The sequence below is a fragment of the Lycium ferocissimum genome, chromosome 7 (genome assembly GCF_029784015.1).
Source record: "Lycium ferocissimum isolate CSIRO_LF1 chromosome 7, AGI_CSIRO_Lferr_CH_V1, whole genome shotgun sequence".
Taxonomy (NCBI): domain Eukaryota; kingdom Viridiplantae; phylum Streptophyta; class Magnoliopsida; order Solanales; family Solanaceae; genus Lycium; species Lycium ferocissimum.
Window position 1 is genome coordinate 36,541,379 of NC_081348.1, and position 142,652 is coordinate 36,684,030.

General features: G+C 34.3%; 11 protein-coding genes, 1 long non-coding RNA gene and 1 pseudogene across 21 annotated transcripts; 6 read left to right on the plus strand and 7 right to left on the minus strand.

Annotated features, from left to right (window-relative positions):
* The first annotated feature begins 5,597 nt into the window (after nt 1-5,597).
* LOC132064721 ((R)-linalool synthase TPS5, chloroplastic-like) lies at nt 5,598-9,667 on the plus strand. 2 transcript variants are annotated; one of them, XM_059457815.1, is made up of 7 exons: nt 5,598-5,618; nt 6,254-6,527; nt 6,766-7,150; nt 7,305-7,523; nt 7,633-7,771; nt 8,870-9,118; nt 9,240-9,667. In XM_059457815.1, the coding sequence occupies exons 2-7, from the start codon at nt 6,266-6,268 to the stop codon at nt 9,531-9,533; spliced, it is 1,548 nt and encodes a 515-aa protein (XP_059313798.1). In that variant the 5' UTR covers nt 5,598-5,618; nt 6,254-6,265; the 3' UTR covers nt 9,534-9,667. The 2 variants fall into 2 exon arrangements, with proteins under 2 accessions (XP_059313798.1, XP_059313797.1); XM_059457814.1 differs by lacking the exon at nt 5,598-5,618 and adding an exon at nt 5,721-6,122.
* LOC132064725 (uncharacterized) lies at nt 9,504-10,251 on the minus strand. Its single transcript, XR_009416614.1, has 2 exons — nt 9,751-10,251; nt 9,504-9,689 (listed from the first exon to the last, which is right to left on the minus strand). It is a non-coding gene; the product is annotated as an uncharacterized LOC132064725 (long non-coding RNA).
* An 8,623-nt stretch (nt 10,252-18,874) lies between these two features.
* Nucleotides 18,875-24,010, plus strand: LOC132064726 (terpineol synthase, chloroplastic-like). Of its 3 annotated transcripts, none has more exons than XM_059457818.1 (7): nt 18,875-19,143; nt 19,257-19,524; nt 19,928-20,303; nt 22,318-22,536; nt 22,697-22,835; nt 23,013-23,261; nt 23,347-24,010. In XM_059457818.1, exons 1-7 carry the CDS (start codon nt 18,961-18,963, stop codon nt 23,689-23,691), a joined length of 1,779 nt encoding a protein of 592 aa, XP_059313801.1. In that variant the 5' UTR covers nt 18,875-18,960; the 3' UTR covers nt 23,692-24,010. The 3 variants fall into 3 exon arrangements, with proteins under 3 accessions (XP_059313801.1, XP_059313802.1, XP_059313803.1); XM_059457819.1 differs by having other exon boundaries at nt 19,961-20,303; XM_059457820.1 differs by lacking the exon at nt 23,013-23,261.
* LOC132064728 (uncharacterized) lies at nt 23,775-27,839 on the minus strand. The gene is made up of 4 exons (XM_059457821.1): nt 27,707-27,839; nt 27,235-27,406; nt 24,364-24,480; nt 23,775-24,230 (listed from the first exon to the last, which is right to left on the minus strand). Exons 1-4 carry the CDS (start codon nt 27,814-27,816, stop codon nt 24,060-24,062), a joined length of 570 nt encoding a protein of 189 aa, XP_059313804.1. The 5' UTR covers nt 27,817-27,839; the 3' UTR covers nt 23,775-24,059.
* A 1,310-nt stretch (nt 27,840-29,149) lies between these two features.
* Nucleotides 29,150-37,035, minus strand: LOC132064729 (uncharacterized). 3 transcript variants are annotated; one of them, XR_009416615.1, is made up of 6 exons: nt 36,610-37,035; nt 35,894-35,989; nt 33,314-33,354; nt 32,963-33,210; nt 32,097-32,177; nt 29,150-29,231 (listed from the first exon to the last, which is right to left on the minus strand). XR_009416615.1 is itself a non-coding variant. In XM_059457823.1 (6 exons), exons 1-6 carry the CDS (start codon nt 36,790-36,792, stop codon nt 29,175-29,177), a joined length of 576 nt encoding a protein of 191 aa, XP_059313806.1. In that variant the 5' UTR covers nt 36,793-37,029; the 3' UTR covers nt 29,150-29,174. The 3 variants fall into 3 exon arrangements, 2 of the variants coding, with proteins under 2 accessions (XP_059313806.1, XP_059313807.1); XM_059457823.1 differs by having other exon boundaries at nt 33,093-33,210; nt 36,610-37,029; XM_059457824.1 differs by lacking the exon at nt 36,610-37,035 and adding an exon at nt 36,512-36,567 and having other exon boundaries at nt 33,093-33,210.
* Nucleotides 37,036-43,066: 6,031 nt separating this feature from the next.
* LOC132064730 (protein EXECUTER 1, chloroplastic) lies at nt 43,067-50,914 on the plus strand. Of its 2 annotated transcripts, none has more exons than XM_059457825.1 (12): nt 43,067-43,477; nt 43,966-44,082; nt 45,190-45,255; nt 45,640-45,746; nt 46,998-47,079; nt 47,770-48,468; nt 48,545-48,668; nt 48,830-48,999; nt 49,394-49,468; nt 49,625-49,717; nt 49,826-49,972; nt 50,518-50,914. In XM_059457825.1, the coding sequence occupies exons 1-11, from the start codon at nt 43,103-43,105 to the stop codon at nt 49,916-49,918; spliced, it is 2,001 nt and encodes a 666-aa protein (XP_059313808.1). In that variant the 5' UTR covers nt 43,067-43,102; the 3' UTR covers nt 49,919-49,972; nt 50,518-50,914. The 2 variants fall into 2 exon arrangements, with proteins under 2 accessions (XP_059313808.1, XP_059313809.1); XM_059457826.1 differs by having other exon boundaries at nt 49,826-49,968.
* A 342-nt stretch (nt 50,915-51,256) lies between these two features.
* Nucleotides 51,257-53,245, minus strand: LOC132064731 (nicotinamidase 1-like). Its single transcript, XM_059457827.1, has 5 exons — nt 52,985-53,245; nt 52,694-52,877; nt 52,060-52,193; nt 51,747-51,932; nt 51,257-51,657 (listed from the first exon to the last, which is right to left on the minus strand). The coding sequence occupies exons 1-5, from the start codon at nt 53,123-53,125 to the stop codon at nt 51,565-51,567; spliced, it is 738 nt and encodes a 245-aa protein (XP_059313810.1). The 5' UTR covers nt 53,126-53,245; the 3' UTR covers nt 51,257-51,564.
* Nucleotides 53,246-66,742: 13,497 nt separating this feature from the next.
* Nucleotides 66,743-69,324, plus strand: LOC132064732 (fructose-1,6-bisphosphatase, chloroplastic). Its single transcript, XM_059457828.1, has 3 exons — nt 66,743-67,201; nt 68,006-68,402; nt 68,691-69,324. The coding sequence occupies exons 1-3, from the start codon at nt 66,758-66,760 to the stop codon at nt 69,089-69,091; spliced, it is 1,242 nt and encodes a 413-aa protein (XP_059313811.1). The 5' UTR covers nt 66,743-66,757; the 3' UTR covers nt 69,092-69,324.
* A 1,154-nt stretch (nt 69,325-70,478) lies between these two features.
* On the minus strand, nt 70,479-72,058 carry LOC132062793 (putative UDP-rhamnose:rhamnosyltransferase 1; annotated as a pseudogene).
* A 14,546-nt stretch (nt 72,059-86,604) lies between these two features.
* LOC132064733 (KH domain-containing protein HEN4-like) lies at nt 86,605-95,139 on the plus strand. The gene is made up of 7 exons (XM_059457829.1): nt 86,605-87,249; nt 89,911-90,324; nt 90,408-90,671; nt 93,838-94,131; nt 94,219-94,301; nt 94,482-94,593; nt 94,713-95,139. The coding sequence occupies exons 1-7, from the start codon at nt 86,671-86,673 to the stop codon at nt 94,848-94,850; spliced, it is 1,884 nt and encodes a 627-aa protein (XP_059313812.1). The 5' UTR covers nt 86,605-86,670; the 3' UTR covers nt 94,851-95,139.
* A 4,193-nt stretch (nt 95,140-99,332) lies between these two features.
* Nucleotides 99,333-114,605, plus strand: LOC132062175 (uncharacterized). The gene is made up of 18 exons (XM_059454797.1): nt 99,333-99,802; nt 100,919-101,002; nt 101,097-101,230; nt 102,322-102,432; nt 104,441-104,546; nt 106,934-107,005; nt 107,150-107,239; nt 109,212-109,306; nt 109,346-109,415; nt 109,868-109,957; nt 110,062-110,198; nt 110,607-110,708; nt 111,238-111,352; nt 111,915-111,974; nt 112,442-112,507; nt 112,822-112,890; nt 114,064-114,135; nt 114,266-114,605. Exons 1-18 carry the CDS (start codon nt 99,413-99,415, stop codon nt 114,308-114,310), a joined length of 1,908 nt encoding a protein of 635 aa, XP_059310780.1. The 5' UTR covers nt 99,333-99,412; the 3' UTR covers nt 114,311-114,605.
* A 480-nt stretch (nt 114,606-115,085) lies between these two features.
* LOC132064734 (dynamin-related protein 3B) lies at nt 115,086-128,132 on the minus strand. 4 transcript variants are annotated; one of them, XM_059457833.1, is made up of 21 exons: nt 127,715-128,132; nt 123,937-124,219; nt 123,829-123,857; nt 123,632-123,733; nt 121,809-121,877; nt 121,665-121,724; nt 120,623-120,736; nt 120,425-120,473; nt 120,161-120,270; nt 119,562-119,654; nt 119,351-119,443; nt 119,133-119,270; nt 118,623-118,736; nt 118,431-118,526; nt 118,254-118,302; nt 117,638-117,786; nt 117,408-117,554; nt 116,573-116,625; nt 116,266-116,365; nt 115,705-115,891; nt 115,086-115,626 (listed from the first exon to the last, which is right to left on the minus strand). In XM_059457833.1, exons 1-21 carry the CDS (start codon nt 128,084-128,086, stop codon nt 115,619-115,621), a joined length of 2,415 nt encoding a protein of 804 aa, XP_059313816.1. In that variant the 5' UTR covers nt 128,087-128,132; the 3' UTR covers nt 115,086-115,618. The 4 variants fall into 4 exon arrangements, with proteins under 4 accessions (XP_059313816.1, XP_059313815.1, XP_059313814.1 ...); XM_059457832.1 differs by having other exon boundaries at nt 115,086-115,629; XM_059457831.1 differs by having other exon boundaries at nt 115,086-115,891; nt 118,254-118,296.
* Nucleotides 128,133-133,073: 4,941 nt separating this feature from the next.
* On the minus strand, nt 133,074-137,594 carry LOC132064736 (gamma-glutamyl peptidase 5-like). The gene is made up of 4 exons (XM_059457834.1): nt 137,113-137,594; nt 134,255-134,404; nt 133,937-134,104; nt 133,074-133,383 (listed from the first exon to the last, which is right to left on the minus strand). Exons 1-4 carry the CDS (start codon nt 137,419-137,421, stop codon nt 133,282-133,284), a joined length of 729 nt encoding a protein of 242 aa, XP_059313817.1. The 5' UTR covers nt 137,422-137,594; the 3' UTR covers nt 133,074-133,281.
* Nucleotides 137,595-142,652: the final 5,058 nt, after the last annotated feature.

The following is a 142,652-nucleotide window of genomic DNA, read 5'->3' on the forward strand; positions in this document are numbered from 1 at the left end:
TTAAAATTACCAAGAAGTCAACAAAATCGGATTAGTGGGGGAATTTGGAGAGAAATTTTAATGGTTTTGAGTTATATAATTGAGATTCAGAGTATGCTAAAAGGTAGTGTTCTCACGGTATATTTTAACAAGAGGGCAGTTGTTAGTAATATTTTTTATATTTTGCAAGGGTAAATCTCAATGCAAAATGTTGGCCATGTTGTAGGATAAAAACTTACTCGTATTAACTTTTTCACTAATTAATATATACATAACATGTATTTGCATACAGACTTTTCTCTGACTCTTACTTAATTATGTAGTAATCAATATATATTACTTTATCACTTAATCTATTGTTTTCCTCCTATTCCAGAATTATCTTTTTTCATGTTTGTGTCTGTTTAATATCCCTCTGTACAGCTGTACTACTGCCTAATTTTTTTTCCTACTTCTGCGTAAATTGGGAATTTGACATAAGTGTTTTTTTTTTTTTCCCTTAACAAGTCTTTTTCTTATCAAGTAAAAAGCCCCGGTAAGATAAGATCTAGCCTCCCTTACTTGTGCTCCTCTTTGAGGATTGGTTTTTCATATTGATCAAAAGGCCTTTAAATACTTTGTCTAATGGTATAAATTTGCATAAAAAAAAAATATCAAATGAAAAGCCAATTCCGTATGCGAATTCTCTAATGGATATTTAGTGTGCTTTTTGATCGATCGCATTAATTAGGACGATAAAATGCATGAGGAATGTATATTTATAGAAACGTGCTTCACGTTGTCAGGAGTTAAAGTGTTGTGCACTCTTTTACCCTGATTTTTGCCTGTTCCAGGACCTCTTCAATGGGAGAGTGAGGGGGATTGACAGACTTGAGAATGATCTATATGTGCTGAATGTGAACTGCCCTTTGAAGTCTCAAAGACCTCAAATAAACATTGATCAGACCACTGTTGTAATGTCTTTTGTAGTAGAAACAATAAAATCTAGAATAAATTTGCGCTTGTGGAATAGAAGACTAGGGCATGTACCTTTTACTACTTTGAAAAAACTGAGTTGTTTCAAGAAGGTATGTGTTGATCAGCCTCCAGAACACTGGACTGTTTGCCCTTTGCCTAAGCAATCTAGATTCTCTTTTCCATTGAGTACTACTTCTACTACATCCTGTTTTGACATTGTTCATGGTGATGTTTGGGGACCATACAAGGTACCCACACATGATGGCAAGAGGTATTTTATGACTCTAGTAGATGATTTCTCCAGATAGACTTAGGTGTTTTTACTGAATTCCAAGGTTGAAGTGTTAGTGGTTCTTAGAAATTTTCTATTAATGATCAAGAATTTGTTCAAATCCACTGTCAAGGTATTGAGAACTGACAATGGGTGTGAGTTTTTTAACTCTCAGGTCATTGAGCTACTGCAATCTCTAGGCATCATTCATCAGAGCTCATGTGTCTACACACCACATAGCAAATGGTGTTGCAGAAAGGAAGCACAGATATATTCTAGACACTGCTAGATCTCTGAGATTCCAATATAGTGTTCCTTTACAGTTTTGGGGTGAATGTGTGCTAACAAGCGTGTATCTGATCAACAGGTTGCCATCTTCAGTCCTTCATGGCAAAACTCTTTTTCAGCAGTTATACAACTCAACACCTGATTTGGACCATCTTAAGGTGTTTGACTGTCTTGCCTATGCTACTCAAGCAAGGAAGACATATAAGTTTGCTCCAGGAGCCATTCTTGCTCTTTTTGTTGGCTATTCTCCTTCTCAAAAGGGATACAAATTATTTAATCTTCATGACAAAGTTTTTTTTGTGAGTAGGGATGTTGTGTTCAAGGAAGAAATTTTTCCTTGTCAACAAATGTCTATCTCTTCTTCTTCTCTATTTCCTGTTCTACAGTTCACAGGCTCTAATGATGATGGTCCACCAATGACTATTCCTAATACAGTCACATCTGTGTCATCTCCTGATGTCACTTCCTCCACTCCTATTCATGTTGATGATATCATCCCTCATGCAGATGCTGCTGATAATATAGATGTGGCTGACACCTTAGTTTCCTCTGAGCATTCTATAGAAGCTTTGCCTATTGCTAATCCTGACTTAGTTCAAGTTGCAGTTCCCACACCATTTCCTTCTGCTGTTATTTCCATATCTAGAAGATCAGGTAGGCCTGTTAAGCCTCCTATTTGGATGCAAGACTACATTACCAAGGATCCTACTGGCTCTTGCTCTTATCCAGTTTCTAATCATGTTACTTATGCATCTCTTTCTCTTACTTATGGTGCTGCCCTTGCTGCATACTCAGCTATTTCTGAGTCTAAGTCCTTCTTTGAGGCTGCGCTTGATGAAAAGTGGATTGCAGCTATGCAACTTGATATTGATGCTCTTGCAGAGAATAACACATGGTCAATTGTTGATCCTCCACCTGATAAAAAACCCATTGGCTGTAAATAGGTGTTTAAGGTGAAGTACTTGGCTTCAGGTGTTATTGAGAGGTACAAAGCTCGACTAGTTGCTAAGGGATTCAATCAACAAAAAGGTTTGGATTACTCTGAAACCTTCTCACCTGTGGCTAAGATGGTTACTATCAGATCTGTTCTAGCTAATGCTGCTTCTAAATCTTGGCCTATTTTTCATATGGATATGCATAATGCCTTCCTCCAAGATGATCTTCTTGAGGATGTGTACATGGTGATCCCTCAAGGTTTTTGCAGACAAAGGGAGGTTGGTAAAGTCTGCAAATTACATAAGCCATTATATGGACTTAAGCAGACTCCTAGGCAATGGAACCTCAAATTGACAGAAGCACTAGTGCAACTAGGCTTTGCTGAGAGTCACTATGATTATTCCTTGTTCACAAAACAGGAAGCACATGAGTTGGTGGTGGTTTTGGTTTATGTTGATGATCTACTAGTAACAGGAAGCAGTGATACTCTTATACTCAAAACTAGAAATGATCTCAAACTAAAGTTCAAAATGAAAGATCTAGGGGAATTGAAGTTTTTCCTTGGCATTGAATTTGCTAGATCTAAAGCTGGTATTGTGATGAGTCAGCGCAAAATTGCCTTGGAACTTTTTTCAGAGTTGGGGTTGAGTGGTGCAAAGCCAGTTTATGCTCCACTTGATGCTAATCTAAGGTTAACCTCTATTGAATATGATACTCATGTCAATAAATCAGACAAGAGTATTATAGACAAGCCTCTAGCAGATGTGAACAAGTACCAAAGGCTTGTGCGAAGGTTGTTATACTTGACAATGACTAGAGTAGATACATCTTTTGCAGTACAAGTCCTGAGCCAATATATGCATGCACCAAAAGAGTCTCATATGTAGGCTGCTCTAAGGGTAGTGAGATACATAAAATCAGCTCCTGGTCTAGGATTATTCATGCCTTCACAAAGTTCTGCATTGTTGACTGCTTATTGTGATTCAGACTGGGGAACTTGCCTGTAGACAAGGAGATCAGTAACTGTTACTTGGTGAAGTTTGGTGATGCTCTAGAATCTTGGAAATCCAAGAAACAAGAGACAGCGGCTAGTGGCCAGAAGTTCAGCTGAGGCAGAATTCAGAAGCGTGGCCTCGACTGTAGCAGAGATTACATGGCTTATGAGGTTGTACATGGAACTGAGAGTTAGTATCAAGCAACCAGTGAGCACATATTGTGACAGCAAGGTAGCTATTCAGATTGCTGCTAACCCAATCTTTCATGAAAGAACCAAACATTTTGATATTGACTGTTATTTTGTAAGAGAGAAGCTGGTGCAAGGCATGATCAAAACTCATCATAAATCAACTAAGGAGCAGCTAGCTGGTCTACTTACCAAGAGTCTTGGTCGAGCACAACATGTGTACTTGTCACGCAAGCTAGGCTTGGAAGACATCTTTCAACCATCAGCTTGAGGTGGGTGTTGTAAATAATGCAACTAATCTGTTGTCACTATGCAGTTAAGAGTTAGTTAGCTAAGTTAATGATTAGGAGGTTAGTTGCTTAGGTGTCAGAGTTAGTTATCTTAGCTGTAAATAGCGGTCATTAACTCTTAGCACTATACATCAGTAGCCTAGGATACTAATCTGTATTCATTCACATTTTCTCTTCAATGAAGATATTTTCTACTTCTCCTTCACTGCCATTGATGAATGTTATCAGGTCTATCCTTGAGTATTTTTGTGAGGTGCTGAAATATTTTCCAGAAGTAGGACACAGCACTGCAGATGGTCGGAGTCCTTATGTTGAACATGTTTTATAAGGGTGTATGTGTGCCACATCATTTGCCAAGATAGCATGCATACATTGTGTGGCTAATATACTTTTCTCCATATGCAGTCGAAATTGCTAATACTCTAGTTAGGATATACTCCCTCCGTCCCTTGGTCCCAATTTATATGACACTATTAAATAATTGGACACGGAGTTTTTTAAAAAAAAGAGACAAAAATTTGAGGTTTAATACAAGTCTTAGATATTTGTGTGGTTCATAAATTAATTAATTAATTAATTGGAAAATGAGAATTTTAAAATTAAATTATAAGATAATTGAAACAAACTAAAAACAAAAATGTGTCACATAAATTGGGATAAAGAAAATGTGCATCGCATGTCGGTTCATAGCAGGACTTGGTTAATTCATTTTTGGATTCTCTGTCTTAAAGGTATTCAACAAGAAATAAAGTTGACAAATTAGTTAGTTTAATGATTATTTCTATTTGAAGTAGAAGCAACAATTCCCACTCATAAAATTTTAACTTTAAAATAAGCGAAATTCATATCAAACACATCTAATTGCTCCAATGAAGCAAATCAATCTGATACATAATTCATTAACTAGTCAGACTATTGCAAAGGCTTGTCTCACCGAAATGCTCACAGATTCAATTTTTAAGTGATAAGTGCTCAATTACTTTTGATCTGGAGATGCTACCGGTACAGGGTGCTTAGTCAATTTATTTGTACACTATATATTATTTTGTTATTTATTTTCTATAACAACAAATATTTAATGTTTGGGTCCAAATGTAATAGGTGCTTGAGCGCTCCTCTGGACCTCTCAACACTCAATAGGTCCGCCCTTGTGCAGCCATATTTTGTTATTTTTCAAAGATTAGGAAATCATGCTAGTAACATGTTAAATAAATAAAATAACAGAAAAGAGAAAAAGAGATGTATAAGAAAGAGTCTATAGATTGTTATTACTCAAAATTTCCTATAAATTAAATGTTACTCGTAAAGGAGTATATTTATAGGAATAAGATCTTGTTTTTCAAGAAAAATTGTGCTGCAAACCGATGTTACTTTTAGCTCAATATGATTAGTAAGATAAGAGACCAAACCCCCCTTACTTGTACTTTTTTTTCTTTGAGTTTCATTTCTATTATATAAATAAAAGAAACTAGGCCTAGGCTCGCCTAGTGGATTTGCTGATTTTTTTTTAGAGGAATAGATCAAGCCACCGCAGAATGGTTCTCTTCCATTTATTATTATTTTTTTTTTTTTGGCTTCTTCATATATCAGGAAACTAGATCTAGCTACGCACATAAATAATTGATATCTATTTGGTTACAATTTGAAAACCTTCTAGGAGGAAAATGATGCAAAAGTCATAAGAGAAAGAAGAAAAGGAAGAAACTGTGAGAAGGTATGTTTCACTAAGTGTGTACCGTGGTGGCCTATTGCTTTTCTCTTTCGTCTCGTCCAAAAAGTATACCATACTAGTACTAATTAGTAAGGCATGGACTTGTTTCATCCACTAAAAATAGGAAGTAAATACATATCATTTAGATTCTATTTAAATGGCAGATAGCTTGGGGCTCCAACTATCTAAAAAATCATTCTTACACACGCATTGAACTGAATCAATAAAATGGTTGCAATATTCACTAATGTAGGGATTATGATACCCAATATTACCACCTCCAAAAGACCAACATCATATTGTACTTGTTTTTCCTCTGTCACCTCACTCTGTCTCTCTACACCTGCTAGCCTCATGAAGATTACTAAACCATCACTTAATCACAAGTCTGCTAATATTTCCGCTAATTTTTCATCTTCAAATGGAAACCCAATTAGACGTTCAGGGAATTACGAGCCTACCATGTGGGATTTTCAATTTATTCAGTCCATAGGCAATGATTATGTGGTATAGTATTTTTTTTTTTTTTTAAAAGTTCTTGTTATTCAATAATATGCATAATATACATAGTTGTATTATCATTCGAACAGTTACCTGAATACATATTTGAGCTGATCATTTGTAAATGTGTTGCGTAGGGAGAGAAGTATATGAAGCGATTTACCGAACTGAAGGCAGAAATTAAGAAGAATTTGATGATGATGATGATGGTTGAGGGATCATCAGATGAATTGGAAAAGTTGGAGCTCATTGATAATTTACAGAGGCTTGGAGTGAGTTACCACTTCAAATATGAAATTATGCAAATTTTGAGGACTATACACCAGAGTAGTGCAGCCACAGGAGATTCATTACACTCCACAGCTTTGAAATTTAGACTCTTGAGAGAACATGGTTTTGATATCTCCCAAGGTACTATACTATTTTTGACAATCTTTTCTTCTTTCATGATCTGATGTTTGGCTTTAGGGCATCTATTTTTTTAAGCCCCATATGAATTTACATTGAATCTATCGAAGGAACAATTCATTAGTAATCCAAACTTCAAAAGATATTTTCTTCTACATAATTCAGGTGCAAGCTACAATGTAAGAAATAGCATATAAGTCAACATTTTAGGTTCTGACCATTCTATTTTCTTGTGTTCTAGATATATTGAACGATTTCGGGGATGAGAATGGCAATCTGAAGCAGAGTATTTGTAACGACACAAAAGGTTTATTAGAACTGTATGAAGCTTCGTTTCTCTCTACTGAAACTGAATTCACTTTGAAAAATGCCACAACATTCACCGTGGCACATCTTAAGAATTATGTTGATAATCATCCTGGTGATCAAGACAATATAATGGTGGCATTAGTCCTCCATGCCTTGGAACTTCCAAGACATTGGACAATGCCAAGATTAGAGACAGAGTGGTATATTAGCATTTACGAGAGAATGTCAAATGCTAATCCCCTCTTGCTCGAGCTCTCTAAGTTGGACTTCAACATTGTTCAAGCAGCACACCAAGAAGATTTGAGAACACTGTCAAGGTGAGATATCTTTTAGGTGATCTGATGGTATTACAATGTCAGTGTATAAAAAGTTAAACTCCTTAGGTATATTTATTGCTACAAGCCTACGACGTACTTAAAACATGTAAAAATAATTACTCTCATACAACATTTATTTTCATGTAATGTAAAGGTGGTGGAAGAGCACAAGTCTGGCAGAAAAGTTGTCATTTTCAAGAGATAGACTGGTGGAAGACTTTTTGTGGTCAGTTGGGTTAGTATTTGAGCCTCAACACAACTACTGCCGAAGAATGTTGACAAAGGTCGTTGCATTTATTGTAGTAATGGATGATATTTATGATGTCTATGGCACTCTTAATGAGTTGGAAATCTTCACTGATGCCGTTGAAAGGTCAGTAACTTTAAGGACGCAATTACGTTCTGTCATTACTACTAGTTTTCTTTATCGTTCTTGTCTTGTTTGTCATGTGAAAAGTTGGTTTATTGTAATATAAATTCAGATGGGATATAAAAGCAATGAAGCGGCTTCCAGACTATATGAAATTATGTTACCTTGCACTCTTCAACTCTACCAATGAAATGGCGTATGATATTCTCAAAGAGCAAGGGATCAATGTCCTACCTTACCTCACAAAACAAGTAAAATTCTTTCTACCTAGAATCTTTAATTCCCTTCTTTTAGTTTCAAATTTCATCAATCTGCTGATCTCTTTCCCCATATCCCCCATCTCTGAGGCAGAAGCAATATATAAATTTGGTGGATTCAACCATTAAAATTTTTGGCATTAAACTTGTTTTTTTTTTCCAGCAAAAGTCCATACAAGGTGGATTGTGGGGTTTAGGCACAACCCCAACTGATAGATTTGTCAAACATAAGTAGCACAATGAGGAGGACATAAACCTTAGCCTCTATACAAAAAGGAAGAGTGTAGCTAATCACTCTTAGGTACTTAGGGGATAATTGATAACTATTGGATTGGATAACAATATTCGAGTCAGAGTGAAAAGGACAAGAGGGGGTTGCTCAGATGGTAAGCACCATCTATCTCCGACTTGAAGATTGTGGGTTCGAGTCACTAATGGAGCAAAAGGAGGAAGCTCCTGGAGGGAGGGATAAAAAAAAGTCAAGAGTGAGAGTAGTCATCTATACAAAGTAGTTAAAACTATTAGATGTGCATTATCAGCTACCATCATTAATAACAAACTGAGTCCTCCTTGTTTAGATTAATTACTTATTTTGGTGTGCCTTCTGTATCCATCCTGATATATAATAGCCTTAACCATTTTAGGAAGAGAGTTGACATTCTCAAAATTTCTGTACATTTTGTTCCTTTCCCAAAGGTTAGCAAGATAATCCACAGCCATGTTACTCTCTCTATAAATGTGGGCAAAAGAACAGTTGAGACTCTTAGAGAGGTTAATAATATGACTAATAATCTGCTTCATTCGCCAAGAGATCTTCATTTTGTTGTTAATCATGTTGATGACAACTTGAGAGTCAGATTTTGACATTAAACTCAATTCACTTTTCAAGGGTTCAGAACCTAATAGTTATTTTTAAAAAATAGTGATTTTTCATACACGTGTGTGGAAAAAAAGTTGGGTTTAATTGAAAGCATTGAATCCATGCAATATTGATCTTTGACTCCCTCCCCCACAACCCCACCCCCACAAACCACAAATTAAACAATTAAATCCATTTATTTGCGCTATTAATTGAGACAAGTTGTTAATTAGTGGGCAGATTTATGCAAAGCTTACTTACGAGAAGCGAGGTGGTACTACAATGGATATATGCCAACACTGCAAGAGTACATGGATAATGCTTGGATCTCAATTGCAACTCCTTTGGTATTGGTCTATGCATTCATCTTTGTCACAAGTTCAATTACCAAAGAGGCATTGGAATCCTTAAACAATTATCCTGACATAATTCGTCGGTGTGCTACTATTAATCGCTACGTCGATGATTTGGGGACATCATCGGTACGTTTTCATACCTTAATTCCTCTCACATAAAATTTATGACTATTTCTTGATTTTAAGATAAACTTAATTTAGTGTACTCCATTTGTTTCATTGTTCTTTTTTGCTTTTGTTAATTCAGGAAGAACTGAAAAGGGGTGATGTTTCCAAGTCGATTCAATGTTACATGAATGAGAAGGGTGCTTCGGAAGAAGAGGCAAGAAAACACATCAAGTTTTTGATAAAAGAGACGTGGGAACTGATGAACAAAGACCAAAGGGAAGAAATGCTATTTTCTGAAGAATTCATTGGGATTGTGTTAAATTTTTCAAGAGCATCACATTGCATATACCAGCATGGAGATGGACATGGAATTCAAAATTCCCACATTAGAGATCGGATCACCAAACTACTCTTTGAGCCTATCACAATATAATTCCATAGTAGTGGAGCATCCACTGTGCTTACTAGTGTGTATGATTAAAGTAAAAAACGGGTCTCTCAGCAAAAAGGATAATTCCACAGTGTCTTAACTGCTCAATATCTAAAAAAGCAAAAAGCTCTGCCTCACATCATTCTTCAGCACTTCACACTTTTAGTTTTGGGATTAAATTCATAGACTAAATTAAAATGTTGCCTATGAAGAGGAGGACGTTGCAATGCCTTAAAGTGATCACTGCCAAAATCACTTTACGGCGTAGCAACACCAGCTCGTTCCCTGTTGCAACGAGCCAGAAACTTTGTACTCTGCAACTTTGGTTAAAAAAAAAAAAAAAAATCTAACTTGCTGTAGCAAATTTCAAATTAAATTACTGTTTAAAATATTGGAAACTAGTCTTTAGTCTTCAAGGTCAAGTAATTTTGTTTAGATATCATTGGTAAATTCATTTTAGATTAGAAGTTATGTATTTTTGAAGATGAATCACGATTATCTCGATAGAATACTTCGTTCCTTTGTCATATTCCAATTTTTCTACTTACTTGTTTTGCCTTGTCAATAGATTGTTTTTCTCGTTGGTGTATTATCCATTCAGTAAATTTCTTAAATGGTCGCTTAAGGAAATTATGGAATAAAGTTACTTTGTTTGTTTTGTATCAATAAAGCGTCTCAACTTGTGTGTTATATCTTAAAAGATTACTATTGCTAGATTATGAACTACATTCGCCGAAAATCTTTATTGGCATTTTGAATTTTAATTTGTATTCCACGTTAAACCTAACTAGTAGCCTAGTAATAAAATTATTGAAAACATTTACTTGGGATTATTTTTGGTCTCATCAAAACTAGGAAGTGCTTGTCCACCGAGGAAGCTACTAATAAAAAAATCACAACTCAAAACACAGTAGTGTATTTGAGACGTAATAAAGTTAATGAGAAAATAACAACTCAAAATACAAAATCTATATATTATTAAAAAGAGGATAGTTTGGCATAAGATTGTGACAAGTGGCAGCGTAGGATTATGATAGTGGTTGTTTTAGGACAAAAAATAGTTAATAATTAGTTATTAGTTATTGTTTTTGAATTTCAATTTAAAAATATCTTCATATACAAAAAAAATAAAAAAAATAATAATAATAAATAATAATAATAATAATAATAATAATAATAATAATCTATCTATTATCAAAAGAGTTAAAGATAAATTTTTTGAATTAAAAATAAAAGATAACTTCAACTCAGTTTTCCTTTAAATATATATATATATATATATCACGTGACTAATTTTGAAAAAAAAAAAAAAAACAGACACACAACACAATGCACGTGATTAACCACTTTATATGACACACTTATATAACATTAATTTTATATGTGTTATGGATGGTGGATTTATGACGTTTCTGAATGACAACACAATGCACACGTTTGACTAATTTATATGACACACTTATATATATAACGCTAATTTTATATGTGTTATGCATGGTGAATTTATGACGTTATAAACACAACGACAATTGTATCTTAATTTAAAAATAGACAAAGAAAATAGAAAACACAAAAAAGAGACAAAAACAAGCTAAATAGAACAAAACTAACCGCATGTCTCTTACCCCCCCCCCCCCCCTCCCTTCCCCCAATTACCCCCACTAACTCACAAACACACATGCACGGTTTATTTCTAAAAGCATTTACGATAATATGGTTTGAAAACCGTATCATACATAGTTTCGTGCATGTGTACCCACAAGTTGGCAACATCAAAAGAGTACCTAAACCGCTAATATAACCGTCCCTTACCCCCAATTACCCCCGCTACAATTTCTTGCTATGTTTTTATACAAAAAAGTATCAATTTTGATATTTTATTATTTTGAGTATGTTGCTCGGAATTTAACTGAAGGCAAGCGGAGAGGGTACAACTTACAAGGAAGTAAAATGGGTCGACAGGGAAGTCTCTGCATGCTGTATGGTTCGATTTTGCCACCACGATCTGTTCGTGAATACCAAAAGTGATATGGATCATTTCCGAAATTGTACTCTTGTATTTGTTTAACGAAAAACTATTTTGGGGTCTTTGAAAAAGAAAAAAAAACTTTAATCATGGATATGATTTGTCATTGTTTTGCACGGTCTTATTTTTTAATTTCGTACTTCATTTGATCGAGGAATACAATCAAATTCTGAAAAGATATTTTAATTGCCATATAGATTTGATTGTGATTCATTACTTATGTGAGTTTTATGTCTTTTTTACTATTTTAATAAATGTTTTTATTTTGCAGGAATAATATCGACATGATTATGTCCTCGAAAATATAAATTATGTGTGTTAAGATCTCAAATTATCACGATTATGAAAGAAAAAAATATTATTCACCTATTAACTGACATGCATGCATAATGGCCTGTTTACAAGATGCCCCACTTTTGCTTCTTCTCTTTATGTTTTCTTTCACACTTCAATTCCAGGTACGGACAAACACATTTGAAAGGATGGCACCTCTTACCCATACAATTGATAATGTGTTGAAACGTGCACCTATGTTCTCTTTAACACTTCCTTGCTACTTCATTGATTAGCACATAATTTTTCATAAATCATATCTAGTTAACACTATATAGTATATACTACATATACCTAAATATATAATTTAAACATATATATATATATATATACACTATATATTATAAGTATATTCTTAGTATATTTTAGTCGTATATATAATCCTTTTAATTTAAGTAGTGTCTTTTGAAGAGTAGATTCTTATTTTAGTTTTTTTTTTTTTTTACCTTAAATTTAGAATTTTGCGTTAATTTCCACATCATATTCGGTCATGGTTATGTTCTCCTAAATAAAGAGTCTAATTATGTCGCTCCGATCTAATCCAATCGCTATTTTACTACTTATTCTATGGTCTCCAATTTGCAGTTCTTCCTTATGCAATGGTAGATATCACTGTATGTACATAATGTTATATATATTTTCCTATTTTTTTCTTTTGCTTCATTAGACTTGGTCACGAGTATGAAGGTTGTTGAAAAATTATATGTATTACCAACCAAGAAACTCTATGTCCCAAAACGAAAGATGACCAATTGAGAGAACTTCTCTTGAATGTGAATTTGGCATTGAAAAAGAATATTGGTGAAAGTCATATTCAAACGAATCCTTCGAGAAATTTGAGGTGTGTGTTTTATTGTTTGTGCTTTTGCAGTTTTGACGAGTCGAATAATGTTGAGAAGATTGTATTTATTGCGCATTTTGGGGATACATAAATTTGTTGCTTCTCTGGATCATATTTTTGCACCACCAATTTGTTTGATTTGCTGCAACTTCAGTCTTTAGTGGTGTCATCTTTACTTCATTCCCATTTTTGCCCCACACCGACAATAACATAATGCAAATGTGAAGAATAACAATATTGCATTGTCCAAATGTTCTACCATACAGCCATTGTAGTTTCCAGAAAAAACGTTCTTTTCTCTTTCCAAGTTATATACTAATAGTGAAAAAATTGCACGATTTGACCTTTAAATGTGTTGGTCTTTAATTTTTGCCCTTAAAGATCGAACTTATGTCTAGCGGGTCATACCGTCTTAAGTGGGGCATAATTATTGAGGTATTATGATTCAAAAATATAAACTTGAGAGAAATATAAAGTGACTAATTATTCAAAATAACTATAATTGAGAGATTGAGATTTGAGAGAAAAAAGTTGTTTGCCTTGAGCGACAAAAATAGAAGACCAGCAAAAAAAGTGCAAATGACCCAATAATGGTAGATGACTACTCCAATCGAAAGTTGAAAATGATCAAGTACCCTTATGTTTTGGAAAACCTATTCATTTTAGTAAGGAAACTAATTAAAAAATGATACTAAAACTGTATTTAAACTGATAATCGAAATGAAGCAAACACATTGTGATAAGCATTATTACAGTTATATATATTTTTTTTTTTTTTTTTTTCCGTTTTCATAAACGGGATCAAAAGACTGGATATCCCAAAACGAAAGATGACCAATTGAGAGAACTTCTCTTGAATGTGAATTTGTTTGGAGAAATGGAATCCTTCGAGAAAAGGTGTGTTTTAATGAAATAATAGTTGATTGTATTTACATATTTATAGAAATTGTTGAGTCTCAGAACTTCAAGACTAATCCAAGAAATGAGAATATTAATTTGTAATATGTCACTTATGATTCATATACTAATAGTGAAAAATTGCATGATTTCTTATTATCTCTTTCCACTTTTTTTTTTCTTTGAAACTATGAGGTATATTATGATTCAAAAATATAAACGCATCACAGCAAAAAAAGTGCAAATGACCCAATAATGGTAGATGACATATCGAAAGTTATGTTGTATGTTTTGGAAAACGTAATTAACTTTTTTCTCTTTCTCTATTTAATAATGATGTAAAATAATAGATACTATACGTAGGATGGACAAACACTTTCATTGAAAACGTAATTCAGTGTTCTATCTTCGTACATCCTTATTATATAGAGATAGAAAAAACTTAATTAAGTTTGCAAATACAACACTGTGTTTTGAATTGTGATTTTCTTATTAGTAGCTTCCCCGATGGATAAGTACTCTATAGTTTTGATGAGATAAAAAATGATCCGAAAGTAAATGTTTTCAGTAAATATTATTATTAGGCTACTAGTTGGGTGCTACTGTGCTACATGGAATATAAATTAGAATTTAAAATGCCAATAAGTAATTTTGACCTTAATAACTGACGAGTGTTTGGCGTATATATATTTTAACTCGTACTCTATCAAATAATAGTATAGAAAGATGTCGAACCCATAGAGATTGGTTTATCTATTCTACAGACGTTTCTTGTTTTAATTACTATTTGAGATAATCAGAAAGAGTTGAGTTGTGAGTTAATAAACTAAAAATACGCAAATAGAGTAATGGAGATATATTTTGATTTTTCACAAATATAATAAAAGGTGTTGGGATCCTGACTTCACTTGATATTTCTTATTATAAAGTAAATTCTTTAATCTTCAATTTCTATTTCTCATAAATGTATAAATGCCTCTCTCGATTACATTTATATATTATTACCTAAGTTGAAGAATTAATCGCACTCCTCTCGGTTATACAAATTAATTAACAAAATAGTAATATTAAAACACTAGAAATATATGCTTGAACCGAAACATGCTCTTTATAGTAAGTCCCTTTCGTTACCTTACTTGCTATAACTAATCAATACACTATTCCCTCTCTCGATTACAAATAAGTGTAAAATACATAAAAGAGATAGATGTCACTAAATAAATGTTAACATCTATCAATTTAATTAACTATGTTACTTCTTCCGCCTCTCTCGATTACATAATTAGTAACAAGTTAATTGGTAGTATAAATTTGATAAACATTAACAAATAAAATAACATCTAACTGTAAAACATATAAAAATTAAATAGAAAGCTTCCGCTCAAACATGTGAAATTGAAGAATAATATCTACTATTATATAGAAATATCAAGATCCGTCATTTTTCCAACACAAAAGAAAGTTACTCCATATTGGAGTTAATATAACTCATGGAAATATTTTTATCCATTAATAAGAAAATAGAAGAAATATTCAAGAAGAATAATTTCGCTATTTAATTAAAAATAGAAACTAGAATAATTTTCAATATCAAATAATTGAAGAAATAGTAGAATCAAGAAAGGAACAATATATTTTGCAGTTCTCCTCCCATTACTTTTTGATCCGCTCTGAATTCGTCTTCCTCAAATGGAAAAGGATGCCTCTATTTACAGAAATGATTTCCAACTTCTTCGGCCAATCAAATTGATTGGTTTATGCAACTTGCTTCAGGCACTTGATTTTGGCAATTTGAGAAATTGCAAATTTGCAAAATCCAAACGTAGGCCCCACAATTATTTTCTCTTCATTCATTTACACCCTTCTTTATTATTAATATTATTTTAATTTTAATATGAACTTCTCCAACTTGGCAAGCTATACATTCCAATTCCAACTTCGAGCAGGGCTTTCCAAAATGGTAAGTTGCGGGTACTCCTCTTTCTTCATTTGATTTTGCTTTTCTTTTTTTCTTGTGGGTCCCACACTAAGGGCAACTTGCACAATTTGTTTTCCATTTTGCTGCACCTTTCTGTTCCCCTCTTCTTCTTTTCTCATTCTTCTTCTTGATTTTGCTATTTTGATTTATTTATTAAAATTATGGTGTCTCCTATAAATAAAACAAAGAAATTTTAATATTAAATAACAACTAATTTATATATGTATTTTTGTCTTATCAATAACTTTTTAAAATATAACATACCAGTTGAGTGACTTTATTGATACAAATAAACTAAATAACTTTGTTCTATAATTTGTTTCGCTTAGAGTGACCATTTGAGAACTTTACTCATCCATTGCAACAAACTTCTTCTCTTTTGAGTAATTATTTTTGCTCTAATGGACATCCTTTGCGACTTTCATAACCTACACAAAGATGTGATAATTAATTTGAGATAAACACACAATGCTAAAAACCTCCATAGATTCATTGCAAGGTCTTCTGTAGTTGACTGAGATGGCAATGTCTTAAGTACAATTTTGGTTTCGATGTAGTTATTTCACTATTAAAAAAATTCTATTTTCTCACTAATTTTCCACTGAAAAAAATATTCAGTGCCTATTTCTCACTAAATGTTGGTGGAAAAAATCTAAATAGTAGTGTTTTCATACAGAAAAATTAGAAATTCTCCGAGCGTTTCAATGGAAATCTGTTTCCTACCATGCGTTTTCCCAAAGAGTTGGTTCAGTGGAAATGAGATGGGAAAATCATGTTCTATAGCACTGAATGTCGGTGGGAAAAATCTCTATTTCTAGTAATGTTTTACCGTAATAAATGGAATTAGTAAATGGAAATCAATTAGGTAATTTGCTAAAACAGGTTAAATTACAATAATTTATCCGTTGATTGAAAAATAGCTTCAAATTCATACTACACAACTAGAGTTAACCACTTAATTCTAAGGATGACAGCATAAATTTTTCTCTACAATAACTGTAGTAGTGTAGGATGAATTTGAGATTATTTTTCAATCAAAGGAGGTAATCTAGGCAATGCTAGATGAGGTGTTCTTAGGGAACAGTAGTTTTGATCTTACTTCAGCACTGATTCATTTTCATAAATGTTGTCATCATCAGATAAGATCTGCCAGCATACTTTGCCGGTGGTTATCCATTACAATTATGATAAGAAAAAAATTTAAAAAATAGATATGGTGAAACGGTGGTTGTGCAGAGATATAGTTAAAAATGACACTTGTAACATTAGATTCGGATTGTGACAAATCCAGAAAATTGCAAAAGCAGATTTGAATAGTGTTTAAAAAATAAAATAACTACGAAGTTGATGACTACCAAAATCATGCAAAGCAATCTAAAAGAAATAAGATTGTGAAGTCAGCTATTCAATTATTCGTATAGTCATGTCAAACGTGAAACATGAGTACTATAGATGTACAGTTACTCGTAGTCCTTTTCCTTTAGATTGCCTTGTGGCTTGTGCTCTTTTCTTTCCGATAGAATGTTCATCAAATCTAATCAGACTTTAATATATCATACGCAAACTAAATCATCATTACTAGATAAAATCTACTAATCTTTCCAAGTTATATGCAAAATAGAAATTAAGGGCACTACACTACTTTTTTCATTTCAACAGTGCAAAGACACGTTTTATGGCTAATTGATTAGTGCTAATTAAGTGTTTGGTGTAAATTTCTCATAATTTTCTTGAAGGATAAGGTTTTGCACTTCTAGAAACTAAGGTTCCTTTCTTCTCACTCGGTAGCATCCGCAACGCAGCCCTAAGGGGTTTGAGAGCCTTGTTTAGTGGGACAATTTGTGAGCTAGACACAAGTGTTACCGTGCCACTTGTGTGTATCTCTTTTTTCCCGTGAATCTACTGAGGTTATTCTCTCGATTTCATAGTCTCTTTTATATAATGGCTGGTTCATCTCCATTATATAGTGTAGGTCGATTGATCAAATCACATTAAATTATTGTGTCTCTTTTGGTATATTTGTCTTTTGTTATCTTATTTATCATCTTTCAAAGTTTGAGTTTCTGCATAACAACTGATTATTTCGATCCTAACACTAACCTCATATGTGTTGGAAATAATAATTCAAAATTGTAGGAAACTAAAATCGGTTAGGATTTGATATTTTAATTCATGTCTAATTAGGATTTATAGTCAAATTAGTATAGGAATAGATTTTTCTGTTTTAAGTTAAATTAGGTTTTATACTATTATAAATAGGGTTGCTGCTATATATTTTATGTTGTGAAGATTGTAGAGAGCATTCAGAGATTCATACAGTTTATCAATATAATATTTTCCTTCAAATTGGTATCAAAGTTTCTACGATCCTGGTAAAAAATCAAAGAGCTTCAGCTGCCTGCGGGCGGCTATAAGCCATATATGCCATCCGTCAGGCCAATGATTTTGTGGCACACACCAGGCCAATAATATGCATGTGAAAAACAGTCATGCTGAGAATGATTGAAAAAAAAAACATAGCAGGTTTCAAAAAGGTGCAAACAAATTTGCACAAGAGGAAGGAACGATCTTCTCTACAAATTGGAGAAGTGAGTTAAAAAAAAATGCAGAGAAAGTGCTCCAACGAGTGAAGGTTGAAGAGAAAGTGCTTCAACAATTGAAGGTTGAAGAGAAAGTGCTTCAACAATTGAAGTTTAGTGAGAAAGTGCATCAACAAATTGGAAGGTTGGAGAGAAAGTGCTTCAACGATTGTGAAAGTTGAAGAGAAAGTGCTTCAACAATTTAAGGTTGGTGAGAAAGTGCATCAACAAATTGGAATGTTGGAGAGAAAGTGTTTCAACGATTGTGAAGGTTGAAGACAAAGTGTTTCAACAACTGAAGGTTGGTGAGAAAGTACATCAACAAATTGGAATGTTGGAGAGAAAGTGCTCCAACGATTGTGGGCGTTGAAGAGAAAGGCTTCAACAAATCGAAATATATGAGTGACGGTTGAAGAGAAAGTGCTTCAACAATTGATGGACTAGAATAAGTGCTTCAACAATTGGAAGATGGTGACAGTGCATCAAGAATCAGATATACAATTTTCAATTACGGGAGAATGTTGGAAATAATAATTCAAAATTGTAGGAAACCAAAATTCTAATTGGGATTTATAGTCAAATTAGTATAGGAATAGATTTTCCTATTTTGAGTTAAATTAGGTCTTATACTATTATAAATAGGGTTGCTGCTATTTATTTTATGTTAGGGAGATTGTAGAGAGACATTCATAGAGTTTATCAATATAATATTTTCCTTCAATACGCTTATAAAAACTCGAATGCCTCTCACACATGGCAAGTCGACATAACTGGACATGGCAATGGCCACAATCATCTCTGCATCAATTATTACCAAACCAAATTTTATTTGGACATTACAAGTTCCAAAATCCGGCATTTCTAATGCTCAAGCTGGCCCCAGTATTCGACGATCTGGAAATTATCAGCCTTCTATTTGGGACTATACTCATATTCAATCATTGAAGAATCAATATTCAGTAAACATTTCTCTCTAGCTACTTAATTATTTAACTACGTTATAAGCTGGAGTATATTATTGATTAAATCGACATATATCTTTTAAATTTCTTCTTATTTTCCCTCTATGTAGAGTGAGAATTTCATCAGACGCCGCGATGAACTGAAAATGGAAGTCAAGATTATGCTTAATGATCGTAACATGAAGCCATTGGACCAGTTGGAGATTATCGATAATTTGCAAAGGCTTGGATTATCTTATCACTTTGAAGATGAAATATACAGCATTATGAATATAATATATGGCAAAAATAGCGAAAAATTGAGCAAAAGAGATCACTTGTATGCTAAAGCTCTTGAATTTAGACTCTTGAGACAACATGGATTTAACATTTCACAAGGTGTGTTATAGTATTTTGATTTTTCTCGCTCCTTCTGTTTTATTTTTTATCTTATTTTTGCTTTATACATCTAGTAGCTAACATCCCCTAGTTAACTCGACTAATTTAGATTCGCATCGCATATAATCCACTAAAGGGGACAAGCTTCCTACGGGAATTTCTCGGATTATTTGCACCAATTTTTTTAGGCTGATCACCCGTCAAATTATGTCCCTACTAGCCTGGTGACTAGATTTCGCATTGATGTATTTTTCTTTTTGCACACAATTTTAGCCCGCTGGACTAACGGGGGATAGATTTTTAAATTATGTCTCAAAAAAAGCCATTTGTGCAAATGTCTGAGTTTCTCCATGTCAGAGGTCGAATCATACAATTCCAAATATAATCTTGTTTTTGGTTGCAGAAATATTTGATGGTTTGTATGACAATATGGCAGCTGGTCATTGTACTGAGGATACAAAAGGGATGCTATATTTGTATGAAGCTTCATTTCTTGCAACAGAAGGTGAAAATGAATTGGAGTTAGCAAGAACTTTGACAGAAAAACACCTTAGAGTGTATTTGGAAAATAAAAATTATATGGATCAAAATCTGGCTGAGTTAGTGCACCATGCTTTGGAGCTTCCATTGCATTGGAGGATGTTGAGATTAGAGGCAAGGTGGTTCATCAATTTCTACAAGAAAAGACAAGACATGATCCCTTTCTTGCTTGAGCTGGCTAGCCTTGACTTCAACATTGTTCAAGCAGCTCATGTTGAGGACTTAAAATATGTGTCAAGGTAATAGCTACTCTAGAAATCAAATTTTGCAATTTTGTCCAAGATTTATTTGCTTGAATTTACCCTTCGCAGATCCCACTTTGTGAGATTTCACTGGGTATGTTGTAGTATTTATTTGCTTGAATTTTCCAAATGATGATAAGTCCTAGCTAACACGACATGATGACATGAATCTAATTAAGGACAGATCTGGATTTAGGTGCTTAAACTTCTTGTCATATTTTTTTATTAAAGCCATCTTGGGGTGGCGGAAGTTTGACATTGATCCCTACCTTGTATATTAAAATACAAAAGTAAATACAAAAAACAAAGCGGACATAAAACCTGACCTCCTCAAAATATAATCGAGAGTTGGATACCCACAAAAACAGGTAATTTGCGGAGATTAAAAGTTGCAATTCGCAAAGGTTTTAACCTCTGCAAATATTTACATATATCCAATTCATATAATCTGGCAAGCCTCAAATTTGAGGTTTGGTATAGATAAGAAATAGCTGTATCTATCCTAGGGTCGACAAAAGGATTTAGAGAATAGAATAGGACATAGATACAACTAGCAAGCAACTTAAAGTTCGACAGGATCATGATAATTAAATAGACATACTTTTTGGACTGTCAAGCTCCTGAAGCTTGGGAGGTGTTGGCCGATCCAATCTGAATTAGCCTCGGGCTTGAATTGCAAATTCTGAAATATTAACGCATACCATAGTTCAATTTTTCCAACTTGATAGAAACTAGTTTTGCTATTTTACTGTTATCTATTATAATGTTCAAAATATTATTGTGACGGAAAATAATTTTGTCACTTTTCTATTTTAGTGAGAAAAGTGATATTACTAAAAAATATTTTGATATAATCTTGACTTTACTATAATTTTTCATATATCTTTTTGTATAAAAAGTTTTGACATATAATAATCTAGTTTTTAAATATATTTTTTGCTTATAAAAACGTGAGTGACTTTTGAATTGAGTCCTAGAGTTAGACATAGTTTCACCTAAGGTTATGCAAATTAACGGTTAAACCAATAACCCGAACTGATTATTGAGTTGTTGGGTTAATGGTTCGTGTTAATGAATTATTGGTTCGGGTATCGGGTGGCGCCCTGTGGTTATTGGCTTATTGGGTCGGGTCACTGTTTGACCATTTTTGTTAACGGGTGAACCGATAACCCGATAACCATTTATTTAATTACAATTCTACCCTTCCATATATTAAGTCACTTGACTAGATTTAGGGTTCACTTAATTTCCACTTCATAACCATTTTTCTTGTTTTCTCATATCATCAGGACATGTCAATGGTATTGATGTGAGATTATTTTTAGCTTTCCCACTGAAAGTGCTACTCTTTGTTTTTTCAATGGATTCTAAATTTTGATTCTATTCTTTTTGTACTGTATTCTTCTGAAAATTGTCCTTTTTTTAATATTACTATTCCCTGTACACTAGATAATTCCAGTGATGGTGTACATGGTTGATGACTAAGGAACTTATCTTTCTTCGATTAGTTGGTTTAGAAATTTATCTTTATTTTTCTCTTTTGATACCAGGTCAAATTTTACGCAGTTGACTACAATAGTACCCAAAGTTCTTGCAATTTTTTTTGTGTGAAATCTTAACGGTTAAACCGATAAGAAACAACAACCGATTAACCGATAACCATTATCCAATATCTTAACGGCTCTTTAACAGTTTAACAATTCTACAAATCGATAACCGATAAGTTGAACCGATAACTTTCAAACTCGAACCGAACCGACCGATACGCAGCCCTTCACTTCCACCCTTGTACTCTGACCTAAGTCATGGAGTAACAAAATTTGCAAAGTACATATAAAGCACTACAAAACACCAGTTTTTAAACACAAAATGATAAATCGTAGTAAAATATATAAATCGTGGTCAATTGTGAATTGCACCGACTCTTAGTATGTATTTTTTTTATCCTTAGCTGCATAAACTGGCTTTTCTATTATCATAATTTAAATTCATTTCATGAACAAATTAATAGGTGGTGGAAGGAAACATGCTTAGCAGAGAATCTGCCATTTGGTAGAGATAGGTTGGTGGAGAATTTTTTTTGGACAGTCGGAGTAAATTTCCTTCCTCCATATGGATACTTCAGAAGAATTGCCACAAAAGTAAATGCTTTAGTAACCACAATAGATGATGTCTATGATGTTTTTGGTACTCTGGATGAACTACAAATCTTCACTGATGCCATCCAAAGGTAATTAATAAATACCTAGTATTTCCAATTGTCAACAATGTTTAAAAAAAAAAAATATATATATATATATATATATATATATATATATATATATATATATATATATATGTATATATATACTTACCAACTAATTTTTATTGCTTGTTCATATTATTTTCAGGTGGAATATCAACGAGTTGGATAAACTCCCAGACATTATGAAGATGTGCTATTTTGCACTCGACAACTTTATTAACGAAGTGGCTGGCGATGCTTTTGAAGAGCATGGCATTTTCATTTTACCATATCTAAGAAATGCGGTAACTTCCTCTTTCTCTAAAATGTATCCCCTTTTTTTGAAAAATATGACAAGTTACCTGCTACAAGCAGCTAACATGATAGTGTAAAAATTCTTAACACTGTCGGTGCGTATGAGTTAAACTCGATATGTAATATTACCTAGTGAATAATGCTACTGCGTGAACTCAAATTTTCAGTGGACAAATTTGTGCAATTCATACTTGAGAGAAGCAAAGTGGTACCACAGCCAGTATACCCCAACCATGGAAGAATACATGGACAATGCCTGGATCTCGATAACAGCTCCAGTAATATTAGTACATGCATATTTCCTCGTTGCCAACCCTGTAAACAAGGAGGCTTTGCATTACTTGGAGAATTACCATGACATAATTCGTTGCTCAGCATTGATTTTGCGGCTCGCCAATGATTTAGGAACATCATCGGTACTATCAATAGTTTAACATGTCATAGAAAGTTATCGGGCTTATTTTTATTTACCAACACTAATCTTTCCATTGTTTAATGCAGGACGAGTTGAAAAGGGGTGATGTACCTAAATCAATACAATGTTACATGAACGAAACTAAAGCTTCAGAAGAAGAGGCTCGACAACATATTAGGGTTTTGATTAGCCAGACATGGAAGAAAATGAACGAAGCTCATGACACAGCACGACACCCCTTCCCTAAGATATATGTTAAGTGTGCTATGAGCCTAGCAAGAATGGCACAATGCATGTACCAGCATGGTGACGGCCATGGCGGTAATAACTCCACGACTACAAATCGCATCATGGCGTTGCTCTTTGAATCTATTCCTCCAGCTTACAAACGCTCTTCAGCAAAAACGAGACTCCCCTATGGTCAATTATAGATAGAAATCCATGAATTATGGTCAGTGGGTTCAGTATGCATATTACAGTATTCCACAATGCATTATCAAAACGATAACTACAGTGACTTGCATGGCATTTTTTACTTCTCATGGTGAATGAATATGCTTTCAAAATATCCCCAGTGTTGTACATCATAGGAAACCTGTCTATTGAACAAGTTCAAAGTGCCAATATTCATACAACAATAACATTCGTATCAACACAACAAACTTGGACAATGATCCTGTAATGAGAACAGATAAGGATGAATTGATACAGGATTGGGCCATAGTCTTGACTGCTAGTGCAGCTGACGTCCCAACAATTACCTTTCTTTTTATGCTGGCGAGTGGCGACTGCTAAATCGTCATTGTGTATCACTTTTGGATGAACCCGATTCTCTTGAGAATTTGCGCCATCGTTCTTTGTTCTTTTCCACTGAAGCAGTTTTCTGAACAAATTCAGAGAGTCCTTGCCTCAAAGCCCCTAAGTTTACCCCTTTGCCCACCAATATGCTTGTGACACCCATTTTTGAAACCTGAAAAATACTTCCTTAGCTTACTATGTGGATCTATATGATTTGCATGTAACATATACTTTAATTTGGACCGACAAGTGATATTATTTGAATCAACTGAAATGCAGACACAATTCGCAAAGAGTGATCTTACCGCTTGTATATTCCGATTTTCATCATCAAAAAACAACATCTCATTGTAGGGCACCGTTGTCTTTCGATTGATTTTCTGAAAGTGTTCCGTCTTATGCGTCCAACTGGAGAATATCTCCTGCAGCACTAAGCATTCAGTATGATGATGACCTCACACGGTAAGCAGCACCAGATAAAAAATGAATATAGAGGGACTAATCATGAAACTGAGCATTTTAGAGTTTTACTCGGACAGATGCAGATCTTAGATTATCATGTGTTGCAACAAGCAAAGTTATCTTTCTGCCGACAACCCCAAGACCACCACCTCTCAAAGAAAAAAAAGAGTCATGGAAATGTGAAGAATAGGAATCATTCTCCATTTTCCAACTCAATGTCAAATGCTTAATGTAAACAAAGAGAAATTTCAGGTGATGTTTTGAAAGTGAGAACTAATGAAGGTTCTGAGCTTTATTGATAAAAAAAAAGGCTCTAACCTTTTAGTGAAGTACACAGAACTCGTGCAGTTTTGCCTAAAATTAAGCATAACTCATGTCAAAGATGCATAAGAAAATCTTAAATTTCAAAAGTAAATTACAATAAAAATAGTTTACTGAAAATGAAAACAACCAAAATAGGAGTGTGTAACTGGAAGTGAGATTCGTGCCAAAGGGAAGAGAGACAAAAGCACCTGGTTCAAAAGTGAGAATTCTGTTTCAAATGTGAGTCTGTCACCTGAATATACAAAAGAATTTTCTGGTAATTTGGGAAATTTTTCAGGATAGCACATTATCAAGGCAAGAAGTTGACTAGGGAATATGGTGTCTACAAGCTATGTTACTCGGACTCTCCTAAAATGTCGTTGGGTGCGTGTCGGATCCTTCAAAATTAGTGTATTTTTGGAGGATCCGACGCGAGTGCAGTAACACTTTCGAAGAGTCCGAGGAAATTAGTCTACAAGTAGCCTGACGAGGACAGTACGATTTCTGTAGTGATGTTCCTGCCAGAAGTTTTAGGAGAACTATGAAAAGAACAAACAGAAGTTTCAAATTCCAAGGTAGAGAATTCCACAACTTTCACGCATTATCATCATCACTAAATTTTAGAATTCTGCAAGTTCAAAATTTTACAGTAGCACATTCCATGAGAAGCATGTGACTTTGAAGAAGAAATCCTGAAGACAAACTAGGACTTCCAAGTCCTGGGTTAGAGAACTAAAAGAGTAAGTGCATTCTTTTTTCTTTTTCTTTTTCTTTTTTTGGTTTTTTTGAGATGGTAACAACAGAGTGAGTGCATTCTCCAAAATAGAATTCTAAAAGTTCAAATTCCTCAACTAGCATTCAGGTAATTCTGGAAATTCAATAGTCATGTCAGTAAAAGATATAACGACATGGAGGATGGAATGTAGAGACCAATAGAGGAAAGAACAAGGATGATGAAGTAATTTAATGTGGATAGTTGGAAGGAAAAGAACATGACACTTGGTGAAGGGAACGTCAACAGAATTTCCTAAGAGGTCCCTGGAATGATGAGCTTTGCCTATTATACCTTTGAGTTATCATAATTCTCCAGGTCCCATAGAGGTGGCAAACAGATAAGATCTCCAGGAAGTGGTTGGTATAGGTAATTGGTGAGTCGTCCACAGATGAATAAGTTTATAAGGAAAGTAGTGAGCATATCAATTGTTACAGAGTGTTGATAACAGATAAAGATAAACGTTTCATGACTACTTGTTTTAGACAATTGCTGGTTTACGTGCCTAGATACCTGGGTCCCTCCTTTGGGTTAAGCCACCAATCATAAGGTGAACAAGAATCCTATGCTTATTGCTAGATGGCCATTTTAGCCAAGGCACCTCAGTCTGAAATTTCTTCCTTTTGATATGTGAGAGGAACGCCACCTTGATTACTTTTCAGAAAAAAATCAATACTAGATATGGAACCAAGATGATGATGACGGTTGTAAAGCTATAAAAATATTTACTTCTCCTCCACCAGTAGAGGACAAAGTTGGTTGTAAGATATGTGAATCCGCATGTCCAACAGACATCTTGTCTCCAAGTTTATTCAGTGTCATAGCTGAATATGGACACACCTTTAAATAAGTGGGTCAAGTGCGAATTAAAGAAGGCGTTACCTGATTTAACAATATTTAGAGAGTTTTATACCATCCTATTTTCACCCACAACAAAGCAAAAATTATTTAATCTCTCCTAGCCCCAAATGCCAAGATAAACTAAGTTCGTCTTAAGTACATTCCTAACCATTTATAGAAGGTGATTTGAGAACCAACCAAACCACCAAGATGGCAACACCAGCCAATTAGACTAGAATGTGGCTTACTACAAATCTGAAAATGCTTTCTGAGTCTGGATTTCCCAGAAAATGTTTAACAAACCAAGTTGGAATGTAGTAATCAACAAACTATAACATACAGTAGTAAATATTTTATGTATATGCAGGGCCAATCTGAAAAGTGAAATTGGGCACTAAATGTCTATGTTGAAACACTTCTGAAATTGGACTAATGAACTCTATTTCCGATAAACTAAAAACTAGCTAACAAAAAGCCCTGAATCGAACTGCAGCATTTTGTTATAGTTGTATCAAAAACTTCTTACCAGTAGTTTTATTTTTTGGTCATGAGGGGCTTTTTAAAGCATCATTCATTTTCTATGACATTAAACTCTTCATCCCATAACATATGGACAACATAGTTATGGACCTATTATTTTATCTGTGTTTCTCTCTTCCAACCAACTGTCCCACTCCTCGACCATGGAAAGAGGGGAGGCAAGGAAGTCAAATACTAACGGAAATAGGTTTTATCAATAAATGTTATTATAGCATCAAAAGAAGAATGAAAAGAGATGCTGAGATTTCCAGCATCTCACCTGGGCTACAAACATTGATTTTATCCCGAGTTTGTTAAGGAAAGCGTTGGCAATATCTGGAGTGGGTGATCTTGAGGCAATAGCAACATCGACTCCCTTGTCCTTGAAGGCATGTAAGATACCTTTGGCCTGAGGATACATAGATGGCATTTCATTTTTGGAGCGGCATTCACTGAAAGAAGAAAGCAGACACAAATGGAATTATGAATAAACCAAGACCAAGTTTAAGCAAAATAACAGGGTGTTGAAATATAGAGGCAGTTGTAGCAAGCATGTTATTAAACCAAATGAAAACATAGAAATTCAATCAATTCATACACCCTTGGCTGGAAAAGTAGGACATAAACTCTACTTAGTATTCCTTCCTTGAAGCAAATCTTTGAAAATGAAAAAAGAAAGTCAAAATTGGACATCAGCAAATTGGGGGAAAGTGATTAAAAAAGAAAGTAGACGAGGGGAGATTGAGTATTACCAATAAAAGGGCCAAAGGGTATAATCGAGATCGAAGACAACGAGACGAGGAAGCACTTGAAACACTCCCATTATCTCAATCGCTTCATTCTTCACCTTTTCCTCTCCCATCTCTATTCTCTCCCCCGCTTTCCCACCCTCTTTTATCTACCACTATAATATAATACTATCATTGTGTGTGTTTGGCTTCACTTGTAAAGTCGTCTAAAGATATTTTATGTTTTTTATTTTTTTGTTTATTTAAACAGTTTTCCTTTGATCATTGATGACCAAAAATATACTCTTGAGTTTTGACATCCCAAACTTGATACATCTAAAACTAAAGTAATGAGTCCTAACCAAAAGAAACAAAAGGAAGGGAGATTCATGGGGGTTCATAGATGATCAGGGATGGTTTATGAGTAATAGCAAATAGTTTATTTAAAATATACTGTATTATCTTAATGGAATAAATGTGAGTAATAGTAAAATAATTTCCAATATTTGTAACACTTTGAGAATCTACTTTTATTTTAAGGGAAAAATTCCAACTGGCGGAATAATACGGAACTCTAGTATTCCGTGTGATGTGAATATGGGTTTTCATAATTCTTTAAATAATACTTAAAATATAAAAATCAAAACTATTTATAAGTTACAAAAGGCATAGTTAAGGAAAAATTGATTGACTTCTAAAATAAAGAGTGCCATATAATTGGAAGTTTGGAACAAGAGTAAGTTATTAAATCATAAACCAAGTTCAATACTGATATCTCTACTCTTGTTTGGAGACAACAATTTTTTTGACAAGAAATTAATAGCCAGAAAAATGAGAGGCATACTTTGCATACATACTCAGAGTTCAGAACTGTGCACAACTCTGAAAAAGCACCTAAACGCCTATTAAATCTGAAATAGAAACCTGGAGCATTTACACTATTTCACTCAGTCATGTTTCAATCTCTTTGATTTAAACTTGGTTATCACATCTCACCACTAAATTTACCATGATGCATCTGAATCAAAATTTACGTCTTGTGAACTGGTTGCATTATATACCATCAAAGGTCATCCAGATAGAAAATTCAAATTCAGGTAGCGAGTCAAATGCCATTAAAAAGGGTTTTGCAAAGGCTACAGAATAATAAGTTAAATAATTTGTCCTGCTCTAACACAAAAACAATACGAGCAGATGCTTCTTCTTAGATCAATACGAGCAGGTGCTGCTTCTTAGATTTAATTAACTGTCTAGAACTAACAAGGAATGAAGGAATAGACAACCACCTGGTTTACGACAGAATTACTGCCGTTAGGAAAGTGACCTATGCAAACTGTACAGATTTTGCAATACATACATCGTGAGAAATTTCAATCTCAAATAGGTAACAAGGCACGTAAAATACACACGAACATCAAATTTGTTGATTTGAGCTCTCCTTTCCGAGATTTATCCTCAATTTCGACAGTAGCATAATATCAGCTCTATGTCCTCAAGCCCTCTCTTGTATCAACAGTGCTTCTAGCTCTTCTCTACGACGCTCCAATTCCTGGAATTATAATTATTAATATGTTTTCAGGAATAGTGAGTAGGAGAAAAACAGATGAGCCAATGCCATCCACGATGGTAATAGAAACAAGGTTAAGAAATTGTGCAATTCCTTACCTAAGTAATTTACTTATCGAAAAAGAAACAATTGTGCAATTCAAACTCTAATGACGCAGTCAAGAGTTGTGAATTGTGTGTGTGTGTGGGGGGGGGGGGGGTGAATAGATTTTCTTTTGTGACTGACCAGCTTCAGGGCTTGGCCTCCCCGAATATGGAAGCCAGGCAATAGGGGTTTATTATCATTATTTAAAAACGAAGAGCACAACCAAAAGCACTGTAGTTCTCATGTAACGTTATAGACTTTGGTAAACAACTTTACTAAGTGTAATTAAGCTATTAACTGAGTGGCAGTAGATAAAGCAAAGAAGCACGATTTACTCCTTTAGTCCCTTGGGATAGTTGGCGGGGTTGGGACATGGACAGGAGACTTTCAGAGTGGGCAAGGGGTAGAGACATGTAATCCAACTCTCACCTTAATGCCATTCTAAAAGCTCAGTGGAAAAGAAAAACATTATTATTACATTCGTCATTATAAATTTAATACAACCAACCAAATGATGATTATAAGTCCTTGGAACTGTATCCACAAAATTATGACGAATGCTGTCAACTCCTGCTATTGAGTATCACTTATTCAAAATGTTCTCCAGAAATACTAGCATCTAATATGTCCTATGACAGAGATATGCGCCACTGGTTCCAGCAAAAATGCATGCAAATTTAACTACACATGATCTCAGTTGGGAATACATGCTATATTAGATGTCTTTTTTACTATTATCATTCTTTATTCAACTCTAAAGTCTAAGAGTACACTATCACCTAGTCCAACTAAGTGGTTGAGGTCGTAGCCCTATAGGAGCAACAACCCGGAGATCCCAAGTCCATATCCCGACTACAACAATTTCACTTAGCTTGGACACCGCCGTCAGTTTTATTTTATTTTTAAAAGGAACATTATCACCAACTGGCTAAACCAGAATGTAATTAGACAGATTAGTGAAAAGTGAAAACCTCTTTTTTTTTTTTTTTTTTTTTTTGAAAATGTAACATTGGTATGTATTGACTTGATCAGTGCATAGGTTGCACTGGAACCATATTTACAGCAAAAGTGAGAAAGCTGATCCAAAACTCTGAAAATCTAACAAGAGCCTAGGATTTCAATTATGGATTCAGTCTCCTCAAGGTAAATCTGTTTGCACCAAAAACAAAAAAGTTTGACGCAATTCAGCTTGATCTTTTGTACATCACTACTACTGTCTTCAAAGCACCTTGAATTTCTCTCTTTCCATATTGTCCACCAAATGCAAGCTGGGACAATCCTCCATCTATCTCTGTCTGAGGCTCCTATTCCTGCCTCCTCCCAAATATGGAGTAGATTAGTAATCCTATTTGGCATTACCCAGACAATGCCCCTAAGATTCACAAAGATCCTCCAAAGCTGTATTGTGATCCGACAATGTAAAAATAGATGGCTGACTGTCTCACCCTCTTCACCACACAAGTAACATCTGGAACGAAGAGAGAATTCTCTTTTTTAGGTTTTCTTGAGTCAGTACTGCTTCCCTTGCCAACAACCATGTGAAACATGCAAGGCATACAAGGATCTTCAATATCACTTACCAAAAAGGTTTTCCAGGAATCCCTGGATCCAAATGTCCACTCTTGCACAAAATGTTGCTTCTGACTCCAATTATAACATAATGTGCAACACTATCACCTGGCTTGGACACCAGACTCATTAAAAAATTGAACATTATCACCTACTCGCTGAACCAGAATGTGATTAGACAGATTTCTACAACCCCTTTATTTGCAATATCACTTACCTAAAAGGTTTTCCAGGAGTCCCAGAATCCAAAAACCTGCCCTCTTGTTGCACAAATATGCTGCCTCTGATTCCAACTAAATTTAATGTCTGTCTACCTACCCACATGCTATGCTATTTATTTATTTTTCTGGAAAAACGAGACTTACAATGACAACCAGCCACCAAAGAATGAGATACACACATATGGGCAACAGTAAAACAAAATACAAAGCCTAACTGTTTAACGTGAATAAATTTGAGTTTTTGAAGTCCTTGAAGTTTTGTCATTTGAGCCAGGCCTTGCTGGGTCTTCTACTAATTATTGAGAGGCACTCTTGCAAGCTATTGCTTTTGAATTGAAACTCAATGGCAGAGCTGTGGCCCGGTTATAGTTTGTAGTGATATCACACCACACAATGTTTGCAAGATTGGCTATAAGTATATACCATTTTTTATTTTTTTACAACATAAAACCTCATAGTCTAAAATAAATCCACTTTTTTTTATAACGGTGGTGTCTGTGGCCAGCTTGCGCGCACCTCGACTAAATCCACGGATACCTGCCACCTCCCACCAGCAACAGGTACCAGGTAAATCCACTTTCATCCAGTCGTAAGTTTAATATAGATATGGACATGAAGAAGGTTCATCACTAATCTGGCTCTCCCTCCAACTTTTCTCTTTTCATATTGTCTCTAAAGGAGAGCAGTTTCATTGTACTGGTTCTGCATTGCAATTTGTTTGTTTTATCTAAAGTAGGTGATGCAAAGAATGTTTTATGAATATTTTGGAAGGTTGGATGATAGATACTGTTTGGAGAAAAGATGAGTGGCAGCAGCAGAAAATCAGAGGACCAGAGAAGACAAAACCAAGAAGAAATTTAGAGAGTGAGACCAATGCAAGGCTTGGAAAAGCATCACATATATAACTTTCCCCTGGTGTTCAGCTCAAGGTTTGCTTCCAAACTGACAAAAGTTACATGACATCATGGATTACCTGCAGATCCTGAATCGCTTGCTCCCTGGAGACTTCTTTCTCCTGGCGTGCACGTTTGATAAATCCAAAGCACAACAATCCCTAATAGAAACATAACAAGAAAAAAGAAAATGAAGATTATTGCATCATATAGTACCCAAAAAAGGCTAAACAAGATGGCCTGTAATAGCAGGCATGCAGCCAGAAGTAAGCCCTCCCTTTAATACGAGGTAATTGAAGTTAAAATAAACGCCACAGAATGCAGACATTCAAACAACATGCTGTAATCTTTAACAGCACACTATATATCATGGAGAGCAAGTAAACACACTTAAGATTTTTTGTTTTAATCAGGTAAACATATTTTCATTCATAAACATGGCCCAAAAGCTGGCCGTATACAAGGGGTATACCAAAAGGTAAAGAATCTACAAAAATAAATGATTCTCTACAAACTCCACCCAATCTCCTATGCAACTTGGGATTCTATGGGTTCATCAAACGAAAATAAGGGACCGGAGGCTACTCCTTAATTTAGAAAAGCTCGACTCTACCCCCTCAAAAGCTCTCTTATTTCTCTCTCCGTACCACCCACATAAATGAGAGTGGAACCACGTTCCATGCCCTGCGTCTGCTCCTCCTTCTCCCGCTCTTCCAATTAAACATCAACTCTTTCACAGTTCTGTAAACACACTTAAGATTTACATGGTCATGCAAACAAGTTTAAGACCATCTAGCAGAATATTAGTTAGCATAGCTTCCGATATCCTAATTGACCAGTGCGCACTGCTCGCATTCTTGTAAGGAATTCTCCTATCTGAAAGCTAAATGCAATCTGTTATATATATTAATATTTACGCCACTAAGTGAGGTGGGTGGGGACTAACCGATCAAGAGAAGCAAGGTCACGCATCATACTTCTTACGGATTGTGTCATATCAACTACAAGCTACAACAGTATAGGACCTGACAGACAAGAGATTGCCATGTAGCAACCTGATGGTTTCCTGAACTTACTGATATAATGTTAACTGCACCACAGGCAATAAGAAAGTAGCTAGCTATGTTCTGGAGAAGAATGAGGTCATTCCTTTGCCCATATACTTCAGGATAAGCTCTGGTCATCACTCCAACGCTAGAACAAACCAGAAAGAGGAGAAAGTAAGTTCCACCTTAAAAACCAACAATTATGTTAAGTCTGATTTCAACAAGCTCAGCAGGGCAAAAGTCTTGCTTACAAGATCTGTAGCATGCCCCTTCCAGCTGAAAACTCCAACACCTACACAAAGTCATTGAAAGTTGACATCAGTACTATTGGGCTTTTATTTATTGTCAAAGGTATCGGGTCAAAATGTGCAAGCTACTAGAAAGCATGTTACTATAATAATAATAATAATAATAATAAGGAAAAATTTCAGAGACCTCCCCTCACGTTTTGCTTCGTTTCAATGACCTCCCCTCACGTTTGCAATATTACGGCTACCTCCCTTATTTTAACTTTTATGTAACATCTATTTTATTCTATTTATTACTAATAAAAAAATAGTATATATGGACTTATTTGCCCTCCCTAACAACATGCTCTTTTGGTTAAATTTTATTTTATCAATATCTCCTTGAAGTTATTTCCTAGGAATATTAAAAGGAATACAATGGGTTATTCATCCGTTCCCAACATTATAATCAAATCTTACTTCTACAATATAAAATCTACATTGGAGAGAAGTCAGATTCCACAGACGCTAAAATTAATCAAATTCCACTTATGCAATCACATTACAATACACGACTATGTAACGATGTGCAAGAAGGAGAGAACAACAAGGAATCCTTTCAATACCCGATTAAATAAATGTGAATTTTCAGTTGCACCAATACTCGATAAGGAACTCGGTTTGTGTGAACTACATCTAAACCTATTTGTTGACACTACACAAGCTAGCTGAAAGCTAATTCATGCTCATATTGTTAATTACACAAATCTATAATAATAAAGCCTTTCAGATTTTTGCACTTTAATTTGTCTTATTTTCTCAAACAAATAGTTGAGCTACCACAATGGAGAAAAAGAATCAGAATGGAGCTTTACCATTTTTCTTTTTTGAAGCAAAAATGAAAGCGGATGAACAGGGATGGAGAATGACATAAATTGCTGGCAATACGTCATGCATTTATATTTTTAATATACAAAATTTAGTTTCAAAAAGTCAAAACATGGTTGATGAAGGGGAAAAAAGGTAAAACGCTGGGAACAGGAGAATAAACCATGGTATTTCATTTTAATATTCCTGGGAAATAACTTTTTCAAGGAGATATTGATAAAATAAGATTTAATCAAAAGAACTTTATCTTTGGCAGGGCAAATCAGTCCATATATGTTTTTTTTTTTTTATTAGTGATAAATAGAATGAAATACTCCCTCTGTTTCAATTTATATGAACCTATTTCCTTTTTAGTCCGTACCAAAATGAATGACCTCTTTCCTTATTTGGAAACAAATTCAATTTATGAAATGATTTACAGCCACACAAATATTCAAGACTTATTTTGAACCACAAGTTTCAAAAGTCTTTACTCTTTCTTAAATGTCGTGCCCAGTCAAATGGGTTCACATAAATTGAAACGGAGGGAGTAGTTGTTACAAAAAAGTTAAAATAGGGGAGGTAGCCGTAATATTGCAAACGTGAGGGGAGGTCAGTGAAACGAAGCAAAACGCAAGCGGAGGTCTCTGAAATTTTCCCTAATAATAATAATAATAAAGCCACTGTATACCACATAGAAGGATGTTCTTAAAGTTTAGAGACAAAGAACAAATGGAACCTTTTCACTTGTGCTGTGAGAAGCAAAACTGCTGGAACATTAAAATAATTAAGCTATAACTGGATTTATTAACTTTAATACAAGACTATAAAGGTTAATGTTGACTGATAATGAAAAGAGTAGAGAAGAAGACAAAAATGGCATACTACAAGTGACTGGATGCTTAACTGTGAACGGATAAGGCTGAGAACGAGTTTGAGCATTAAAAGGACAGAAATTAATAGTGGGAGAAAACACCTCTTTTGCTGCAGCAAACAAACCATTGCATCTACTAACTGCTAACTACGGGTCAACCAAAGATATTTATGACATTGTTAGTACATCCTAGTGCTCCTTATATTTTATGCCATGTTTAACCTAGATATAAAATATTGTTCGAATATCTATCTAAATGAATGATAGTATGGCATTCCAACATTTATAGCCCAAAAGGCCAAACTTGGTTCATCCTTAAACTTCATAATCTCTACGTGATGCATGGCGTTTACAATTCTGAGCTATCAATTCTTTGTGTTAGATAAACTGCAACTAACACTCTTGCTTAACAAATCCCAGTCAAATCATAAACTCAACATTACCCCAAGAACATATAATCAATCTAACTTTTTTTTGATAGGTCGTATTAACAATCTAATCTTTGGTAAGCAGTGGTATTGCCAATTGCATTTTCCTGTGGCATCCTCATGATTGGTTGACTCCCTACTATTACTATATGATGATTACTTTTCACTATTATGTATTTGTGGTTTGGCCACTCAGTTGTTTGTGTTATTATGTTAAAGATCTACATTTACATTACCATCCCTTGCATCATTACTGCTTGATTTTGTGAATAAACATGAACCAAATGCAAAACACATACTAGTAGCAGCATTAAAGTTTTAGTAGCAGCATTAAAGTTTGAACTGTTTCAATAACAGTGCATCATTTCAAACATATGTCCAATTGATCATAATACCAGCAAATATCATAAGAAAAACTAAGACTTCACAACAAACCTTCCAGAACTTTATGAAAAAGCTCCACTCGGTCTCCGCAACGACCACAACAATTGCAATCAACACGGCATAACAGCGGAAAATTCCATCAAATACCTAGAAAAAATTCCATCAAAACCACAATAAGTAGGTGTTTGGCCATAGGATTTGGGACTCCAATTTCAAGTTTTGATTTGAAATCAATGTTTTTTTATGAAATTTGCACAAAACTTCAACTTCAATTTCAAATCATGATTTCAAATGTTTTAAAATGTAAAATTTGACCCATGAGTTTATATTTTGTAAAAAAGACCCATTATTTTAAATTTTGCCCAAAAAAAAAAAAAGATTGCATGCTCGACGTGAAGAAATTGTCCATACCATGTTGAAGGATTATATTAAAGAATACCTAGTTACTACTATTGTTGATATTTTGAACTAGTTAATCTTTCTAAAATTATGTGTATTTGAAAGCTTGTCATAGCATGCAATTCCAAGCATTTATCTGTAAAAAGAACATGGAGGTATGCAATTTATGGCGCCTTAGGAGAATCCGAGACTATGAACTGTATAAAAGTTGGGGAAGTTTTGATAGTTTTCACAAATTGTAGCGTTTTCATGTTTATGAGAAAAAAATACAAACATCATAAATTCAACCTGCCCTCATTTACCCAAACAGGAGAGAGAGAGACATTATTTTATTAGCAGAAATACATGGGGCAGTAAGGGGGGCTTACGTCATAACCATGCTTAAATGATCTCACGGCAGAGTAAACATTAACAGCAATGCAGAGAATAGCAGCCAAGGCAGTAACAAAGCTGAACACTCTACAAGTCACCAGGAACGGGTCGGATCCGGGTCGGGCTCTAGTTGGTGAAATTGAACGCTCTCTCACTGTTCCTTCCCCCTCTCCCTCCATTTTCTTTCAGTTACTCCAACTTTAAAACTGGAAGTTTTTCTAGGTAATTGGTTTTTCGGTTCGTGTGTACTTGGGGATGAAAATTTCAGGTGGTTTAGAATCTTCTGCTTTCGGGGTCCTTCACGTGCTTGTCAAGATATTTCGTTGGTGACTGACACGTGTCTGTCATAAAAGGGGACTAAGTCTCAGTTGGCCTTGAGTGAGATTAGAACCTAAAATAGAACTGGCAAGAATGTTATGGTTAGGGCAAGATTAGGTAAGAGCAAAATATTGTCGACGTGGAGTGGTTAGATTTCCATTTCAGATTCAGGGCGTGGAATTGCCTTCATTATTAGAAATAGAAAGTGTCTGAATACAAATTTAAGTCCAAGAAAACAATTTGGCAACAAATTTTGTTTTGTTTATTCTGTAGCTCATGACTTTTCCTAAATTGACCAGGTTTTTATGCATGTGCTCGATTTAAACTCGAAATCCTATAATTTTTCAGATTTACTAATGGTATTGAGTTTAGTTGAACTGGTAAATAATATTCCTATGTTATATCTATCACTACTCATACACATGAAGGAATCGAAACATTCTAAATTTTGAATGGATTAAATGTAAATTTTAAGTCCGCCTTTAATTAGATGGACAAAAAATATGATCAGTCACCATCAATTACAGGTGGTCACTCATAAATATCTAAAATATTATTGGAAGGAAGTACCAGTACAAACTATTACTCCCTCTGTTCCAAAAAATTGTGTTAGTTTCACTTTATACGGAGTTTAAGACAAAAAAAAAAGATTTTTTAAATGTGTGATCCGAAATCATCTTATAAAATTAAATTATTTTTAAATATAAAAATGTGATAATCTTTTAGGACAAATCTATATTTATATATATATCTATATATAATAAAAGAAAATGAAAAGAAAAGTTATGTTTTCTTTTTAGTAATCCTATTTATCTTTTTATTCCTTTTTTTGCCTTTCTCTTCATTATTTTATTTCAAAAAGTCATCTAGATAACTCACACACATTTATTTTCATAACTTCTATTCCAATAATATGCATTAAACTTATCCTTTAATTCACATTTTCATCTCCATAACTCCTACTCTTAATAATCTCCATTGCTCCCATGTCTTTTCAAGTTCATAACCCCCAAACAATACGTTACTTATAAATTATGACACCTTATCATAAATTTTCATTTGGTCACAAGTGAAAAATGGCAAATCCATAATAGGGCATCTCCAACCTTTGCACCATTTTTACACCAAAATGTTGGAAATTAACTCCAACCCATTACACTATTTTTTATACCAAAAAAGAATATTCCTTACATTCTTCTCTCTCTTCTATACTATATTATTTTCTTTTATTTAAATTTTATTTTTTTATTTCATAAAACAAATCCTTTCTTTTTTTCTTTTTTACATATTCATCCCATGTAATTCATATTCCTTTGTTATATAACCATTTAATAAAAAATTATTTTATACCATAAATTTTTAAATAATATAAATTGTAAGCAAATATTATACGTTATACATATTAATGGATATTATACGTTATACATTTAATATAATTTATTTAATGTATTTTCAATTTTAATGTATTGAACATTATTATGTTATTGAACATTGTGTTATAATTTTAATGTATTATGTTATTGAACATTGTGTTTTAATTTTAATGTATTTTTAATTCTAAATTATTATGTTATTGAACATTGTGTTATTTATTAACAACATATTATATTTTATATTTGCACTTTTCATTTTTGTGATGGTTATTTTTTTTATACAATTATAACTTATAATAAAATTAATACAATTTTATATAAAAATAATGTATATGAAAATTAATTTATAAAAATCACACTCCAAAATTAAGATGTAAAATTAATATTATAAAGATATTACATAAAAAATATTTAGGTATGTTAGGGACCTAAATGAAAAAATTAAAATTTATAATATGTTAAATTAAAAGTGTTATATAATAAAAAATAAAAATAAAAATATTGATGAATAGTAATGGTATGGATGAATTTGATGCAACACTATTCACGCGGTCGTGCGGGATTTTGAGAATTAAAATATAAAAAGGAAAAGGGTCAAAAATACCCTACTGCTTTGGAAAAAGGCTAAAAATATCATCGAAAACATTTTGGGTCAAAAATACCACTCTCTTCGCCAAAGTTTTCAAATATACCCCTGCTTTGACGGGAAATTATTCGCAAAATAACTTGAAATCATTCTTTAAAGCTAGCTCCATCATTTTAAACCCGACTTGACAAATAATAACCAGTAGATCCCCATGACTACTTTTGATTCTCTCAGAAGCTTCGTACTACGTATTGGGGGAATAAGGGGATCTTATGGGTTATTAGTTCGGTAGGGTTTAAATGATGGAGAAGCGAGTTCATGACTTCTGGTATTTAGTAGATAATTAAATTGGCTCAGTATATTAAAAACTGGGGTTGCAGCCAGTGGGGCTGAATTTCAACCCTTTTCTTAGCACTACGTATAAAAGTATGAATGGAAAGAGCACAGGGGTTGCGTACGTATATACGTAAATAATTTTAACGCTTGTAAAAATAGTGATTTTTTTAAATGAGGGGGTTCGGATGAATGCGCCATTTCCTCTTTCCGTAAAGCGATTACATACGCTGAAAATGGTTTAAGAAAATGGTGCAAGGTTGAGCTCGAAACGCAGCTTTTTTACACGAAATAGCATTTGGTGTAAAAAATGGTGCAAGGTTGGAGATGGCCTTATAACAAGGCAAACATGTTCTTTACCTAACGCTTGGTCACTTTTGTCAGATATCATCCAATACTTGGTTATTTTCATTTTACATCCAATGTGTATGTTTAATTGATTTTTTTCTTATTTTCCATTTCATTTTTTTACAAATTTCCTTTTATTTCCATTCCTTTTTTATGATCTATTTGTTTTATGTTTATTTGATAGAAATGAGAATATTCGGTTGCAAAGGAGGTAAGAGTTTAAAGAAGAAAGAAGAAATAAAATGGCACCAAATTTGGGGCAGCATATGCTTATACATCGTTATATGTCAAAGACGTTGCTAAATTACAACGTTCAGTCGCGTAGATGATAATCACAAGTACGTTCTTTGTTCGATTTTGTTCGGTTAATTTTAGATTTAAGTTTAAGAGAATTGTTTTTATACGGAGGTTCATGAAAATTGTATTTAGAATTTGATAGTTTATTTTTATTTTCGAAAGTGATACACAAAAAATAATGTTCCTTTTGTTCCACTTTTATAATATGATTTGAAGTATGAAGTCAAACCCTTAATTTTAAATGCTTCGATTAGGATAAAAATATTTCATAAGTTCTTTGAAATAAAATTTACATGCTCATAAACTATATAAAAAAAAAAGTAGTATAAATCACAATAGAAAGTAAAAATAATATTCACTTTAATTTTATTCTTTTTGTGGAAAAAGGGTGGAAAGTAAGTAAAGAAAAAAGCAACAATAGAAAAATAAAAAGTAAAGAGGACGTAAAATAATGGAAAAGGGAAAGACAAAAATCAATGCAAAGGTTAGAGAAGAATGATGGGCGGGGGAAGATGAAAAGGAAGAAAGAGAAAAAATAGAAAGAAAAAAAAAAAGGAGAAGAATAAAGAAGTGAAAAAAGTAAAGAAAAGTATGAAAAAAAGTAGTTAATGAACAAAATGTTGTAATTTTGTATGTGATTTGTCCTCTCTTAAAGAGAATAATCACTACTCTCTATGCAATGTGGCGTCATATGGTGGCAAGAGATCATTTTTTACAAAATATATAGTAATATGTATACGGCAAAATTAGATGTGTAATTTAAACTTCGGTAACGTTGCGGGCGTATGTTATTTTTGTATCCTTCCTTTTAAATTTTAAATAAGGAAGAATTATGAAATAGAAAAATTCAAACTCACTATGAAAAGATAAAAGATACATTCTTATGCATATATATTTATATATATAAAGTACTAATTATACAACAAAATGTTTTAAAATTTATTACTCATCCGTACATAAAGAAATTATTTTTCTTTAAATTATACAAGACTAACAATGTTTAAGTGATAAAAAAATTAGAGAAAATATAAAATAAATGTTAATAATAAAATAGACTAAAACTTAGAAACTAAAACTAATTAAATTAAATGACTAACTTTTTTAATATTCACATATAAAGAAAAAAATTATTTAGTTTCTTCTAATCGGCTGCAACGCGACCAGCTTCAATGACATTAATAAAGAAAGTAAGATAATTTTTTTGAGATGAAGTGAATACTCAAATAACATATGACTTACTAATAAGGAAGGAAAACTTGGAGTGACTAGAATAGGCAGTATAGCTGTTGGTGGGAACATCTAGACATTGTTCTATTTTATTTTCTAACAAACCTAAGTAAAGACGCCTACATCCCGTTTTAGACTGTAGTTTGATATGTTAAAGTGAGAATTTAATCATAGCTTATGCTAATTGTCCTGAATTATGATGGCATAACGATGAAAAAGCAGTATGGTTTGAACATAAAGTACTTATGTATTGCTTTCCGGATAGATCAACAACAATAACAATAAATACTCAGTGTAATCTCACAAATGAGGTGTAGAAAGGGTAGGATGTATGCAAACTTTATCTCTATCTTTTTTGCAGAAAAACTATTTTCATCTCTACTTTTGTTGTAGAGAGACTGTTTTCAATGGACCATCTGCTAAAAAATATATATATATAATTAAAGCAGGACAGAAATTTAAATAACGATAGCAAAATAGCAATATAAACAAAGCAAAGAATAAGATACTATGTGACTACTAGGTAAGACTACAATATCAATTAGGAGAAGATGAGAAGAGGAGACAAGCTACTTGCCTCTCTCTTGTAAAAGTAGTATACAACACAGCTGCCAAACCCTCAACCTACACGGACTTTCTGTCAGGGGTCGTATCGCCCGAAGATGTGTCGTATCGCATGCAATCCTTGCTCCTAGTTCTTCCACGACTTATCTACCTCTCTTAAAACACAAACTGCTATAGCTAGGTAATCATACTTCCTTTCTAGTGCCTCAAACGCATCTCCGCTTCACTTGCGCGAACCTCAACATCACTTCCCTTGTCTTGTTCGCCACGAAGCTGTTACTCTCACATTGTTCTATATAACTTTGTTCTTAATTAAATATCTCTTAAGCGTGTCCATGTCAATGCGTCGGCGTCACTTGTCTGCTACCTTTATCCCAAATTATTATTGTGTGTTCTTGACGGGCCAACATTCGACCACAATTAACAATGTAGGTATAACACCATTCTTTGGGAATTATATAAATGATATATTGGCAGTTTTTTTAAGTGCTTCTTTAGGTTCTATGTAATATGCATGCCAGTCATCACTTAATCAATTTCAGAAGTATCAGAATAGGGTCAATTGACTTTGTAGCAGTTCATGTATTTATTTTAAAATCTTATAGTATGTCTTCAAAAGACATTTTTATTTTTACATATGAGAAATTTGAAAATGATACTAAATTTTTTTTACAGGGTTATTTTCTTGAATTCATATTATAAATGATTAGAGATGGAGAGGAGATTCATAAAAAAAGTATCATAAATGATTATTTTAAAATATTTTCTTCTATTTTATGCTCAAATGCCAAACACGTTGAAATATTAATCTTTTTTTATTCTATTGAGAATAATAATGGGGTGGGGGGAGAAGGAAGACGCGTGTTAAATGAGTTTGTCATCTAAGCTAAGAGTGTAAATTAAATAATGTTTATGATGTTAGGTTAATTAAATTATAATAATATATTATGGCCAATAAAGCGTATTTAATAGTATTATAAAAGTTACATGACGTGATCACCTAGTTAGCGTGAAATTGGAACAACTAAGTTATGAACTCCTAAACTAGAATATAAAACCATTTCATGGTAAATATAGACAATTCAAAAAAACTTTGTAGAGAGAAATGAGAGAAAAGAAAAAATAAATAAAAAATATAGACAATTCAAAGCGTGGCCACAAATTAGACAACTGTAAAAAGATTTCACAATTTAGACATCTGAAGAAACAGCGGCAACCACCATAATGCTCCCTGAACTAACAAAGAAACATTATTAATAAAAAAGGTAAAAAGAAATTCAGTGGGTGGCAGTAGTGTGTATTCTTGCAATTGGCTTTGTCCTACGTCAACAAAAATCAACATCCTTATCCCCAATTCTTTTCTGTTCATCACACTCTGTTTTTTCGTTACCATTTTCATCTTCTTCTACAGCAAAAATTCCATATTTAAGAAACAAGGTTGTGATGGCGTCGATTGCTCCACCACCAACATTTGATATAAACCCTCACAAATTCAACTTCTCAAACCCTAAATTGACATCCCCATTGAAGCGCTCATCTCTTTCTACCTCTAGGGTTTCCGGTTCCACTTTCTGTTGCCGTTGCCGTAACGGTAACGGTGAGCCATCTTCTTCTTGGAGATGGGACGTGGCGTTTCAGGATGCTGTTAAGAATGCGATGAAGAAGTTAGATGATTATGTGAATGGCTCAAAAAGAGTGGGGATTGCTGAGAGGGATAGTAATCAAATAAGTGTTGATGTTGAAGAATGGGATTGGGAGAGATGGAAAACGCATTTCACTGAGGTTGAAGAGGAAGAACGTTTGGTTTCTGTTTTAAAGGTACTATCTTTTGTTTTCATTATTTTGCATGTTACTCCCTCCGTCCCAATTTAAGTGTTTTTGTTTGACTAGGCACGGGATATGTCTACACTAATTTTCCTTAAGAAAATAATAATTTATGACATATGAATCCAAGTAAAGCGAGGATTCATGAACCCAAACCCAACTGATTAAGGTGTAGATTGATGGATAATGGATGGGTTGACTGATTGATTGCTCATAGGGAATAGTTGAAAGTGCCATTGGAAGTCCTTTGTGAATCTAAAATGGTCCCTGAGGTGAATATCATCTCAGATAGGGTTCTTGGTAATTTACTGTGCATTTTTTGTCAGGTATTGCTTAGCTTGTAACATCCTGCCATATTATCTTCTTCTTGACTTGTTTGGACATGCTACAAGAGGCTATACTAGATCACAAACATAAACATTTATGCTATATCATAGTATTCTCTTATTGTTACTAATTTAATGGAGCTGTTATTTCACCAGTCACAGTTGACTCATGCTATTAGTAGGGAAGATTATGAAGATGCTGCTAGACTCAAGGTGGCCATTGCGGCTTCAGCTACTAAGGACATTGTTGGAAGAGTGATGTCTCATGTAAATGTAAGATTCCTACTGCTATTTTGGAACGATCAGTGATATCATCTTCCTTTGCCTTATGAAAATATATATGCATAACACATCAGTGTTATCAAAAGCGAAAAGCGCAAAAAAGCTCTTTGGTCAGTTGGGGCTTTAAGCGCAAAGCGCAAATAAAGTGTGGACTTTAATGAAAAAAGGCGCAATGGTGCAAAAATACAAATTTATATATGTTTAGTCAAGTCTAGTAATAATAAGCATGAATAACAAATATATGGACAAAGAAATTTCAAAAAAATACGATAAAGTGAAATATCAATTATCTAGTGTAACCTCTTCAAGAGAGGCTCATTGGCAAGGGAAAAGTATGTCTTAGAGCCTTGATGATGACACTAAAGCGCACATAAAGCGAGGCGAAGCGCTCAACATGTTTTGAGCCTCGCTTCAGGGCTTAAGCATGCCTTTGACAACACTGCAACATATAGAATGTGTGTGTGTGTGTGTTTTCCTTTGCCTTTTCAATTGTCTAGTCAGAGGTTATTAGTTTAACTTAAGTTAGACCTTACAATTGAGTTGAACACGTGACTGGGTGTTAGATGCTTTGGTTACTTAAAAGGAAGATCATCCATTGTGTCAAGCCTCATCATTAAACGGTGGTACGGACTGTGGTCTCTTATTTTCTAACTTAATATGTCTATGTAGCTTTCTTATCTTGCAATGAAATTTATTACCTCATCTAAAAAAATAAAAATAACTTTCTTTATCTTGACCTTTGAACATCACATACTTGAAATTGTAATGCAGCATAGCACTCGAGGTATAGCTAACGATAGACATTTGAGATTTAGGAATCCGCAGAGTTGAATTTCATTTAAACATAAAGAAAGGAAATAGGACTTCTTAATTTTTACTAAATGATGAGAATTTAGAATTAATAATTGAAAGTTGAGTCATTCATTGTTCACTCGAACAGTCAAATGTAAGTTTCGGGTTTGAGTCTTCAGTTTTTATTGAAAGGTCCTTCTGTGCCCCATGATCTTCTTGTTCTTGTTTGTCTTCTTGTTCATCTTACAATATTTTATTGATTTCTTCCACTGCATATTGATGCTCACCTTCTGGAGTCAACTGCAGAAAGCTGTAGAAGAAGAGCGCTACAGGGACGCAATATTTATGCGTGATTATGCTGGTACAGGATTGGTGAGTTAGTTGCAGGATACTGAGTTTTGGTGTCTTGTACTTGCAATTGCTTGCTTTCAGCATTTTATTGTGGGTATGGTCATATGTAGCTGTTTTGTTTGCTACAAAAAGCTGCTTTCGGTCTCTTTCTACAATGTTTTCATGTGCTCTACGCATTTGGGCTATTCATTCATATGAGGACGTCCTCTATATACTTCGTTCTTTTCAACAAGCAGTCTCTCTCTCTAGTATTTTGACTATTTTCTACCCCAACTTTCCTTTGGCTACCTCACTATGGATGTTGAGTTTGCTAGCAAAGTTTATTGAGGGCATGTAACTAATTTCATATATGTTGTGGCACATTGGTATTTCTAGTACGTAACATTCTTTGTTATGTTTATGTAGGTTGGATGGTGGGCTGGAATTTCAGAAGATGTTAATGATCCATATGGCCGCATTATTCGTATAAGTGCTGAGCATGGAAGATATGTGGCGAGAAGTTACAGTCCACGGTACACTTCTAGGTTTCTGTGCGGTTTTGTTTGAGTTTGCTATTAGCAGATTGAACTTGTAAAATCTCTTTCTTAAAAATATAGAAGAAAGGGGTCTGCGCACCAGTATTCGCTCATCTCTATGCTTTTTACCCCCTGGGATTAGCACATGATATCATCTATAGAAAATGGGCAAGGCCTGTGAACATTGCTTATAGGTCCTTTTTTTTTTTTTTTTTTTTTTGTGTGTGTGTGTGTGTGTGTGGGGGGGGGGGGGCAGTAAATAAGAAGTTCTATATAAAATAAACGGGGAAGATGATTTGTAAGTACAAAAGAAAAGTAAAGCCATATTGCTAGAATTAAAGACAAGTGTCTATATAATCTTTTCTTATGGTGTAACAGTAGTTCTATAGGAAATATAGACAAATATATGAACTTTTTGTAATATTTAGCTGGCAGGTAGTAGGAGAACACCTGATGTAAATCGTTTCTGGCTTATCTTTCTAGTGGCTTGTACTTTTTGTACCATCTTGGTACTATTATTAATAAAACCTTTACCATTTCAAAAAAAATAAAAAATAAATAAATAAATAAAAAAAAGAAAAAAAGAAACATGCCACAAATGATAAGTAGGATCTTACCTCAGTTAAACGAAAGGAAGTCTAGAAACTGAAAATCTGCAGGTCCTTCCATCAACTCTTTCTTACACCAATGAAAGAAGAGGCTCTTTAAGACAACTACTTTCCCTCTATGAACAGCTTCTTGTTCATCCTCAAACACCTATCATTTTTCTTCCCAGTTTGACCCAAATCACGACCTGACATAGTTCCCCAACCCTGGAACTTCTGTTTATCCTTATGCCTTGCCATATAAAAGAAGTAGTGGCTGAATTGATTCCATTGTAAGTCACTGTATCCTGGAAATCGCAACGTGCACCAAATATTTTGGCCCATTGTACAATGTACTAAAGATGATATGTGAATCTGTCTTCTCGACTTTCTTCCAGGTTGTGTGTATAATCTCTGCGGTTTATATTCTAATTGGTGCTATTTTGACGTTAAAGCTAGTCTTAAGTGTTGAGCATTTCCGAACTGAGTCTTGCAGGGTGTGGTTGCCTTTTGTGTTGTGCTTTATGTGCTAGCTAGTAACAACAGCTAGTGTGGGGGCATTTTTGCTGTTATTAATTGTATTTCCTTATTAAGTAAAAGTGAATAAGAGCCTTGATTGCCTTTGGGGTATGTTGTTTACTGGGTTCATGTGTTCTACTGACAGCCAGCTTGTTTCGGCTGTGGAAGGTGCCCCTCTCTTTGAAATATTTCTTACAGTGGATAATAAAGGCGAATACAGGCAACAGGTATCTTTCTAGTTCACGTACTTTCTTTTGACTTGTTGACATTTTCCACAGACGCTGTGTCTAGATACTGAGTGTCTCGGTTCAGGACCTGTTGGTCTCTCAAGATGGGACATTATGATCAAAGGATTAGAGTTAAATAGTCAAATTGTGATGAAACACTAATAATAGTGAGCTCGGGTGAAGCCCAAATAGCTCAAAATAGACATTGAGGATTCATATAGCTCGCCTCAACTATTTTTACAGGACATTGAGGTGTAGTTCTTTTCTTTTTTAGCTAACAGCATGTTACAATTTATGGATGAAGCGTGATGCAAGATTAGTAATAGACATGAATGTCACTATAGAATATTATTGTTCAGACATGATGATGTTGATGTGGTCCTGGGAAGAGAGGATGTGAACTATTCCCTATATGTAGGACTGCCTTTGCAAAGGTCATGAATGGTCTGGCAGCTTGCAAGATTTTTCTTATGTTGAAGATGTTGCACTTGATAAATAGAACTGAAAAAATATTTTGCACCTCCTTTCTGTTTTCCTGAAACAGAATGTCCTCATCTATGCACTTTTTGTAAGCATGCGAAAATATGAAGATACGAATTTAATTAAAGATGGTTTGAGTCCACTCTCTACAATAAAAGTCCTTTCCTTTAGATAATAACTAAAGCCTTTTCGTGATCCAAATGATTTCAGGCGGTTTACTTGAAGAGAAAGCCAGTTCAGCAAGATTTACCTATTACTTCTTCAAAGCTACCTGGTGCTACCAGTAACTTGGACATTCTTAGTCCCACTGAAAACAAAAGTGATATGTTTGATAAAATCTCAGATGCCGAGGAAGATAGTGAAGATAAGGATGATGATTTTGGCTTTCAGAATGCGTTGAGAGACATGATTCCAGGGGTACAGGTCAAGGTTTTAAAAGTGACAGCTCCAGGGAAGGTAGATAGAGATCTAATATCAAAGGTCATTGAGCAAATAATGGATGAGGAAGATGAAGAAAAGGACTATGATTTAGACAGTGTGGACGATGAAGATGAAATTAAGGTGGAAAGAGATGGAGAGCAGAATGTGATTGAATTGGATACAGACAACGGGGTTAGTGATGGTGAAGAGCAGAGCCAAATTGCGGTTAGGGTGGTTGTTGGTGGTCTTATGCAGAACACTTCGAGTGGTGCACAGCATAAAGACCTGCTTCGAGTACCGGCGAGGCTAGAGAAGAAGGGTCACCTGTCATTTACTTTCAGTATAGAGGAAGATGAGAACAGAAGCAATTCCTCTGGCAGTGGACAATCTCCCCCAAATAAAAAGTCTAGGCTCCAAGGTCAACGTAGCTTGGATAATGTGATGGTTGATCTTGCTAAGTACATTGGCAAGGGGAAAATACCTATGAAGGTCAGAACTCTTTTATCTTGTCATTCAAATTGCTTAGTTTATATTCTTCTCTTAATAGTTTTCCTGAAACATGCAGGTCCTTAAAGATATGGGGGAATTGATCAGCCTCACTCTTACTCAGGCACGGAATCGTCAGCCATTGTCAAAGTCAACCACCTTTAACCGCATTGAGGTTTCAGCATCTCGGGACCCACTAAATGGTGATCAATCTTCAATATGTTTCTCTCCTTTTGTTCTCTTGCTGTCTAGATTGCTGATTCTCCTTTTTCTAGTAAACATATGCTTGTTCAACCAGTGCATCATCCTTGTTTTTCGACCCACTCTTATTTTTAAGTCGTCAGTCATTTACGATTTTTATCAGGATTATATATTGGTGCTCATGGTCTCCACACTTCGGAAGTCATCCACCTTAGGCGAAGATTTGGTCAGTGGAAAGAAGACGGTAGCCCTAAGGAGTTGTCACGTTTAGAGTTTTACGAGTATGTTGAAGCTGTAAAATTAACTGGAGATTCTTATGTCCCAGCTGGTCAGGTAACTTCATTGAATCCAAAAGTTGCTCATATAATCTAACCTGCAGATCTGCTGGGGGTAGACTTGCGCTTTTTTACTTCTTAAATAAATTAGGATGTCTGAGATGTTCATTCTGGTTGGAGTGTAGAGATCTCTGTATCTGACTGGTAGAGACTAGGGAAAGAATGGATAAGCTGGAAATAAAAGTATACGTGATTTCTATGCCTAAGTCGAATAGGTATTTTGCTAATCCTTTCAGCAATGAAGGGTGAAAATCTACAGTGTCTAATATTCTGCATTTGTGCATCTGAGTACGTGTACTTGTAGAAATTTTTCTTGCCTTGCTATTCAAAATAGAGGGGGAGAGTGCGATGGAGTGGTGTGCGACCATTAATGCCGTTCTTTCTAATTCCAGATAGCATTCCGTGCAAGAATTGGAAAAAAATATCAACTTCCACATAAAGGGATTATTCCAGAAGAATTTGGTGTGGTAAGTGATTCGAGAGATTTTAGATTTTCTAATATTTTTTGCTATTATTTGTTTTGCCCATCTTTCTTTTTGGTGCATAAGTTCCACGGCTCTGGATTTTATGATGTGTCGGATTCTCTCTCACATAGGCTCATGTTATCTCTATTGCCAATGCAGATTGCTCGATACAAAGGACAAGGAAGGCTGGCAGAGCCTGGTTTTCGGAATCCCAGATGGGTTGATGGTGAACTGGTTATCCTAGATGGAAAGGTTTGAGCTCTCTATATAATGGCGCCCTTTGTCTTCTGATTTGTTGTCTCTTTATAACCTAAATTTCATTTTTCTTAACTTATTTATTTCCCCTGTTGAATTATGCAGTACATTAAAGGAGGGCCTGTTGTGGGTTTTGCCTACTGGGACCCTGAATATCATTTCTTAGTGTTCTTCCATCGGCTTAGGCTGCATGAGTGAACATCTCTGTACATACAATTTGTGGCTGTTTGTTCCTGATTCAGTTCTTTGTAGGTATGCTCTCACACTTGTACTTCTCAAATTGGCTCTAATTTAACACACATGAATCTCGTCGTTAAAAAAAAAAATTGGATGCTGTAGCTATTGCTACAGACATGCAAGAAGTATATCGTTGCAGTTCAAAAAACAAGGAGATCTTGGATTACTTTGACAGAGATCTATTTTTTTTCCTAAGATTTATCAGATAGTTCACATTTAAGTTATAAAAAAAATGTTAGATGGTCAAATATCATTTATTTAACATTCTCTTCAAGCATTCATGTATTGTATAGATACAACCTTAATTTCATACCTGTCTTCCGTACCCATGCACCCGTCCAGCATCTTATCCTTATCCCTTTTCTAAATATAAATAAAAGATTTGGAAAATATGACACCACATTGGACACCGGTGTCCTGCATCAAGGAGTATTTGTCTTCCCATTTTTGTTACATGGAAAAGGAGGGGCTGATAAATTACGTAGCTGTTACTTGTATGATTAATCCTATCTCACTGATCTCTAATCTGATAAGATGCTTGCTTCTCTGTTCCTTTGCAGTCAATGTGATATCTATTACCACGAAACTTGTCGGTTTGAGCTGAAGAGAAGACTCAAGATTTCAGTTGAATATGAAGTCCTGGGCAACTGACTGTTTTACTGGCCAGCATTTAGAATTTCACATTGTATGGAACTAACAGCAATTTTGAGTTGATAGTCCCCAAATTTTCTCTGGTAATCCAAATGTTCAGGCCTACAGCGATTTCGTGGGCACTTAGTTGTACATATGCCCTTATGTTATTATTCTTTTCAGCTCTTTTTGTATTATTCTTTTTCTCCCCTCTGGTGGACATTGTGTACTGTTTTGTCGCTATCACCTCTAAAAGCTTCAAAAATTTATTTTATCTAGTAGAATCTGAAGATATAATGGCAAACGTCTTGTGTTCTGTTGCCATGATCTTTGGCTCTTGAATTATCTGCTGAACTGTAGCTTTTATGATTTCATGCACTTTGGATAGGAATTGTTATTTTTTTTTCCGGTAGAAAGAATGTTCTTGCGATCAGCTGGATACTTTTGTGGCTTGTATAACGAGGACATGAATAATTATGCCTCGTTGACAAACACAGGCAGATAATGGCACCAATTGATTACAAAAAGTACTAGATACTACCACATCTCGCACTAGTCTGAAACTTCAGACGCGAAGTTTCTGTTCAATGTTCTAGTCTGCAATGGTTTTGTTCAATATGAAGTCCAGTAAGATCAACAAACTTTCTGGCAATGATGCGTCGTTAAATCTACATGAAATTTGTCTCAGCCGTTACTATTTCATTAAGGCAATTCATGGACACAGCATACAATACCCATAACGTGCATCCGTAATTAGACAGAGTACAGGTTATACTTGGTATTCTTGAGTTGATCTACCAGGAAGAGCGCATCCAGACTTATTATTTTCAGATCTACATACATGCATATCAAATTACAGTAATATGGTGATTTTAAGTAAACCACCGGAGCACACAAACCATCAGCATCTGCTGCATGTTTACTTAAACTGCAGCCTTTTCAATATCATCAGAGGCCAAAGAAATGATTGCAATATATTATGGTTTCTTGAAGCTGTTGAAGGAAACTTCTCTAGCTATTTTCGCACCCCTTCCCTTGGCCATATAAAGTCCTACATGATGCATTAGCTCCTGCATGGCTCAAACATTAAATCGATCAATTGAAAAAATGAGTTAGTAATCAGGATAACAGCAAATATTTTGACTTTTTTGTAAATTACCTGAGGATGTGGAGAGATATCTTTGGTGTTCCTTGCCATGGAGGCAGGAAAATCGAAGGTGGCACATGCCTGAGAGTAAACTACTACTTCCACCAAAGGATTGAGGAAACCGCGGTTCTTAGCCGATAATGTAGAGCAAACGAAGTCCAGGACACAAATGTCTGTGCATACCCCTACCACCAACAACTTAATCCAAATAAAAAGTCAGTCGATATTCTTTAACCATATGAACATGAATATGTGATATGGACTTGTAATGACTATCCAGTAGGAATATATTCAGAGTCTTGAAGAATCAAGAGAGTGTGCATACAATTTGAATTTTGTTGTTCTTCACCCAATCGACAAATACATTAGAGCCATCCTCCTCGAAAGAGCCAATATAACCATCATAGCAATCTTTGCGCCTGATTGTCACATTTGGTTCTTTCTCCATCCATCTAAGTGCTGTGAAGTTCATCCATCAATTTCTTTATCTTAAGATATGGTTAATAATCTAACAATTCAATAAAAAAGTTGTGCCAAATGCACATACATATGAACATTGTTCCTGATATTTGGTAAGATGGCGCACAAAATAAAAACTTATCCTCCCCCTGGATCAAACTATTCAATCACTCTGAATCATCAGTAAGTCAATTGCACAAGAGGTTCACCATTAATTTTGCTAATATAGGCATGTATTACTTTAAGATGAAAGTTATTGCAAATTGTAGTATTTTTTGGACATGAACTTTTCTACATCTTATTTTGGTAGATCAGTTTGGAGCAACTAACATATTGGACAGGGAGCACTATGCTAGTCCTTAGGTATTCCCTATTGGAAATTGAAGTTGTAGCTTAATAGTTGCAACTCTACTCAACACTACATAAGTCCAAAGTTCAAAAACAATCAAAGGCTCTCCTAAAAAAAGAAATTTAATTCCAAGCAAGTATTCAGGAAGTACCAGGAACCAAGTTGGATTCATCAGTGCCAGTGATGCAGTGAGAAGGATAAGGGTGTTCAAGTTTATCAGGATGGTGTGAATCAAGAAAGGCAAGAACTGGCAAATTCTTGTCACAGAACACTCTAGCAAGCCTTGCTGATTCATCTATCATTTCAGTGATCTGCCTGTTTGCCTCTCTTGGTGCCTATAATTTACAAGAAAATCCAATTAATTAAATCAATAATTGTGTGATTAAGTAGCTAGCTAAAACAAGAGACATGAGGGGTAAAATAGAGAACTAAGTTTATGTACCAGATTTCCAGCACCAACAGTGCAAAATCCATTGATGATGTCCACAAGAACAAGACCGGCCTTAACATCTTCAGTGATGACCACTGATTCCTCCTCTATGGGAATTTCATTCTTCAAAATGTCTACTGCTTTTAGTACCATCTTTCTTCCTGCCAATTTTCTTATGGTATGAAATGGTGATAGGCTGATATTTATTAGAACAATAATTGATTTTCTGTGACTAGTCCAATTACCATGTCCCACGACTATGCAGATACTTTATTCAAGTAGACTAACTATTCCTCTATAAGCCGACTTAATTTTTTAAGGATAAGTTCTGCTTTTGCATTTAACGGAATATCTAAATGAATATATTTCAACTTATTCAATATTCCATTGACACGTGTCCACGTCGAATATGTTCAATATTGTTATGAAATGAATACGGATAGAGCGAAATGATTGTCTATGGAGTTAAACTTCTTAAATTTTAAACGTGAATTTGACCCTATAGAAAAATATTTAAGTTTTCTGAAAACTACAAAAAAGAACTATAACTCATAATAATTAACTCAAAATATTCAAAAGACATAAATAAATTAAATTCAAAGAAAAATTTGTTTGTTTCTTGAAATTCAAAAATATCGAAATATAAATTGGAACAAAAGAAGTATATAAGATCTACATAATTAAATCAACTAATTAATGGCCTAGTCGATTAGGAAATACTTCATGCAATAAACTCAAACCAAGTGTGTGGGATATCATATTGGGGTAGTATTTGCTAGAAATCGTGTGACAAAAGGAACCGGCAAGTGAGACCTTTATAATTTGATTACTTGCGAAAACTTCAAGGGCCATCAAGATTAATGAAGTGGGAATAAAGATATCTTGATAACAAAACAGTACTGGAGAATGAGGTCAGAAATGTACATCATTAACTTTTCAGTGCTGAAATCAAATTTAATTAACTCTTTTTATTTGTATGTAATTTAGAAGGAGGTCAATATATCAACTAAGTAGTGTTGCAAGGTTCATCCAACAACTTCTGTATCACAAGCGATGGTAAATTATCAAACAATCAGTACAAAGGACAAAAAAAATGTGCCAAATGCACACATGAATATACTTCAGGAAGTATAATATTACTAATTTACTATTAAAAAAAAAGGGTGTCATATGTGTAGCATAATACGCTCATTAATTAGTTGGAGAGACAACTTGTTGCTTTCTTTCAAGTATTACTAAGTACGTTTATAGTATTTCAAACATTCGGTCGATTTTTAATATGTTAAGATTTTTAAAAAAAAAAAATCTATTTTTTAAATTGCAACCAAATAACAGTTACAATAAAATTCAAAAAAAGATTTTTTTAGAGATCTTAATTATTTTTTAAAACCAAATAACAGTTACAATAAAATCTAAATGAAGACCTACAAAAAAGTACTGTAGTATAAAACAAAATTGTCAGTACAATAAATTTGCTTTTCAATACAGTGGCACCAAATAGAGACATGTACGGCCGCATGGAAATGATATTTTCCAGAATTGGTTTTGTGGGGTGTTGTCCTAGTGATTGATGAAAAAGTATTTTCAGAATAAATCCAAACCGGTTTAAGTGTTTTTTAATTCTCTTCATGGAAACAAAAGAAATGACTTTGGCTTTACCCCTGCTCAAAGAATTCTCCTGAAAATAATTTATAAAATTCACTTGGCAAATGGCAATATTTTGTCGGAGATATAGAAATTGCATATATCTATACTATATTAAAAAAAGGGCCTTAAATATTGATCAACTTTTTTATCCTTCATTAAAATTCTTCACAAGTAGTAGCAAAATTGTCATTTACTATTTTCCTCAAATTATTATTTAATTATCTTTATAATATTTCACGTATTTTAAATTTTGAAAAAGTATATATATATATATATATATTTAAAAATACCATTATTTTTGGTGTCATTTTTCACTTTGGCAAATATTTTTTGCCAAAATCCACTAAAATTGGGTTATTAAATTTTTCTTTATTTGAAGCATGTATAAGTCCTAATATGTAGGACTTAAAATTAATAGTTTACCTTATACAAATCTTTTCTTATAAAATTTGATATTTCGCACAAATTACAGCATCATATATATTCGTTGTTTCAATGCAAAAAACATCGTTAGCAATAAATATTGCTTCCATTCCCAATTTTCCAAAGTGGCAGATAATGGAACTAAAAATAGCTTTTGGACTCAAATTGTGCTTTGCATACTACCGCCTTCTAGCGTAATTCGTATTCATCCTTTCCTAGGTTAGATAGTTTTTCTCCAATTTTTGAATCCTATTAGGGGTAGTGTCTATCATATTCTAGCACTAATTTCTTGGAGGAGCACACGTCTTGTCCAAGTCTAGAATTATTGTAGGAAATAAAATTTAAAATTTCATTATTTACATTCATGAACAATAGTCCTACTAAACTAAGAAGATTGCTATTGCTTACGAATTGATGCAGTACTGCTCCTTATTAGTTGTTGTTTTCTACTCTTCATCACTGTTTAATGTGAATGTATTATTTATTTCAACAGAAACTTTTATCTGACAACATGGAGGTCGAGTTGGAGTTCAGAAAAATTTGTGAATACACCGAATAGAGAATCTTTTGCTAAAATATATTTTCCTCATTCATTGTGAGATAAAGAATCATCATATATTCTTCATCTAACGTCCACATCGGGTGATTTCGCTACTTTCAGGAAGTTTATATTACATAATTTCTTTAAATTATTTATGTGTTTATTTCAAAACGTGGTTTTATATATGTCAAGACTGAAGCTATTTTGGTTGATCAATATCTGGATTGAAGGTATGCACTATTTTGATTTATGCTTTTGTGCATATGTCTTCATGATTTTTTTTTTTTTTGGTTAAATGTATGTTCTCTCAAGATATTAGACGACATTATTATGTAGTTTAAGCAACAACCATGTTGAATATCAATCTTTTTTCCGGTATATGAATTTATTTTTCCTCATCATTAGTAAAGTTTTTCTAAGATATGACATGTCATTAGATTGCATACCTTCACTGAGTTATGAAATTAGAATAACCTGATTTGTTCGATTTACATGAATATTTTAAATTACTTTTTCTTATTCAATAAGATATATAGTATGAATTTATATATATTTTACTCCCAAGAAATAATATAATGTTAAATCCTTCCTTATTTGAACTATGTGGAAAGTCATAATATATAGAACTTTAACAACAATTAAAATCCTACCTTATATAAATCATTTAATTATTTGAATAAAACAACATAAGTACAGATCTTTCCATGTTAAAAATAAATTCTACACCGACACAATTCTCGTTTAATTTTTCCTAATATCTAGGTGTTTTAACCAAATCAACTAAGTTTGAGCATTAAATCCTTTCTTATTTTTCTAATATTTAAGACTTCAAAATCAACTAGGTTTTATGCACGGAATTCTTCCTTATATAAATTATGTAATATAACATATTTGTAAAAGGTAAATAAGCATAGAACACATTATTTTGTAGAGGTCAAATTTTGATCACTTTCCATTTATTTTAGGCTTAGGGCTTTTTTTCTCTCTACAAATAATAGCACATGAATATCACATTATTTTGTAAAGTCCATGTTTGTGAATAACTATAAATAAAAAAATATGAGAAATGTTTTTAACCTTATATTTACAAAAATATTATGATTTTACTTTGAACACAATTTAATCTAATTATAGTTATAAAGAGATATTACATAAGATGCATCAAATGTAACATTTGGGTCACTGTAATAACAATATTTTGCCATTTAAATAAATGTTGCATCTAATTTGACGTTCGTTGCTATTTTAGATAATCTGTTCTATTTATATAGAATTTTCAATTTATTGACACGTACAACTCACGTATGCTGAAACTAGTAAATCTAAAGATGTTGTACTACTCAATAACAAAGAAAAAAGGTGGAAGAGAGAAAAATGTTGAAGGAAATGCTAAATAAGTTGCGCCCATAAGTCCACATGTCAATTTATAATACGCCTTAGAATAAAACTTTTTGTACCTCCCTCTCTCATCCTCAACACACCTATATATATATATATACTGAGCAAGCATTGAGCACGAAAAACAAAAAGCCTAGGAAAGAGGGAGTGTAGGTTGATGGAGAGTGTGTGTATAGTCTGTTATTTCCGTTTTTGAGGGTTTTTCAACTTTTTGCTCTCTCCTATTGTGTCTTTTGAGATTTCGTAGCTTTTTGCGCTCTCGTATAGTTCTTTTATTTTTCCTTGAAGAGTGATTTTGAGGTTTATCACCTTTTTGTGCTCTTTATGGTGTCTTTTCAATATTATGGTAATAAAAATGTGCATTGATGAAAAGAAGGAGATTGGAAAAGGTTCTTCGTATAGTGTACCAAGGAGTCATTAAAGGAATATTCGGACATGGTGAGTACCGAAATGGCAAAAGAGTTCATGTTAAAGTGGATATTCATTCTTGCTATAAGTTTGGTAAACCTGATGACAGTTACATACAATGAAAGGTAAACCCCAATGTTGATCGTATTTTTATATTTATTTATCAATAGACATCTTAACTACAATGTTGTTTCTTTCTTCTAATTTTCAGGTTGAGATTCAACGTATCTCTAACGTTATATCTATTGTTTCTAGGTCAATATTTTTACAAGATAAAAAACATTTAAGACACAACAAATATCTAATAGTAATATTATTATTTATATTAGAAAGGGTTAAATCATGTTATTTAGATGTTAGCTATGTGTTTGTGATACATTCACTTGGATCTAATTATAAGAAACTTTATTTACTAATATGAATATTCTGAGAACATTCAATTAAAGGTACATGCAAACCTCCATGGTGTTAAATGGTAATCCAGATGCAATACTGCTTAGCCAAGGGCCACTATATGAGCATGGAAACTCCCGAGGAATTTTAGCTACCTTCATTTGTGTTTTTCGCTCACAAATTTTTTAAAAAATGACCATCTTTCATTCCAATCTTCTTTTGTAAAGATTCAGTATTTTTTTCTACAAACTTCAGTATTTTCTAATTTGGCGTGCCATGATACACTACACCTAGAGAGCTAGGAACTGGAGACTGTTTTGAGGAGTAATTGTAAATAGTGAGTTAGTAGTAACACAGATAAAGAAGGAAGCTGTAGAGAGAATTAGCACACTGAAAATGTCTAGAAAGATACATAGATGTAGAGGTCTATTGCAACTTTTACTGTATAACTGGTCTGATTTGGGGTCTGGATTTCACAAACACCCTTTCTAGAAGGTGATTTTGGAACTAGGTGCCCTTTAATTTGTTATTCTTTTTTGTCATGAGTGGTAATATTCATAGTTGTTACAGAGTACTAAAAAAATGAAATGGGCATGGCATAGTGCAATGCATAGTGACCCAACAGAGTAGAATGGACAGAGAATTTCATATAGCTTGACCCTTAAAACTCCAAATAGCGCGGTTAACTATTTTAGCTATATTATTATCAGTCTTTGGCTCCTAGCTACTTCACACATATTTTTCTATTTTTTAGTGTTCTAAAGTAGAAGTAAGTTTAGATTCAAGAATAACTCTAAGTAGGCGTTTGGCCATGCGGTGTGAAATCATGATTTCATATTATAATCTTAAATCAGTGTTTGTTTATGTAATTTGCACAAAATTTCAACTTCAACTTTCTATCATGATTTGAAATCCCAAATCATCCAAAAAGGCTTGATTTGAGATTCCAAATCATGATTTCAAAATTTTTAAATATAAAATTTGACCCATAAGTTTATATTTTGTAAAAAAAAAAAAATAATTAAAAACCCATAAGTTGATAGATGTAAATACCTGCCATTTATATCAAATATTAAGAGATATGCAAGTTGGTAGTATATTTATAACAAATTTACTCTTGCCATCCATTTACCAACAGCATTTACTTATACAACTCATGTTCAATATATCTTTTTATTGAACTAAAGTACGATCACTTGATGTTGTATTTTTTAGAAAAGTCTTCTAGTAGTGTATTAATTTTGTTATGAAATATGATTTGCTCATTTGGTAAGATTGTATAAGAATTGAGAAAGTTTTGATGATTTTCACAACTTGTGAGATTTTTATGTCTATGAGAAAAAATACGATTTAAGAAATTCAAACTGCATGTCCAAAAAAAACTTCAAATCATCATCATAATTTAAATCACTGATCTCATATCATGATTTCAAAGAATTTCCAAACGGCTCCTAAAACATAATCAAAAGTAAATGGGTTAAACCTTTTCCTGAAATATTTGACGTAGAGATTTCCATTATGTCAACATTTAATTGGTTTCAAAGCTAGCCGGTATATATAGTTGGAGCTCCATTAAATTCAAGGGCAAATTCGAGCCTCGTTACCAACAATATGATATCCGCATTTTGATAGTGAAGCGATGGTAAATTTATAAAACATTGTTGAATGTGTTAGACCAGTAAATTTGGATACCCTTTTTATTAATGTCAAGCAAGCATTGGAAAAACTTGAGAGCAGCAATTCTTATTTTGATATTATTGTGAAGATTGTAAAGCGCTCATGTATGACTTTACATATATATATTTGTCTTTTGTTGAACGGTCATCGAATCAGTGCGTCCACATGTTACCTAGGGTTTTGTAGGTTCTATGTGTGATGCTAGGGAGTGGATTGAGCATCCGCATCTTTGATTCATGATGTACTCATTAACCATTTGAATAACAATTAAGCTAATTGCTTCTCTTAAATAAATTAAAAAAAAAAAAGTCAACATGACTATTAAATACCTTATGAAAATGACTTGTATTTTTTTACCATTAAGGACAACAAATAACCATATACGTTACTAGGTAGTACTTTTTTTTTCTTTCTAATTTAGGCTTTTCTTCCATATAGAGAACTATAGTTGGAAACATAAATCAATTTTAGTTTTGAATTTCTAAAGTGACAATTATTAGGATAACATTTTTGAGCTAAAGTGATAGTAGTAACTAATATGGGGCTGTAGGAGTAGCGAACAACTCACTTATTTTATTCACCTCAATTATTTTCTTTAAAGAGGGAGTATTAAAAAATCAACTTTCAAATGGAAGCTACATTTTCGTAAAATAGTGTATGTTTTCGCGTGTATTTGTTGCCAACAAATACATGAGAACAAGGTAAAAAAAAAAAAAAAAAAAGATCCTTGATTTTAGCCATTGGAGCCAATATAATTGAATTTTTGGAATGTGACAGTTGATTTTTTTTTTAATGTAATCGAAATCTAATAATGACATTAGTTAAATAGACATTTTACTAAATTACCCTATGTCTTTACCTAAACTTTAAAGATTGAAATAGTGAGTGTTGAGATTTAGAACTATCTAAAAGAAGGGTAACTTTGAGAGGATTTAATTAATAAACTATTGGTCTTTGAACAACTCACTTATTTTGGACCAAAGAAAAAGTCTCAAAACCTCAATTATTTTCCATTTGTAATTTAGAAAAATTAATTAGCTACTAAATATAATTAAATAAAAGTGGGAGTATTAATTAGAAGAAATGGTAAATAGTCAAATAGGAGATCTAATATTGGAAGGTAAAAGGAATACTGATAGAAGATAAAAAGTTCCTTAATAGGGCTTTCTAACTGCACTCCTGAATTAATGTAACGGTACGACATTGAGGACCAAAAGAACAGAATCAAAGCCATGAGCACGACTGCTGGAATATGCAGCCCAGTTTTCAACTCACGTAAGTTATTTTTTGTTGGAATAATCACCAAGTGACGTGATATAATTGATGAGATCTCTTCGCCCTTAATCAGAGTTTAGATGTCTTGAATTTGTGAAATTCCTTATGTGGCACAAAGACATAATTAGTCGGGACAGTGGGTACTAAATATCGAATGGTTAGTTTTTTTTTTGGAATATGCTTGGTCCCTTCAGGTTTTGCTGTGACCTTTTCTTTTCTCTTTTATCCTGCATTAGTCTTGTTCTATTATTTCAATTTTGTTAGTTATTATGTACATAGCACTACTATGACCTGATTCTTTTTTTTGGTTAAAGTTCCGAGTCACGTTTTTATTTCTCTGTTGTTGCGCAAAGCACTATGAAGAAGGAGGGACACCTTCTTGAACAAGACGATAACCTGCAAATCAGGTTATAGGTCATTTTGGTCTAATACAATGTAGTGTTAACCACCAAAAATACAAAATATTAGTGGCAATAAAGCTGATAGTTCAAAGTGGTTCAATGACGGATAAAAACTTAATTACCTCTGCTGGATGTTTATACCAAATCAATGAATGCATGATATGTATTGGAACATACATATATAACTATCACTTAACTATGGTAATTACTGTAGATATATATTCTCGCTTTATTAAGTCACTAAACTATGATAAATTGCACTGGTTTGGTATAAATAGTGCTGGATAAGTGTTTACAGTTCAAAGACCAACACACTTGCCCTTCTCTTCTTGACCTGAGATCCAGGTAACAGGACGCACCTCTGGTGTACCAGTTATCGTGCCCACGGTAAACGCTGTGTAGCTAAGTGCGGAGCGGATAACTGCCGAAAGCATCTAAGTAGTAAGCCCGGTCATCTATCCAGATTTAAAAGGCCTTTAACTTGTCTTGACAGAGTGGTAAAGAGAGTGTATATGTACACATACTCCACTAATGCATGCATATTGAACCATCACTATTAATTTTACAAAAAGAAGTGGTGGTTTGATCCATCTTAACAAAGAGATGTTAACATCACAGTGTTCAAAGAGACAACATATATCCTTTCAGTTATCTTCATTATTTGTATTTCTTTTTAACTGCAATCTCAATAACTGAGTGATGGTGAAAGTGATAAGCGAGTTAGATCTTAGTCTGGAAGGCCTCTCACTTCTAGATCCTAGTTTAGAATCCATATCATACATTTGAATTATACTTCTCTGCTATTTTTCACTACTAAATAAAAAATAAAAAATAAAAATTAAGTAACACATAATTCAGATTGAGGAACATGCATGTCTATAATCTTCGTAGGTACAATCTACAAACTCTAATGCCCAAACTGTACATTTGTGGTGCACCATGTCCTGATGTCCTCGTACAAAAGAAAAGATTATTATTTTGTAATTAAGATGATCTTAAACTCTTGTCTTTAGATTCTTAGGTGATTGATGACTCGAGGGGGAAAAGGTTGTGATATTTTACATATAAACTCCTTGTAATGTATTTACTAGATTATGTTTTCAGTGTCCAAGTAATTTTTGTATTTTGATTCAAGGCTTGTGCTAAAGATTCTTTTTAACTACTTGCTTACCATTGATCCAAGCTAGCCATTTGAGATGGGGACTGTGGGCGGAAAATAAGTTTATAAGAAGCATTGCATCTTGCTAGTCTTTACCATTTCTTTAATCATTTGATCCTTTAAATTTTTTTTGCATATTGATTTCATTAATTAATAGCAGTCGACTTAAATAAGATTTGATGGATTGGGGTGGGGTTGGTTTTATTTCTAGGTAAATTAATTCAACTCTAATGCAGGGGATAGACAAGAGAAGGATAGTTTTGAAGATATATTTGAAGCCATGAACCGATGTAGCAAAGTTATTGTTCCAGCAGACTCTGTAATGGCTATTCTCTTAGCATTACCTGTCAAGTCGCTTTTGCGTTTTAAAAGCGTATGTTGGTCCTGGCGTGACTTAATCCTCTCCCGCCGCTTCATCAACATGCATCAGGATCGAGCCAAGCTTAATATGTTTCTACGAAAGTGACGATGACAGTGGGATAAGATCATATAACAGCGTCTCAGTGTCCGAAGATGGAATTATTACCGATTTACTTTTACCTCCTCCTACTCTTCCTAAAAGATCTAACATTTATGTGGCAGCCGTTTGTAGAGGGATGGTATGCTTGGTGCCCTCTATCAGCGGTGGTGTGGAACATTGCTACAAGGGAGTTCAGGATTTTCCATGGCATTGGAGGATCAGGCATAAAGAATGTTACGCGCATTTATTGCGATATAGTACAAGTTGGTTAGGGTCATTATCTACTCTAACAATACCGCGTCTATTAAAATCACCACGTGGAATGATGATGGTCTTAGTATCCCCGCAAAGATAATGGAGACGGATTTTCCGTATAAGATCACCCAATATGGGCGTTGTTTGAATGCAAACGAAGCTGTTCATTGGTTAGAGCATAAAATCGGAGGAGGACCGAATATTGTAATTGCCTTCGATATGGTCGAGGACAAATTTCTAGAGATATCTACACCATTTAATGATGAAAAACCAGGGGAGTATAAACGGTACCACCGGAAGCTTGCACTATTGAATGAAAGTACACTAGCTAATTTTGGTACCTCATATTCTTGGACAGGTTATCTGTCATCTCAAGTTTGGGCTCTCAGTGACTATGGAGGTGCTTCAGAAAGTTTGGGTTAAGCAATACACATTCGAAGCATATTTCAACCTGCATCCGATCGGTTTTTGGTTTAATGGTGAATTGGTTTTCGCTAGAACGGACGGCGCACCAGTAAGAATGGGTTTGTACGGTGCCCGCACCAATCAAATTAAAGATTTTCCAGTTGATATTGACTGTCACTTCTACTACTCGTCAATCATCTATTACAAGGAGAGCCTTGTTCCACTTCCCCACATGGAGACGACAAACAACATCTGTTCTAATAAATATTGCCCTTTTCACGATGCGGAGAGACTTGCCAGTAATTACAAGTAAATTTCTCAAACGGTCACTCAACTATGTGGAAGTATTTAGTAAAGTCACTTAACTTAGTTTGGGTATCGATAAAGTCACTCAACTATGTGGAATTATTTAGTAAAGTTACTTAAGTTATTTTTTGTATTAATAAAGTCATTCATCTTTTGGATTTTCTCTTACAAAGTACTTTAGTTGGGGAATCAACTACCAACTTGGTGACAGTGCCACAGTTCAAACTAGAAAACCATACAAACTATTATGAAGTGTTTTGGACAGCCTATTCATGGGGTATTCATGCATTTAACTTCTTTAGTAGTCAATCTAAGCAGGTTAGTCCTCCAGTACACAGATAACAACCTTGATCATTCAGCTAGTGATACTAGCTAGCGCACCAAATTCATCATATTTTTGTATCATTGTATGCTCTGCACTGAAGTACATCCCTTGGAAGGATAATCATAGAACTCTGTTTCATTAATATAAGTGACTGCCAAAAGGAACATGGGTCTCAACACTATGTTTGGTCCAAGGAAAGGAAGGGAAGGGAAACACATCAATTTATTCACCACCTTTAGCTTGTATGCTCATGGCATCGTGGGGCCAAAGCACCCTGGTCACTCTTATTTTGATATTTTTTTATATAGTGCGGGATCCATGTCTAAATGATATTGTATTATTTAGTATGGGGTGCAGACTCCAGATCAACATGGCATAAATATCAGCTTATTTTGCCATGTTAGATTTTTTTGATGACTGGAAGTGACAAATCCAACTAGAGTGACTATATTGATACAAAACTAAGTTAAGTGACTTTACTAAATAATTCTACATAGTTGAGTGACTTTATTGATACAAAATTAAGTTAAGTGACTTTTTCTAAATAATTCCACGTAGTTGAGTGACCGTTTGAGAAATTTACTCTAGTGATTAGCCATTGTTGCCGTAGGGATAATTAAGTTGTTGGTGAATTTCAATATTCAATTAACTTGTTACTATGAACGTGTCTTGTAGGTTATCCCCTACCGAATATTAGGTAATCTTATTTATAGTTACGTTACATATGTTCCTATTTATTGTCATTACAAATAAGAGTATTAAAGTATTGAAAATTGTTACTAGACAAAATAAAAGAATATATGAGTCATCTTTTGGCTCAAGAACTCAAATTCTGATTATACTATAAAGTGATTTGGTCTTGATTTATCGATATAAGATTTTATAGTTTTGCAAATAATACCTGGATGCCCTGACTTCCCGATACCATCTCGAATATGCTACCATATTTTAGTACATGTCTATTTGAGGTGAAGACTCCTGGAGTCATTTGATTTATGTTGACATCTTTGTGGAGAAAGGATATTTGGTTGTCGACGAACCTAAATTAAAGTGGTGGAGAGGGTTGACCTTCCAAATGCATACTCGATGATATGGAACTTTGATATTCCTAAGTTATCATATATGAGTTCTTTTTTCCAAATTATAAGTGAGTTTAATTATGGTTTTTTTTTTTTTTTTTTTTTGGTAGAACACTTCTTGAGTTACTATACTTTTAAGAATGCTGAGTTTAAGTTTTGTACATTGAATTGAAGATATAATTTAACTCTTCAAAACTATAAAAGTCAGACAAAATTTCAATAAAACAAAGCTAAGCAAAAGAAAAGGAATAAGTATTTCGGGATAAAATAGTTCTGTAAAACATGAAATTGCAATTTTATCTAATCTAAAATCACAATGTTAAATTGGAAAAGAAGAAACTAAAGTAAAAATTAGGACTGTTAAATTGTAATACTATGATATTTCTACAACTTTGTCTGCGATCTTTATGTTTTCGTTAACTAAACATTTTTATGTTCCCATGGAGATTTGAAGAGTATGAATATATGGCCGAAAACATAATTAATTTCATTCCTAAACTAATATTACTATCTTTTGTTGTCTGGTGTTATAATGTCCAGTCGATTAGTAAAGCATTACAACAAATTATTACCGTTTGATTCATGTAAAACCATTCTTTTAAGACGATTAACATATTTAAATTTATACCTGTTCTGAAAAAAGAAATCCTTTTGTATCATTCTAATTGTCTACTTTATTATTTTAATTTTTAAAAAAGAATAGTTGCAAGACAGTAAAAGACAGAACAACGCGTGAATTTGTAAGTTCAAACAATCAGAAAACCCAAATTTTGAGTCTCTTATCAGCAATAACAACCTTATGGCATGGGAATTAATTCAATGCTGTTATGGCCAGAACGAATGATTAGGTCTAAAGTATAAGGCCAAACATCAATTTTTTTTATGTGAATTCGAAAATCAATTCCTTAAATTTCTTGAATTAAAATGTACATATTTGAAATTAATTAAAATAAAAAAAATTATATTTAAAAACATATAAAGAACCATAAAAAAAAAATTATCTTCAAATCAAAATTTTCGGCGCAAATTTTGGTTAGTCCTCAAAAAAGGATACCAAATATTGGTGGATAACAAAAAAATAAAAAAAGTATTACCTCACTCTAAATAAAAAAAAAATATATCATTCTTTTAGGATGAGAAGACAAAAATAACTCCATTAAGATCCATAATACGAGACCATAAATAAAGAACAAACGAGACCACATGATAGACATACTAAGATCCATAATACGAGACCATAAGCGTATTAAGATCCATAATACGAGACCACATGATAGACATAAATAAAGGTTGGTAAATGATTGGTGGGAGTAATTGTTAAAAATATCTACCAACTTATGGGTTTTTTTATAAAATATAAACTTATAAGTTAAATTTTATATTTAAAAATTTTAAAATCATGAGATGAAATGCATGTCTAAACGCTGATTTTATCTCATGATTTCAAATCGTATGTTGTGTTTTTGACCCTCAAGTCAGAAGAAAAAGCAAATCGAATTTTTACCTAAAAAAAGGAACAAAAACGAAAATAGAAGTGCGGATAAATGATGAAATTAAAATTAAAAAAAAAAAAAAAAAAAAGACAATTATGTTTATTCTATACCAAAAAAGTGACTTAAATAGTCATATATGAATGAGCTGCTATTATCTGCCACAAAGCATAGAGATGCTATCATCAACCATTTCTTCCCTAAAATTTCCACCAAGAACCCAACTTTCCTCACCAAATCCTTCAATTTTCCCTCAAAAATACAATCTTGTACCTTTCCTTACTGAAAACATGACTTCTACTCCATTTAACTTGAGGGTTAATTCACCGATGGCAATTGACAGTAAAAATGCTTCAGCAGATTCTATAAACAGTGGGTTTTGTACACTGATGGAGTACATGGGTAAAGGAGGGGTTGATGTGGGTGATGATTTGGTAGTGTTGTTTGGTCACTTAGAATATGCCTGCAAGAAAATTGCAGCTCTTGTTGCTTCTCCTTTTAATTCTAGCCTTACCAAGAATGTTGGTGTTGGAAATATTGGGAGTGATTCTGATAGAGATAAGCCTAAGCCTCTTGATATTGTCTCGGTGTGTAACCTTTCTTTATTTCGGTTCTTTGAATGTCACCATATATTCTTGATGTTTCTTTTCTGTAAATTTTTGTCTATGGGATTTTTTATGTGTGATTTTATTATATGAAATAATATACAGTAGTTTTAAAGAATCTGAGTGTTTCCTTAAAAAAAGGTAAATTATCTTGTATTGGAATGAAATAGACCTGACATAGTGCAATGTATAGAGACCCAATAGAGTGGAAAAATAATGGCGGAACTGAGTAGTGTCTCCCTTCGTAGGAAAATTACACTGTGAAAATAGAGTAAAATGATCTTTTTTGGTTCTATGCAAGGTGTTGAATCCCCTTGACATGAAGAAAAATTCAAGTATAGTGGTAAAGGAGTTCAAAATTGCTTTACATCATATGTTCAAATTACAACTTTTTATTAAAAAAAAAAAATCACCTTATATAAATTTCTGATCCGCCATTGGTGGAATGGATAGAGAATTTCATATAGCTTGACTCCAACTAGTTTGGGATTGAGAAATTATTGATTAATTGATGTTATTCACTTACTGGCAATAGGTTGCATGTAATTCTGATTTTTTCTCCTTTTTCTTTTGTATGTTTTTTCTTCTGTTTGTGGGATCTTCTATTAATGAATTAGGAAGTAGAGATTGTACTGCAATAAGAGCTGTAGAATTTCTAATTCCCAATCCACAATTTCGTTTGAGACCTCTGATCCTTGTGTCTTCTCTACTCTTTATGCAACCAAGAATAGTCTCATCTTCTAAAGCTTTTCTCTTACTGTGTTTTTTTTTTTGTATTTTGTTCAGAATGAGATTATATTGTCGTCTCTTAGAAATTCGGGAAAAGTTGCTGTAATGGCTTCAGAAGAAGATGAGGGTCCTGTGTGGATAACTGATGATGGCCCATTTGTGGTAGTCATGGATCCTTTAGATGGTTCCAGAAATATTGATGCCTCAATACCTACAGGGACGATATTTGGGATTTACAAACGTCTTGTGGAGATTGATCATCTGCCAGTGGAGGAAAAGGCTTTGGTAAACTGCCTTCAGAGCGGAGCAAAGCTTGTTGCTGCAGCTTATGTTCTCTATTCGTCAGCCACAATACTCTGTGCCAGTTTTGGTTCTGGAACGCATGCATTTACATTGGATCATACAACCGGAGATTTCCTCATGACACATCCTAACATAAGCATTCCTCCTCGAGGTATTGCTATTTCCTAATTTCCGTCCTCCATATCCATTTCATAATGTATAGGGGTAGGCCAAAATTAATTACTGGCGCTATCCAGAATATACAAAATCTGTACACTGACAATGTATATCATATGTATATCATGTGTATACAGTACGTATATTATATGTATATTTATATTTAATATACAAAACATATACATTTGCGCTATTTTGTAAATTAGATCACCGAAGGCATTGGAATGTAATTATCTCTATTATATTCTGAACTGATAATTACATCATTACCAACTTATGGCAGGGCAAATTTATTCAGTTAATGATGCTCGGTATTTCGACTGGCCTGAAGGTTTAAGACAGTATATTGACACCATAAGACAAGGGAAGGGGAAGCATCCTAAGAAGTATTCAGCCCGATATATATGTTCTCTTGTGGCTGATTTTCATCGGACTCTTTTATATGGTGGGGTGGCAATGAATCCAAGGGACCACCTTCGTCTTGTTTATGAAGCAAATCCCCTGAGTTTCTTAGTTGAAAAGGCTGGAGGTAGTGGTTCAGATGGTAAACACAGAATTTTATCTATTCAGCCTGTCAAGCTACACCAAAGACTTCCTCTGTTTTTGGGTAGTCCAGAGGATATAGAAGAATTACAGAGCTATGGGAATGTTCAGCAGAAAGTAAACCCTGGTTACGATGTTTAATGCCTTGGTCCTCTTTTACGCATTTCGGACTTATCCTTAGATTTTTCAGCTCATCTCTCCTTTACATGTAAAGTTTTACCTGAGGCAGTTCATAGCTTAGTAAATATGCTGTTCACTAGAGTAAACGTGTGATTTCGTTAACTAGTCTTGGCAGTTGTCATGATGAACTTCATGTATCTTTTGGAGCACCTTAAACTTTTCAAGAAGTTTACTGTAAATTTTGTTTTAATTAATTGGCTGTCTTCATTTGAAAGTGTATCATATGCTTAACATGGGACTTTGAGTTTATTGTCATGACTGACAATTACCCGTGAGTTAGATATTAGTGCATTCTCAAAGTCTCTAATCCATTGCTAAGATTATAAGATGTCATTGTTAAAACAATTTCTATCTTGTTAATCCTTTTAGCTTCTTGGTTCTTTATCTTTTCTACTTCTCAATGGGAAAGCTTTGATTATGAAACATGACTGTGGTTGACCTTCTGTTTCTGAAACAGCTCACGATCTAAGCTTTTCGTAGTGATTGTTTTGCATTTAAAGCAAACACGGGTCTTTATCTTCTCTTCCACTCTTCGTTTCATATGAGTAGCTTTTTATCAATCATTTGGAGGTAGTTTTGCCATAGTTAAACTTCATCTCGTTTGTTCTCTGTCCATATTAGCTTAATGTAGAACTTCCTTTAAAAACATGGTGCTGTTGTGAATTCTGGTGCTTCAGCTATTCAGAATGTATAAGCTTGGTTGTACTCCCTAGCCTGCTATATTACTTGTAATGCTTATCCATTGGTTCTATTGAGCTCATTATGTCATCAGAATGTTGCACGATGTGCTACTTGAAATTTCGACTCCTATATTGTAGTGAGAGTTAAGGGTGTCATGCATGGTTTTTGTATTTGTCATGACTTTGCTGAGATTTTCACGTTGAATTAACCTTCAATCTCGGTCATTCTCCTTGTGTATTCATCACCAATGTTATTCAAGATTGCTACCTTCTCACCGCTGAACCTTTGTGGTCGTTATGCCAGTCATTATGGACTAGAAGCTGGTTCTCATTCTTCATTTTAGTAAATGCTCAAAGTGTGCAAATGAATAATCTATCGACGTGCTGGACTCACAAATTCGGAAATGAAGGTGATTCCCGCACACTTTGCTTCTTAGTTTTGTGACAACTCAAGGAATGGTAACTGGTGTTGAATGCTACCTTGTATTAATCATCAGATGATGGGTTTAGCATCCAAAGACCTGTTTTAATTTTTAAAGGAAAAACTAAGCAAGCTACTAATAATAGTATCACCCATTCAGTATCCAGTACCTTTGATGTAAAATGATGTTTCATTTGCACTAAACATCGACGAATGTAGTTTGTTGCCAGTAATTCTAATGTTTGAAGCAGAGGTACGTCAGCCTATTCAACTTGTTATTCAGGAAAATTCCAAATGAAGTAAAGCCACTTCTATGCGCACATGAACTAAACAGGACTAAGCATATACTGATTTTTCATCCTCGGGTTTGCTCGTCACAATGTTATGTGCAATCAATCTGTTCTTTACTGAAAGTGCTGAACACGCACAATAGTACATTGGATCTTTTGCTTAAATAAAAATTCAAAATTACTTTTCACTACCCTTCTGAAACTCTAGCCTTTTGATGTGCTGAATGAACTGATCTATGTAACTATCATGAAGCCTGTGGTCACTAAAAATCATCTTTACTTGAGCTGCTCTTAACCTCAGTTTTTCTCCCTCTTCAGTATTCATCACCAATCTTATTGAATTGGCTAACATGTCCTTGCAGAAGGAACCATCTTCATTCCTTGGAACCACTTGTCCTATCTCTTTTTCCACTAACAGTTTTGCATTGAGTCCTTGTTCAGCAACCATGGGAACAAGAATCAGACGGTGTCCGAAGCTAAGAGCTTCAATAATGGTACCCCAACCAGAATGGAAAAGGCATCCTTCTACAGAAGGATGAGCTAGTATATCCTGTTGAGGTGCCCAACCAACTGCCCTGATTTGAAACTCGAGAGAGAAACCCTGTAGGTAATATTTCTTGATACTCTACCCCTTCTGGTTTCCTCAAAATCCATGGGGAAGGTAGCTCGCAATGTTCAAGTGCACAAGCTAACTCATGGATTTGGTTAATAGGCATCTTATACTCACTCCCAAAGCCAACAAATACCACTGACTTTGTTTTTGTTTATCCAGCCATCTGAAAATATGCGACCATCCGGAATCCGTATCTTGGTGGGTCCCGGTATCCAATGCTGGTGGGAGTACGGCAATAGGTAAAACTGGTCTCTGATAGGGATCCTCAATTAGATTTACATATTTCCCTTCAAACTCATTGCAACTTCTCACTACAACAAATTTACATCCCTCCACAATTTTGGCTATACTTTGGCTGGATGCACCAGATGCATCAGGACAGTGAGTGTTGTGCAACATTATTGGTGCATAATCAGGCCTATGGGCTACCAGAGAAAGGAATTGGAACCAAGGTGGAGGGTGTACAAAATGTTCAGGGAGGGTACGTATGGTCCCACTTTTAAGTTCAACAGGTGGTCCCAGGTAAGCTAATGTTGAGGCTGTGTATACACTAAAGAACGCAGTGGACACACCATATCTATCAGCAATTTCAGGTATCCAGAATGGAGCAAATCCATGAGTATCAAATCCGGCAAATTCTCATGCAGCAACTCCTCAAAAGATGATGCTAGTTTGTCATATGCCTTTTACAAGTACTGTATTTCGTCTGGTTGAAGATTAACTGTGGCCTCACAATTCTCTGGCAGGCCATCTACTGATGGTAATGGGATCTCCAGCAGCTTTAATCTCTCCGCTAAACTTGGAGGAACAGGGGGCAACCTTAGCAGGTTTTGCTGCCAATTTCCTCGATAGATTGAGGAAAGGTAGCATATGGCCAAAGGCTAACCATGGAAACATCATCACATGGTAGTTCTTGGCGGCCATGGCGATGGTAAAGGTGCAAAGCTGATAACGTGATATTAATCTTTGGCACCTAATAGGATAATGCCCTTCACTTAACCTTTAAATCACTACAAGAAAAAATATATCATGGCAACAAAAAAATTTTGTTTTACCATTGATTATTGTTGCAAAAATCTTTTGGCAACAAAAAAAAAAATTGTTGCATGAACTTTTAAAACTAGTGTAACAACATGACGAACTTTTTTTTTGTTGCTAAAGTATTTTTTTCATAATAACAATATTATGGCAACAAAATTAAACTATTACATTTCACAACCTTGAAAAAATCATTTGCCAAGAGTACTAAGTTATGCCAAATATAAAAAAAATTTTGCTATTTTTTCTGAGTTTTGTGTGAATACAAAGGAAATAGAACAATTACATTTCACATGGTTAGTTTCTGGATATTGATGTAGTTCTTTACGTACTTTAATCGTTGGCTTTTCCCGATTCAGATTGGTCAGTTTTCTTCCTCAGATCAGAAGTTTCCAAGAATTAGTTCATGACAGGATATTTGCATGTAAATATACATCCTTTGCACTTTGTATGCTCACATGTATTGAGCCATTTTTTGAGTAAATTTAGATTCTATTTCCAGGTTTCATGGCTTTTCACTTTGCTCTCACAAATACACTTCAGAAAAGAGTTCTAATTACCGAATGCTTGCTTTTGGAGTCATTTTCTCATGTTTGGCTACTGGAAAACATTGTTTAAGGAAAATATCTCGTATCGAAAAGGGAAAATGACTTCTACCACTTATGAGCGGAAATATTTTCCTCCGCGAATATTTCAACTCCTATGTACTCTATATTACTTGCTCAAAAACCTGCCCAAGAGATTATTAACCTTGACACTCAGGAATTTTATCAAATTTTCAATGCAAAACACTATTTGATTTTTGACACTATTATGAATCTATAATAAATGCATTTTAGAAAATAAGCTATCAAAAAAGAATGTATTCTAAAAACTCTAAATTAGTTTGTTCATTTTTTTCAAAAAATAATTTTAAAATACCTACAGCTGCAAGTAGGGGTGTCAATGGTACGGTTCGGGCGGTTATTTTATAAAATTTATATTATACTAATTTTTTGATTATTTCATTTTGTAGAACCATAAATTAACTTTTCTGTAATTATCATGTCGGTTTCTCTTATATTCGGTTCGGTTAAGTTTCGATTTTTTTTTTAGAGGAACATCATGTTATGGTCACTAGTAAAAGCTAAGACACAACATCATACATACTTCTATAAGACTTTAACAAAACTCTCTAGGTATTTTTACTGATTAAAACGTGATGAATCAAGAAAACATGAAAGAAGACAAGAATAAAGATTATTTTACGGTAGTGTAAAATAATGTTAAGCAAAAACAAATATATTTTAGATCGCATGAGAAGGAAAAAAAATCAATGAAGATGAGACTCAAGAGCTGAGACTACTAAGATTGAGTATCCACTAAGAGAATTTAAAATCATACGAGAGGAAAGATATCTAATACTTTGTAGCTTTCTATCCAAGATCGTTGGAATACCTTGTAGCTTACTAGTTACTACTCGAGATGCTAGAACTAATTTAAGTTCAATAGGAGTAATATAATATGTTTCAGAGTTGGAACTTTAGTTGTTAATTATGTTACCAGCTTGTAGTCATTTTCATCATCCCAAACCCAAGGCGAAAATTTAATGTTTTATGGTGTGGAAATTTAACATATAAAATATATTTTACATATATACACTTATTCGGTTTGGTTCGGTTTTTTTCGCTTATTTTTATAAAATTAAAAACCAACCTAATTATTCGGTACGGTTATAAATTTAAATAAAAACCGTCGGTTTTATTAAAAGAAACCTAGAAATCGGTTCGGTTCGGTACGGTTCGGTTGGTTAAGTCGGTTTTTTGAAAACCATTGACACCCCTAGGCCTGCAAGCTCCTCTTCAACTCTTCACATTAAATTCTGAAAGAGTAAATGCTCACTACATTCAAGCAAAGCTTCAAAAAATTTCTTTCTTAAACAAAAAGCTTATTTTCTTAATTTTTTGTCGGACTTTAACTTCAACTTCAACTAAACTTACTTTTATCTGCTCCCTCCGTTCACTTTTACTTGTCAATTATACTAAAAACAAATTTTCACTTTTACTTGTCCACTTTAGCATATCAAGAGAAAGACATACTTTTTTCTTATTTTACCCTTAACATTAATTACTCATTTTCAATTAATGTTCGGAGTCTACTGAGATTATAAACTAATTAATATGAGTATTATGGTAAAATATATACTTCATTTATTAAATCTCAAGGGACGTGCAAATTCAAAAATTGACAAGTAAAAATGAACGGAGGGAGTAATTTTTTCCAAATGTACTCTGTTATATCCGGCATTTTTGCGTATTTGAAAATTTGGAAATAATCTTGAATTGTAAGGAATAAGGGCAAATGTTGATTTGAACTAGTATATGTGTGTGTGGCTCATGAAAAATATTGGTGTGGAAGTACGGTGGAAGGTCAAGGGTAAAATTGGAATTTTGAAAATTTATTTCGGGAATTGCAAGATATGATCCATAACTAATTGGGCTCAAGAAAGTAAGAGAAAAATTGAGGCCCAAATTTGGAGGTCATAGGCCATCATGGGTGGCTTAGCCCAAGTCACATGCCAAGCATGTGACAATTAATTGGAGCATATATAAATGCTTCTAGAAGTTTCAAGAAAAATCAAAAACAAAAGAAGAGGAAAAAAAAGAGAGCATTCGGCTCTCAAAGGAGGAAGAAGAAAAAAAAAAAAAAAAAAAAAATTCCAAGCCCTTTTGTTCCATCCAAAAATCTTGTTCTTTTTGAATTCCTAACAAGTGCAAGTCGCTCTTCGACGTGGTGTAATTAGTTTGGCGGAAGAACCACGTTTGCGGCAAGTTGAAATTTCAAAAAGAGGTAAGAATCTTATTCTCTTATGTTATGGAAGAGGTATGAAGGTTATAATGATTGGAATTAGATGAGAAGTATGGAATTGTGATGTGTGTGCATAGCCGTGGATGTGTGTGAAGTGTGTGTGGCCGTGTGTATTGGTGTAGGGAAGGGATGAATTTGATTTTATTTAGCTTGTTAGTTGTGTCGTTGTGACCTTTGTGATGTAAATAAAGGTTTAGTGACTCAAGTCGGCATTGAAGTTGGTTGTATGTTGTTATGGGAAATTTATGTGATTTTTATATAGTATTTATCTAATGATGAAAGTAGGATCTTAGATGTGGATTATGATTATGATTTATGAAATTGGAAAATGGAAATATGTTGTGAATATACAATCGAAGATTAGAGGTTTTGGATGAATTATGGTTTGATGGAAAACTTGCATGTTTTGAGGAGTAATGAGAAATGTGTCCGAGGTGTATTTGAATGGCCTTGAATTAGTAGATAAATATGAAAACGTTGATGTGGGATGAAAAGTATGAAGTTCGCAGTTAATGCATTATGTAGAAAGAAAAGATTATTTATGTTAAAATGTGCTTTGTAGCGATTATTGGTGTTGTTGATCATGGATGTTGTTGTTGGGTTGATTGTTGCCATTTAAGCGAGTTTAATCCTCGGGGATGTTAGATTTATAGAGAGATGCTTGCCCAAATTTTTGTAGACCAATAAGGGATAAAAACAAACTCTTAAAGGTATATGATTTATACCTGATTAACTTTGACCATTTGCAAGAAAACATGAAGCGGGATTTGAGTTTAAGCGAGCGTAAGACATCCGTAAGGTATGTAAAGCTATTCCTTTCCTTCTCTTGGCATGTCCTAGGTGTGCTTAGGTTCGGGTTTGAGCCACTGGGGGTTAAAAGAAATCAATGAATTTGAGTACTATTCATTCGAGTGTGATTGAATTAGGATCTTTATATCTTGTTGGAAAAATGCTCAAACATCTATAACTTACATAATGTAATTGAATTGCCTTGGAACTTTCATAAATGACTCCGTTAAGTTTAGCGTATGTAATTTGCGTACGCCACCTCCGTTGACCGGAGCGGGCCCTTATTCCCGAATCCCCTACTATCGTTTTATTTGACTTAGTGCCATAATTGAAGAAAACCTTCGGCCATTGTCCCAACTACTAAGCGATAGTTGTTTAACTACCTCATTAAGTTCTATAATATATTTTGTGGAGTAATAATGTTCCTAAAATGATTATCGCTTCGGTTCTCTAAAAAATGGCTTCGAAATACTCGTAACTTCCTCGCCTAAGTCGAGTTGACTCGAAACTTGTTTACGGGCTTTTAGGTGTCGGAAAGTAAACGTGAGTTTGATTTTTTTTTTCAAAACCACTAAGGGGAATATATCTTATTATATAAGACTCTTCAAACCACTCGGAAGGGTGCGGGATTTTACTATTTCATTATACGACTTATGTCTACAACCTAATTATTCGTATTATTATTATTATTATTATGCCCGAAGGGGCTCGGATTAGTATTATGTCACGAATGCCCGGGGGCGGGGGGTAGTCGTATGTCACGGTGGCATGCCGAAGGGGCTAGGAATATTATGTCGGGGCCGGCGTGTCGAAGGGGCCGGGGATAGACGTATGTTGGAAAACATCATTGTATTTCGGGACCGGCATGCCCCGGGATAGGCGTATGTCGGGGCCAAGCACCCGAGGGGAACTATTATCATTATTATCATTATTATCATTGTTGTTATCATTATTATTACTATTATTATTATTATTAATAGCAAAGCGGCCGTCCGGGCGGACTATTTTATTTGGACATTAAATTCATAGCGGGTATCTAAATTTCTTAATTGTTGTACTTTTCGATTCATGCTTCGGTGATGCTTTACATATTCGTTTACATATTAAGCCCCCTTTCTTCGGGCTGCGTTTCATGCCCCGGGGTCCGGGGCGCGACAGCGATCCGGCTAATTGGGGACCGTCGGGAGTTACGGCTCTCTAAAAATAAATTTTTGTTTTGGTATAGTTTCATATATTGTAGGTCATACTCAAGAGAACGGCGTGGGAGTTATTTCTTGTTTGGCCTTGTCGGCCATTGTTTTGTTGTACTAAATGGCGAGAGGCCTTTTTGCTCGCCTTGTTCTATGCCGTATATATATAAACATGTTTGGGGATGCTTTGAGCTACGTGTTGATTTTAGTAGTTCATTTACAATTTTTAATTTGAAAAAAAAAAAATTTGAGTTAACGTTTAAGGGTTCGCTCGACTGGAGAGAGTCGGGTGCCGTCATTTTCGACAAAAGTTGGGGTGTGACATACTCTAAACGTACTTCTCATTAATTCGACATTTTATATGTAAAACATTAGAAAAAAATTAATTTTTTTTTCACATACACTTGTTTAACGGTATTCAACATTTCCTAGTAAGAAAGGTTTGTTCGAGAATACTAGGGGGAATGGCCCATGCAATACGAAGGAGATCGGAAGGGCATACAATCAACTCTATTTGTTAAAACTTGAGTATTGTAAAATTAAATAGATTTTTCCAAGTTGAACCCAATGCACTTTTTGATTGACAGATACACTTTGAGAAGGAACCCTATTCAGTGTATATAAAAGTTCAAAATCAATAGTACACTCAAATATCTAATGCATAATTGAAAAAATAAAAATATTTCATCAAGATAGTTGCCTCGGTAGAAAACCATAACATAATTGTTTTCATCTTCCTACATATCCGGTATTATATTTACTTTTTGTCCTACAATGCTCGAAATAGCTGTAGAATCAATATAGAGGTAATAAATTTAGCAACAACCTAACCAACAACTTTCAATCGTTAATTAAATTGAAGGTGGGGGAAGAGTCAAAGGAGTACATTTAGGGGCAAATCACATTGACATGAGTCACACTCAAGAATATAGTTTTAAGAATAATTGAAGAATTCGGAAGTACTTGAAACTTCCTCCTTCTTCTTCTTCTTCTTCTTCTTCTTTTTGTTTTGTAATCTGGTGTTCTGTATTCGCATTGGAGTCCGATTAATCTGGATTCACACCGCGTATGGCCTATTCGGATAAGCGCTCTATATCAAGAATTTTTCCATACCCAAGACTCGAAATCGAAATCTCTGATTAAGGGAGAAGTAGCTCCGTCCACTGCACCACATCCTTTGGTGTTACTTAAAACTTCTTTTAATTTTTGTTTTTAAAAATAAGTAAAAGACTCTTTCAAAGTTAAAATTAAACAGCTTTCTTATTGACCGTAACTTCATCCATGCACCATAACAACTCGTTGGAGGTAAAATTTGTAAAGGGTAAGCACTGTCAGGGCTCGTTTGGTTGGGAAACAACTTATTCCGGGATAACTAATCCCGGATAACGTCAGGGCTCGTTTGGTTGGGAAACAACTTATTCCTGGATAACTAATTCCGGAATAAAAATAAAAATATTTCATCAAGATAGTTGCCTCGGTAGCAAACCATAACATAATTGTTTTCATCTTCCTACATATCCGGTATTATATTTACTTTTCGCCCTACAATGCTCGAAATAGCTGTAGAATCAATATAGAGGTAATAAATTTAGCAACAACCTAACCAACAACTTTCAATCGTTAATTAAATTAAAGGTGGGGGAGGAGTCAAAGGAGTACATTTAGGGGCAAATCACATTGACATGAGTCACACTCAAGAATATAGTTTTAAGAATAATTGAAGAATTCGGAAGTACTTGAAACTTCCTCCTCCTCCTTCTTCTTCTTCTTTTTGTTTTGTAATCTGGTGTTTTGTATTCGTATTAGAGTCCGATTAATCCGGATTCACACCGCGCATGGCCTATTCGGATAAGCGCTCTATATCAAGAATTTTTCCACACCCAAAACTCGAAATCGAAATCTCTGATTAAGAGCGAAGTAGCTCCGTCCACTGCACCACATCCTTTGGTGTTACTTAAAACTTCTTTTAATTTTTGTTTTAAAAAATAAGTAAAAGACTCTTTCAAAGTTAAAATTAAACAGCTTTCTTATTGACCGTAACTTCATCCATGCACCATAACAACTCGTTGGAGGTAAAATTTGTATAGGGTAAGCACTGTCAGGGCTCGTTTGGGTGGGAAACAATTTATTCCGGGATAACTAATCCCGGATAACGTCAAGGCTCGTTTGGTTGGGAAAAAACTTATTCCGGGATAAGTTATCCCGAGATTAGGTATTCCACCCTCAATGTGGGATAAAATAAGGCTACAATCCCGGGATAACTAATCCCGGGATTAGTTATTCCAGATTTTTATTCCAACTAAACATGGGACAAGGAGGCACTAAAATTTTATCCCGAGATTATTTTTGTTTATCGTTCATACCAAACGACCCCTCAAAGTCTACTATGCGGTGGTTGTGCAAATAAAATCCACTTAAGTAAACAATATGAATTGATAGGCAAATGACCAAAATTACCCTTGTTTGAAATCTTTTGACATATAACTAACACCTTGGAACCAGTGTTTCTATTATACCAGATGATGAAAGCCCGTGCTAGCACAGGCCCAACACAAAAAATAGTACCATACTTTTTTTTTTAGTCTGTCTAAAAAAGAATGATATATTTTTATGTTTAGAAATCATTTAACTTGAAACTTCCCCTTTTACCTTTAATGAAATGATTTAAATCCACACAAATATCTATGACTTATTTTAGACCACAAGTTTCAAAGATCTTTCCTTTCTTTTTTATACTTCATGCCTAGTCAAACTATGTCACATAAATTAGGATAGTGAAAATATCAATAAATTATTTTACTTAGTCCACTTCTCCCATATATGACTTTCCTGGTTTGGTTCTTCAATTGAAAGATTTGAAATACACCTTCTCCTACCGAGGTTGATGTCATCATCTCTTTCTACTCAACAACACTGAAAAGCGCTTTCATGTGAAACGTTGTGTAGTTTTAAATTTTTAAGTATAGACTAATTTCATTTTAAGAAAATATGTGCATACGTTCCTTGACCATTTATATTTCGTCTTCTTGATGTTATTCCTCATTATTTGTGTGAGACGTATGTGTCTAAAATTAGTGCATTTTTATCCTTAACCAAAGGTATAAGTTTTAAATCTTTTGGTTTTATGACTTCTTTAGCGGTTTTTGTGTTCAATTTAAATCGTTATTTCTTTTTTCCTGAATTTCTCTTCTTTAAATTTTCTCTAAGCGTACCTTTACCATTTTCTGAACTTATTATCATTATTTAAATGTCCTATTTTTTATTTTTTCTGCAATTGTCTCCTACTTCTTCACGTGGACCCCACCTTAATTTTTTTTTTTTAAATTACTCTATTATAGAAAAGTGGGTTGACGACCAAACCCACTCTTCTATAATAGTTAAAACTAGTGCACAACCCAATATTTGAATATTCTTTGTTTATTAAATTGGAAAGCAATGTTAAAGATTGTATATTTGATATTCTCCATTCAAAAATTTGTGTAAATACATAAAAGTAATTATTAATTAATACAACGTTCGGTTGTTCTTTTTTGTTTTTCTATAATATATTATAAGTTGTGTGAAAATGTATTTGTGTGTGTCTAAAAGTTCAAAGATAAGCTAAGCAATATGTGATAATTTATCCGTGTGAAATATATATAATGTCAGTATATTTAATGTGAATTCAAAACATATTTCTATTAGCTAATTTTAATTAATTCTAGAGTTACACATTTTACATTTATTTTTAAAATACGAAAAATTTGCTTTTTGATTTATTTGTACAATTATTTTGTTTAATTTTAAGTGGGAAAATTGAGTAATTAATTCAAGTTGAACCTTAAAGAAAAAAGAATATGAATAATCTTGAATGTTCTTTCTTAAATTCTAGTAAAATACCTTTACAAGTTTTATGCCTAACTTGAATTTTACTTAGTTTTAACAAACTAAAACTTAACAAGATCTTCTAATCCTACTATATAAATTAAATTAATAAGCGTGTCAGGCATGCACTTAAATTATTTTTCCAAAATTTTTAGCTGTTTTTGTGTTCAATTTAAATCGTTATTTCTTTTTTCCCCGAATTTCTCTTCTTTAAATTTTCTCTAAGCGTATCTTTACCATTTTCTCGAACTTATTATTATTATTTAAATGTCTTATTTTTTTTTGCAAAAACCTTGATATTTTTTTTTTTTTTTAAATTACTCTATTATAGAAAAGTGGGTTGACGAACAAACCCACTCTTCTATAATAGTTAAAACTAGTGGACTGTGCCCGTGCACCAATATTTGAATATTCTTTGTTCTTTGTTTATTAAATTGGAAAGCTATGTTAAAGATTGTATATTTGATATTCTCCATTCAAAAATCTGTTTAAATACATAAAAATAATTATTAATTAATACAACGTTCGGTTGTTCTTTTTTTGTTTTTCTATAATATATTATAAGTTGTGTGAAAATGTATTTGTGTGTCTGCGCGCGCGCAAAAGGGGGAACAGTAAGTTCAAAGATAAGCTAAGCAATATGTGATAATTGGCTAGACTGTGTGAAATATATATAATGTCAGTATATTTAATGTGAATTCAAAACGTATTTCTATTAGCTAATTTTAATTAATTCTAGAGTTACACATTTTACATTTATTTTTAAAATACGAAAAATTTGCTTTTTGATTTGACCGTACAATTATTTTGTTTAATTTTAAGTGGGAAAATTGAGTAATTAACTCAAGTTGAACCTTAAAGAAGAAAAGAATATGAATAATCTTGAATGTTCTTTCTTAAATTCTACTAAAATCGGTACAATTATTTTTAAAATATGAAAAATTTGCTTTTTGATTTGACTGTACAATTATTTTGTTTAATTTTAAGTTGGAAAATTGAGTAATTAACTCAAGTTGAACCTTTAAGAAAAAAAGAATATGAATAATCTTGAATGTTCTTTCTTAAATTCTACTAAAATCTGTACAAGTTTTATGCCTAACTTGAATTTTACTTAGTTTTAACAAACTAAAACTTAACAAGATCTTCTAATCCTACTATATAAATTAAATTAATAAGCGTGAAGAAAAAGTTTCCATTTAAAGAAAAATAGATACAATTGAAACAATTTAAAAATTTTGGAAAAATAATTTAAGTGCATTCCTGACACAGTAGCATGTGCTGTTATGTGAACAATTAAGTGGGCCCCCCGGTTATCAAGAGCACGGTGCCTTTAAAGGGGTAAAATGTCACAATAGCAGAAAATCAAAGCAGCCAACCAAATTTACAAGCCAACCAACAAGAACATGATAAAAAGCACAGCAACTTGAAATGACTGAAATGCCGTCTCCATCAACCAGGCATGTCAACGAAGTGCAGCTCCACTCCCACTTCTTATATAGGAGAATAGAAAAGAAAAATTATAGTATTTTAAACTTAAAAAAAAAATACTTTGCTCTTATTTTTAAGCAAAAACATGAAGTGACCATAAAATATATCCCTTTTAAATTGAAGTAAAATTCTTTTATAAGTTTGGGAGTAGAACATCTTATGTTGTTTAATTGTTGAAATTTTGGAATAATGTTGTTTCAAAACTAATAGTTTATACATTATTTAAAATAAAATATACTTCTCTTGATGGAATGTAATTACTTTTGGTGTTTATTACTTTAGATATGTTTCCCTTAAAAAAAAATAGCATTGCGTAAGTTATTTGCAATATAATTTCTCTAGCTTTGTTTCTTATATTATTAGCTTTTTTAACATGTGAATATCATATTTTCTTTAATACTCAACATCATCATTGAACATCATTTCCATTCTGGTAAGCACAAACTATCGCGTTACATTTTATCACATTCTAGTTCATATTTTTATTTACATCGCGAGATAGCGAAATTTGGGTTAGAAAGTACATTTATGTCTTAAAAAACAATGATATGAAATGGGAATAACAGCGCACACGTAAGTGCACCGGGTAAAATTTGAAATGTGAGTTGAGAAGATTTCATAGGCTCCTCTCCATTTCTCCTCTCTCTATTTTTAGTTTTAAAAAATGTTGATATTATGCTCAAAAAAATGGGAAAATTTCATAAATGACTACATTTTAAGTTGACATAGCAACATTTTACTTATTTACAACGTAGCTTTTTTTTGTTTGCATTCATTTTTTCCATTGTATTCAATTTTGTTTTGCGTATTCATGACTAAAATAAAATTTTTTCCCACTGTATTCATGAAATATTTATCTGTATTTATAAATTGGCTTATTTTGTTCATGAATACAATAAGTAAAAAACTGAATACATATACATCAATAATTACACAAATGCATCATATTTTCCGATATGTATACAAATGTATACATGCGAAAAATACTGTATACAACATAGATACACCAAAAAATTAACAAATACAAGCGAAAAACATTGTATACACGACAAATAAACAACAAATACAACGAAAAAATTAATGAATACAATGAATTGTATGCTAAAAATTAATGAATACACTGAAAAAGAATCGTGATTTTTCGATCCGTACCGAAATTTTGACCTAAAAAGCCACGGTATGACAACGATTTTCGCCAGATCTACTTTAAATTTCGCAACAACAACAACAACCCTTAAAATACATCCCATCTAAGATACAAAAAATAAAATATGCTTAGTCGAGAAAATACACTCAAATCTTAAAAATCTGATTTGACGATGGTGAGACGATGGTGGCGGTGGCCATGGATTCATTCCACCATGTCGAATCTTTGATTGAAGAAAAAGAAGAAAAAAAAAACACTTTCCTACAAGCTTTGATTGAAGAAAAAGTGATTTTAGCTTCAATTGCTTTGCTCCAATGGCGAAGAAGGGAAAAGGAGAGAAAATTGTGGGAGAAGAGAGATGGGCGAGAGAGGAAAGAGGGAAGAGAGCAGTGAAGAGAGAAGGAGAAGAGAGATGGGCGAGAGAGAAAAGAGGGAAGAGAGCAACAAGAGAGAGAAGTATATTTCAAATGATGTAGTATTTTACTTTTTATATATATATAAATATAAGTTGTATTTAACATATAATTATTAGCTATGGAATGTAATTATTTTAAACTATAGCTACTAAATATAAATATGTAGTAATATTAGTTATGCTATGTAGTTATCCCCAAAAAAATAAGTTGGGGTAGCCCAACTTATTTTTTTTTGGCTTATAAACTCGCTTTTAGATAACTTAATTATTTTTTTGACCTTTATTTTAAGACAAATGATTGGCCTACCCAAACACTCAAAAAATTAAAACAAATTTTATAAGCAACTTATAAGCCAATTCAAACGGACTCTAGATTAGGGACACATGGCATAAGTTAAAATTAATGGCTAAGATTTAATTGACTAAAACAAAGCCCTAACCATGATTTAGATAATTAAATAACTTGTCCATAAATTAAATTCTTTTCACTCTCTCTTCCTATTTTTTCTCCTACAGCCGTATAGTCGTCCTTCCTTATCCATTTTCGATTTTTTAGGAATCAAACATTTGTAATTTGTGTGTTTTTCGTTGCGGTAATTAGATAGCACTCTTCCACTACATGAAAATGCCACTGTATGGAGGCTGCTATAGGGCAAGTTTCATGACATTTTCTTCACAAATTTTATTAGGCTAGGCTAATTGTGTAGCAAAGAGGAAATCTGAGTTGCTTTGAATCATTACAAAAACGTTAATAATAGATTTAATAAGAATATATGTGAATAAGATAATCATAGTAGTCTTGTGATTAAGGCACCTAGTTAATAAAAAATATTGAAGTGTCATATCCCTGCGATTTCTAACTTTAAAGAGAAAATAGCAATGAAATGATTAACTCAAAAACAAAAAAATGGAAGATAAATAGTAAGTCATTAATTCAAGTAAAATTGGAAGACTAATGATACGGCTGTGGGAGGAAAAATAGGAAGAGCGAGAAAAGTTTTTAATTTTATGGACAAGTTATTTGATTATTTAAATCATGCTTAGGACTTTGTTTTAGTCAATTAAATCTTAGCCATTAATTTTAACTTATACCATGTGTCCCTAATCTAAGTTAGAATTTGGGGAAAATGGAGAGAGGAGAAATGGAGAGGAGCCCAATCCTCCAAGATAGGACATGTGGGCCCCCTCTATTCCTGTTGCTCTGACATGAAGAATTGGGACTATCACTGCTAGCGGGGGACATCTGTCCTAGGAAATAAATCATTAAGGCTTGGTTTTTTTGTGAATCTTATACTCCCACAACAGAATGTACAACTGCTCAAAGCTTGGCTTTTTCGAGATTGACGAAATTGCCCTTGGTCGTCCTAAGTCTTCACTCTTCTATATAGTAGAATATAGGTCATGAGCCTGATAAGTTGACCAATTCCTTTACCGCTCTTCTTGCCCTTCTCTTTCGAACTCCGGAAACCAAGATTCGACTTGCATGTGTTAAGCATATAATCTGAGTAGCATGATGTTGGGCCAAACGTAGCAGAGCGACGATCGGGTTCCCCACTGGAAGGCGGACAGGAGACAGCCACAGAAAAGTCCTCGGGAAAAGGAAGCGACTTTTCCCGAAAGAGCTGAAAGGATAGTCTTTGGCCCAGAAAGTCCATCATTCCCAGTTTTGATATGAAAGTATGGTGTGTGTATATATATATATATATATATATATATATATAATACCACATAGAAGAGTCAAGACCAAGCTACTTAATGGAATGTTTAACCGATCCATTCCGGATCGACCGAATGGGTACGAAAGTTGCAACATGGAAAAATCACGGAAAGTATGACTTATATGAATAACCCGGTGACCTACCAATTTTAGAAATAGGAATTTTGGCAAGCAATAAGCACTTAAATAATACAATTGAAGTGTATCATCTTCTTTCTCATTTTGAGGAAAAGGTGCGGAAGGAAAAGAAAACAACGGAGGGATCCGAATCAGACCTAAATGGGAATCCAAACCCTAGCATTAAGAACGTTACGACGAAATACAAGAGGTATAGAGAAAGGACGTTACGACGAAATACGAAAGGAATAGAGAAAAACTCGTGGTTGGTGTGGAGGAGAAGATCTATTTATGATATAGTTCAAGAAAGAGTCATCTCATTTCTTTATGTCTTTCTAATTCATTCACTTTAAGACAGGTTTTGAACGCCGTGTAACATCATCTTCCGCCAACCTCCAGCATACTTTCGGTGCGACCACTAAAACATTGCTTTTATACATACATACATATATGTACATATGTATGTATAATATTATATGTCTAACAACTAATTTTAATTTAAGTAGTTGGGTGGATGACAATTTAAGTTAATTTTTTAATTATTTACTATCAAAAACCAAAACAAAAAAGCTTATTAGCATTAATTCAAACCAAAATATTATTACTATAGTGTTTTTTATCGGATGCCCCTAAAGGGACAAAATATCAATAGTAAACAAATATAGACTTCAAAGGTCGTCTCTACCAAGTTTAGATCCCAAAAATAAGAGAACAAAATATAATATCAGAATTACAAAAAAAAAAAAAAAAAAAAAAAAAAAGCCCTAAAAAAAGTAAGATACTTTTTTGCCATTTACAAGTCAAAGTCAATATAGGACAGAAGTCCACCCATCAGTCTTTAACATAAATATAGGGCTAGGCTAGAAAAACACCTTTTTTTTTCTATCAAACACAGAAAAACTCAGTCTTACGGGTACTGCACTAATGCATCCCAACCTCGTCCCCTCCGCCACCACCACCGCCGCCGTTTCCACCGACAACTCACGTCTTCCACCACCGAAACGCGTTGTCTTCCGCCTCCTCTGTCATGCTTCTCGTGTCGGAGGAGTTATCGGAAAATCAGGTTCCATCATCAGGCAACTTCAACAAGACACCTCTGCTAAAATTCATGTTGATGTTTCCACACCCAACTCTGACCACAACCGCCTCATCGTCGTTGTAGCCTCCGCTTTAGTTAACAAGAAGATAAGGTTCTCAGGCCCCATTGGAGATGAGCAGCATTGGAATGATGAAGATGAAATTGAGGTTTCCGCTGCACAGGAGGCGCTTGTTAGGGTTTTCGAGAGGGTGATTGAAGTAACAGCTGAAAATAATGGAGTTGTTTTGGCTGCGGAGAATGTGATTTCGTGTAGGTTGTTGGTTAAGGGTAATCAGGTTGGTGCATTGATGGGTAAAGGTGGGAAAGTAATTGATGCAATAAGAAGAGAAAATGGATGTAGGATTAGAGTATTAACTTCAGATAAGTTGCCATCTTGTGCTTCGTCTAATGATGAAATTGTCGAGGTAATTAATATCTTGCAATTTAATTGCATAATAGCTTTGGTTTTCTAGTTATCTTGTATGAAGAACAGACAATCAAATTGGGCAGATATGTTTCATGATTCATATGTAGGATTCAACTTTAGGTTGCCTCTGCTCATTCCCTATTTTCAAAAGTTTTAAATTTTACTTGTTTAAACGGACACCAACAAAAGGTGAACTATTTGTAATTGTAGCTGATTTTATAGGCATGATTTGTAAGTGTATTACCTCGTATTTGATGTTTCCCGCGTGATTTCATTGTGATGTTAATAGGGCTCATTAGGTTTGAGGTACGGGAGGAAATAAACTCAACATTTAGTACCTCTTTCCCAGAATATTATTACCATAAATAAAGCCTGCAACTATGGGAGTGTGTGATTTCGTACCGAAATCCGTGTGTACGGTTATTCCACAACGGTTTTAAGTACGAAATCACACACGGGCATAGTTTCAAGGTTTAATTATGGTAATAATGTTTATGCGGAAAGAGAGGTACTAAATGTTGATCTAATATTGCTACCTGTACACATATTAGCAATATTAAATCAAATAACTATGCGTACGGTTATTCCACAATGGATTTCGTTATGAAATCTCAAACGGGCATAGTTTCAGGTTTTATTTATGGTAATAGGATTTACGCGGGAAGAGAAGTACTAAATGTTGATCTAATATTGCTAACCCTACACATATTAGATCAAATAACTATGTGTACGGTTACCACAATGGATTTCCAAATAACTATGTGTATGGTTACCACAATGGATTTCAGTATGAAATCTCACACGGCATAGTTTCAGGTTTTATTTATGGTAATAACATTTACGCGGGAAGAGAGTAATAAATGTTGATCTAATATTGCTAACCTATCACATATTAGCAATATTAGATCAGATAAATAGCCAAAACCCTTTCAGGTATTGTTTAGTTAACCATCTCTTTTGTTTGTAGTATTGATTTTTGAATTATAAGAAAGTGTTTAACATAAGCTGATTAGAAAAACAAGTGCTTAACACGGAATTTTCATGTCTAAAGAGTTTACTTATCTCCAATTTAACTTTTTTCGAAGTGCTCTAGTTGAGATACTACTACAACAACAAGATACCTAGTGAAATCCACAAAGTGGGGTCTGGGAAGGGTTGAATGGAAGTAGACGTAACCCCTACCTTTGGAGGTAGAGAGGTGGTTTTCGGTAGACGTCGACATAAGGACAAGCAATTCAAGCAGTACGGAAAATGAAATAACGGAAACGAGTAAGTCATGACAGCATACTATAAAAAGCATGATAGAGCACTAACAACCACAAAAAAGGAGCAGTAACAACCACAAATTAATACGATAAGTGAAGTACAAGATACAATAAATAGTAGCAGAAACCGAAGGACAAGAAATTATAGGAGTAATACTACGACTATTAGTATGAAAGGATAGGGACAGCGCTCAACTAGCTAGTAGCCTTCTCCATAATCTCCTATTTAAGGTCATGTCCTTGGTAAGCCGGGACTGCGCCATGTCTTGTCTAATCACCTCTCCCCAATGCTTCTTCGGCCTACCTCTACCTCTCCTGAAACCGTCCATAGCCAACCTCTCACACCTCCGCACTAGAGCATTCGTGCATCTCCTTTTCCGTTTATTTAATTTTTATTATAATAAGCTAATTATTTTATTATCACATACCGTTACGAAACCAGTAATACTTTGAATAAAATCGTAATTCAGCCACAGTATATTATTGCTAACAAATCTTCACCCTATAAAACCAAATGCATGTTTTAGCTTTTAATACGAGGATCTAACAGTTGAGGTGCGCACAATATTGTCCGAATACATCGATGTAATTTAGTTACCAGCGCACAAGATTGTCCGAATATATCGATGTAATTTAGTCACCTGCGCACAAGATTGTCCGAATACATCGATGTAATTTAGTCACCTGCGCACAAGATTGTCCGAATACATCGATGTAATTTAGTTACCTGCGCACAAGATTGTCCGAATACATCGATTTGATTTAATTACTTGCGCACAAGATTGTCCGAATACATCGATGTAATTTAGCTACTTGCGCACAAGATTGTCCAAATACATCGATGTGATGTAGTTACTTTTAATCACATTATTACAATCTATATCTTGCACTATAATCCATGTATCGGTTGTCCGCAAACCAAACAATTTGTATTGCCAAGTAGCATACAGTGACATTTCCTTTTTTATTTTTCAGTTTTCTTTCACCCTTCTATTTTGAAGAATCAAGTTGTCAGTTTGAAACAATGCAAATCATCAGCAAAATTGATTTTAGCTTGTAGTGGATCTGCAGAAGCGTTACTAGTGAAGTCTAAAAGCTTGTGAATTTCTTTGAGCTACTCCTTCAGAATTCCTATTCTCACATGTTATAATACCCTGCTGTCATGACCCCTGTTAGTTGCAGCCATTATGTACAGCAAAAGAGATTGCATGACCCTCGGTGAAACTGTAAATGCATAGTAATTTATTGAAAGCGTTGATGCAAAAACGTTAACTCTTAGCTGTGTACTTTACCAAGAAAATCTGTGTTATAGTGTGAATTTCTTTAAGTAAATGGTAGCGGCACAGTGAATATGACAGAAGATTTCTGATGTATTAATTGTTGGTTAATGGCAGATAGAAGGGGAAATTCTGGCCGTCAAGAAAGCGCTTGTTGCTGTCAGTCGCCGCCTTCAACATTGTTTCTCTGTGGAAAGGAATAGAACGGTTGAGAATGCACCACTTGAGTTGGACGTCGAGCAGACTTTGCCTCCTCAACCAGTTGATCTACCTGCACAAAGGAGTTCAATGTCACAGCCAATAACCACAAGCTCATTCTCAGATGCTGACAAATTTTCCAGCATTGATTCAAAAACGCCATTACAAGAGGTTGCTTTTAGGGTTCTCTGCACAAATGATAAGGTAGGGTCTATAATTGGAAAGGGTGGAGCAATTGTTAGGGCTCTTCAGAACGATAGCGGAGCAAGCATCGCTGTTGGGCCAAATGTTGTTGACTGCAACGAGCGAATGATAACTATTTCTGCATTGGAGGTTAGTTGTATGTTCTTTTGTCTTGCATATATTTTTTTATCTGTAGTATGTGGGTCAAGTGATTTAGTTTTCTTTTTATCTAGAATCTAGAATTACGGAAATCTCCAGCACAAACCGCTGTTGTTCTTGTTTTTGATCGGATTCTGGACGCTGGCTCGGGTATGAATTTGGGCACAAGATCACTAATTACATTTCGACTTGCGGTGGCACATAGCCAAGTTGGTTGTTTATTGGGTAAGGGAGGCGCAATAATTTCGGAGATCAGGAAGGAGACAGGTACCAGCATACGAATATTTAGAGGTGACCAAGTTCCTAAGTGTGTCTCGGTCAATGATGAAGTTGTACAGGTGAGATTATTCAGCCTTTGGTCTTTCTTATCTTCAAACTATAGACATATTTTTACTAATGTACCATATATCTAAAAGTAATCTAGTCATATATGCCTCGTTGTGGGTCAGCACCTCCGAAAGAAGCGAAGGGCTTCATTTAGTGATCGCCCTCCGAACGATCCGAATAAGGTAAAGCTTGAAGATAAGATTTGTACTCAATTAATTTCTCAGTCCCTCTAGTCGGGTGGTGCCGGCCGATTTTTCGACCAGATTCCCCAGAAGACGTACCTGTGGGTCTTCCCCATGCGATTCACGCCATTCGAGGTGGCCCTACACAGCATTTATTCGCAAATCCAGTAGTGAAATTAGACTTGCTCAACCTCGGAAGCTAATTCGCGTGTAGGCAGCATTATCTGTCGTACCATTTACCTTTTAAGTTTGATAGTAAATTATACTTTTTGGGATAAATTGAGTAAATTGTCCGTGTCATAATTATCACGATTGCCATATTAGTTCATCTAGGTTTGGTTCATTCCCTACTGAAAATGGTCCGGGCAATCCGAAGCTAAAGTAGTGATTGAATTATATGACTTAAGTTTCAGTTTGCTCTGTTGAAGCTCAAAAATTTGGTTCTCAGTCATGCATAGCAATCTTCAGTAAGTTTTACTTGAATGATATTCCATTAGCTTAGTTCTTTAGAATGGCATTTTTTAAATGCAAATGAGTGGTCTCAACTAGTTAATCTGGACTGGTGCATTAATTCTGAGTGGTATACACTTGATGTCAAAATATTAGGGTAGTGCACTTTTAGGTCACACAATATGTAAGTTTCTTGTGAGCTTTCCTGAAATTTCTTGGGAAAAAGGAAAAAACCTTAGGTTTGTTAATACAGACAACTATTTTGGCACTTCTCTTTTAATATATTTGAGCTGAGTCGGTGCAAAAAGCTTATCTGTTGGTGCTTAGTAGACACTGTCAAGATCATCATGAGTCACAGCTTTGTCTTTTGTTAATCTTTTCGCTGGAGATTGGTGATCTTTTTTTTTCGGTGAAGTAATTAAAATGTATTAGAATGGCATCAAGAAGATGCAGAGGTTACAACTAAGCATAAAGCTGCTTCAAACAAGAATTAACATGAAGCTAGCTGAACAAAAACCTGTAAACCAGTCAAAAGATCCAAAAAGATATCCCCTAAGACCCTACTGTGCTAGAGTTAGGGAGCTAACGAAATCCAAAAAACTATCCACACTGTTTACAGGGGAGAAAAAGTGCCAGCTGAAAAGAGTAACTAAACATCTAGCCTTAATGATACTTATGGAAGTTGATATTCCATCAAAACATCTGCAGTTTCTCTCTATGCAAATACTCCAAAAGATTGCTGCTGGGATCATCCTCCAGATCCTTTTGATGGTCTTGTCAACTCTCCAGCATATCAGCTAACATAAGCATCTTTGATGGAAAGGGGCATCACCCACTGGAGACCAAACAGAGAAAAGAAGAAATGCCATATGTTAGCTGTTATGGGGCAATGCAAAAAGAGATGATTGACACTCTCATTGTCTTGTTTGCAGAAAAAACATCTATTGATGAGAATGATGCCCCTTTTCCTGAGATTGTCTTGAGTAAGGCAAGCCTTATGAAGGGCTGTCCAGGTAAAACAAGAGACCCTAAGAGGTTGTCTTGTCCTCCAAATATGTTTCCACTCTATATTGGGCAACTGTTGCTTCCTTGTTGGTAGCTATCTGGAACATCCTAGGAAAGGATTCCTTTAGAGTAGTGTCCCCAATCCATTCGTCTAACCAAAATCTTATCTTGATTCCATTACCAGCTTTGAAAAAAACTTTCTGGAAAAAATCATCCTGAAAACTGCTAATGTGTTTCCAGACTCCTACACCATGAGGTTCTGTACTCTTCTTTGGGCTCCAATGGTCATGAGATCCATGCTTTGCTTTGATGATGTCCCTCCAATACCCTGCCTCATTCTGCCCATATCTCCAAAGCCACTTCATAAGCAAACTTTTGTTGTGCAGCTTTGGGTCTCTAATTCCCAACCCCCCTTGAGCCTTGGGTAGAATAACTTTCTGCCATGTCAACAGAGAGAACTTATGAGTTTGGCTGTTACCTTCCCACAAAAATTTTCTCCTTAACCTGTCTATCTGCTTCAAGACTGAACCTGGCAAAGGAAATAAAGACATACAATATGTAGGAATACTATCCAATACACTGTTGATTAGAGTGAGTCTGCCCCCCATAGATAGGTACTGTAGTTGCCATGTAGCTAGTCGATTCTCCATCTTTTCAATTACTCCATTCCAAATCACAGCGGATTTGAAGTTAGCACCTAATGGTAGGCCCAGATAAGTGGTGGGAAAGGAGCCTACGTTGCAACTCAGAATGTCAGCTAGTTCCTCTAGATTGGGAACCTCATTAACAGGATAAATAATGCTCTTGAGCATGTTGATGTGTAGACCAGAAATGGATTCAAAGACCATAAGAGTAATGTTGAGGTTGTGAATTTGCTGACTGTCTGCTCCACATAAAATCAAGGTGTCATCTGCATAGAGTAGATGAGAAACATTGACTGTGGTAGCAGGATCTCTACCCACCTGGAACCCTTGAATCCACTGTAGCTCTTTGGCCTTTGCTAGCATTTGAGAGAGTCCCTCCATGGCCAAAATAAATAGGAATGGGGAGAGTGGGTCTCCCTGCCTTAGCCCCTTTTTAGAAGAGAAAAATCCAACAGGGCTCCTGTTTACTAATACTGAGAATTTCACTGTTGATATGCAAAAAAAGATATTGCTGATCTTGCCCATGTATAAGCAATTCAAATATGGTTTCGTAGAATCAAGAGAAAACAATACTCAATGAAGCAATTTTTGATGCGTAAGAAGTTCTACAATTTTACTAGTTTAGGCTATTTGGTTAACGGAACATGGATTACCATTCAAAAGCATCTTTTTCTCCATTCGTGGTGAAAACTGTGCATCTTAACCTATCAAAGGAGAAGGTTTAAAGATTGAAAGTGAGTTTCTAAATATTTATCTAATAAAAAATAAATAAAATATCCGTTTGTCGTCATAGGTATTGAAGGGAAATTCTGATATGTCCTTTTTGTGGGTTTTCGGACCTATTCAAATCAGACATTTTGGTGTTTCTGTTGCACTGAGATTGTATTGTTGTTTAGATTGCAGGTGAGTTTGTAAACGTACAAGATGCTTTACGAAATGTCACTGGTCGGTTGCGTGATAACCTCTTGGCAGCGAAGGTGTCAAATGCTGGGGTCAGCAGAAACAGCTCTTCGTTGGCACCTGAAAGTAGTCCCTCTGGCCAAATGAAGGAATCTCCTTTTGGATTTCATCGGTCTAGTGGTGTCTCACATGGTATCAATCAGCATTCTGAATTAACGCGATCTATTGATAACCTTGCAATTTCCAACAAGATAGATCATCCTCCATCACCAGGGCTGTGGTCATCACAGGTGGTGAACTGATTAATGTTTGTTCACTTTAGTTTATACATATTCACTGACTTATTTTTAAACATTTCCGGTGGCTTTTGCTATTAGACACGACAAGGAGTAAACCAAAGAGGTGTTTTTGATGTCGGCAAAGGATCTAATTCAGTTAAAGGCGGCATAGAACTTGGAAGGTCAGTGTATTGCACTACTTCACAAGCACTTAATGCTTTTTCACCTGTGACCTGGATTAATTACGAGGGTGGACTCCCTGTAATATGATTTTTATGAAAATTTGCCCTGTCTAGATTTTCCAAATGGTCATTATAGAGATGATCTCAAAGCCCCTTCTTGCATTTTTCTATTGCTTGCAGTGGAAGCAGATCTGCCATTGTGACCAATACGACTGTGGAGATCTTGGTTCCTGAAAACATTATCAGCTCTGTGTATGGGGAGAAGGGGAGCAACATAACTCGTTTAAGACAGGTATATTAGCCTTTTGCCCTTATTAATTGCTGTCGTGGAAGGTGCACAGGATTCTTAAACTCATATTTCATTGTACTTCATTCATTTTTGTACTGGCGTTTAATCTTGGATTGAATCAGATTTCAGGAGCAAAGGTCATGGTACACGAGCCCCGCCCAGGAACAACTGACAGGATTATTGTGATCTCTGGGACTCCGGATGAAACCCAGGCAGCTCAGAGCCTCCTTCAGGCATTCATACTAACTGAATCACCGTGAACTTATCAGATGGAGCCCAATTTTGTACACTGAACTAGTACAGTTTGATCTCTTTTAGCAGCTAATTTACTTTTTTCAAGTAGCCGTTCATCCATAACATACTTTGTATACTATGTGACGTGATGACTTTAAGGTTGTTGTTTTTGGTCTTTTGAGGATACCTTAGGAAATAAGACCTTTTTTTTTTTTTTTTTTTTTTTGGTATATCCAATTGACTATGCCGTTATAATGTGTTAATATGCGCAAGCGTTTATTCTTTCATTTGAAAGTGGATTAGTTGACATCTTTATTTGCTTTTATCTCATGTTTGAGTGAAATGATAAACTTTCTCCATATATGTGATACTTGTGGTCATACCGAGATTTTATGCTATAATAGGAAACATAGAGGATAGAGGAACTTTTAGTATTTTTATTTTGATTTTGTATTAGGCTTGAGATGAATTTAAATGGAGAAACATAGTTATTAAGGATTCATATATTAGTTTATTGTCTAATATTAAATATTGATCTCATTTATTGAATAAGAGAGACATAATTGACTGCATTGATCTCGGTAGCCACACCACTCACGGAATTTAAAAGACCTATACCCTTCGTATAACATATGAGAAAGATAAAAAGGTCGGGGCTTGTACAATTCTCATGCAATTTATCTGTTTATGCAGTTTCTTAAAAAGGTAACTTGTGCACTCTTTTTTCTTTGTGGTCGACATTAAGCAATTAAGTAATACGCAAGTTTTCACTAAACAGACAATTTAAATGAATCGTCATTTTTATTAGGACATCTCATAATTATGCTATGTATATTAATGGTGTAGTGGCTTGTACTACTTCATCCTTAATCAAGATGCCTCGAAAGTTCGAAATTTCCGTGACGGAAATACCATTGTAGTGAAGTGCTTTGCCTCCCACCAATTGGGACTACCCGGCACGAATCCGGATTTAATCGGGCCCCAATGTGGGTACCGGATACCGGATGAGAAACTAAAAAAAAAAAAAAAAAACTTAAATTTAACTAATTATGTCATATTGTGAATATATAAACCGATTAAACCAACGACCGTTTGATCTTTTCGGTTCGCTTTTTCCTTATTCATATACCATGCGAATATATCAATCATATGGTTTTAGCTTACTTTTCATGGTTTAAATAATACGTTACTGTTTATGCCTGATTAAAATAAACAATCAAGGTACCTAATCAATGCTTTAAATGCACATACACGTTCTTTCTTCTGCGTATGTAAGGACATTGTTCTCACTTTTCATGTGCAGATTCCAAGCATCATGACTCCAAAGTCATTATACTTTGAGTGAAGTTAAACAAACAACATTTAATTTCTACTTGGCTCTTTACGCAATGGTAACCATTAAAAGTTAGGATTAGATGACCATTCTTACAAATATATTCTTTTGGACAATATTTGCATTAAAAAAAAAAATCTTTTAAGGATTAGACGAAATCTAATCCAGACACAACTTTTCCATCATCACACTTTGAAGGGGAATATGGAACAGTTGGTTAAAATTAAACCTCAGACAAGAGAGGAAAAGAAGAAGAGAACACTATGAAAACAGTAGTAATTTTTTCTGTAAATATTATAAAAAATAAATATTTAAAAATAAACATGTTTCCTTATAGTGTTTTTTGTTAAAGGTATATATTGTAAAAAGGAAATCAAACTAAACCAAGTAACAATTAATGCGAAATGGATCAAACCCAAGTATATGTTAGTTTTTGGATTTGACTAGTTTCATTAGTTTTTCTCTAAAGCTCCTACTAAGAGCCTGTTTGGATGGGCTTAAAAAAAGCAGCTTATAAGCTGTTTTTTTTAAGTTAAGCCAAACAAGCCTAATTATTTTTTTGGGCTTATTTTAAACACAAAAATGCTTTAAGCTGACTAGTCAAACACTCAAAAAAGCTAAAAACAGCTTATAAGCAACTTATAAGCCAATCCAAAAGGGCTGTAAGTAGGCGTTTGGACAACGTTTGATTGAAACCGATATCTTCCTCTTATCTAATGGGTAATCAAGCGGGTACTTATGAATTGAGGGACACCATCGAAGGGTTGCAGAAAGATAAAGATATGGACTTTCCTTTTACAACATAGGAGGGAAATGGTGTCGCCTTTAAATCATCGAAAAAAGAAAAGAAGGAATCATTCAAAAGGGAGCACGCAACAATCACACATAACTGGAAGATATATGAAACTTCAACTTAATAAAGAGTATTTAGAAGTTAAAATTGTATTTAAATATGAGCATTCACTTGTGATAAAAGTCTGAAAATTGAAAAACTGTGAACGAAAATCATACTATTTTACTAATTAACTAATATTTCAAATGCTAAAGTTAACTTTTACAAATATAAATAGTCGAACCGGTATTCTCAAATACTGAAGTTTAGTTTTAGTACTCCCTCCGTTCCATTTTATATAAGGGTATTTGACTTTGCACGAAGTTTAAGAAATTAAAAAAAAAAAAAACTTTCGAAACGTTTCGTAAGGCCTAAAAGAAACCATAAAAATTTGTGTGGTTAGCTAGATACCATTTCATTAAGGGTAAAAAGATAATCTTAAAGTTGAATTGTTACTAAATATAGAAAGATATCGCTTTTTTTTACTAAAAATGAAAGAATGTCATATAAATTAGGATGGAGGGTGTATACAAAATTCTTTTACTCCCTCCGTCCAGTTTTACTTGTCCAATATTCCAAAAATAGATTTTCACTTTTACTTATCACTTTTAGGCATATCAAGATAAGACAATTTTATTTTTGGAATTTTTACTCGTTATAGCTACTTCTAATACATAATTAGTGGTAATAACTACCTTTTATTTTAATTACTAATAATACTTAAATACTTTTCTAATTTAACTATTATAGCTACACAGTAACTTTTAATTACCATTTCACAAATACACCTAAAAATTAGCACCCCCAATCTCATATCCCCTTTTAATGGTAACAATATTAATCACTTAATATACATTACCATTCTCTCTCCTTTTTCATAAATTCTTACCTTTTTAAAAAGGGAAGAATCTGTGAATGCCCAGTAAAATAGTCGTCTTCTTCCTCTCTTCACCCTTCTGCAAAATTAGATTTTCCATTTTGGGATATTGCAATCTGAAACGATATTTTCAGTACGGTTATTTCGATTCAAGGCATATGTGGTCAAAGTGGGCCTCTTTCATGTTCTATCCCATCTCCTTTGTTTCGTGAAATTTTTGCTATTTGTGTTATTATTCTTCCACAAAAACAACTTGGTAGAAGTGATTGTTTTTGCTCCAGGCCGTGGTGTTGGTTATGGCGGCGCACACGAGAGAATGGGAGAGAGAAAGTTTTTTAGGGTTTTTGAGAAGATGAAAAATATATGTATTTGTATATGTTCTATGATATAACTACCAATTGTTGTGGTTGGTGGTGTATTTTTGTAAGTTTTTCTATATATTTGTATATTTTGTTCAAATTAATTCCATCAGTTCATCTAGTTTCAAATACAGGTGACGCAAATACATGGTAAGTTTTTATATAGTTATGTATTTTGTTCAAATTAATCCCATCAAATACATGGGTGATGCAAATTGTTACTCACACAAATACATGAGATTTAATATAAAATACATGGGGTTTGATTGGAAACTTCAAATACATGGGTAAATAAAAAACGAAATCAATATTGAAAACTTCAAATACATTACCACTAAATGCATGGGTGATGCAAATTGTTACTCACACAAATACATGATATTTAATATAAAATACATGGAGTTTGATGGAAACTTCAAATACATTAGTTATGCTATCAAATACATGGGTAAATAAAAACGAAAATCAATATTGAAAACTTCAAATACATCGTCGTTGAATGTTTTCAAATTTTGAATTTTTTGATTTTTTACGTTTGAATGTCAAGATTGGATGAAGGAATAGAAAATGGTTATGGAAAAGAAATCTAAAATCTGATTTTGTGGAAGAGTATGGTAAAAAATACTAATTAATAACTAATTAAATGATCCCCCGTTATGGCCTAAAATCAAGGGATATGTTTTCTTTTTTACTGTGTTTTTATGAATTTACACGCATCAAATACATCCGAAAAAATACCTTAATTTGGGAAAACATAGCTACAAATGGTAATATTTAAAAGGGTAGCTATAAATGATAGGAAACTACCATAAAGTAGTCATTTGAGTAATTTTACCTTTATTTTTTCTATTTTACCCATAGTATTAATTACTCATTTTAAATCCAATAAAAATATGCAATAATTAATATGGGCATATTGATAAATTATGCACTTTATTTATAATTTTTTAAACAGTATAAAAAATTTAAAGTGGATAAATAAAAGTAAACGGAGAGAGTAGTATTTAATTGCAAATGTGGTCGACCCCAATTTTTGGGCTTTAAGGATTTGGGGGTTTGTTTGGATATGGTTAAAGTTTTATGTAGAGGTAGACTAGATTTGTTAGGTAACATAGCTGGCAGTACGGGGGAATAACGTACCATAGTAGTGTATTTTATTCTTTTTACGCAAATGCTAATAAATAGAAATGGGAGAAACAAATCGCAGCGGTAACAACAACAATAACAACAACATGTACGGACGGGATACAATGAACGCTGCTGCACCACTTCACCACCACCACCAACACCACCAAACTCAGATCGACGATGATGACGACGACGACGTCACCGCCGCCGGTGGTGGAGATAACCCTACTTCTCACATTCGATACGACCATCATCCTCACGCGCTTCACAACAACGGCGGCGCGTCGATGGATGCTAACACGATGAACGGTGTGGATAACGCCTTGTATTGTCCACCTTCGGATATTGTTACGGCTGCTGGTGGTGGTGGTAGTGGTGGAGCTTCTGATCAACTTACGCTGTCGTTTCAAGGCGAAGTTTATGTTTTCGATGCCGTTTCACCTGAAAAGGTACTATTGATATTACTCGTTGTTTGACAAAACACACACCAAAAAAAAAAAAAAAAAATGTAACTTTTTTTTCTTATGGGAAAATAATTAGTAGTAAGTAATTAATTTTAACTAAGTATATGGAAATAACTAATTTCAAAGTTTATGTTTTCGATGCCGTTTCTCCTGACAAAAGGTAGTATTTCTTTTTAACTTTGACCTATCTTCTTCTTGTGCTTGATAAAAATGTTTGCCCTTTATTTTGTGAATATGAGTTTAGCTGAAAAGGTGCCTCTTTTATTTAGAAGTATTGTTCTTCTTTATAATGTTTGGAATCTTCCTGTCTTTGTGTAATCTGCTGTGTACAAGAGATTGAGTGAATTAGGGGAACGATTGGGGTAAACTCTATATTTGGACAAAAGTTCTTGCCTCTCACTTGACTTTTCGAGTTGAGGTGATTCAAGGCTAGGGAATTGGTTGTTTTCGAGATTACGTTGTATTTGAAGATTCATTCTTGTACTGCAGTTCCCCACGTTGGGGATTACACTGGGTTGTTGTTGTTGTTGATTGGTGAATTGGTTTGATATTTGGTTGGCTTGTATGTGTATGATGAATTGGTTGATATTGATTAATTTTTGAAGCAAAGAGGCCATGCTGGTCTTTTTTCTCCTCCACGAGTGGGAGTGATTCTCACTGGCATGATTTTAGTATCAGTGTTAATATTAAAAGCTATCACAGTGATGCCCAGTGAGGGATTGTCGCTTCATGAGTGAAGTCATGCGCTTTGAAAAAAATGATGTGCAAAGTGATCACAATGAGAAGTGGTCGCTTCTTTGAATCTCAACTTTGAAGAGTTGTGGATACTGAAATTAGTTATTTTTATCGCAATTTGATCGTTATAGTACTAAATTTATATACCATTAGATACTTTTTTAATGTTGAGAATTGTGCGCTTTACTTTTCGCTTCAAGCTCCGTGGTCCTAATTGCTTTATTTGCACTTTTTACTTTTAAAAACACTGTTTAGTATATGCATCTGGTAGTGGAACTCAATTCGCCTTTAGTGGGTTTAAATTGATATTTTTACAATCATCTTAATAAAGGGGCAAATTCTGTTTTTTTGTTTATTGAGTTTTAGGTTCAGGCGGTGCTGTTATTGTTGGGGGGATACGAAGTCCCTGCTGGCATCCCTACTGTTAGTGTGGCTCCCCAAAGTCAGAGGGTATTCATCTTTATCTCTGGCTTACATTATTTTACGAGTCTGCCAGTCTGGTAGTTTGTAATGAGTTATGGAAATTCCTCTGCAATGTCCACAGGCTTCGGGTGACTTTCCTGGAAGATTGAATCAACCGCAAAGAGCTGCTTCTTTAAATCGCTTTAGGGAAAAGAGGAAAGAACGGTGTTTTGATAAAAAGATCCGTTATACTGTGCGGAAGGAAGTTGCGATGAGGTAATAAAGCTGCAGTTTTTCATGCATGATGTTGTCTTGTCTGCTTGATTGAACCATATTTGGAACTGGCGGAGATAAAATGCAAATTGATGTATGTGGCGATTGATGTCCCGTTTGTAATTGCCCGTCCTCTGTGCTAATGATTGATAGGACTAATTGAGCTTGACCTTCTACTTTAGCTGACAATATGAGTGGGAATGACAGTTGTTTAGTGTTGTACATTCTAGATGCCAACATAATGGACATTGGATGCCAGCATAAGGTATCTTTTCAAAAAGCATGGCCGTATGCATATCAAGCTTTCAGAAAGAAAGTGATAGCTTTCTCCTTGCTAAGGCATACCTGTTTATAGTGTCTTCAACTCTTTTCTGTTGGTTCTTGCTTCTTATACCTATCATTACACGTGTTTGCTATTGCTTGCTGGTAATGCTGTGAAATCAATGCTATTACTTTTAGCTAGATTTTGTAAAATGTAAGGTATCGAACTGAATAGATATTCTTTTTCTTTAAAATTATGGTGTGTTAAAGTCAGCTTGTGCACACCTCGACTATACCACGGGGTACCTGCTATCTCCCACCAATACAGGTACGGGACTATAGGGTAACTCTGCCCCCAAGGCTAGGCTGATGGGAGAAATTACCTAGTACTTTTTGCCTCCTCTGGGGTTTGAATCTAAGAGAAGAATGGATATTCTACTAGGCTCTTCTCTCATGTGGCCATGCATCAATCTTGAAATGGGGCATATTTTAGTTTTAGGAAACTGCTTTCAACCCTTGCAAATGAATTTTTTTTTTTGCTAGAGGACGTCTATTGTGATATCTGACCATGCAAGTTGTGCAGGTATCCTTAGACATTATGTTAGTTCTTTCTCTTGTCAATGTGATTTTATTATGTGTTTTCTCTTTCTCCATACTTCTAGAGGGAGGGGTTATGTGGTCCTGTTATGTTTTTCTGAAGTTGTAAATTTTGGTCCTTGTGTATATTTTCATCAGGCTTGTTAGTTGAAGTTCGTACAAAATGAATATGGTTTAAGCTAAGTCTTTTTGTTGGTTCATGTTCTATTCCCTTTTGTTCTGTGTTATAATTTCAGGATGCAGCGTAAGAAGGGTCAGTTTACATCTGCAAAGTCAATATCTGACGAAGCAGGTTCTTCTTCTGCAGATTGGAATGAAGGCTCTGGTCAAGAAGAACAGGAAACATCGTGAGTTCCAACTTCTGAAGTTCTGTAGTAGTTGCTTTTCCTGTTTTCAACTTATTAGTTTTAATGTACGTGCATTGCACTCGTGTATTGCATCAATCAGTAAAAAATGTATTGATCCCTTTTACTTATAACAAGTTTTTGAACTTAAATAAACATAAAATAATCCTTTCTTCTTTTAACAGTATTGTGAATTATAGCACATAGCCCAGAAATTCTTTTGCAGTTTATTAGCTTCCTGGTTCTGGATGCAGCATTTTTTGTGTAAGAAGCTAAAAAAAAACAGTATTATGAATTCAGTTTACATCTGCATGAAAAGTCAATATGGCTTGTCTAGTGGATTATCTCTCCTGTGTGGTTTGCTGGGTAAGCGGAGGTTCTTGCGGGGAAGCGGGTGCGTGTTCCCTTGTCATAAAAAATAAATTAAAAACATGAATTATAGATTGGAAAAATGACTCCTGAGGCTCTGGTACAATGTTGCCTGTATAAAAGCATAAATAAAACAAAGAACATGGAATTAAATCAATCGATCAAATGAGTTCCAAATTTTGCTTTATACTCCATAGGTCTTCTTCTCTTTGTGCTTCATAATTCTTAAGGCCCCAAGGACCCCACCGATATCTATGTGAATGAAGCCATAAGAGATTAGTTTGCTTTTACCCATTTATAATATATGAGAAAATAAAAAGAAAAACAAGAAGAAACAATAAGGGGATTAACTGTTGATTGTTATTCTCGTGTTCGTAACTTGGAGCTAGACATCCCTTTAATTTTCTTTGCCTCTTTACAAACAAAGCCAATAAATAAGTTAGATTTCACCTAATAATGGAATACAACATCCCCAGTGAAATCCCACAATTGGGGTTTGGGGAGGGTGGTGTGTATGCAGCCGTACCCCTACCTTGTGAAGGTAGGAGGCTGTTTCCGATACACCTAATAATGGTATACAAAAGAAAAAAGGAAAAAAAAGGACATAAACAAATATAATTGTGATTTGATTCAGTAATCGAAACTTGAAGAGAGAGACAAAGAGGGTTGATTTGTGAGGCAATGATGGTGGTTTTGTGTTCAAAGATTGTGTTACATTGTGTTTTAGTATAATATATAATCAGAGTAATACCCGAAAGAGTTAAATAAATTAGACTTCTAGATCATAATGAATAAACGAAAATCATAAAGTTTTGTATTAATTTAAAAAGTCAAACAATAAATATAAGAAAATAGTAATTCTGGTACTTCAGATGAGGATAAATTGTGTAATAGGGGATACTTTCAATTTATTTGTGTTTCTAAGTCCAACCAGAGTTTTATTTGTTTCTTGATAATAAAGAATTGGATTTGCAAATTCATTTCAATCTAGGTTTTCAATTTGTATTCATCCAACGAATAATATTTCAAGAGATAAGCTCACGTTAGTAAGAATTGTCTTAGGATTTGGAAATCAAGTACTTAATAGTTCTTCACTTGGTTTGCTATTCAAGTGATTGACTCACTTGAATTCAAGTTGGCTCATGTAATAAATCTCAACGAATTCTTTTTGTATAAGGTAAAATTTTAAATAATTTAGAAGTGTTTAATATTAGAATTTCTTACCTTGTTCAACTAAGAATATATATTAAATAAGCATAATTTAAGTTGATTCCAAAATAGGGAGATAAGTAAATGACTATTTTATCTAATGTGAACTATGGATGGATAGTATGTTTACCGTCCCTAAAAATTCCCCTTAGGGCCCTTACCTAGGAGCCAGCAGTGGCATTTCACACTTCTGTTCCCGTAGTGACTCAAACACCCTGACTTCATGGTTGGAGGTGGAGGGCGTTACCACTAGGCTATTACCTCCCTTCTCTGTAGTTGTTCTGTGTTCCGTCATTGAATTGGATGTAAATCTCTCTGGTTCATTTCACACCAGCTGATTGTATTTTACATGGCCTCGAGGTTCAGAGGTTACTGATCACATTAAATACAATTGACATATTTCTAAGAAATTTCTCTTTCCATTTATCAACAGATGTAGACATTGCGGTATTAGTTCGAAATCCACTCCTATGATGCGCCGTGGACCAGCTGGCCCAAGGTCTCTTTGTAATGCATGTGGACTCAAGTGGGCTAATAAGGTTAGTATTGAGTTGAAAATTTTACGCATTTCTGTGGTTTTTATTTGGATAGGTATAAATGCCTCTTGATGGTTTGCTTCCTGATCAATATTATTTTTTTGTTAGTTCCCACCCATTCATATTCTTATTGATCGAGATGTATAAGAAGTATAGAATTCTATACAAAATATGGTTCGGTACAAAGAGGCATTTAACAGCTACTATAGGGGAATGTTTATTTCGGTGCTAACGATTCAATAGGCTGCTCCTATTTCGCTCGCCGCTCCTACGGGAATCACTTTTGCTTTCTTTTGCTCTGGCTAAAGTTTTGAAGGATTAGTTTTTCAACTTCATCCCTTTCATAGGAATACAATTTGAAATGAAAATTTTCAAGTAACTTTAGGAAAAAAATTTCTGATTAAAGAAGAAATAAGATAGGTAATTAATTTAGAATTCCCCATCGTTAGGGAAAAAATAAGAGAAACCAATTATCCAACAATTCCCGTGACTTTATGGGCTATCTTTCAAGTGTGTGACTAAATCCTTCAATGGCACAGTCAAATGTTGGAAAATTCTTTGCTAGTCAATAATGCAATTAAGAAGTCCGATACCGACAACATCAACAATTCCAGTTATTCCTTTGATTGCATCATTAGCTAAAGCAAACTTTTGTACCGTATTAGGGCATCCCATTATTAAGCCGGTTTGGTCCAATTTATCAGATTCTGATATTATTGACCGATTTGGGCGTATAAGAAATAGCCAACTTGTTTCTCGAGAAGAGATGGGAAATATTCTCCTCATCTGCAAATAATTCTCGATGTCAAAAAACAGAGCCAGTGGGCTATATCATATGTGCTTCAATAGTTGAGGAACGAAATATTCTGCTCAAGTGTATAAAAATACTCTTTATCTCCTTCAAATGATTTTTTTTTTTTTGGGCTCAATATTATCCACATGAGAGCCAACAGTCACATCCCATAATCCATTTTTAGTTTCACTCTAATAAAAAAAAAAAAAAAAAAAAAAAGAACCATCCCTGCAACACCTGCTGAAGTCCGAATATATTCCTCAATAAACAGTAAAACACAATAACCTGTGCGCAAATCATATAGGGTAACAACAAATGATTGGCATGCTTTCCCGCCGTCTCATGAGCGCCAAGTGATGTAGTTTATCTCTCTTCCTCTCAAATCCTCTGCTTTTAGAACTGCTCCTTACTACATAGCTTTCCGGACGAAGAAGCAGATTTGACAGTTCAAAAGCGGGAGGAGTCCACTCTTTTAAGCAGCCTTCTTTTAATCTTTATCGGGAAAAAAATTAGCCTGCTGTTAATCTTCTTTTTTCAAATCAGTATTCAGTTTTCAATGTTCTTACGAGTTATTCTTCTTTATTTTTATATTTTTTGGAAAAAAGATCTTTGGTTCGCTCACCATGGCTTGTAATTCTTGCAGTTACCTCAAGAACATTATGCACCTTGTATTGCATTTTTCTTTCCTAGTAATTGTGTAAACAACCTCTCTATCTCGTTGTGCGTACAGTTTTTCTTTTCTGTTTGCCAATTCTACTTGTACGATCCTTTTCCCATGGCAGTATTTTGGTTCTCCTGTCCATCGTGTGCAGGATAAAAACAAACACATTGCCTGTTTGTCATCAAGATCCCGTTAAGGCTGTTGTTTTGGATGATTAACTTCATAATTAACAAGATACATACTTGGCCATTACTACCCCGTTATCAGCTTTTACTTTCAATGAAATAAATCAATTTCTTAGTCAATGTTTAAAAATAGTACACACTGCACTCTACATTAACCTTTAACGTTAAGTCTGCTAACACCTTGCTCATTTCTAAAAATGGGCTCAAATGTGCTTATAAAAAAAGGAATTTAAATGTGACCTTTATATTCTTTCTCAAAACCAAAAAAAAGAATTTTCTCAAAAAAATGTGACCTTTATTTTGTGTTAGAAGGTTATGTTAAGTTCTATTACAAATCAAGCACCAGGAGATTGTCATCTGAGTTGGTTAGTATTTTACAGGTGCTCTTGTAATTATTATTCTACCATATTCATTTTTGTTTGAACTCCCTACTTACAAAAGTTAAATAATGGAAGTCTATCTGAGCAATGAAATTTTTATCCCAACTCTGTTAGCTCGCCCGACAGGCTTTTGGTATTGATTATCCTGATACGGGACGAATTAATACCACAGCATTTATTTTTCACATTGATGACTGATAAAGTTCATGACGCACGGTTCTTTTTGTTTTTCAGATCAAATTCTCTTCACCTTCATTGTAAAAGAAAATTTCAATCTTGTAATTCAACAGTCATTTCCTTCATTTGCAATTTGTTAGATGGTTTTGGTGAGTGGGAATGCTGCTTTACTCCCGTTCGATCTGTCTCTGCAGGGAATTTTAAGAGATCTTTCTAAAGTTCCAACTCCTGGAGCTCACGACCAAACTGCGAAATCTGGTGAACAGGTACGTTATCTCCACTTCTCTTTAAAAAAAAATTTCATCCTTAGGATAGATGGTTGACTTTGTAGAACTTATCAAAAAACAAAAGGTTGATTCTTTAGTTTATGTACTAAAGCTCAACGTCTGTTGTACAATTCTTTCTGCTAGATCAATGGTGAACCCAATGGCTCGGACGCCATGGCTGCTGCTGCTATCATCACTCCAGACGGCGACAACAGAGTTGTCACTGCTGAACGGTGAGGGAGAATCCTTCTTGCTATTGTGGTGGCAATTGAGGTTGAAGTGAGATGAGTAATTGTGATTCATCTGTTGTACTATGCGCTAAAATTAGATTGTACATAGTAAAATATTGTAACTTTTAGGCATCCGACATTGTTTCTCATGAGTTTTAGTGTTTTATTCTGGTGTTCAAATGTAATTGAAATCTGGCATTTGTATCCCAAATCAATACACAGGTAAGCGTAAAAGCATTTTGGAAGAGCAGACGTTTTTGTTCTTTGCCCCACAGTTGTGGTCTAGTGTTAACAATGCAACTTGTGATGAGTTAAGTCACATGTCACATGTTCGAATCACGCAGACAAAAACCTGGTATTTAAGTGAAGAAAGGTAAGCGTCGGACTCATTACCCACTGTGTTTCAAACCTTGCATCATGGGATCTCAGGAATATCTTGATTATAAAAGAAAAGAGCATAGCCTTGGATCATATAACTAACTTACAAATCCACACTAACATTCTGTGCAGGGGGACCGGTAATTGCTTGCTAGCTGGGAGCTGTATGAGCGGTAACGTTCCCCGTACAGCTCCGTTTTTCTGAACTTGTCTATGAAAGAAGCTGGGCTTACTTTAATCTGCTTTGTTCATTCTTGTTTCCTTAAAATTCTAATATGATTCCTTAAAATTCTAATATACTTTGGATTTTCATTGCATCCTAGTTGGGAAGATATGCTTCTAATACGGGCATATCCTTCCTCTTTTTGGTTCTTCGAGCGAGTTGATGGTCTACAAAAGTTATTCATCAGTGGGAGAGAATTATGAGCCAATGGTGCATAAAGTTTGCCATCACTGGAGAAACCAAAATTACACGTGGAAGTACAAATTGTGTGTGTCTTTGTTTTCGGCATACATATAGAGAGAACTATTTGGGATTACGAATCGAATGGAACATTTCGCATCCAATCAGAGGACAAACATAAAGTTACCATAATTACCTAATTGTTAAGTAGGTTGAAACCCAATACCTTAAGGGGTCGTTTGGTACGAAGGACAAACATAAATAGTCTTGGGATAAGAATTTAGCAATTCCTTATCCCTTATTTGGTTAGTAATCATGGGATAAGTTGTCCCAAGAGTAAAAATAGTCTTTGGGATAACTTATATCTGTCATAGGGTGGAATAAGTTATCCCGAGATAAGGAAGAAACCTCTTGTTTTTTAACCAAACGACCCCTAAGCATCTTGACACCATAATAGAGAATTGCAACGTTTCCATGATTATCTTACTATTGTTTAAATAGTTAGCAGTAATTATGAGGAGTTAAAAATTTACGTGCATCTGATGTTCATAAAAAAAGCTACCATTTCGGTCTTTTTGACCCCTCGGCCTTTCTATAGTGGATAAGGGAATTAGACATGACAACTACTAGTGTTTAATCACAAGATTTAGTTTAATTTTTTATTTTTTTTGGAAATTTTCACCGTATGATAACTTACTCATTATATGTAAATCCAAGTTAACAAAATTGGCATCCACTAACTCATATTCACATTTCAGGCTAAATAATAAATAAAAAAATTGTAAATAAAAGACAAAAAATTATGTGATGATCATTTCTTAGTTTTCACCGCCTGTCAAAAACAAATGCCAATTTAGTAGGTAGGATTTATATTATTGGAAAAAAACGATAATCGTGGGGGACAAAAAGTGGGTATTTAAATGGAGGTTTGAGGTGAGACAATGACACTCCAACTCCACGTCATCCTGAATCTGTTTTTCCTATGAAACAAATTTTTTAATTCTTATTATTATTATCCATTTTCAACTAAACGCAAATTAGTACTACTACTCTACTTCCCCATTTGAAGATTCTTCCCTTTCAATTCTAATCCCGATTTAGGTTTAAAAATTGATAGATACGAATTTCAATTAGGGTTAGGGCTTTTCGATTTCCTTCCCCATTTGCATATAGGGTAGTTTCTTTTTCTGTTTAGAGTGAATTTGTTTGTTTCTGGAAGAAGGGAAAAATGGAAGTAGTAGGGTTTGAGGAGGAGTATGGAATTAGAGTAGATGAAGAATATGGATTTGAGGCAATGAGTAGCGGTGAAGAGTTGCCTCCTGTAGATTCGGCAATGAGTGAGGTTACTATTTCCTTCCAAGGCCAACTTTATGTATTCCCTGCTGTTACTCCCAAAAAGGTCATACATATCATGTCTATGTCTATCTTTAACAAACTTTAAAGGTCTGTTGCCTATCAAGTAAAATAATGTATTTCAAGGAAATATAAGTGACTTTCTTACTAACTTCCTTAAATCATTTGTATTTAATCTAGACAAATACTATGGGGGTGAAGGTGAGGTCAGTTCGACGGCGGTGAAGAGACAATCAATGTGGAATGCCACTTGCGGGACTTGTTTTCCCTATTTCCATTTGGGAAGTCATTTTTCTCAAAATTGTTTTCCTAAAGAAAATATTTTGACCAACCGAAATGAGAAAATTGGAAAATATTTTCCTCCATACCGAACACACCCTAAAGCTGTGTAATTGAAGTGTTCCCAATTCAATTTGTTCATACAAGTTGTTTGCCTATGTGGTGACAATTGAATTCAGGAAATAAAACCTTTTTTTTTGGTTAATGTAAAATTCACAGGTGCAAGCGGTACTGCTATTATTAGGAGGTTCTGAGATGGCTAGTAGTTATGTACCTAGCTCAGATTCTCTTGCACTGCAAACTACGAAGGTGCATTGAGTTTAGTTGCAGCTTGTTTTCAGTTTGTAGTGTGATTAAATCAGAGCTTACTGAGGGCTGTCGGTGTTTTTACTAGTTCTGGGTTATGTTTGTAGAGTGTTGATAATGATGCCTTCACCAGGCCAAACATTTCTCGGAGAATTGCATCTCTGATTAGATTCCGTGAGAAGAGAAAAGAGAGATGCTTTGAGAAAAAAATTCATTATACTTGTCGGAAAGAAGTTGCACAGAGGTGAGGTGGAGTTTAATCCTTTTTTTCCCTTCATTCTGTATAGTGACTAATATACTAAAAGGATCATAGAAGAGCGCGTTTCTTCTTGTTGCCTTGATTGGTTTCACTTTAATGTGATAAATAAGAAATTTTCTTTAGAGACCACTTAAGTTGTGTTGCCCAAATATTTGAAGTAGACGGTTATAAGTGAAAATGTAAAATACTTGTTCGAAGTGGATCAATCAAAAAGGAACTGGCTGTATGATGGTACAATAAAGTAAATAATCCTTAAAGTTGTTTTTGGCTATTACAAAGGTTTTTAGACACTTGTTCAGATTCGTTGGAAACTATTATCATTCTAATTCAAGATTCAGTAATGAGGTTGATTACTCAAGTATTCTCTTAACTTTTTAGTTGCATTGTTTATAGGATGCATCGTAAAAATGGACAATTTGCCTCTTTAAAAGAGGGTGAATCTACGGCTGTTGACAATATTGATTCAGGGGACAGTACTCCTCATCCTGAACCTACGTGAGTATGGACCTTGTACCTTCTGACAGTTTATACCAGCAGCATCTCTATTAAAAATCAGTTGCTCTGTGATTTGTCTACTTTATACTATGCTTTATGTTCTTGTAGTTGAGGGCCTTGACCCTGACTTCTTCCACATTGATTTTTTGTGTAACAATGGCTGTTGTTGCACGAAATGAAGGCTTTCATTCAGAAGTAACAAAATTGAGGGTAGTTCAAGTAGAAAGCACCCTCCACCTCTAACCTTACGGCTATGGTGAATGACTTAGATTAAAAAAAAATTACGGCTATGGGTTTGAGTCAGCATGTTAACAAATTAAAGAAAAACAGTAGCAAAGTTATGACACTAAGATTTATTCTGCTTCATATTCAGCTTACTTGTCCTGCTGTCTCTTTGCATCACTGGGCTGATTTACTATGTCCATATTTGGCTTACTATTCTGCAGTCTCTTTTATGTTATTGGATTAGGATTTTGCTCTTTTTTTTTTTCTCCCCGTATAATCTCATTACTTCCCTTGGAACTTACAGACTACGAACATGTCACCACTGTGGTACTGGTGAAAGTGATACCCCTGCCATGCGGCGGGGACCATCAGGCCCTAGAACCCTCTGCAATGCCTGTGGGCTTATGTGGGCAAACAAGGTATTGCACAGTTGGTCTGCCTGTTCTTTCTGTTCCCCCCTCACCCGCAAGAAAAAACACTAAACTAAAAAAAAAAAAAAAGACCTCAAAAACACACATTTCTTATACTTTGCTGACATTCAGTTTATGATCATGAAGTACTGCTTCAACTGCCTGTCAAGCAAATGATGCAAATACGTTGATTTCTAGTATTGTCTTAGGTTCTCAGGCACAATAATCAGTTCGCTGATAACCAGATTATGGGGTTAAGAGTTGACCTGATGATTTAGTCTTTGGTTGCTCTTTACTTGCGCTGCCATTTTATTCTTATGGCGAAACACTATAAAATAAAGGATTATTTAGTGTATTGCAAGCCAGGCATCTAATTTACATGGTTGCTGTTGATTTTCTATCCTTGGATATGATATCAAATACCGAAGTGTGTGTTGAACTTTCTAGATGCTCAGAATAAATGCATACTTAAACTTATGGTTCTTATTTATTTATTTTCAATTGTACTGGCCGTCTTGTCACTCTTGTTACTTGCTTTGAATATTCACCCTTTGTTTTTGTTCATTTCAAGGGTATGTTAAGAGATATTACAAAGGGAGGGAGATGTGTACCCTTTGACAAAGGCGAGCCAGTAAGTACATTGAGAACAAGTGACACATCCCTCTGTCTTATAGAACCAGTTTAATGTACATTGTCAATGGTAGAATATTTGAGGATCAATACTTATAGAACATGCTGCTTGATCCTTGATGAAGCATCATTATGGGAGTGTCCTCTCCCTCCCGTCTTCTTCATAAAAGGGTAGGAAAAAGAAATTAAAGAACAAGCATGTTGTGGAACTCTCTTAAGATGAAGACTCCTAGATGAAATCTTTCTCTGAATTGCTAAATCATTCTCTTCCCTCCAGGCAAAACCTCCTGCTAAATCTTTTCTTGAAATACCAAGTCAATCCCTCTTGAACGTGATCCAAAAATTTCTAACATGACAATGTTTACATATAATCCTCAATGCTTTTACTTTCCTCTTATCTGTCAAGATTTTGTTAGACTGTAGTTTATTGTTCAACTTTGTAGTACTGATTTTTCCTTTTTGATGCAGGACAGTCCTGATATCAAGCTGTCTACTGTTGCCCCTGAGAATTCTTATCTAAAGCAGCATCAAGAGGTAAAAAAGTTTCTAATAAGCGCTATTAAGGCGAAATTATTATCTAGGTATCAACCGGAGACAGTATTTTGCATGCAGTTCTTTGGGAACTATAGTAATTAGTTGATGCCTAAATTGCCCAGATGTAATTGTATGGATGGCGATTCCTTCCTTTTTTCTTGTCTATTGTCATTCCATTCCTTTGAGGTCCAGTTTTTAGAGTCTTGATGAGTTGGAAATCACATTTAAATTGGGAACTTGGGTATTTGAAAATTCCCTTCCATGTCCCTCTTCATTTATTTTAGTGTGTAACTGTGGCTCATTGGCTTGAGCAGGGAAGTTCAGGAGAGACAAAGACACTGCTAATGGAGACTGAAAATCCTTCAGTTACACCTGGTAAGCTGGTAGTCATATTTGAAGTCTTTTTGGTTTATACTCTGAAATTGTTTGTTCTATCATGTATTACCCTGACTTGATGCTTAACTGATGTTGTCATCATGCGGATCCCCTCTTGCTGCCCCTAGAGGGACTGAGTTGTCTGAACAAGGATTCCCATCTAGGAGGTTTAATGGGGGTATATAAAGGAACTTATTATTTTTAGTATTCTATTTTGGGGTAGATATTAACAGTGATTGCTACCAAAAAAAGGAGTTAATTTACCGTGATTGATTGGGGCTTTTTGTAGCTCAGTCCCATTATGTGCAAACCGTTTTGGATTGTTGGACATTTAGTACGGGATGGAGGGAGTGAAAGAAACTAGAAGCAGGCCTTTGATGTAGTGGAAATCTCTTTCTTGAAAGTCGCAGTTTCTTACTCTTTTTTTCCTTTGTGGGTACACTTGTGAAGTAAAATTCATCTATGTGCAGAATACATGGCTTGTGATTTTGGATGCTTTGATCCCCTCATGACTTTATAATGTGTCTCTCTTTGGATGATATCCTATTGCCTGATGACTTTGATTTGTTGGGAAAAAAAGAATTGACGTCTGCTTCCACATGCATATATTTCCAACAGTATGTTCGGTGTTGATAGGCTGGTGATATCTTTTAATGTAGGATATGCAAGAAGCTGCAGAAATTTTTGCTGATAATTCTCCTATTGGTATTGGAAGTTCTTCAGATAACATTGATGAAGAGGTAACTTCTGAAAAATTTGGATGTTTTTCAGTTTTTACTTTCTTTTTTCTCATTTTCGTTAAGACGATGATTTTATTGGTCCCCAAATATAGAGGGATGTTCCCGTGAAGTAATGCTATTTATTTGTCCACGAACGAGATTGATGACACAAACACATTTGTCCATATTTTTTCAAAAATTTGAAAAAATATTTTGAGTAAGTATTTATTTAATCGGCCCATTATTTCAACTTCAAACTTTATAGAAATTCGAAAAATAGTTGTTAGGAGGTTTTACTAGTTTTCACTCACAAAACTTTGTCTGTATTTTCATGTCCAAACACAAACACAGGTTCAACTTCCAAATACCTGTTTTAACTTTATTGGAAATAATTTTTTTATTCAAATACCAAACGCCTACTAAATCTTTCAAAAGCTTCACTTACCGAGCTTCTTGGTTCAGCAGGATAATCTCGACGAACTTGCAAGTGCTTCTGGTACCGAGTTTGAGATTCCTACAAGCTTTGATGAACAGGTCTGTCCTATTTTCATGCAAGAAGTTTCTTTTACTTGAGATTGTGGACGTGCAAAGTTGATTTATTTATTACTCCATTCAATTTGAATCGTTCCATAATGAATTTGAACATTTTGTGTTTGTAGTACAGATTGGCGTTGATTCACATATGGGTGCTGACTGGCCTGGGACATGACATTCATGGTTCCAAGTGGACGCAGAGCGTGAATATTCTAAACAATACTACCTGTAATCTTAAAAAATTGTAAAGCATCTGTCAATATAAACCAAGAGCTCGCTTGTGTTTGATAGGGGTAAGGATTTAGGAGGTGCTAGATATTTGTATATAGCTATGTATTTCTCGAATTTAATTTTTTTTCCTGTCCCCCCTCTTATTATTGGTCCTAAGAAAAATTAGACGTTAGAAGAGAAAAAAGGGGAAAGGAGCAGGAAGAAATTGCTAACAAAAAGAATTGCCTAGTTTTGGATTATTTCACCTAATTTAGTAATTTCTTTCATAATCAGTTTCATTAATCACAATTAGTATTTGACTATTTTTGTGATATTGCATAACCTAAAACAAACAAGGTCGAAAAGTGCTATTGCTTATGGAGTGTTGTTCCTATGATTAGAATTCTATAGTGCAGCGTTATATTGAACAGCTAAACGTTCTATACTAGTTCGAAGTAAAACTAAAGAGATCCTGCAAAGTAAATCAATTAAGAAAGGGTTTGAAAAAAGAATTGCATAATACAAAATCCACCAGTGTAACGTATCAGCTAATCCAGTCTTATTGGGTTTATTTATTGATAATGCACTATTAAACTGTAGATGGCTTATAGAAAAGCGTACTGTTGATTATAGAAAACTGTAGATGACTCCACATGTGCATTTTTGTTGATTGCCTTGGGGTCATTTTTATGCTCGGCGGCGCTAAATACCCAGGCAAAGCAAGGACTACAACAGTAAAATAATGAAATCCGCACGTACATTTTATAATTTTGACCACAAAAGTCGACCCACTTTTTCAGGTTACATGAGATATAACATTCAAATTACAGCAATCTATATCAAAAAGGAACATTGTTGTGCAAAAAAATGAAGAATTCTCCAAAATCAAGGCAATCTATACACAAGTGATGACATCTGCTATTATCGCATTTGACAAAATTGAGAAAGCAAATGAAGGATCGAACACAAAAATTGACGGCCAGACAATTGCCAATTATCATACCAAGAGGCAACAAAACTAGCCTCATCCTATAAAGATGAAAGCTCCCTATTATTTTTTTTGCGTATAGCTTCCACGAACAATGAATTTAGAGTTGACTAATGAAATAGAAAATATGTGGGTTAACGAATAGCAGTCAGCTTAGCAAACATCAGCCACGACAAAGAATAGCAGCGCTCCACTGCACCAGAGACACAGAGGGCTTGCGACGATGGTGGAGATATCAAATAAATTCACTCATGAATGGTCACCCCCTGCAATTTTTTGAGTCTTTCATACACCTACTGTTGGATAAATACCAAAATTATGCCCACTACCGTTTGAATCTGCACCGCCATACATTGGTAACGGTAGTTCACCTGAATGAGATGCATTGCGCGATCTAGAGTTCCTGGGAGAACCAGTGTATGAATCCGTCGAGCCACTGCTGCTTGTGTGCATTGATGATGTTGGAAGCCCATGAATCCTTGGAAGGCCTGTCGGATCAGTACCCAAGCTATAACCCCTTTCAACTGTCTCAGCATCAACCGGTATCTCCTCCAATGTCTGCAAACCAGAAAACATCAGTTCCAGCTGAATGGTACTCAGTAAGTAAAGTCATTATAAGCCAAGCGAACCTAGAGAACGACGACAAACAGAACATCTTAAAGAATCGGCACCACTGGGATATAGTTACAGACGGTTTTACAGGGAGTACAATGACAAACAGAATATCTGGGTAGAACTGATTTCACAAGGAGAGCGATGACAATGAGAAAAAGGCAAATTCCCAAAACAAGTTTTTCTCCTTGGTTCCTAAACAAAGCCTAAAATAAGATGGAACTTATCAAAACCATAAACATTCTATACTAAAGCTTAGTGAGCCTTGACATGTAATATATGCAAAAATATACTCCGAGTCAAAATGGTGAAGATTTGACCTTAAAAGCTTGCTGAAGAACACGAAGTGTCTCACGTGTACGCTTTCGCTTAATGGCTATCTCATCAGGTTCTTGCAACATTTCTTCGAGGAGGTTTTCTCTGCAACAAATAACAAGCACCATTGATAAGAACTACAAGTACATGCAAATTGTGTAGCATTTGCAGTGCCTAAGTTGCCAGGCGCCAGAAACAACATACAAGTACATAAGCACATAAAAATTCATGCAGCTAAGAAGCATAATGAAGGATCAATGAGCCACTATCCTGTAATGTATCTTGATTAAAAAGAAATTCCACTTGGAATACCTGTAAAGTTTCTTGATAAACACATTGTGTAGCTCTCTTTTGGTCTGATTTACCTGGAGAAATGGATTAACACCATTTTTGTCAATAAAAAAGAAATCCGAATCGAAAATGAAAATCATATAAGCATTCTTACTAAAAACTTGAAAACACAGCACCCGGAGTCTAATAAAGCTAACAGACACCAGATGCTATTTCCCTCATATTGGCTATCTAGAAAAATTGTATCAACAAAGGTAGTAGATAATTCAAACCGTACAGAAATTTCCACCAGATAAATAAATAAGTGCAGAATTTTCACAGAATTAGCAATTGAAAAAATATCTGAATGGAATTGACTGATAGGTACTATAAGAAAATAAGAAGTTAGCTAAAGGTAGAACAGAGAAAATTACTTTTCCCATATAAAAATTAGCCTCTCAACTGTTGGCAGAAAACCAAACAGTACCCCTAGTCCCCTGCGCTTTTAGAATATGACAAAAAGCAGATTATTGTGTTTATTTTATCCGTTCTGCCCCCAGGTTATCTAAAATCCCAAGTTGGTATATTACTACTACTTATTCTAGGGTCAGTGTCTTCTAGTGCTGAACAATCTGCGTGAAGAAAACATCCTTAGGTAGGAAATAAGAGAATGCGACGAGATCGGAAGAACTGCTATTATCATTTAATCAGAACAAAGAAACTGCTAGAAGAGTAGATTTAGGAATCCTCAAGACAACCACTAGATAGAAATGAAGAACCCCTAAGCGTAAGTCCATTGAAAGGCCACTCACATAGATGTCAAAAACATCAAAGCATGAAATTAGAGGAGGACCAAGTCATTGCTATTCAGGATTACCAGAAAATGCATGATTGCTTTAGGTATGAAGTCTTCAATATTCTTCCTGACAATGTCATAGTATGACCTCAATAACAGCTTTGTGATGGCAATTTCAATAGTCACCTCCTCTGAATGAGTGTCTGAAGGCCTTAAAACACTTGGGGGCTTCAAGCAAAACAAATACAGACGTCATTCACAACCTAATCCATAGAGAAATCATACAGCAGAAGGGCTTTCAAAATACATACCTCTCTCAAGTGGATCGTTGAGAAAGCATGATTCATGCTCTGTACAGGATCACTCAATGGCTTGCTTATGAAATTGTCTTTTACAGATGGACGATTGTCCGAGCCACCAAATATTGATGATATTCCCCAACTTGAACCAACATTTGATCCTAATGAAGAAATATGTCAGCAATGGCTTTGGCAATAAGGTCTATCGGAAAGAGCCTCTCTATCTCTACAAGTTAGGGGTAAGGACGTAAGGTCTGCGTACATTCTACCCTCCCCAGACCCCACCTCTGGGATTACACTGGGTATGATGTTTTTGTTGGCTTTGGCAATACAGCAAAAAGATTATTTTCTACAGATTATAAGGAGTCCAGACAGAGTAAAATGAATTCATATTAAGCAGCAACACCAAAATTCATGGTGCTTTTCGAAAAAGAGTACCATGAGTTACATAAGGACGGACTTTTTCAGAAAGTGTCATTTGCAAATGGCTAATCCTTGTATACGATATTCATTCCCTTCTTGTCAATAAATATTTAACTTGTAATAAATAACTAATAACTCATGTATGTTCATGTAACAAACACATGGCATGAATGAACATATCATGTATCACCAGATAGAAACACACCTGACGCTGTAGTTTTCTCGATTTCTGGAGCAGGACGAACAACCTGTTTCTGGTCCGAAAATAACAATAATCAATGCAAATTACTTAAGTTTCTTACGACTTGAAATTTGAAAGCTGTGCGATGTCAATCAGGAAGAAGATGAAGAAACTAAACATGATGAAGCAGAAAAGGCCAACCTGATCAGGGACAAAACCACCAACTGATCTGGCAAGGATAGCACGTGATTTTAGACCTCTTTCAGAGGATGGTGTTTTATCTAAATCCACTCCATCCTGAGTAGCAATAAGAAAACAAAAGGTTAACATCAGTATGATATAATTTGCAGGACCAATTGCAAAAGTCTGTGAAACAGCAAATGAAGCAATTACTTTTTGCCTCGGATTAGGTGCAGCAATCCTAGATGACTTGACCTGCTGTGATGCAATCTCCATAGCTTTATTCCCGCCAATAAAATTTGGATGGGAAGTATTTATGTAATCCATCTGCAACAGAATAACTAAGTTGAACAATATACAAATTTTAAATATACAAATTTTAACAGCAAAAGATTCATAACAATTTTTAGTGATTTGCTAAAGCAATTCACAAACTTCTACAGCAAGATGATTTTGGCAACAATCAGACGAGCTATTTTTTATCTCAGATATCATATGAGTGTAGACCCTGAAACCAGTAGTTAACTAGAACTGCACAGCAATACAACAATTGCAAAATTTGATTGTGATCCGTACGAAAAGAACGGATTCATATTCTAGCTTAATATTTCAAAAATAGTTGACACTAATCGATCAACTCAATAAGCTTGATCATAGATGCAAGTATGTACGTATTGTATTAGGTATAAGCAAAATCAAAAAAAACCCAACACTTTGGCATACCTCCATCTCAATAATGTGTCCAATCATTACTTCTGAAGGTCCCAGTCCTTCACGCAAAAAATTCCCTATAACCTCATCCATGCGCTTTCTCAAAATTGGAAACCGTTGCAACTCATTGACCATACAACGATGGCTCATCTATGAAGGAATTATTCAAGTTAGGACAGAAATTATAAGAATGCCATACCAGAATAAAAAGGTAATCAACATTGGCGTACTTTAACCAGCTCATCATATATAAATCTTGCACACTGAAAACTCGGTTCCATTAAACGTGCTATTTGCCTTCGGATGAGAACTTCAAATGGGACCTGCATATTTACACAATAATTAAGATGCCACCAACCAATTGTCAGAAATACTACAGGAAAGCGTTGAATTATTGGCTCAAAAGCAAAAGCAAAGAACAGATTAATCCTTTGGAGTTACCTCTGGCACAAACAATCCCGATTTGGCACCGGTTGCATTTTGAATGGCAGTTCGGATGTCATCATCAGTTAAATCTTCACAAGGATCAACTTCCTGCATGAAAAAGAGAAATCTGATGAAATTTGATAAGCAACTGAACTAGGATAAACATTCCAATTATACGCATCAACATGCTAATTATGCAAAGCTACAAAAGAGTTCTTGTGTCTGTCGTTCGCATTTTTTACAGCCTTGAAGATTTAGAATTCTTGTACATATTGTGAATATTAGGGGTTTATTGACAGGAGCTAGTCGATAAAAAACTACTCCAAATGAAAGATAGATTCGAATATGCGACTTCGTTCCTGCATGAAAACCAACTTATGCGTACAATAGATGAATATTATTTATGGATTGTATATGTGCGCCGCACAACAATTTATGAAAGACCGTACTGATAAAAATTTAATGCCCAACAAAAGCATACATACCAGCTATCTATTGACAAAAATGGCATATCATTTATGTGCAAACATTAGCAAGTCTATAGATGAATTTTAATTCTCCAAGCAAGAAAAGAATGAAGTAGGCATTTCAAATGTGAATATGAAGAAGCGGACCTCCAAACTCTTTACAAATATGTTCTGAAAAATGTAATGAATTCTTGCTCCACCAGACAGCTCAGAAGTTGACATCTCTTCATTTTTGCCATCTATCATTGAAGAGAATGCTGCTCTCGACCCAAAGAAAAACCAAAATAAAAAAGACAGACACTGGTAATGAGGTTAGGAAGTGTAAATGGTATACTAGAAAGCAACATTAGATATGGGAGATAGAATCCAGTAGGACTACTATCAAATGTTGCAAGGTTTAGGCCACATTACCTTCACTGAACTTGGAAAGAATGTTCAGAAGGAGAGCACCCATACCAGCCTAGATTCAGGGGATTAGCACAATGATGTCAATAAATAGTTCGGAAACACTAGCAGAAAGAAACCGTCAAGGACTCAACAATTGACGACAAACTCCCCAGAACTTCAGGCCAGTCCTTAGTAAAGCATAGGGAAGACAAAAGAAGTTACCTTTGACTCCGTGATCTCCCCATAGCTAGCATGCTCCTTTGCGGCAGACAGAAGTCCAGCACTAATGCGTGATTTCAATCCTGGAAGAAGTGTTTTGATGTGTTGCACCAAAATCTGCATTAAATAAGAAGTTCAAGATAATATCTGATTTCAAAGCAACAAGATGTCCTGTACCACAACTGGAATGGGAAATTTGCAGTTCATTTGGAACAGGACAACAGCTTGGATTGGGATGAAGGTGGGGCGATAGCCGATCATCTAATTGATGTGGAAAACAATAAGAAGGCAACAGGTATCTGTTGCCCAAATGAAAGTAAAAAAGGGGCAACTATAAACAGGAAAGACAGCCTTAACACGTATTTAGAGAAAATAACCCCAGAAATAAGTAAAAATCGCAAGGAAGACATGACTCTTACCCAACAAACAGCAAGGCAGGTATTTTTTAGAACGAAAACAGCAAAGTATGTATTAGGAGACTAGATGACACATACAGAACATGCAACTAGAATTTGTCATACAGAAAGACCGTCCAGATTATGATGCTTATTTTCAAGATGAAATAAGCTGCTTGGTAAATCCCTGATCACATACGCTGGAAACCCCAAAAAGAAAGGTATAACACAGGCCATTACGCACCACAGGTATAAATGCTCATGCTGTGCTTCTCATGTGTCATAACATGGTTACTGCGTTAAAAAAAAAAAAAAAAAAACACTTTTTTTACAAACACCAGTGACAAGGTAAGCATGTCCAAGTATTTCAAGGTTAAAGTATTTCTCAAACCGTGACCTTTTGCCCCTTTTCTTTTTTGAATTCGACATTTCAAATACATTTTAAAACTCAGAAAAAACTTTAGAGGATGAAAATTATAAGTTATTAATTGATTTGGAGATATTTTGAAATGTAACTGAAAAATATTATGTTTGACCTTATTATGGTTTCACATTTTTTGATAAATATTTGACCCTACAAGGATGTAAAGCGCGCAATATGGCAAACCAATAAAAGAAGAATCACTGTTACTTTGACCTGCACAGATTACCTGGTTCAACTTTTTTGCCAATTGAGGTACACCACAGCGATCAGCAAGATCACTATATACCTTCAAGAAAAAATAGATAAAACAGGAGATTGTTAATGGATATAGACAAGAAATAAAGTAAATTAGATATGGTAGAAAACATACAGGACGATTGCGGAAGAACTTCTCCTCAGCTACAAGTGCATCCTTAATACTCCGGTTCATCATAATGTCCTGTTTTGAATAATTCAGCTATAGTATTAAAATCTTCTGAAGCAAGTATATACGAATATTTATGAATAAATATGCACACAGATACTGTTGCTCATATGTAGAGTTGCTAGGACTCAGGTGCGGTGTCCGACACGTGTGTGGATCTAGAGGTCGGATCCTTCTAAATTTTAAGATTCGAGGATACGGATCCAAGTATGGATACGGGTGCGGGGATTCGGCTAAAAATAATTCAAATATCTAAAAATAGAGTTATATAACCTAAATTATGAGATATTATGTGGAAAACTTGAGGAGAATCTCGTAAGGAGATAAAAGGAAAAGGAGTGACATAGAAATTTCTATATACAGGGTATTCCATACTCTTCAATTTCACCTTAGCTTTTGTTTTGATTACATAAATATATGGAATCTGTTAGGAATTTCCTGTCGATGTTGGTCAAAGTACCCAAGATAGGCTGAATAGATCAGGTATGGATCCCACACCCACGTCGTGTCGACACGGGTGCGGCACCGAAAGTGAAGAGTCCGAGTAACTTAGATTTTGTTAACCTATAATTTTCTCTCTGATGAAAAAATCCTTACCTTGCACTTGTATATACTAATAAATGCAGACTACTACAAGTGGTACACAAAGTAGATTTGTTGTGTTTTATGCACTGACTGCTAAGATCTTCCACATTTTGAATAAGACTATCAAGTTTCTTCGCTACAGTAAAGTTGCATTGGATCTTGACACTTATCCTGGTCCCCTCCTGGTGTTCAATGGCTATAACTTTCTCTATCCATTCATCTGTGTCCTTTAGGCCTATTATAGGGTGCTATAATGCCTCAAGACTCTTTTTTTTTGGCACAAAAGGAAAGAATGTAGAGAGGAATCATAAAGCTTGACCAGTTTATAGCCTCTATTGATCAATCATATGTTTAATTGTAGATGCTTCAAAAATACGTCCTTTTCCCTTGGATTTTGGGTTATGGCACCCTATTAGTGATTTTAATTATCCTTAAAAATAACTATATTATTTAAGGATTCAAAATAAAACATTGGCTTGTAGTATTCAATAAAGATAACTTTGTGTTCAGAAAAAGAAAATCACACAACAAAAAGAAAAACTAGCAGCCCAGTACAGCTTTAGCTACCAAAAGGCAACATACCCAGTGTAACCCACAAGTGGGGTCAGGGGAGGGTAGGATGTACGCAGACCTTAGTACCTAACGTTGTGGGATAACCAATTTAGCACCCAAGAGATTTAAAAGAAAATAAGACCTGAAATGTATCCCATGCTTCAGACAAGAAGGTAAATATGCAATCTACTGCACAGTATTGGAAAAATAATTATTGCCAGCATTACAGAATTAATTGTCCTACAGTTGAAGCTTTTGTTGTGCAAAGATGACCATGAAAATGGTCAAAACTACATATCTCTAAAGGTATCAGTTAAAATTTAGTAAGAATGTCAAAAAGATGCAATAAGATAAACAAAACCACTCCCAGGAAAAGAAAACTTGGTAGAGGTGCCTCTCGCAGACCATAAGGACTGCAGATATCCATGAAGAAAGTGGACAATTTTTTATTTTTGGTTCTACACCCATCGCAACATAGCCTAATAAAAATAAAAGTTTTAAGAAAAATATGGTAACCTCATATGCAACTCCAAAATATACATATGAAAGCTCAAATGAGCGAAAATCAAGAAAAAACAAAAACTCATGAGATAAACTATTTTCTCCACCAAAAGTGTAGCTGGATGTATTACCTCCTGATTACGATTCACTATACCAACATAACCAAGGCGAAGGGGAATCACTTTTCCAAGTAAAAAGTTACGTGCGTCAGTACCCCTATCCATGATGTCTAACTGTGGAAACAATGGAAACACAACCGAGTTAAAACAATAATCAGAGAAAAGATATAGTCAACACAAGGATGAAATTCATTTCCTTTCACACTGACCTTTGTGATGACTCCAATGGTTCGATAACCTGCAAGAAGAATCTCTCATATAAGAAAGCACCTAAACAACTAAACTCCGTAGCATAGAATACATTTGTTGCAACATACCGTCAGGGTCAGCATTTCCAGCAATCTGAAGAGCATCTGAGTTGGCTAAGTCTGAATTAGCCGGTGTTACTGCCAATATTAAGCAGCTTGGGAGCTTAATATACGACATTATCATTGTTCTGATGCGAGCTTCAATATCAGAAGGTTGATCTCCAATAGGCACCTTTGTTATGCCAGGCAAATCCACTAGAGTAATATCAAGAACATTTGGTGAGAAAATTTTTAACCGTATCTGCTTGTCTGAGACACCTTTGTTTGCTCCAGCTTCCCGGTCTGTCTCTGCCTAATGCCGATGATGAAAGATTGGCAGTTAGAAAAGAGAACGAATTACTGAAATTTCAAGGGAAAAAAATCACATGAACAATAATTGAGATGCATTATGTTGAGTGTCCTTCCCTCATGCAATCCTTGCTACTAGATGTTACTATGCATATATTTCCATATCAAATCCACAGTCAGTCAAGTAACTATCTTCTTCTTTAACCATAACTGGTGCACAGACGAGCCAATAATTTTTCAATCAGACTGCTGTTTATCCTTGCTCATGTCAGGGAGATACTATCGTTAGAATAGAGCTTACCATATAGATATTTTATATGTTAAAATAGGGGTAGAGCATTGTCCCTTTGAAAGATAACTTACATTCACGCCAGTTTCTCAACTACATAATGCCATGACCAAAGTGGATCCTATGCAAAAGAAAGAGGAGTGTCCATATATAACCACTGAATTAGCGAGTGTACAAAACGAGATGCCAAAACACTGTTTTACAATCTAAGATTAGTCAATCTCGGGACACGCATAAAAATAACATCTAAGCAATAACATCATCATAATTAGCATGAATTTAAACAGCATATGCTTACATCCATATGATAAAGGAGTGAATAGATCAACCAATCAATGGCTTGAATAGAGTGGAAAGGACATAGAGGGCATACCAACCTTCAACGACTTTTTGACCGAGGCATAGATGCAATACTCAGCAGTTTAGTCTATTTCATAAAAAGAAATACTTAATAATTTAGTCTTTTAAGTTTTAAGATATATTAGGTGTTCTCACAATTGAAAGATAAATGACTATTTTTTTTTTTTTTTTTTTTTTTACAAGGGAACCCGCAGCCGCTACCCTTCGGGTGAGCACAAGTAAACCCCGCTCCTATGCAATAGCCCGCAAACCACCCTTAATTTTTTTTTTTACGACTTAAACCTAATTTTTTTTGGAAGGATAAATGCAGTGTTGTGAAAGGCGCTCGCCTTACGCCTTTTGGCGTGAGGCGAGGCAAGGCGAGCCTGTCTCGCCATAGACAGCCAAGGCGTGGCGATTTTCAAAAGGCGAGCCAAGGCGAGAATGGCGAGGCAAGGCGAGCATGGCGAATGGCGAGGCGAGGCGACGCCTTTGATTTTTTTTTTTTTTTAAAAAAGTTGCTGACTATATTAAAACAGAACAGAAATATTTACCTAGGGTTTCATTTATATGTTTTTTCCATAGCAGCTGCTGCGTCTCCTTTGGTCGGAAATATTCCACCATTAAAGTTTCTTCTTCTTCTTCTTCCATCAGCAGCAGTTTCAGGTAAGCTTCTTCTTCTTTTTCCTTCTTCTCCTCCTTCTTCTTCTTCTTCTTTTTCCTTCTTTCTTTTATTTCTTTTTTCTTTCCGGCATGCCTGGCTTTTTCCAGCAGCAGAATAGCCTTTTTCAGGCAGATTCTGACTTTCCGGCAGCCAGCCGGTGACGCAATTCCGGCAGGTTTTTTTTTTTTTTTTTCATTTTTGTGTGACGTTTTGCCTTTTATTGTTTTATAAACAGATTTCAATCATGTCAACATCCCATTCCGACAGTAAAGACATAGTTGGAGACTTTTAGACTTTATTATCAACTATCAACTATCTATTTTTAGTTTTCCAATTGAAATATTTGCTAGTATTTTGTTGAGTATTTGAGTTTTTGGGTATTTATATATGCATATTTAATTTTTTGTGTTAATTCTCGCCTCGCTTCCAAAAGGCGTTCGCCACGCCACGCCATGAGGCGTGAGGCGAGCCCTTGTCGCCGCGCCTCGCCTTTCGCCATCCTAAACACTGGATAAATGAACTAATTTTTTACCAAGGCGCATTTGCAATACTTAATAATTTAGTCTACTTCATAAAAAAAAATGCTTAATAATTTAGTCTTTTAAGATCAATCAGGAGCATCATAAGTTCATAACTAAACGTGTACTAGTGCTCAGGAAGGACAAGGGTTAATAAAAACTTGAGTCTTATGAATAAACCTTTCATCTTCTAATAATTACTAATCACAATCCCGCAAAGAAGTTCGGTAAACCAGTAAGCCTAATGATAGACGAGGATTCAAACATATTTTTCTTTAGGCATTGTTACTTTCCCTGATATTTATAACATACTTCATAGGTTGATTCAGTATATGAGGCTAGTCAGGTGTTAGGACTTCAAACAGAATATTTGCAATTCAATCAAACTAACTACCTTCCTCTTGGACCATGCATACATATTGCTGAAAACTGCTTTCAGTTACTGCAGTAATTTTTTTAGCATAATAAGTTGCTTAGGTTTAGGATGAATCTACTTTTTTGAATTTTAAATTTCTATTGCATAGATTAGTTTGTTGAGATATTTTAGTTCTTCTGAATTTTTGTTTTGCAGATTTTCTGCAGATTATGTTTTCAAGTTGCTCCAGTGCATGTGAAGAGGAGAGACACAGGTGCTCCAGTGCGGAGGTGTGAGAGGTTGGCTATGGACGGTTTCAGGAGAGGTAAAGGGAGGCCGAAGAAGTATTGGGGAGAGGTGATTAGACAGGACATGGCACGATTTCAGCTTTGGAGAGGACATGACCTTAGATAGGAGGTTGTGGAGGACTCGATTAGGATAGAAGGCTAGGTTGCTTATCCTTTCACCCTAGTAGTTGTAGTTTTGCTCATTCGTTTATTGCCAATTGATTTCTGCTTATATTTGTTGGGCCTTTGTACTTTGACTATCTTATTTATCTATGGTAGCTAATGCTCCTTTCTTTCCGGACTGTTCTATCATGACTTTCTCACTTTTGTTATTCCTCGTTTTCCTATTGTTTGATATGCTTATCCCTATCTGACTTTTTGTCTTGTTTTCCTCTCTTGAGCCGAGGGTCTTTCGGAAACAGCCGCCCTACCTTTCGAGGTGGGGGTTAGGTCTGCGTACACTCTACCCTCCCCAGACCCCACATTGTGGGATTCTACTGGGCTTCTTGTTGTTGTTGTTGTATGTTCTCAAGTTGGCTGGTTAAAGCCCTCCTATGCTTAATAAGATACAATTTCAATCAATACTTTCAACATTTTTGCAGCACCATCTTAAAAAACCAACGCAACAACATACCCAGTGTAATCTCACAAGTGCGGTCTGGGGAGACTAGAGTGTACCCATACCTTACCCCTACCTCTACCTTGGGAGGTAGAGTGTTTCTGATAGACAAAAGCAATAACAAAGCAGCTCAAATAGGAAAAAAGAACCGTAACTACAACAAAACAGAACAGTATGCTAAGTGAAGAACAAGATACAGTAATATAATATAGCAGAAATCGAAGGACAAGAAACTACAGGAGGAGTACTAGTAAAGAATGATAAACGAGACAAAGCTATACTACCTTTTAACCTACTACCCTAATCCGTGTCCTCCACAACCTCCTATAAACCAACACATATGCTAAGAAAATAAAAATAAAACTACATACATTCGAGGGAATCCAATTTAAATACACTGAGTCTGAAATTCAAAGTGTAATCAATACCTGAATCTCCCAACGAATTTGATTGAAATCATAGAAACGTTTTCCAGGAAGGTGCAAAAACTCTCCCCATTCTTCATCAGTAGCATTATCAGGATTACGCTTAGTTTGAAGAAGCTGTAAAACAAGAGGTCGCCTAGTACATATATCAGAACCTCTAGGCAAGAAATCTCGACCTACAAGTGCTTCAAGCACACTTGATTTCCCACTACTTTGACTGCCTACAACAGCAACTTGTGGCAACTCAATAGTAGATTGACCACCAAGCTGTGCAAATATGTCTTGAAGTTTGTTCACTATTGGTATCACTGAATGACCTAATGACGCCGCCGCAGCATCGCCGCCAGTGGTTGTCGGTACTTTTTCTTCCGTCATTGTGAAGTTTGATTTAGTAATTAAATCAAAATTGATTGAGTAATTATTTGAGATTTTGATGAGAGTAAATAAAACCCTAGAAGTGGGATAGAGGTTTGATTGATGAGGGGAATTGTTGGGTTAGAAAAAAGGAATTTGTTCTCTTACCGCCCAAGAAACCCAGAACCAAAATAATCAGAGAATCCCTTTTCTCAATTTGAACGGGACCAAACACCTATGCTGTTATCATGTCTGTAAATTTTAGTTTACAAAAGCAATTTGTATTTTTTTATTTTTAGCCTAAGTTAGAGAGATTAAACCCTTATTCTTTCTGTTTTTTATATTACTCATTTTGTTTCAAATTATGTGAACTTATTATTGTTTGATAAGTTTATCAGATGGTTCCTTGACCACATTTACTTTATATTTTTTCTAAACTATTTGAATTATAAATTATTATGACTTAGGAGCCGTTTGGACAGACATGATTTCATGAGATGAAATCACGAGATGAAATCATATTTGGACATGCAATTTGAATTTCTTAAGTTGCTTTTTTTATAAAAATAAAAACCTCACAAGTTGTGAAAACCATCAAAAAAATTCAATTCTCATACAATCTTACCAAATGAGTAAATCATAGTTCATAATAAAATTAATACGCTATTTCTTTTTAAGGCACCTTTCTAAAAATACTAACATCAATTGATCAAACTTTAGTTCAATAAAAGAAAAAAATTTAGCATAAATAGTAATGTAATTACTCTTTAATATAATCCTCCCACATGGTAAACATGATTGATAAATATATTTTACCAACTTGTAGATTAATATTTAATACAAAGGGTTGGTAAACATGATTGGTAAATATATTTACCAACTTATGGGTCTTTTTTTACAAAATATAAACATATGGATCAAATTTTACATTTATATTTTTGAAATGTCCATTTCAAATCTCAAAAACCTTTTTGGATGATTTGGGATTTAAAAAATGAAATGAAATGCACTGTCGTCGATTTCATATATGAGAGATTAAATGTCAAACGCATTCTTAAACTACTTTATATGTAGTTTCTAAATATATAAATTTTATTTTTATAAACTTCAAAAATTTATGTTGAAATTTACTTAAAACGGAGGGAGTATATATGTATTTGGGTGTATACCGATTAGTATTTTAGATATAAAGATTATATGGTGTTTCTTGTTCTATTTCCGAGGGGGGGAAGACGTGTATATTTGTGAATATTTATTCATAGCGGGTATTTGCATCAATTTAATAACTATATGTAACTTAGTTTTACAAATATGATTATTATTAAATTAAAACAACATACTAAGATTGATGAGAGTGAAACTCTCGACGTAAATAGAGGTTTGATTGAGATGAGGATTCGTGGATTGGGTAGAAAAAGAAGTTATTCTCTTTTACCGCCCAAGAAACACAAAACCAAAATAAAAGAGAAATCCTTGGGACCAAGTTATCGTGTCTGTAAATTTGTGTTTAGAAAAATAAAAATAAACCAAGTTGTGGGGAAGGGTTAAGGGAGATTGAAACCTTATTTTTTATATTATTATATGTGTATTTGTGTGTATACACTGACTATATTTTAACTATATAGAAGCATGGGTTTAGACCCATGCTTCATCGTCCGTCCATTAAAAAAAAAAAAAAAAAAAGTGAAACCCACCATTTCCAAACTCAAGGAAAAAAAAAATGGACCCCATATTAACAAAATCAAGCAATATCAAAAAAATAAGTGAATCTCATATTAAAAAAATAAACAATGTCAAAAAAAAAAGTGCAGACTTTGTATTTGTAGCAAACACTAATATAATAAAGTTTTAGATACGGAACACAAACTACAATGTCATATTAATCGTGTTTTGAACATAGTGTATATATATATACATACATACATAAAAACAGTGCAAACTAATAATGTCCAAAAAAAAAAAAGTGCACCCCATATTAAAAAATCAAACAATATTCATGTAATTTTCAAAGTATCCCATTAAGTCAATAATGATGGATTCATTGCCACATGCGTATCAATCCATTAGTGGGAGCAAATGAAATTATTGTACAACAAAAAACATGGACCCTATATTATTGCTTTTCTTCAAAAGATTAAGTAGTCAAATAACATACAATTTTCTTTCTTTTTTTTATCGAGATCTTATATATTGAATATTGTATTCTTTATTAGTATCATTTATTTGTTATGTTTACTAAAATAAATATATACTTAAAATAGTTATATTTTAAAATAAGATAGAATATAATTACTTTTTTATTTTTGTTCTTACTCTAATAAATGTGAAAAGAGATTAATGTCGTAAAAAAAAATATCAAATGGAGATCAAATAATGAATAAGGTAAATTAGTCAAATTATAATTCTAATTGAAGTTTTCTTAAAAAAATCATGCAAAAGATAACATGACAAGTAAAATGAGCTAAACCGAGAATATTTACCAAAAATTAAAAAATAATATTATTTCGTTTAAATAGAAAATCAATTTCTACTTTATTTCGTTTTAAACATGTAAAATTAATTTAATAATTTGAATTAAAATTATCCAAATCAAAATTTGATAAAAAATAATAAGTATTTTACACCTTTAAATTAATCAAATTAAAATTGAAAGTATCCGATGCTTAAATATTGCTATTGTTTTATCTCAAAGAGAGAAAAATAGTTTCCTTTTAAACAAATCTTCTCTTTTAAAAAATATTAATAAATTTTTGCCGATTTTGTCTAATATAATAAAGTTTTAGATACGGACCACAAACTACAATGTTATATTAATCGTATTTTAAACATAGTATGTGTGTGTGTGTGTGTGTGTGTGTGTGTCTATATATATATATATGTGTGTGTGTGTGTGTGTGTGTATGTGTGTGCGCGGTTATGTATGTTTATTAGCAATATAAAAAAATATAAAAAAATATATATAAAAAAAAAATATATATATATATATATATATATATATGTATGTATTATCACTATCCAAACATAACTACAAAACATAAATACTATATTCACTATGATACGTCTAGTAGTATTTTAGATAAAGATTATGGTATACTATAATAACACCTTTTTTTGTCCTATTTCCGATGTGAGAAGGCTGTCAATTCGTAACTATTTATTGTTTTGGGGATTTATTTCAATTTAATGACTATATGGCATAGTTTTACAATATGATTATCATTAAATTATAATTGATTGATAAAAAATTTATTTTAATTTGTCGCATAATCATGATAAATTAATATAATGTGATGTAATGTCTAATAAGTTTTTACCTATAAAGGGTCATTTAGTTGCTGGTTCGAGATTTATGCGATTTGCAGGGTTTAGTTATTTCATCTTCTATGTACATAATAATACATAAATTGAATCATAACTTATAATACATGTTTTAGGGTAAATATTTACCCACACCGAGTATTTACACCAAATCATTATAATTTATCATGGTTAAGTGATTTAATGAAGTGAATATATACATTAATTAACCATGGTTAAGTGATAGTTATATATACTTAGACACATGTCACACATCCATTGATTTGGACATCCAGTGTGGGCAAGTTTTTACCCATATTTTAGTTATGCGAATTTGTAAATCGGCAACCAAACACCGTACACGTTGATGTGTTAAATTTTATAGATAGCTACTAAAATGCTGCTGAACACGATGATCTATTAATTATACTAATTTTAGTATGCGAATAATTTACTTTCTAGCTAGCAACCTACAAACCCCTAAATTCTTTCAATATTTCATTATTTAGAGCTGCAAATGGTTTGGAAGATCATGCGAACATCATGTACATAATGTCTCGCTGGAGCTCTGGTCAGTATCTTGGATCTGTATATATACATGTTTTTGAGTTGTGATATTATAATCTTCTTTTAGATCATGCTAATGTATTTGCTTTTACACTATTTTTCTCTCTTAAAGAATGTACAATATGGATGTACATGGGTACGTTATCGTTGTTGTTGTAGTATCTTATTATTGATTGTTCGCTTTCGGAGGGGAATAGATGCAGATATTCAATATGTCGTTTTTGTGGGATAAATAAACTTTTGAAACTAGATATTTGGTTTGGTTAGGGAATTGCAGTGAGCTCTTTCCTGGTGGAGTATTTTATCTCTATCCGTTTCCAAGACAGAAAATTAAAGAATTACAGGGTTATTGACTTATTGTTAAGATGATATAGTATCTTTGTTTCTAACGGATGTTTGGTTTGTGAATGACTCTCACTTGTTTACAGGATGCTTCGGCCTTCCTTGCATACGAAAGGAATGCCCTGTGAAGGATGATATTGTTGATTTCAGCTCGGAGGAGGAATATCCCATTGAGGAAGAATGATCTTCTTGACCTTAGCTACAAATCACACATCTTAGAAACCTGAAGATTAGTTCCTTAAATCTCTCCAAATCACGGGTTCTAGACCAAAAATACCCCTAGGGATTCCCTTCCTTTTTTTCTTTTTAAATAATACACATATTATGTAATATCTACAGGTTAATTATATTAATATTTTGATTTATGATTTTTTTTATGTTCAAATATTTAAATCTTTGATGATAGTGAGTGTGTGTCTATATACAAGTTGTCTGTTGGTAATGGACTGCAATATTACAATTTTGACTGAGTAAAGTACGAACGAAGAAAGATATGAATACAGGTAAAAATATTACTGTACAGGAGTTGCATGGTACCATTAGTTATACACCACTTCAAACTGGTTTCGTTAAACTGTAAAAATAACTTCATAGTCTTTAAATCCCAACAAATAAACTAGTGGGGCATTTTAGGAATTCATCCTTGCCGTAGATTTTTTTCTTGAATTCGAAATGTTAGTCCGTTTTATGAATAGCCAATTGAGAAGCCAAGTTTCATCTCTCAAAGTTTTGGCCTCTCCACCACTCCAAAATGTGCTGGTTACATATTGTGGTCATAATAAGAACATTGTAGAGATGATAGTTAATGAAAATCTAGATAATACAATTGCCAATGACATTGTCAATTCCAATAGTTAAAAATAATCTTAAATTTCTTGATGACATCTAAACGATGCCTAAAGTCCATACTCCAAAACAGGCCAGGGCCCCCAAAATTTCTTCTAACAGCATCTCCTATTTACAGTTGTGACCAATTCCAATAGCCTCTAATAAATTGAGAAATATTCAAATCACAATCTACCCTTAAGAAAGTTGACGCATAATTTCTTCCATATCTCCCTGTCCGGCTCACGCCCTTCAACCTTCGCCTTGGCCACATCAGCAATGCTCTCCTATATGACACGAAATTTAACATAAAGTCGAGCTATATACGGAAAATAAATAATTTCACACAGATTTTAAATATAGTATCAATCATGCCTTTAGGGACAACAACACATTCTAAACGTGTGACACATTGACTGTTAGGACGTCGTTTGGCACACCTACTAGTAGGTGACATTATAATATATTGGCAACGTTAATAGGATCACTACCACTTAGATTGAAAAGGACATGGACTGATGAATCATTTTAATTTAGGCAGGGTTAGGATTTTGAGTTTATAATTAATTTTGTGCTCTAGAAATGACAGCTTATTAAATTTTAGATAAATTATTTATGCATATTAAGTGAATTTACTCTAGGGCAAAGCTATCGAGTTCTGCTTGCATCTACCGAATACCTTCGATTAATGCCATGTATGTTGTTATTTTTTGAAGAAAGTATATAGTGATATACTACATTCATAGCAATAACAGAATTTTACACCATAAAATGGTAGATAAATTTTCAGAAGGGGATTATGGCTTAATATGAGAGGGGTACAAACATATAAACGAATACCTCAATAAGGTTGCGTTGAAGAAGACGATCAATGAGATGGAGAAGAATGTCCTTGGTGTACTCGGGGTGACCTTGTATGCCCATGATGTGATCACCACACCTAAACATCTCAATTCCAGTCTTGTTGGACCATGCCATCACCTCTGCCTTGGGTGGAAGCTCACGGATCTAATTCCAAATCACAATAAATTTTAGCTAATTTTGTACTAAACCATACATTTTTTTTCCTTCAAGAACAATACAAAAGAAGAATGCTAAGGTTAAGAAAAATTAAGAATCAGAAAAAATAGGCGACTTTGATAGTGTTTTGAGACAAACCTCATCACGGTGACACTCAATAACTTGCAAAAATGCAGGTAAGGTGAGAGCGTTGAATTCTTTTGACGTTGATAAATTAACTGTGGTGATGCCAATGTCCCATCCAGTAGTGGCTCTCTCTATAATTCCGCCCAATGATCGTCCTAATATCTACACCACATTAAGAGATACTTTCAGATACAAATATATAAAACCAAAGGAAATAGCTCTAGAAAAGAAACGGACAAAGAAAATTAAGCTAGAAACCAAAAAAATCAAATCAGATTAAATTGCATCATAATAAGTCAAAACTTCGAAGATAACTCTCTTTTTTTTTTTGACACGTTTGGATCACGACCAAATTTAGCAGTAAATGCATGACATTTGTCACACTTCTTACATAAACTGCGATACGTATTTATGAATATGAAACAAAAAGTTTGGTGGATTTTTGCCATCAATATATACATACAATATTAACGTCGTAATAGTAAGACAATAACAGTGGCAGCAGCCAGCCACCATATAAAGCTGTCTTTACGGCCAATCCTAAATCTCTCATTTTCTATCTTGGTGGGTAATGTTGGATTTGGAGGTTGGAACATATCACCGACAGTGTCAGCTATGTGCCACGTACACGCCGAGCTTATCTTTCTACTTAATTATTAATTAATCCTTCTCATGGGCGTTATCATAAAATATAGTAACAAGTAGGGTGTTGTTAGATAACATAAAATAAATCTTGGATCTTGAACAGGAAAATTACTTAGTCATGGCCTAATTGCTATGACAATACGTTCGATACATTAACATTGATTTTTTTTAATTGTTAATGTAATTTTACCGATTATAGGAGGTCTTTATTTTATTTTTCAAGTTTTAATATACCTAATATTGTTGGTCAAAAACTTAACCTGAGGTGTAAAAAATATACACTAAAAGTGCACAAAATTTGTACTCATTGCTGTACAAAGACACCCTAATCGAAACCTGGATAGTTTTGTGTAGCATAGGGTCGAAAACTGAAACTCTCTGCCCTATAAGATCATTTAATTATAAGGACTGATTTGTCGTGTGATATATATAGTTGCAATATGTTAGCATATTTTTTGAATTGGACGGTTTTCAATCATCTGTCACACTTTATATAAAGTTAGGTGACAAACACGTGACTAAGCAAGAATGGCTGACAAAGAATCCCAATATCAGCCTCAACATCAGAGAAAAAATCCCAAAATATATGAGCTGTCTATTTTTGGATCCAAATTTGAATTATCCAGCTGGGCCTGAGGGGGGACCAAATGATCTAAGATTGTTATTAAGGTACCATCCAATCTGCTCTATCCAAGTCTCATTTACTCTAGCCAGAAAATAGCCAATTTGATTTCCAAAATTTTCAGTCTCTTTTTAGCAAATGGTCCCAAATCTCACTCATAACTATTCGTTTTTGGACTACTATAATGGTCCTACCATGTAAAAATCCACATGTGCTGAAAGAAGAAAAATCAAGCCAAGTCTCATTTACTGGTAAAGCCAAGGCAATCACTTTTTGTTCTTTAAAAAATCTGGTAATCGAAATCTATAGATTCAATTTGGATTAAATTACACCGGTAGATTCATCGGGGAGAAACAACTTCTTATCCAAAAAGTTGACTATTCTAACAACTCGAATCCAAACCCCCTTTGTGGTACAAGGCAATTATTTTTTACCTTGAAAAACATTTGTCTTTAATAAAGACGTGTTTTTGTACCCAAAAAGGTCGGTAAGTTTTAGTAGTAATAATAATAGTAATAAAAGAAGAATTTGGTCAAAAAAAAAGAATTAGGCAAAAGTCACCTTTTCCTGCGGATGGCAGAGAAAAATTAAGACTAAATTTGGTAACATGGAAATTAAAATAACATTGCCAATTGTCCAAACGCGTTTGCAGACTGAGCGGGTTTCCAAATAAAATATTTCTCTCAACTAGCATTAAACAACCACATAGCATAAAAAAAGAGTTACCAAAGTAACATTTACCTATATTGAAATTTCCAGAAATATACAAAAATCCAGGTAAGATTCAATAGTTAGCATTTAATGGACTTCCCATTATAGTAATTCATTTTCATAATTTAAAAAGTAAAGTTATTTTAAAAACAAACTATTAAGCAAGTTACTAAAATGCCACTACTGTTAATTTATTTCTTCGAAGTTACTACTGTTAAACGTTATTCCTTCTGCCCTAAAAAGACTATCTTAGTTAGTATTTGGATTTAGAGGATTTTTTTTTTGTCACATTTTTTCCAAATACATTCTAAATATCTTGAATCTTTGACTATTGTGACTTATAGTTATGTACTAGTTTTTAAATACGTAATTTCTATTTCAAAAAAAATTATAGATTTTATGTCCGCAATCACATCGAACATGTTAGTTTGACCTTCGTAATCCGAATCAAAATAATCTTTTTGAGATGGAGAGAGTAATATACACTTCTGAAACTTTACAAAACCATTTGAAATAATTGGTAAGCGTTTTAATAAGATTTTAGCAGACTAGTTTTTTTTTTTTTTTTTTTTATGTTAAAAAAAATATGTGTTAGGATTATTCATACTGTGAAATTATTTTTAAATAATATTTCTAGTTAAAAGCCACGTATGAAACGTACTGGATAAAAAAAACAAATGCCTTCGGGACAAGTGGAAAAGACAGCAACCAAGAACTAAAGACCAGAAAGAGAAACAAATGAAAAAGACAGCTGTAACTTGTAAGTAAATGAATTTTAAACAAATCTCAATACCCAAAATAAGCATTAACAAAAAGTTAATATACTCACGATCAATTAACAGTTTGAAAATGAAGTGCTTGGTGACTAAAAAAGTTAAATTAAAAAAATTACCTGGTGTCCAAAGCAAATACCCAAAACTTTCTTCTTCATAGAATCAAGTTTTTTGAGCAAATTCAGTAACTTGCAGATCCACAAATCATTACCATGAGCGTCATTACAACTACCGGTGATCACAAATCCATCAAATTCTCCGATCTCATCATCTGTCGGAAACTCGCCGCGTGCCACGTGGAAAACATCCCACGTTTCACCTTCCTCCCCCAGCATTCTCACGAAAACCCCAAAATAACCTCCGTATTTCTTTTTCACGTATTCTGAATCCTCTGCACATAATAAAACTGCAAATCTTTTTCCTTCCATTGTTAATTAATTACTGAATTGATGTTTTTTCAGAAGTAATGAAAAAAAATTCCTCCTATATCCTCTCTCGCTGATATATGTTATTGGATTATATGTATAAGAATTCTCTCTCTAGTGGAAGGTCTAGAGAGAGGAAGAGAGAAATGGAGTTTTTTCTCAACCTCCTTTCGCTTATGAATTGATGCAGGAAGAATGAGAAAAATAAGGTGTTTATATAAGTGAGAGAGGTGAATAAAATTATTTTATTTGCAATACCAAATTACCCCTTGACCGGTCAAGTGACGTGGCATACTAAAAATATCCCCAGAGGATCATACACGTCGTCAAATGATGTAAAGATCTTTAGCCAAATCGAAATAACGAAAATATTCCACGTGTACATGTGATCACATGTTCCAGCTACTCAAATATCGCCATGTCACTTAAATCTGATTGGCCAAAATAGTGTGCCGTCATCACGACTTTTCCATCCTACAAGTATAAATAGGGATTCTCACACTAGATTTCAAATAAGAAGCCAGAGAAAACTTGGGGATCAAACGCTATAAATTTTTACAATCTACAAGCAACTAATGCGTTCAAAATTAAATTTAGCTGGGGAAATCAAATACGAAGCTTCTCAAGATCAAATTTACATATTCGCGAAAATTTTATTGTACGAATCAAATTCACATTCAAGACCAAATCTAACATAGATTTAAGATCAAGCTAAAAAACACTTGAATTTATTTTAGACAAAAAAGAATCAGAGAATTCATAGATTATAACACTCATTATACTGAAATAAAGTAATACAATTGTTATTTCCTACTCATAATTATATTCTCGATGTGAATTTTATAATCTACACTTCCTTAGTTATATTTTGATTTTCTCCCAGTGTCAGATATTCACGTTAGGACCCCAACTAATTTGAATTCGCATCACATAAGGCGAATTTAAAAAGGGCAATCGCACGATTGCCCCTCTCTTGGGGTGGTCTTTAATTTTTTTTTCCCTTCAAATCTTTGGTCTTTAATTTTTGCCCTTTGGCACTTCAAGTAATAAAAAATTGACTGAAAATGCCTCTAACATTCTGAGTTCGAACCCCAACAGAGTAAAAAAAAAAAATCGCAAGGCAAGGTTTCATAACAATCTATGCCTATTCCGACAAAGTTACATAGAAAGTATGCCTTGCCTAGTATAGTTCTGTAGAAATTAAGTTATCCGACAGAGACATAGTTTCTATTAAGTTATCTTACAGAACTATGCCTTGTCCGGAATAGTTCTGTAGGATACTAAAGAGCTATGCTTTAAGGCATAACTTTAACCTGAATAAGCATAGTTTTTATGAAAACCTTGCTTTGCGATTTTTTTTTCTACTCTGTTGTGGTTCGAACCTAGAATCTCTAGTTTCATAGACCAATGAATAGGGGTACTTTGGCCCACAAATTTTCATCAAATGAGAAGTAGGGGCAAAAATTAAAGACAGGCGGTTTGAGGGGAAAAAATTAAAGACCAGTCCATATGAAGGGAAATCCGCGCAAAAAAATGATTTAAAAAGAAAACTCTTCCAACCAGAATTTTTTGATACCCCAAACTGATACATTTAGATGAGTATTCATGCTTCAATAACCTAATTAACTGATTTTTATAAGTGGAATCCAATAAAAGATTTTCGGGTATACCAAAAAAATGCACAAGAAATACTTACTATCACTCAATAGTTACACAAAAGGCGGCCACAGGTTTGTTTCTTCGTATGCGCGGAATAGGGAAGAGTTTTACCACAAAGGTCTATTTTATACAACCTTACCCTACATTTTTGCACTCAATAGTTACACAAAACCAATCAATTTGACTTTTGAAGATGTATAGTTAATTAAGTCACATAGTAGTGATTACTGATGAAAGTTCTGTATACGCAAAATGTGCCTTATATTAATTGGTTTAGTGTAAAATCAAAGATTAAGTCACATATTAGTGATTACTGATGAAAGTTTTGTATACGCAAAATGTGCCTTATATTAATTGGTTTAGTGTAAAATCAAATGCTATGTAAAATCCTAGTGATTATGAAGATAACGAAGGAATTTTATGTACATAAACGTTGGGAGAACTACAAGAAAAATGATAATAACAGCTTGGTCAATTTAAGTCTCAATTCATCGACCGACCATGTACCCTAGATACCCATTAAAAATCCATTTACTGGGAGTTTTGATATAGCAAGAAAATGAGGAGTCAAAGTACTTGTTCCCTACTACTCCCACTAGAAATTCAGTTTCTAATACTAACAACCAACTGCTTTTGAAGCAAATTAAATAGGTTATCATGAATGAAATCACAAACTTTAGACTTGAGTATATTATTATTATCTTTTTTTAAAACTTTTTATTGAAATGTTGAACTGAATGTATCTAGACTTGAAAGTGTATCATGTTCTGTTCACTTCTATTTCCTTGTCAATCAACTACATTTTCATCCTCCCTTTCGTCCTCCTAAGTCCTAACGTAGAGGGGAGGCTATGTCAATTAAAAACAGTGCGCCAAACCATGACTTAATTTGGGTCTAGAATGACTCGAAAAGTACTTGCAATGTGTCAATTAAGTTGGCTTGAGCCACATCGTTACCAAAAGTTTATACTATGTAACTACCGTGTAAAGAAGGGAGTCTTGGCACCAAAATGGCACAAAATTGGATCAAAATTTTCAAAAAGGGTTGTGAAATTTGTGATAGACCAAAAGGGGTTAATCATGCACTGCTACACGATTTACCCCCAATTCATTAACGCCCTGCTTTCCGTCTGTTAACTTAAAAAAAATAAAAAAAAAAATAAAGGGCAAATCGTGGACCAGTACACGATTTGCAATTCTTTTTGCAAATCGTGTACAGGCACATGATTTGCAAAATTAATTTTGGCAAATCGTGTCCATGTACACGCTTTACCTTAATGTATTTTGCAAATCGTGTGTAGGAACAACTTATGACTTGCTAGGGAATCATCATTTCATGATAACAATATAATCATTCGGTGGATTACTATACCAAAACTCATCATTCTCATGAAATGAAACATAAATTTTCAATACGATGTACTCGTAAGCATTTTGAGGAATTTTAAACTCCTTTGACACATCTCAGAGAATTCTCAACCTCAAACCATCATTTAACCTCAAATGTATTTCATGTTCTTCTTACCGTCACCATATATTTCTTCAACAGGATAAAATTGAATATAAAGTTTCACATGATATACACCAGTATGCAAATCGTGTGCATGTACACGATTTGTAAAAAGAATTATGGCAAATCGTGTACTGTTCCACGATTTGCCCTTTAACATTTTTTTTTTAAGTTAGCGGAAGGAAAGTAGCGCGTTAATGAATTGAGGGTAAATCGTGTAGCAGTGCACAATTAACCCCTTTTGGTCTGTCACAAATTCCACGACCCCTTTTGGAAATTTTGGTCTAATTTTGTGCCATTTCGGCACCGGACTCTTAAAGAAGGTACCAAAAATAGAACTTGGTTTATTCAAATATCCTTGGGTTACAAGTCTTGTTATATCAAGAAAAATATAGAGTCAAAACACTTGTTCCATAGTACTCTCACAGGAACTTCAGTTTCTAGTACCAGCCCATCCTTTTTGAAGCCAATCACATAGAGTTAAGTCGTCTTAGGCAACAAACATTTGGCTAGAGTTTGTGAAAGGATTACGGTTTGATTGGTATGAAGGAAAATGTTTTCCACCGAAAGTGGTTCTCTTACTAATTATTTTCTTGTCTTTTGTAAGTAAATATAAAATATTGTCCCCAAAAGCATTTATGTATAATCTAGAAAATTTTAAGTGGGATGAGATGGGGCGTAGGGAGCGGTTGACTCTGCTGCCGGGCTGGTGTGGCTGTGGTTGGGATGGAGGCTATGAATGGGTGGGGGGTTTGGGTTGGAGCTTGGAGGGTGAGGAGGTGCCAATCAATATGAAACGACACTTATATAGAATTTGTTTTCCCTACTTTCATTAGGGAAGTCATTTTCCTCTTTTTTAAGGAACTTACTTGTTTTCCTAGAGAAGAAAAAAAAAAAGGGCAGTGCACTAATTGCTAGAGAAGAAAATGTTTTCTAAAATTTTAACCACCAAACATAAAAAATTGAAAAATACTTTGTGCAAAACGTTTTCCTCCCTACCAAGCACCCTTAATGTTTTTCTATGAAACTTGAACTGAATGTATATAGACTTGAAACTGCATTATGTTCATTTCACTTAGTTTTCCTCCCCACCTAACACCTTTTAATGTTTTTCTATGAAACTTGAACTGAATGTATATAGACTTGAAACTGCATTATGTTCATTTCACTTAGTTTTCCTCGTCAATTTTTTATTTTATTTTTCTATATATAATAAGCGGCTTTGTACCAACAGCTTCACGAATTGTACCCACATTAAATTCTTGTACCATGAGCTATATAATTTTTACACTTTATCCAATTATTTTTATATCCCATGTAGACATGTGTCATAGTACTTAATTTTTATTCTCTTCTCATGTATAGACGTATGCACTTTAAATTTAATTCTCCGACATATTTATTTCCTCCGTACACTTTTATTTGTTCACTTTTGACTTTTCGTGTTCTAGCTGAATATTGATTCTCTTTTTATGTATAGACATATGCAGTTCAATTTTAATTCTCCTACACAAATTTATTTTCTCCATGCACTTTAATTTGTTCATTTTTGACTTTTCACATTCTTTGAGAATTAATAAATCCCTCGTGGATATATGTCATAGTACTGAATATTTATTCTCTTCTCATATATACACGTGTGCACTTCTATTTTAATTTTCGAGACATATTTATTTATTCCGTGCACTTTTACTTGTTCATTTTGACTTTTCACGTTATTTAAGAATTAATAAATGAAGTACTCCTTCCGTCCCATATTACTTGGCCACGTTACTATACTTGACTTTTCATGTTCTTGAAGAATTAATAAAAATGAAATACTCCCTTCGTCCATATTAACGTAGACATGTGTCATAGTACTTAATATTTAATGAGCGGCTTGGGGGGGGGGGGGGGGACGAACACCGCTTCCTAAGCTTGTACCAACAGCTTCACGAATTGTACCCACATTAAATTCTTGTACCATGAGCTATATAATTTGTACACTTTATCCAACTATTTTTATATCCCATGTAGACATGTGTCATAGTACTTAATATTTATTCCCTTCTCATGTATAGACGTAT

Excerpts from the sequence above, each read along its gene's own strand:
- LOC132064721 (XM_059457814.1), top strand. The coding sequence starts at position 5,844 with ATGGTTGCAATATTCACTAATGTAGGGATTATGATACCCAATATTACC. Across the intron at positions 7,524-7,632 it reads TTCACTGATGCCGTTGAAAG|ATGGGATATAAAAGCAATGA; the intron begins GTCAGTAACTTT and ends ATATAAATTCAG. Across the intron at positions 7,772-8,869 it reads TACCTTACCTCACAAAACAA|TGGGCAGATTTATGCAAAGC; the intron begins GTAAAATTCTTT and ends GTTGTTAATTAG.
- LOC132064726 (XM_059457818.1), top strand. The coding sequence starts at position 18,961 with ATGGCAATGGCCACAATCATCTCTGCATCAATTATTACCAAACCAAAT. Across the intron at positions 19,144-19,256 it reads CATTGAAGAATCAATATTCA|AGTGAGAATTTCATCAGACG; the intron begins GTAAACATTTCT and ends CCCTCTATGTAG. Across the intron at positions 22,836-23,012 it reads TACCATATCTAAGAAATGCG|TGGACAAATTTGTGCAATTC; the intron begins GTAACTTCCTCT and ends TCAAATTTTCAG.
- LOC132064728 (XM_059457821.1), bottom strand. The coding sequence starts at position 27,816 with ATGGGAGAGGAAAAGGTGAAGAATGAAGCGATTGAGATAATGGGAGTG. Across the intron at positions 24,481-27,234 it reads AATCAATGTTTGTAGCCCAG|GAGATATTCTCCAGTTGGAC; the intron begins GTGAGATGCTGG and ends TTAGTGCTGCAG. Across the intron at positions 24,231-24,363 it reads AAAATCGGAATATACAAGCG|GTTTCAAAAATGGGTGTCAC; the intron begins GTAAGATCACTC and ends AGTATTTTTCAG.
- LOC132064729 (XM_059457823.1), bottom strand. The coding sequence starts at position 36,792 with ATGGAGGGAGAGGGGGAAGGAACAGTGAGAGAGCGTTCAATTTCACCA. Across the intron at positions 35,990-36,609 it reads CATTTAAGCATGGTTATGAC|GTATTTGATGGAATTTTCCG; the intron begins GTAAGCCCCCCT and ends AATTTTTTCTAG. Across the intron at positions 29,232-32,096 it reads AAGCGATTCAGGATCTGCAG|GAATTGGAGCGTCGTAGAGA; the intron begins GTAATCCATGAT and ends TTATAATTCCAG.
- LOC132064730 (XM_059457825.1), top strand. The coding sequence starts at position 43,103 with ATGGCGTCGATTGCTCCACCACCAACATTTGATATAAACCCTCACAAA. Across the intron at positions 44,083-45,189 it reads GAGTGATGTCTCATGTAAAT|AAAGCTGTAGAAGAAGAGCG; the intron begins GTAAGATTCCTA and ends AGTCAACTGCAG. Across the intron at positions 49,718-49,825 it reads TGGTTATCCTAGATGGAAAG|TACATTAAAGGAGGGCCTGT; the intron begins GTTTGAGCTCTC and ends TGAATTATGCAG.
- LOC132064731 (XM_059457827.1), bottom strand. The coding sequence starts at position 53,125 with ATGGTACTAAAAGCAGTAGACATTTTGAAGAATGAAATTCCCATAGAG. Across the intron at positions 52,194-52,693 it reads TGAATCCAACTTGGTTCCTG|CACTTAGATGGATGGAGAAA; the intron begins GTACTTCCTGAA and ends TGAACTTCACAG. Across the intron at positions 51,658-51,746 it reads ATATCTCTCCACATCCTCAG|GAGCTAATGCATCATGTAGG; the intron begins GTAATTTACAAA and ends TGAGCCATGCAG.
- LOC132064732 (XM_059457828.1), top strand. The coding sequence starts at position 66,758 with ATGAGCTGCTATTATCTGCCACAAAGCATAGAGATGCTATCATCAACC. Across the intron at positions 67,202-68,005 it reads AGCCTCTTGATATTGTCTCG|AATGAGATTATATTGTCGTC; the intron begins GTGTGTAACCTT and ends TATTTTGTTCAG. Across the intron at positions 68,403-68,690 it reads CATAAGCATTCCTCCTCGAG|GGCAAATTTATTCAGTTAAT; the intron begins GTATTGCTATTT and ends AACTTATGGCAG.
- LOC132064733 (XM_059457829.1), top strand. The coding sequence starts at position 86,671 with ATGCATCCCAACCTCGTCCCCTCCGCCACCACCACCGCCGCCGTTTCC. Across the intron at positions 90,672-93,837 it reads TCAATGATGAAGTTGTACAG|ATTGCAGGTGAGTTTGTAAA; the intron begins GTGAGATTATTC and ends ATTGTTGTTTAG. Across the intron at positions 94,302-94,481 it reads GGCGGCATAGAACTTGGAAG|TGGAAGCAGATCTGCCATTG; the intron begins GTCAGTGTATTG and ends TATTGCTTGCAG.
- LOC132062175 (XM_059454797.1), top strand. The coding sequence starts at position 99,413 with ATGGGAGAAACAAATCGCAGCGGTAACAACAACAATAACAACAACATG. Across the intron at positions 109,958-110,061 it reads TTGCACTGCAAACTACGAAG|AGTGTTGATAATGATGCCTT; the intron begins GTGCATTGAGTT and ends TTATGTTTGTAG. Across the intron at positions 110,709-111,237 it reads ACTCCTCATCCTGAACCTAC|ACTACGAACATGTCACCACT; the intron begins GTGAGTATGGAC and ends TGGAACTTACAG.
- LOC132064734 (XM_059457830.1), bottom strand. The coding sequence starts at position 128,086 with ATGACGGAAGAAAAAGTACCGACAACCACTGGCGGCGATGCTGCGGCG. Across the intron at positions 121,878-123,631 it reads TAGTGAATCGTAATCAGGAG|GACATTATGATGAACCGGAG; the intron begins GTAATACATCCA and ends TATTCAAAACAG. Across the intron at positions 120,271-120,424 it reads TCTTTCCAAGTTCAGTGAAG|CATTCTCTTCAATGATAGAT; the intron begins GTAATGTGGCCT and ends GGTCGAGAGCAG.
- LOC132064736 (XM_059457834.1), bottom strand. The coding sequence starts at position 137,421 with ATGGAAGGAAAAAGATTTGCAGTTTTATTATGTGCAGAGGATTCAGAA. Across the intron at positions 134,405-137,112 it reads GTATTTGCTTTGGACACCAG|ATATTAGGACGATCATTGGG; the intron begins GTAATTTTTTTA and ends AATGTGGTGTAG. Across the intron at positions 133,384-133,936 it reads TTCAACGCAACCTTATTGAG|GAGAGCATTGCTGATGTGGC; the intron begins GTATTCGTTTAT and ends CGTGTCATATAG.